General features: G+C 45.3%; 2 protein-coding genes across 5 annotated transcripts; both read right to left on the bottom strand.

The window, feature by feature from the left end:
- Positions 1-43,097: 43,097 nt before the first annotated feature.
- On the bottom strand, positions 43,098-48,629 carry SPATA19 (spermatogenesis associated 19). 2 transcript variants are annotated; one of them, XM_019421330.2, is made up of 7 exons: positions 48,456-48,629; positions 48,228-48,284; positions 47,673-47,765; positions 47,405-47,496; positions 44,898-44,975; positions 44,503-44,594; positions 43,098-43,272 (listed from the first exon to the last, which is right to left on the bottom strand). In XM_019421330.2, the coding sequence occupies exons 1-6, from the start codon at positions 48,531-48,533 to the stop codon at positions 44,528-44,530; spliced, it is 465 nt and encodes a 154-aa protein (XP_019276875.1). In that variant the 5' UTR covers positions 48,534-48,629; the 3' UTR covers positions 43,098-43,272; positions 44,503-44,527. The 2 variants fall into 2 exon arrangements, with proteins under 2 accessions (XP_019276875.1, XP_019276876.1); XM_019421331.2 differs by having other exon boundaries at positions 44,519-44,594.
- A 31,286-nt stretch (positions 48,630-79,915) lies between these two features.
- Positions 79,916-139,566, bottom strand: IGSF9B (immunoglobulin superfamily member 9B). 3 transcript variants are annotated; one of them, XM_019421452.2, is made up of 20 exons: positions 139,273-139,565; positions 128,187-128,384; positions 126,283-126,429; positions 120,672-120,823; positions 120,284-120,401; positions 118,806-118,947; positions 118,355-118,500; positions 115,506-115,648; positions 115,051-115,191; positions 114,850-114,966; positions 114,417-114,567; positions 112,967-113,090; positions 110,419-110,594; positions 109,108-109,334; positions 108,098-108,182; positions 105,676-105,837; positions 105,256-105,301; positions 103,033-104,682; positions 95,241-95,362; positions 79,916-92,643 (listed from the first exon to the last, which is right to left on the bottom strand). In XM_019421452.2, exons 1-20 carry the CDS (start codon positions 139,334-139,336, stop codon positions 92,435-92,437), a joined length of 4,320 nt encoding a protein of 1,439 aa, XP_019276997.1. In that variant the 5' UTR covers positions 139,337-139,565; the 3' UTR covers positions 79,916-92,434. The 3 variants fall into 3 exon arrangements, with proteins under 3 accessions (XP_019276997.1, XP_019276998.1, XP_019277000.1); XM_019421453.2 differs by having other exon boundaries at positions 112,979-113,090; XM_019421455.2 differs by lacking the exon at positions 79,916-92,643 and adding an exon at positions 101,485-101,530 and having other exon boundaries at positions 95,257-95,362; positions 139,273-139,566.
- Positions 139,567-144,179: the final 4,613 nt, after the last annotated feature.

The following is a 144,179-nucleotide window of genomic DNA, read 5'->3' as shown; positions in this document are numbered from 1 at the left end:
ACATCTCTGATCTATTCTAACTTAATTTTTGTGAAGGTGCAACCCATGTCTAGATTCATTTTTCACATGCGGGTGTCCAGTTGTTCTAGCACCATTTGTTGAAAAGGCTCTCTTTGTTCCATTATATTGCCTTTACTCCCTTGTCAAAGATCACTTGATTATATTTACTTGGGTCTATTTTTGGCTTTGTATTCTATTGATCTATTATCTATTGATCTATTTCACCAATACCACATTGTCATAATTAATGTAGCTTTATGGTGAGTCTTGAAGTTGGGTAGCATCAGTCCTCCAACTTTGTACTTCTTTAAGAATGCCTTGGCTGGGGGTGCTTGGGTGGCTCAATCAGTTAAGCGTCTCACCTTTAATTTCCACTCAGGTCATAATTTCCCGGTTCATGGGATTGAGCCCCACATCAGGCTCTGTGCTGATAGCATGGAGCCTGCTTGTGATTCTCTCTTTCTCTCTCTCTCTCTCTCTCTCTCTCTCTCTCTGCCCCTTACACACTCATGCACATGTACACACACACTTTCTCTCTCAAAAAATAAATAAATAAGCATAAAAAACTTTAAACAAAAAAAAAATGTATTGGCTGTTCTAGGTCTTTTGCTTCTCCACATAAACTATGGAGATATCCACAAAACAACTCACTAGCATTTTGGAGAGGGTTGCATTAAATCTATAGATCAACTTGGGAAGAACTGACATTTTGACAATATTGAGCTGTTTTACTCATGAATTTGAAACATCTTTCCATTTATTTAGTTCTGCATTAATATCTTTCATCAGAGTTTTGTAGTGTTCCCATATAGGTCCTGTACACATTTGGTTAGATTTATACCTAACTATTTCATTTTGAGGAGCTATTGTAAAGAGTAATGTATTTTTTATTTCAAATTCCACTTGTTCATTGTTTAATTCACTTTTCTGCTTACTGAAATACATTCTTTAATATATCTTTTTTCCGAAAGCATTATTAGAACACACTATTGTCTGAAAACACTACTGTGTTTTTCTAGCATTTGAATAATATGTGAATTGAAGCTAAAAACCTTGAGTTGACAGTGATTTTTTTCTTTAGCATTTTGAAATATTACTCCATTGTCTTTCAGTTTCTATTATGTAGTAGGTACAATATGTGTTATCCCAGAAACACCCCCTCTATCTGAGATAATGCTTATTCCCCCAGCTTCTATGAGGACTGGATGCTAACAGCTCACAGCTACACTCTATTCAGGAGATTTGCCCTTGGTTGAGAAGAGCTGGTTCACCCTGAAATGACAATGAGGCTATGTTACCTCCATATCTCACTACCCTCTCTGGCCCCCATTCCCTATTGCTTCATCCAGTGACTGACTGATACAGGAGTAGAAAAGCTTAGCTCTATTTTCTCAAAGGGGGAAACTCTGGGTGCCATTTGTAGATCCCCAAGGATTAGACTAAGACTAGACTTCAGCTCTTGTCTAATGACTAGACCCTAGACTGTTCCCTTGACCTACCTTACTGCCCTCACTCCCTTACAGGTTTTGTCCCTTCAATAAATAAGTTGCATAAGAATCTCCATCTCAAGTTCTTCTAGAGAACTCTACCTAAAGCATATTTTTACTGGTAATAATGATTGTAATAATGCCTAAAAGTTACTTGAGCACTTAATGTAGACTAGACACTGATGGATAAGTTTTTTACCTGTATTATCTCGCGTAATTCTCACAATGATCCCATGGAATAAGAACGCTATTATTTCCACTTGTATTAGTTTTCTGTGGCTGCTGTAACACATCATCATAAGCTGGATAGCTTACAGTAATAGAAATTTATTCTCTCACAACTCCGGAAGCTGGAAGTCTTAATGAGAGTGTTGTCAAGGCCACAGTCCCTCTGGAAGCTCTAAGGGAGTAACCAATATTTGCCTCTCCCAGCTTCTGGTGGCTGTCAGCATTCCTTGGCTTGTGGCCACCTTATTCCAATCCTCCCTCCACAGTCACACTGCTCCCTCCTCGTCTGTGTGTCAGTCTGATAAAAAATATGCATGATTGCGCTTAGGCTCACACATATAATACAGGCCAAGCATCTTCTCTCAAGATATTTAACTTAATGACATCTTTTCCAAATAAGGTAATACTCACTCTTTTGCCATATGAGGTAATATTCATACATTCTGGGAATTAGGAATTGGACATATCTTTTTTAGAGGCTACCATTCAGCCTACTATACCAGTTTAGAGATGATAAGAGAGAGGCAAAGGTGAAAAGTACATGCTATTGTACTTTTCACAAAAGATACAGAAATCACAAAATAAGATGGAAGAAATACATCAGTAAGAACAATAAATTTAAATGGCCAGAGCATCTCATAGTGGAATATTAAAAAAAATTAGGCTAAATCTGGTTTACAGAAGACACACCAAAAGTATGAGACTCAAAAAGGTTGAGGGGAAATAGAGTGAAAAAGACATGTTAGCAAACACTATTTCAGAGAAAGCTGGAGCAGCTAAAGCTGGAGCTGGAGCAGCTATAGTAATGACAGACAAAATTAACCTTAAGGAAAAAGGCATTAGTAGGAATAAATTGGAAGTATTGGTCATGATAGGTTAGGTTAGGCTGCAGTAACAAACAATCCAAAATATTGCAGTAACATTCAAAAAAGGCTCATTTCTCAATCAACAGCATGTCTATCACAGATAGAGAGCAGCTTGTCTTTACAATACATTCACTCCCTTGGACCCTAGCCAATGGATTAGTTTCTATCTAAAACTTTGCTGGTGTCATGGCCAGAAGGAAAGAAAAAGGCCCTATGGCTTTAAAACTTGGCTCTTAAATCGGGTTGCAAGTAATGCTCCTCACTTCCACTTGACTTCACTGCCCAAACCGAGGAACCCAACCAAATCTTATGTCAAGGGGAAGAGAAGTAAAATCTTACCTTAGCAGGGAGAGTAAATAACAATAATAGTCTATCATAAGGGGCCACTGTAGACTGATCCAGAAAATAATTCACCAGGAAGTTATAAAAATCCTGTTATTTTATGCAAGAAATGATTTAGTCTCGAAATACTTTTAAACTTACAAAATTACATTTAGAAAATGAAAATTTTATAATCATACTTGGCGATTTTAGGTTATTTCTATCCAATATGGATAAAGCAAGTACATAAAATTACTAAAGATATTGAAGACTCAAGCCACAAAGTAAGTAAGTTTGATCAAACAGACATGAATCTAAGAGTGCTGCACCAACAAAGAATATCTATGGAGCATGAATAAAAACTGAACTTGAACCAGCACAGAGAACTGCTCATAAATTTTTAAAGTGTCAACATCATACAGAACAAATTTTCTAACAAATTATAATTACATCAAAACTAATTATAGATAGACAAAGATAGTTTAAGAAATAAATATGCTAAAAAAAAGAAATACATATGCATTCTTAAATAACCCCTTGAATATAGTAAATCATTAAGTAATTACAACTGAGCAAAAAAATATATATAATGTATTTAAACTTATAAGATGCAGTTAAAGTTGTATTTACAGGTAAATATATACCCTTAGAAAATAAAGATTGAGAAGTAGCTAAATAACAAGAATGTAGAAAATAACAATGTAATGTGTAGAATTTTAAAAAAACAAAATAATAAAATTAAGAACAAAATAAATAGAAAACAAAAAATTAGAACCAATAAGAAAATTCAGCAAGTTTGTTACAGATATAATCAATTTCTAAAAGTCAGTTGTGCTCAAGTCACAAGTGCACAGAGTGCATAAGTGAAGGAGAGGGGCAGAGAGAAAAAGAGACAGAGTGATAGAGAGAGACAGACAGAGACAGAGAGAAAGAGAGAGAGAGAGAGAGAGAGAGAGAGAGAGAGAGAGAGAATCTCAAGAAGGCTTCACACTCAGCACAGATCCCAAAGTGGGACTTGATCCTACAACTCTGTGATTACAACCTGAGCTGAAATGAAGAGTCAGGCTTTCAACCAACTGAGACACCCATGCACCCCCATACAAAGATGTTTTAAATAATATTTTTAAAGTTTTATATATAGAAAAATAATAATGTCAATAAATAATAATAACAAAAGCTGTATATTACATGTCTGAAGAAGAAAATAAAATTTTATTGAAAGATGCTGAAGAAAACATAAATGAAATATGTTGTGTTCATAAAGTGGGAGGATAATATTAGAAAACTGGCCATTCTCCTCAAATTAATCTAAATATTTTGCATCATTTCAATAAATTCAGACAAGAATCTTCAAGATCCATGACAAGTTGCTTCTAAAATGTGTAAAGAAACTCAAATGATGAAAAATTGATCAAAACTTTTTAATAAGAACAAAATGGGCATAATCATTATAATAAATACTAAAACATCATAAAGTTATAATTAAAATAGTGTGAAATTTGACAATAAATTATATTTTAAAAAATAGTGTGGCATTGCTAAAGAAACAAAGAAAACAAAATAGAGGGTCCAGAGATAGAACTTTTACTATAATGAACATTTGTACCTGGTATGGTGATGATATACGTCACTGAGGGAAAAATGAGACAATAAATAAATGCTGTTCATGCAACTAGGCATTCATGTGGGGGAAAAATTATATTCCTCACTCCATACAAAAAATTTGTTCAACATAGATCTAAAAACTCAATGCAGACAATTCTCTAAAAACCTCTGGAAGAAAATGAAAGAATATATTTAGAACTTCAGGGTAAGGAAGGATGTCTTAAAGCACAAAAAGCACCAGTCATTGGGCACCTGGGTGGCTCAGTCAGTTAAGTGTCTGACTCTTGATTTTGGCTCAGGTCATGAACTCATGGGCTCTGGACTGAGTGTGAAGCCTGCTTAAGATTCTCTCCCTCCCTCTCCCTCTCCCTCTCTCTCTCTCTCTCTCTCTCTCTCTCTCAAAAAATACCAGTCACAAATAAGGCTTATAAATTTCCCATTAAAACTGAAAACCTATAACATTAAGCTACCTTATACTGAAAAGACAAACCACAGATAAGTAAAAGACATATGATAGACATATAACCAACAAAGGCTTTATATCCAAAACAAATAAAAAAGTACAATTAGGGCGCCTGGGTGGCGCAGTCGGTTAAGCGTCCGACTTCAGCCAGGTCACGATCTCGTGGTCCGTGAGTTCGAGCCCCGCGTCAGGCTCTGGGCTGATGGCTCGGAGCCTGGAGCCTGTTTCCGATTCTGTGTCTCCCTCTCTCACTGCCCCTCCCCCGTTCATGCTCTGTCTCTCTCTGTCCCAAAAATAAAAAAAAATAATAAAAAAAAAAACGTTGAAAAATAAAAGTAAATGTTAAAAAAAAAAAAAGTACAATTAAATAAGCAAAAGGCAAACAATCCTATAGAAAAAATTGGCAACTGGAATAAATAGACAATTCTTAGGGGGAAAAAAGTTGAAATGGCCAAAATATGAAAATATGTTCAACCTCATATCTACAAACTTACACTCATAGAAATGTAAATTACATTTCATATCCATCTAGTTGGCAAAGATTAGAAAGTCTAATGATATCAAATGATAGTGAGAATATGGAGCAACTGGAACTTGCAGCAAACAAAATTAGTACAACCACTTTAGAAAATAATTTGGCTAAATCCAGTTATGGTCTAGCATAGCCTTATGGTCTAGCAACTGCAATTCTAAAGATATTCCCCCATGGAAACCCCATGTGTGTTCAATAGGACCCATGCATGTGAATATTAATTGTAGGTTTTTTTTATAATTGGAAAACTATAAGAAAAAATTGGGAGATCATCAGAAGAAAGGATAAATTATGATACAATCACATAACGGTACTCTACAATAGTACAAATAAAAAAAATAGACCTATAGTTGCTAACACAGACAAATCTAAAATATATAACATTGACTGAAAAGAATATTAGAGTTTTTTATGGAATAAAAGCAATTATATAAATTTTAATACGAAGCAAAAACAATAGTTTATGATGTTAATACACATACTGAATATGGTAAAATTATATCTTAAAAACAACAAATGAGGGGGCGCTTGGCTGGGTCAGTTGGTAGTGCATATGACTCTTGATCTCAGAGTCATGAGTTTGAGTCCCATGTTTGGTATAGAGATTATTTTATAAAAAGAATAAACAAAAACAACAAATGTAGGACATTGGTACCTCTGAGGAAGGGAAAAAGAGAATGGAGTTAAGAAGAAGTATAAGGGACCTCAAATAAATACAACAAGAGAGAAAATGTTAATATTTGGTCAATCTAGTCGGTGGATATATGAATGTTCTCTATCATTCTCTTTATTTGGCTGTATATCTGAAACATTTCATAATTCTCTTAAATTTTCTTTAAAAAGTAAATGGATACAAACAAATGTTGGAGACTCCTTTCCCAGCTTGCTCCTACATGGGGAAAGGTAAAATTCCCATTCTGTATGGGTTGCAGTTGATTGTGAGGAGAAAGGAAATAAAGTCTTGTCAACCCCACTGAAACAGAGTGCAGCTGGACTTCACAGAGACTGGAACCCACTCTCCCCTCCCCTCCTCCCTCCAGCTGGTCTTTTCTGTATCTATTTCCTGCTTCTGTATCTTTTCTGTATCTATTTCCTGCATCTACTCCTATCTTCCTGGTCCCTCAAAGTACCCAGACCCAAGTCTACATGACTTTTCAGCTTAAATACCTACACTGATTCCTTCTCTGTCTCTTAGTTCAAATTCCTGAGAGAATTTGACTGACCACTGCTATGGTCAGCTGGCCTTGGACCAAGAGTCTACTTCAATTCAACTTCTAATTCAACAAGATTCAGCTGACAGAAGAGGAGACCATACTAAATAGGAATCTCTTTTAGGAGTTGTGGGCAAGACAGAATCTCAAAAAAGTTTTGGCTAAAGTACACAAACTTACCCATCAAGTCCATCAACCATGTTAAGTCAAGAGGAAAGTACTTGGAATGAGAACAGAAGCCTCCTCAGAAATAAAGAATGTACCTGAGGTTGAAGCACTCTTGTGTGGTCTTTCCCACACTACTTCTTGAGTGACCATCTGAAAAGCAGAAAAAAGAGAATTCCTCACATCAGACTCTACATGGACAAAAGACTCAATCAACAGATGAGAGGTAGGTGGAAATGTAGCATGACATACAGAATGGGGGAAAAGTTCTTCATCTGAGACCAGACCCCTTACATGCAGTGGGTAAAAAAGAAGTCAAACATAACACTAAAGCCAACCTTTGAGACAGCCATGCCCCAGACTGAACTCATTATCTCTTCCCATTGGGATCCTCTTCTCGAACTCTTATCTCAATAAATGGCAACAATACTGATCTAATTGCTTCAATCTGAACCCTGAGCAAACCTTCCCCATTCCGTCTTATGTAACCCATCACAAGACCCCATTGTTTCTACCTCCTGGGTGCTGCTCGGTGTTTGCCCACTTCTTCGCCACCTCCCATCTGTTTGAACCTGCCCTCATTTCACCTGGTCTTCTGCAAGAGTTGCCCGCGATACAGGGAAAGAAACCCCCAAACACAGTCAATGTGATTCATGTATTCAATCACTATTACATTTCCACAATGTGTCAGCCACTGTGTAAACACTGCATATGGACTGGTTAGAAGAGTCACTGCGAACCTTGCATTTTTAGTGATGATAGCCATTAAAAAAATAAACATGAAAATCACCATTAAAAAGTTGGGTAAGCGCTCTGAAAGAAAAGATCTGTGTTCCTTGATAATGTTTAACCAGAGAAACCTAATGTAAATTGAGTAGATGGCCAGGCCTTCTCTAAGAAAGAATGACTTTTGATCTAAGGCTGACAGAGTCACAGTCTCCTTAAAATTTTCTATCATTTCCCCCCTTTTGAGGATAAAGGTAATCCATTAGAAAGTCAGATACAACTCAGCTTCTTTTTCCCTTCCCTGCCCAACTTCAACTTCACTTTCTCCCTAGCTCTCTGCTCCCAGCCACCAGGACACCTCTCCGATCCCTCAAAATGTCATTTTCTCCCTTGTGTCAGGACCTGCATGCATGCAATGCCTGCATCAAGAAAAGACCTTCTTCATGTCCCCTTTCCTTCAGCCCCTGTTAACTAGCCAATCAACTGTCAAATATCAATTTAACATCCCTTACTCTAGAAAGCCACATCCTAATACCCCTGATAAGAGGGTCTAAGTCTGTGTGCCATATAGATTGTTATTTTCTTAGACCAAATGCCCTGGCAACTGTCTTGTCAACATCTGTTAGAACCCTGCACTCCATTATATGTGTAGGGGCATTTCTGTCTTCTTTGTCACTGAATCCCCAGGGTGTGGATTATTAAACATACTTAATAATAAAGCTGAATAAACAAATGAAAGAATCAATGATATGACTGTCCCGGTTTTGTAGAAACTCAGAACCTTAGAATTGAAAAGGACCCTAGGAGTCACCTAAACTTCCTCCCACCAAATAACCAAATCACACACCTCACAGCCTCTTTCAGGCTTCATACCTGTCTCCCCAGGCAGCAGAGAGCTCCTCAAGAACAAGGACAGAAGCTTATTCATCTTGGTATCTCCTTCCTCTACAGAATCACAAACTAGAGAGTTCCAAGAAGATCATTATCTCCAACCACAACCTAGAAACTATGTGGCACAAAGCCAGTGAGTGATTTGCCTAAAGGGACTCCAACAGATCCAACTGCAAATGTATTCATCCTAGCTCCTTCTGCTTAATTTCCTCATGTGCATAGTTTCTCTGAGGGTCATTCTCAACTCATTGCCAACCTGCCCTGTGTGTCCTTCCATCGTATCCAAGATTCCCACTTTACAACATCCCATTTTCTTCCAAGAATCCCCTCTCTGAGTGTCACAGTGTGCTTCTGTCTCTGGCCAAATGCCTAGCAAAGCCCTAGGCTTCTCCTCGGCCCTTTAATCTCTAATATAAGGAATTAGCAAGGAGCCAAAGACCATATCTCTCCTCTCTCTCTCTCTCTCTCTCTCTCTCTCTCTCTCTCTCTCTCTCACACACACACACACACACACACACACACACACACACTATGAGCTCCAGAAATGGAGTTTATTTCATTTCCCCATTTTTTAGGGCAGCCTCCAGCTTTAAGCCCTCCACCCTTGGCAGCAGCCTTTGCCTTTGGGAGAGAGACAAGCAACTTTAGAGTGATATGGAAATCACCCCCTAAACATTTGCAAGCCTTGCAGGACTTGGAGCTGGTCCCAAATGAAATTCAATCAGCCCTTTTTCCACCCGCACTTGCTGCCTCCAGCTGAGCCCCATCTCATACAGTGGAGCCCAGTGAATGAGGTGCACCTGATAAGTCCCAAGAGGTCCCAGCCCCAAGAGAAAGGAGGAGCGGGGGAGGGAAGGGAACAGAGCCAAGCCTTGGCCAGTTGCCATATGCAGCCTGCTTTTGACAGAGGCCTCTGCCTGCACTGAGAAGGACCCTCAGCGAAACCACAAATTTACACAGCAAGGAAGAGATCTTACTGGACTGTTGGGCCCAATTCCTGAGTTTTGGAGACTGAAAATGTTCAGTCTCTCAGTGTCTGACTCAAAAAGCCCTAAATCCCCCTGGCTTGTCAGATTAACAAACGATATTTGCAAGTGGATGTTGTGATACTGATATTTCTCTCCATCTCTGATCCATAGAAATCTAATTGTAAAGGATTCACTGGATTCAGTCCTCTGATGAGACAATGAAATTTCAAAGAATCCATAAAGAGGGAAAGCCTTGAGCATACAGTCTTATGTATGTGCTCTGAAAATGTATGTGCATGTGTATTATTGTGTCACCCCTAGCAATAGGAGAATTTGGGGGGGGGGGGGGAGGTTAAGAGTAGAGGGGGAATCAGAAAGACAAGACACCGACCAAATGAATGTAAGATTAAGTGTTGAACAGTAATTCCATAGGACAAAATTCAAGGTGTTTACCTTAATCCTTCTCGATATTTTTTCCCACCATCACATGTTACAGACTCTGACAATCACTGGTACATGCCAACCCAGGATTTCCCTAGCAAATCTCCCACCAAATCCTGTTATATAAAAATAAGTATCAAAATATTCAGAGGATTTGGATACACTTACCTGATGTCTCTCTCCTCACCATGTCACCACCTAACAGTCTAACAAGAGTAAATCCAAGAGGACTAGGAAACTGAAGCATGAAGAAACCTCCCACCATGCAGGGGAGGAAGTTTTTTCTTTTACCTTTCAAGCAACAAGATGCTGTGTTGTGTTGCTGTGGCTTTGGGTTCCATTAACCCTGTGTTAGAGAAATACAAGATGAACCTAGGAACCAAGCAGTTTTGAGTTTTACTGCAGGCCCCACAATGCCATAATCTTGGATAAAACACTTAACTTCTTAGAGCCTTGATTCCCTGGAGTAGGAATAAGGGTATAGATGAGATTAATATTGATTTCTTTGGTTTATTTTGAGGCCAATAATTGTTATAAATGGCATTCATGATTTGTGAGAGCTGTCATGCTCATCACAAAGTCTCTGTGATCACAAAATCCTGCCCTAGTCAGGAAAAGCAGTGCATCACTAGGACCTGCAAATTTACAAGAATGTGAAAGCCATGTTTGTCGATACTTACTGGTAAATGATACAAAATCCTCATGAATTATACAAGATGCCTCATGTGTAAACAGAGATATCATTTAAAGCAACAAAGTCATTTCTGAATTGTGCTTCAGTGACTATAAACTATGGATTCCCACATAGCTGCAACTTCTAATTTCCTAAGTAAATCCCATCTGCCAAAAGGAAGACTGAAAACACATCCCTACCTCCTCCTGAGGACAATCATCTCTGAGAATGCATATGGTAGCTTCTACAGCAATAGTCAGCTACCTTTTCCTCAAGGTTTTGTGCTCCCTCTCAGGGGCTGCCCATTCTAGTGGTGGAGACATTTCCCAAATCCAGGGCCCTTATAGACTGCAGGAATTAAACTCATTTCCTGCCTGCAGTAGGTTTCACTCCTTCTGGCCCCTTCTCCCGACTAATCCAAGGATGCAACTGTGTTTGGGCTAACATTTCTGCAGGGGGGAAGGAACATTTCTACAAGGCAATAAGAGCATGATAATTAAAACAAACAATAAAATTAAAAATTTATCAACATCTTCAAAATATGAGTTTCAACCAACAGCACTGTACAGGGAGGTGGGACATTTCCATTTTGGCAAACATCCTAAATCCTCTGAAACAAGGAGACCACCTGTGTCCTTCCTGGAGGGACTCTGGCTACGATCTCCAGGGATCTTGCCAGGAGAGGGCACTTTCTGAGGGCATTTTTCTTCCTCCTGTGGGGAGTTTGCTGCTTTTGCAATGTCATGGCTAGGCCTCTGAGATATCAAACATCTAGGAGGCAAGCTGAAAGAAGAGGGAACAGTCATGGGGCTGAAGTAAGACAATCATCTCTGCTTTAAGGAATGAGACAAATCCAAGCCACCTAGCTCCAGGGAAGAAGATGTGGTCAGGCCAGACAGTACAAGGATGGAATAAAAGCTAAAGAATTCAATAGGTACTAAAGGGTAAAAGCTAGCTTTCAAACCTGACCAACTATGTCTTCAGAAGAGCCAATCATAGCAGAGAGTAGAATTTTCAGGGTTCAGAGTTGGCAGCATGAAATTTTAAATACCAAAAGCACAAGAAAGTTCTAAAATTGCCTACATCTTCTCTCTGCCTTCCAGAGATAACCATTGTTTATGTCTGTGTGTATTCCATATTCCTTATATAATTATATGTAATTATTGTCACAAGTTCAAGTCCATGACATACAACATGTTTTGTGATGCACTCTCTCCACCTGAAACACTACAAATGCTCTTCCATGTTGCTTCTATCTCAGTCCATAGTTGTTTAGGAAAAAGGAAACCTAGTGAAACTAGAATCAAAAGGAATTTATTATATGGATCAGGAATCTCTCCTAGAACCCAGGAAAGGGCAGCTGGGACAGGAGGGGCCAGCCCCAGCTCCCCAACTCTCTGAGGCACATGGTGCCTCAGTCTCTGCTCTCTCTGCAGTCCCATCCTCTGCCTCTGGGCACAGCAGCAACTGATGGCTGCCCTACTGGACCCGTTTCATCCATAATGCATAACACTAACTGACTAAACTCACACTCCAAATGCCCATGGTAGGTGATCTGACTGACTCAGTTTATGTCATCTGGACACCCTGGAAGTAGTCAGCCATGGCTGGCAGGAATGGGAAAGGCAGGGAATAGATTGCCAGTCCATTAAAGAAATGGACTTGCTTACAAATGTTATTTACTGTTTCTTCAAAGGATATGCCAGGAAAACAGCCTGTATTAGGGTAGACTAACTGCTGTTTATAAAAATCCCAAAGGCAATTTCTGCTCATATCCCAGTCTACTGTGGACCAATAGCAGGGGGGTGGTGATGGACCAGGAGGGCACTTCTGCTTATGGTCACTCAGAAACCATGGTCTCTCCATCTATGGTCTCTCCACTTTTCAGGGTCTTAGAGTCATAAACTGGACCTTCCAAAGCTATTTGGCAGCCAGTGAAGGGAGGAAAGTTTTAGGAAAGAAACTGGAAGTGGTGTACATTATCCCTACCCACAGGCCCCTGGCCACAGCTAACCACAGACCCCTCCATCTGGTCTGGCTCTGGCTTCTGTGTGTGGTGACTTATGAAGTAAAGGTAAGTTGTTTACCATCCACAAATCCAACTTAACATAGTGGAACAGGGACAAGGTAACTACAATAACCATAATAAACACATTAAATAGTCCCATCTGAGAGAAAAAGGTGGAATGGGAGGCCAGTCTGAAGCAAGTCTGATACATAACTGGGCAGGTACTTTCTCCATGATCCCCTACCTCTGCCCATCAGGAAGGTATTCCCTGTCTACCATCCTTCTGGGCCACATGTTAACTAGACATTAGGGATCATGCCTCCGCAGATGCTAGGAGAAACATAATGCTGGTTCCTGCTAAATGGGAAATTTGAGACTCATGGCTTTTCGCTTGCTCATTCCCTTGCTTTTTGCAACACAAATACCTCAAGAACCTAATAGCTTCTGATCCATTTGCTTCCAGTAAGTTTCATTTATTAAAATACACACAAATACACACACACACACACACACACACACACACACACACACACACACAACAGGCTTTCCTACACATAATTCTAAAGTGAATGTGATTTATGTTTCTTCCCTCACTCTCACACCTTTTTCTCTAAGCAGCTGCAAGGAGGCTTTATGGTGCCACAGAATGAGACAGCCACACCCCATTCTAACATTTTTGCTACAGGACCAAGTCACTTTATCAAAATTAAGTTTTTTGACAGGTCATACTCTCACACAAACTCTCTCAATCATACCTCCTACTGTGTAAGAAGCAACCAGCTTTTCCAAGCCCTTTGTGGCAGGTTTGTTCTCTGAAATATAGCCATGGCCATGGCACTTTTGTTGATGTCACGTGTTCCCTCAGAACATTGACCCTCAGCCATCATGAGGTAGAGTCAGCTTCCCCACCCTCCAAGTACAGGTGGGCCTTAGTGAGTTGGAAATCATGAATTGTATGAGGCAGAAGGGACACTGCATGACCTCTGAAGCTCTATCACAAAGGTGATACAACTTCGGTCTGGCAATCCAGTCATCATGCTGTAAGGAAGTTCAAACCAACCTGTCCAGACAGATTCGATGGACACTTGGCCGGTCTCTTCCAATGTGCCCATAGTCAGAAAGTGCAGGTAGAGCAGTGCCACACTACATCTATGCAGTGCTCCTACTGACTCCCCTCCCCAGAGTCTCTGCTCTGTGGGGATCAGGCCTTCCTGGCAGCTTATCTTACAGACTTGCTCTAGGTTTGTCTAGGTACCACTAGGGTGGTAGCAGAAAAATGGCCTCAAAGATGTCCACATCCTAATTCCCCAATTCTGTGACTATGTTACCTCACAAGGCAAAAGACACTTTGCAGATGTAAGTAAGGTTAAGGACCTTGAGATGGGGAGAGTACATTGATGGGCCTGATCTAATGGCATGAGTCCTTGCAAACAAAGAAACTCTCCTGGCTGTGGTCAGAAAGGGAGACATTGCAATGGATGAAAGGTCAATTGGGGCATTGGCTTTGAAAACAGGAAGGGGCCTGAGGAGCTATCAAAGCTGGAAAGGCAAATAGAGGCAGATAGGATATCCAGAAAGGAAGGCAACTCTGCTGACACCTGTCTTAACTCAGTACAACCCATGTTGGACTTCTGACCTGCAAAATTGTCCCAAAAGAAATCTGTGTTTTAATCCACTAAGTCTGTGAATCTTTGTTATGGCAGCAAGGAAAAACTAATATAGCCAGTGACTGTTCTCAGCTCTAAATTCTGAGTCTAAAATTCAACAGCGTGTAGCATCCAGTGCTCCCTAGAAATACACTTAATGGTTTTCAAACATGAATCTGGAAACTCTGCCAGAACTCTGAGCTGCTTTCCGCACACCCCAATGCTCCATCCCCCTCTCTTTAGTCCTCTGGGACATACATGACATGCCCTGAAATCAGCGACCATAGGGTCTGCGTACTGTTCTGTGTTGCACACTGAGAGTCGTGGCCTTGACCTCTTGGAGCTCAGCCTCTGCTGGGGCAGAGACGCAGGCTGGCCAAGCAGTGCCGGTGTTCTGTCCAAATGCACAGCTCTGAGCAGAGCCTTCTGGAGAAGGGCGGGCCCAGCCTCCACACAGATGGATACACTGGTGTGTCCTAAAAGTGACCATTGGAAATGTAGCCCTGCACAGCTCTAGGAAAAAATATGATCATATAGCCACCCCAGTCTCAATCTTCTTCCCCGTTTTCTCTTTTAGAAGTCACCCTCCCTCCCTCCAAGGTTTTCATCATCCCTTCTCCCTACCACCTTCATTCAATACCTCCCCTCAGGAAAGGATCTGGAAATTATTCCCTTTGATGGAAATGATAGATAGATATATGGTGGATAATAGCTTAAAGCACTACACAGTTTTTCAGATGCTCTTTAAGATAAATCTATGATTTAAGAAAAAATTTTAAAAAATGAAGTGTGGAATCTTAGGCAGCTGGTGAGGTAAGAAAAGGGTTATTTAGGTTTCTGAGTTTTTGCAAAATGCCTTAAATAAAGAATATGCTATCTGCCCAGCTATAAATGAACTCTAGCCCAGTCATGACAATATACACACATTTGGGAGATAAGAATGAGATGGTGAGGAGAACTAAAAGAGGCAAAAATTGAAGGCACAGGCACAAAACTGGATACTAGTCAGGTTACATGAGCCCCTTGTGGGGGTTAAAAGTGTGCTTTAAAGTTTGTGGGTGGGAAAAGAGCAGAAAGGAGCAGGTGGTGGCCTGGTAGATAGGCTGACACTGGGGTGAGGTCCCTCTTGCAGAGCCTACTGGTTTGTGGAGAGGTTGCCATTCCTGCCAGCAGAGGGATGGTCCAACCATGTGGTCCACCCAGCAGCCCCAGGCTTCTGCTGCTCCTGTTGGAACCACAGGCTCCCTGAGTCCCTAGGTCTCCCAGTACCCTGCCTGTTTCTCTTGCCAGGGCTTTTCCTAGCCTCCAGGGCAACACCTCCTGGCCATCCCCCTGGCTGGGGTTGACAATGGCCTGGAATAGCACAAGAAGCTTCCCCAAAACATTTCCAGATCCTCTGGGGAATTCCTGACAGAAGCCCAATTGGGATTCCCTGTGATGAGGCATAAAAATCCACTAGCATAATTAGATCAGACACACTATGATGTCATTACACTTCCTCTACTGTCTGTTCCCTTCATTAATAAACACACACTCCAAATGTGATTGTCTAGTCCCATCGTCCCTGGCCCTGAATTAGTTCCTTTATGCAGAAAGGATGGCAGAGAGAACAGAGTTACTTAACAACTTTTTACTCTGACACTCTGACATTCTCTCTGACCCTCTGTCTCTGCACCTGCACACTCCAGCCCTCCTGAACCAAGAGGAACAGGCCTGCTTCCCACTGGTTCTCCTGCATGGAGGGAAAACTGCAGATTATCCCATTGGTCTGGGATGGCTCATAGTAAAGCCTTCCTAAGGCCAAAGGAGAACCAGGTTCAGGTGACATTGGGAGAAAATAAGTGGGCATGCACAATAGCATGCAGAACCTAGAAACTTGGTCAACTGGACAATAACTGAGGAGAAGTATTTCTCACTAACCCATGGAGAACAGAATCAGGAAGAGTTAGGACTGAATGGACTATAAACCTCACCTGGTTCACTTGGTTTAACTGAAACTATTGATGGGCCTTTGCTACTCAGAGCCCCTTCAGTTTCATCTGTACTACAACCCTTGTAAGTCACCAGCGTCAGAATGCCCTACAAATATTCTACCAAGGAAGAAGCCCCTTTGTTTCACAATGAAGAAATGAAGCAAGAAACATGATAAGACTCCAGGACCAGACTGGTCCATCTGGGTGGGGATAGAACAGCACCTGGAGACCAGGTTTGCTATTGGTCAGTCCAATGGTCTCACAATTGTACATAAGACTGAATCATTTTCCAAGGAACCAGGAAGAAACAAAGAGGAATAAAACAGTATTTCAAAGCAAAGGCCATCCTTTACATCCTTACCTACAGAGCTATCATTTCATGACCTCTGAGATGAGAGGTCAAATTCAAGATACATCAACACTAAAGAGACATGAGAAGAGGCAGAGAGGTTTTCTTTGGTGAGAACTGGTATTGTTAACAACTGTAACAAGTAAAAGCCAAAATTTATTGAATGCATCCAGCATACCAGGCCCTCTGCACAGCATTTCTTTGTGCATTCTGTCAGTTAACCCTTCTAACATTCCCATGACAAAAGTGCTATTACTACACCCATTTTCCAATGAGAAAACTAGAGAACAAAAAGAAGAAATTACTTACCTCAGGTCACACACGGAAAACCACAGAGCCAGGATTCAAACCAGATCTGAGTAACCACTGGCCTACCTGTTGACCTAAAACACTGTTTCAGCCCCTGGGAACACGCTCTCAGCCCCAGGCTTTCAAGTAGGACCAGATGCCTTCAATTCATCCATACAACAGGCATTTACTGAATGCTTACTAGGTGTCGAGCACTGTTCTGGACACTGAGAGTACTTTGCTGAAAAAAGCAGGCAAAAACCTCTTCTGTCTTCGTGGACTATATATGTAGTGCCAAGAGGCAGACAATAAACATAAAACTTAAAAAATGACATACCCCATGACAAGGTGGTGAAGATAAGTACCATGAGGAAAAAAGCAGGAAGGGGGAAATCAGAAATGCTGCAGCAGCATAATTTTAAATAGAGTGTTCAGGGAAGGCTTACCTGGAAACTGACATCTGGACAAAGAATTGAAAAGGTTAGGGAGGAAGCATGTGGTTCAGAAGTTGCTTGTGGATTGCAACAACATGGTTGGACCTTGAGGGCATTTTTCTAAGTGAGATAAGTCAGACAAAGAAACACAAATACCAAATGATCTCACTTTGTGGAATCTAAAAATCAAAACAAAACAAACAAAAAAAAACTCATAGGAAACAGACTGGTCGCTGGGGAGGGCAGCTGAGGGGGGCAATGAAATAGAGATGAAATTGAAAGGGGATTTTAGTAACAAAGGCCCGTTAATAACCCTCTCTCAAGCAGAGGATCTCAGCCCTGTAACAAATATCAAATTAAAGAGGCTGCCTGTCCTTCTGCCATAGGTTGAATTGTGTCCCCTTAGAATCTGTATGTTGAAGTCCTAACCCCTCACATCTCTTATTTGGAAAAGGGCCTTTGCAAAGGAAATTAGTAAAGATGGGGTCCACTGCCTAGGGCTAGACAGCCCCTAGTCGATATGACTGGCATCCTTATAAAAAGGAGGAATTTGGACACAGAGACACCCACACAGGAAGAGCTCCCTGGGACGATGGAAGAAGACTGAGGGTGATGCAGCAGAAGCCAAGGAACACCAAAGATTGGCAGCAATCCATCAGAAGTGAGGAGAGTGGCACAGAATGGATTCTCCCTCAGCCTGTTGACACCCTGGTTTCAAGACTTCCATCCTCCAAAACTGTGAGACAGTCCATTTCCTGTGTTTGAGTCACTCCACTTGTGATACTTAGTTACAGGAGTCCTGGCAAGTGAACTCTCCTTCCAAGCCTGGCTCCTGGTGGCTGCTACTGAGAGAGAGAGAGAGAGAGGCACGCGTAGGGGCAAAGAAGAAGAAAAAAACTAAGCACACTTGGGAATTATATCTTGGAAAGAATTTTAGGTGCCGTTACTAGCATTTGAAACTGAATGCAAGCAAATAGTTCATAAACCTGCCCAAGTGTTTAGGATAATTGAAGACCAAAGAAACTATTAGCTGGCCCAAAGGAGCCCATGAGTGGAAAACTTGCACCAGCAGGAAGTAAGCTCTCAAATTTGTGCAGCTCCCACGAGGACAGTCTCCCCTCAAATGTGGCCATGGAGGATGGTGTACAAAGGGCAGAGCAGGAGCTTTGCAGAGCAACAGACAGGGACACCTCTCCCGGAGAGTAAAGCAGAGTGTTATCAAGGAACAAACGCCCCTACAGCAGGGTGCAGCATCTTCATGTTGCCTGCCCTGTAAGATTTCACCTCTTTCATGGCTGCTGTGTAGCCGCCAATTAGCACTGGCCAAATGCTGTCATTGTCCTCACTCCCCCGTTGTATCCTGGGGGAAGTGTGGTGGGAGTGGATAGTTTTGTTCTAGTTCTTTGGTAGCCAGACCTTGAAAAAGCACAGGGAAACATGTGAGTTTTCATCAATGGCATGTGCGTGAAAGTGGTGGGTGCCTTGTCCAGGGCACAGCTTCTCAAAAGTGTCTGAACCCCCACCTTGCTCTCTTTTGTTTTCTGCTATTTACACAAAGGGGCAGCAAGACTTCTAAAAATCAAAGAACCACAAGATGAAAGATCTTGAGTTCTTGCATCATCATCCTATGGAATGACATATGTCAATCAGGAATTCCATATTGGACTGTCACATGAACAAGAAATAAACTTCTAGTGTACTAACCCCTGAAATTTTGGAGCAGCTATAATAATCTTACTAAATATATGCAGCAATGCAACCAAAGTAGGGAATAGCAAGAACTTCTCTGCCAAGACACATCAAGGATTCATGAGATAATCCCTGGATTCAGATTTGGTTCTAGAGTCAGCTCTGCCATTAACCAGTCCTGTATCCCAAACAAGTTCACAGGACTTTGCCCAAGAAGGTAGGTTTGCGCTAAAAGACATGCCCCACCTCAGGGGTTATGCAGCAGCACCTCTCAGGCTAAGCACCTGGGGCTCCAGACACCTGCCTCCACCACACAGAATTGTCTCACCTTTACCTGTTATGTATATGTGGGCTTTCAAGTAAGACTTTTGTCTGAAGAAATGAGATCCTAAGGGGTGTGCTGATAAAAATAAAGTTTGAAGCCCCTGCTCCATGGGAATCTCTAAAGACATTTATTTTTGCCTTGGGCACTCAAACCTTTTACCCTCTCTTGACCCACTGGCACCGGCTCCCAGCTAGTTAAAACTCAGAGTCAAAACACAAATGTGGCTTCTCTGAAAATCTGATCAGAGCACGTACCAACCTATCATCCTGAGCCCTGCCTCTGAGGACCTCTGGGTACTCAGGCACAGAGAGAGCAAAGACACTAACAAGCACAGAGGCCAGGGACAGCATGGGCTAGGCATCATCTTAATGCCTCCAATGCATTATTCCATTTAATCCTCACAACAACATCATTAAACAGGTATTATTTCCCTGTAATGCAGGTTTAAAAAGAAAAACAAAACAGAACTGAGGCTCAAAGAGATATATACAACTTGCTAGAGGTCACATTGCTAATAAGTGGCACAGCCAAGATTCCAACCCATGTCCCTCTGACTCCAACCCAATGCCATGTCCACCTCACTCCCTATTTGGTTAGTTGATAAGGATGTGTGCTGTGTCTTCTTTCAGCTGGGATGTGCCCTTCACTGCACTATCCGTGGGCACCAAACTAGGGAAGAGTTCTCCCTTCCTGCTGCTCCTCTGGAGCTGCTCTGAGGATGGTGGTGGAGGGAGGATGATGCTTTTACCCTGATCCTGTGGACAGGACAGGCTCTTCCTCCAGGTCTCTGAGGAATGCTCCCCAGCTCGGCACACTCACATTTCCTAAATATCCACTATAATGTAAAGTAAATGCATTTTTTTACAGAATGGTATGAAGCCATTTCAAACATTACCTGAGGGATCCAGGTAAACCACATTATCCACTGTTTGCTTCTTTCCTGCCTTCTTCCCCTCCTTTCTTCTTCTTTTTTTTTTCAGCGTAAATCTTTTCTGATACCAGTCTAAGTGCTCAGACAACATAGACTAATTGTAATGGTTAATTTCCTGGCTAAAGAAAATAAAAATCATCTCAAAGCCAAATAAATTGTGTTTTAATGTCCTCTATTTTACACTGCCCATGCCCCATTCTCCTCCAATAGCAATTGCAAATGGAGATTTAACTGAGAGTGGGGATGTCTGATCTTAACGGAGAGGATCACAGCTTATGAAACACATTCACACGGTTTTATTTGAGTGTCACATCTATGAGACATGCACAGTGCAGCTTCCATTATCTCCATTTAATTGATAGGGAAACTAAGTCTCAAACATATTAAATGAATGTCTAGAGAGAGTGAGAAATATCATGGGGTGGTGGGAGAAATTTATGGAGAACTTGCTGGGTCCCTGGTTATGTGGGTAAGGTCTTGGAGCAAATAAGTGGTAAATGCCAGCCTGGGAGCCTGGCTGTCCAACTCCTGCCTGCCAGGGCTTGCCTTGGCACAGGAAAGCTGGCCCAGGACCAACTCCTTCCAAGTCTCTTCTTAACCCCTCTCTCTCCCACAGTTTGTTGACAAAGAGTGAAATCAGAGGTCTCCATTTTCTCATAACTTCAACAAAATCCAATTACATTTCCCTCCGAATGTACAGATGGGGAAATTGTAACACAGAAAAAGTAGGTGGTTTTTCCCTAAGACTCTTCCATGGGTAAAGTCATCATCTTGAAAGGACATTTAATTTAACTCCTGTTTTGGGGAAGAACTCCCCTTCAACCCCGGCATACAGAAGGAGACAACCTTCAGCCCCCTGCATTGGCCCACTCCACATCACCTGTCAACACTCAGGTTGGCCAACCTGGAGGGTAGTCAAAAAGTCACAGCAGCAAAACCCTTGAGCACATTGTTCCTTTGAATGCCAGTGGATGATGTGAGGATGAATTTCAGACTTTGGAGCCAAAGAGTTAACTTAGACATGAGCTCACATTGGAATATTAATATCAGAGATGGGAATGGAGGGGACAAGGCAGGGAAAGCCAGAGAGGGAAAGAGAGCTGTCTACTTCTGTCAGACGCAGGCTCCAGAGCAATAGAGATATACTGGGAGTTCAATTTCTGTTTGCCCGAGCCAGGGAGAAAATCTAATTAAATATGGTGTCTGAGTTTGGAGAAGCCGGGATGGGGCTGGAATATAAAGTGTGGCAGCTACCCATAGATCAGAGGGCAATATTAATAAACCCACAGAAAGGGACAGCAGGATCTGCTGGTGGTATTGATAAAATGCAAAGCAAAGACAAATCAGGCTGGGAATGTTGCATAGTAATGCTGATAAAAACACACGAGGGACTCTTCCCCCACCATTGTGACCCCTGAACTGCTACAGGAACAGAAGCTTGGATGGTTCACGCCCTGCTCCTTCCTTCTGTCACTCTTCACCCTGACTCCCATTTCACTTCTGCTCCCCATAAGCATGCAAAGTCAGCATCAGTGAGCTTTCTGAGAACCACAGAAGTCAGGACAGGACATGGAGAATGAATGAGGGAAGATCTGAGCCTCCATTTCAACAAAGAGGTTTTGGATGAGGAACAAAGAATCAAGGCTACATACACAAGTGGGTTCTCTGCAATCTGAGGATGGGAAAGTTGCACATTGGCTCTAATAAAGGGGAGTCTTGCTTGGAGGCTGAGGGCTACCTGAAGTGACCTCTGCAAAAGTGCTCTTTGTTCAACCACCCACCATGTGTGGAACACTTGCAGAGTTCCCCAACCTGCTGGCACTTCCAAAACCAAAGCAAAAGCCCTACAGATTTCAATTTTCAAAGAACACCAGGCACTCCTTTAAAATTTCATAGAGTGGACTTTGGGGTTTTGGAATGAGATTCCTGGAGACTATTTGCCACACCTTCCTGGTTCCTCTGGCTTCCTAAGAACTGTTCCTGGCAGGGCTGGGGCTGGGGGCATTTCTAGGTTAGTGGAAGTACCACCACCTGCCCAGTTCCTCACTGTGCGCTCATATCATCTCTGTGGCCACTGTCACACTCAGAGCAAGGGTCTCAGATCTTAGCTGAACTATATTATTCTTTTGTCATCTGTATTTAATTGCCATCAGCTGGTATGTTATGATTTGCCTTATTTTCCTAAGTTTTCTCTGTTATAGCTAGCATCTGGCTGGAGTATTTTCAGCAATTTTTATTGTATATTAATCTGTTCTGTCTATAATACTACATTATTTTCCAGGAACTGTGTGTGTGATCAAAACAACAGTTGTCACTCTAAGTAAGTCCATGTCTGCCTACATACAATCACATTTTAAATCAATACCTGACCTCCCCACCCCACCTGCACAAACACCTAACACCTTCTCTTTGGGAACTGAATTTAGAATCAGAAGGTATTGGTTGAAAGTCTACCCCCACTGCTTACCAGTTGTGTAATATTAACCTCTCTGACTTCTCTAAGCCTCAGTTTCCTTTCCCATTAAATGGTAATAATAATGACTTTAACCATTCTGGATGGAGTGTAAAGATTAAGTGAGACAATCTATGAGAAAAGTGCTCTTTGAGTTCTGAGACTATCTGGCCATGAAGCCTGTAGAAATGGGGAGCCATGCAACAATCAGGAGAAGGCCTAATTATCCTGACAGCAGATTGCCTTTGTATCAGAGGTCACAGCTCCAAACATCCCCTTACTTCATCTCGACAATATCTTACAAGGTTTGGTGGCAGAGCTATCACGTCCTCATTCAAGAGATGGGGAAACTGGAGCACAGTGACACCAAGAGATCTTTTAAGCTGCAAAGCTGATCATGTCCTTCCACTGCTGCCCTAGGCTTTCACTTTGGGAAGAAGGCAGACCAGAATCATAATCAGTCTAAGGTCTGCCTCACCTGACCCAGGACACCCTCGCTGCTCTCCTACTGGGCTACTTTCACTCCATGCTCCACACCAGCCTCCCTGTCTTTTCCATGGTGCTGAATATCCCAGTTCATGCTGAACTTCCCTGGATCCTTCTTGCTCACTCTTCTCTAGCCACAGCAGCTATTTCTGGGAGATGCCCAGCCCCAACCTGCATGTGTTCCAACCTTAGTATCTACTGTCCCCTCTGCCCAGATATCCATGGCTCATTTCCTCACTCCATTCAGTCCATCTTCAGATCTTACCTCTGCAGCATGGGCATCTGAGACCATGTAAAATAGAAGAACAGTTCCTAGGCATTCTCTGTCCTCTCTCTGCTTTTCTTTCCTTCAAACCCAGCCCTTCTATATCTATCTATCTAGCTATCTAGCTATCTACCTACCCTGTCCATCCATCCTATCTATCACCTATCTATCAAATTGTTTATAGTCTAGCACTGTCCTCACTAGAAGTAAGAGCCAGGGCTTTCTTTTCCCCACTATTATAACTTCAGATCCTAAAAGAGTACTAGGAAATAAAACGTGCTCAACACAACAGCAGCAGTGGTCATTATTGTTACTGCACTTCATCCTCACAATAATCTAAACTACCTAGAGGCAGTATGTTTAATGGTTAAATGCACAGGTTAGGAGCCAGACAATATAAGTTAAAATCTTGTTTTTCCCTTTATAACCTATATGGCTTCATGCCAGTTTCTTAACCTCTCTGTTTTATTACCTGTAAAGTGATGATATGGATAGAACGAACATCACAAGGTTGTTTCAAGAAGTAAATGATATAATTTAGCACACAGCAAATGCTTAGTAGACGTGACCTAAAACTGTTAGTACAACTGTCACCATTGTTGTCATCATCAACATCATCATCACAAATATTAACCCTATGAGTTAGTCCCAACAAATATAATTATCCTTTAAAAGTACATTTTTTTAGAGAGAGGGTGCAAGTGAGTGAGGGGCAGGGGAGGAGGGGACAGAGAGAAGTAGGGCTCACTCAAAGTGGGGCTCATGCTCACCCAAAGTGGAGTTCATGCTCACCCTAAGCAGGGCTCCAGTTCATCCAATGTGGGACTTGAACTCACGAACTGTGACACCACAACCTGAGCCAAAGTCAGATGCATAATGACTGAGCCACCCAGGCACTCTAAAAGTACATTTTTAAAAAAGGATCAGAGAAGTTCATAGAACAAAGTCACAGAACAATGCTCTACCACAGCTGGAACTAAAGCCCATTTCCCTCTCCCCTAGACAAATTCCTGTCACAGTGCCCCCTCACCCTCCCTTTGCCTCTGTGTGATAAAGAGCACCCAAATGGTGAGGGAACAGACTGCTCTCCTACCTCCACCCCACCCTGCACAGACCTCCATGCCCATGGCCATATACACCACTGTCTCCCCAAGTCTACAGCAGACACTACTTGTTCCCTGTCCAGCCACCAATTTCTCTCCTTTTCCTTGTTGTGTAAGAACTACTTTAAGTAAGAACTACTTTAAGTTTGTTAGCTTAATACAACAGGCATGTCTTCAAAATTTGACAATAAGAAAACTAACTTATGAGGTTAGCTGTTTGGTATCTAATCCAAGCATTATTGTTAAAAGCAAGCAACTCAAATAAATATGAACAAGAGTTTATACTAAACTAACAAACTGAACAATGGATATTCATTGATATCTAAATTATTTCCAATTAAGATAAACAGTAGGTGCTAAACATAAGTGTATCTACTTTTAGCTTTTCAATTTTTTACAAACAGACAACTAATTAATAAGCATGTTTTGTGCCACATAGAAAAATGTATTATAAAGAAGAATATAATTCTATAAATTATAAAATGTATTTACAAATTTGCTAATCTACTATAGGAAGCTAATGTATGACAGTTCACAACTGCCTGCTTCCCAGTTTTTGCTGGGAAGCAAAAATCACTAATAGCCAAAATTTATAATCAATTTGTGAAAATGAAACTACTGGAAATAATAAGGGTGAAAGAAAATGACTATATAGTAAAACCTTAGATTGTGAGTAACTTGTTCTGTGAGTGTTCTGTGAGATGAACAAACATTTCTAGTAAATTTCAACTGGATAAATGAGCGCTGTCTTGCAATATAAGTAGTATATGAAACCAAAAGTCACATGATCACCCCTGAGCCAATGGTTCTCTCTCTTTTGCTACAGGATTGTGGTTGATCCTCGCCCATGCTCCATGCTCATATGATCACTGGTCTCAGGCCATGGTGTTTGGCAGAAATCAGTGATTTTTCAGAATGTTGGAAGGTGTCCACAACTGGCACTAGTATATATTTTTTGTCACTTTGAAGCACCTATGAACAGTCCTTTATTTTGCCATACAAGAGTAACTTAGAAATGCTTTGCTTCATTCTAGGTCAGGCTGCCTGCAGATTTAGACCCTTTCCTCTGCTGCCTTATTGCCAGTTACATTAAATACAGTATATGACAAGAGCTTATTAATACTGTACTGTAGTCAACATCCGTGTGATCATAAACAATGGTCCCCATGTAGGAAAACAGTTGAAAAGAAAGGCAGTAAGAAGAAGGAGATGACTATGGTGGAAGTTAAGAAGGAAATCATCAAGAAATAGGAACGAGATATGCGAGTGGCCGAAATTACAAGATTTTATAAGAAGTCTATGTCTGCATCTCATCTGCAGATGAGAAAAAGGCAGAGGAATCCCTCACTTCAAATGAGATTAGGGAGGTGTATAAAATGTGGGAGGCAGTGCAAAATTTTGCAGAAATCATCACCCAAATAAGGCTGTAACAGCACAACTGATGAATCTGTTTAACAACAATGCAATGTCACATCTCTGCAAAATCCTCAAAAGGAGGCAAAAGCAAGTGTCATTGGATGGGCTCCTTGTTAAAGTTGCACAAAAAGAAAAGATTCCATTGAGCCAATGGAGAGCAGTGACTCTGTTAGTGGTAGTGAAAATCTTCCCCCCTCCTCTCTCTTGTCTCCCTCACACCAGCCACGAAGGTTTTCAAAGGTAAGTACAGGTTAATTTGTTTTATTTTTCTTTATATTTTATACTTTCTTTATTATTTTGTATCATATTACAGTATTGAAGTATTATATTCATTTTTATATGAATATTTTGGGTTGTGTAATAAATCATCTGAGTTTCCATTATTTCTTATGGGGAAAGTTTCTTTGATATACAAGTGCTTTGGATTACAGGCATGTTTCTGGAATCAATTATGTTCACAAACCAAGGTTTTACTGTATATCAAAAGTGGATAAGAAAAAAATAATGTGTTTTTTGGATAAGGAAAGATATGAAGGACATAGGTTTGCTTTGTGGAAAAAAGAAAATAGAAGGAAAAAAGTAAAAAAGAAACTAATGTTGTCCTTAAGTAAAATGATTTTTCCAAAATAAGGAAATAAAAATGACAAAAGCTACGTGGATGTAGAAAGTTCTAGAAGGTCTGTGGAAAAAAGAATCTGGAGAGGGGCACCTGGGTGGCTCACTCAGTTGTGTCCGACTTCGGCTCAGGTCATGATCTCATACTTCGTGAGTTCAAGCCCCACATTGGGCTCTGTGCTGACAGCTGAAGCCTGCTTCAGATTCTCTCTCTCTCTCTCTCTGCCCTTCTCTCTCTCTCTCTCTCTCAAAAATAAATAAATATTTTTTAAAAAGAATCTGGAGAAAGGAATTTTATGTGTGATCAAGCTAAAATTGGAATAAATTCATTGAAGTTAATATAAAAAGTATACTGATAAAATTAGAATTTGTTTTTTTCTATTAAAATCACAAATATTTTTAGATTGTTGGTCTGTTCTTATTGAGAAATTGTAAACAGGGGTGTCTGGGTTGCTCAGTCGGTTAAGTGTTCGACTTCAGCTCAGGTCCTGATCTCACGGTTTGTGAGTTCAAGCCCTGCATAGGGCTCTGTGTTGACAGCTCAGAGCTCAGAGCCTAAAGCCTCCTTCGGATTCTGTGTCTCCCTCTCTCTGCCCCTCCCCCACTCGCACTCTGTCTCTCTCTCTCTCTCTTTCATAAATAAACAAATATTTTTTAAAAATTTTTAATAGAAAAAATTGTAAACAAAGATCTTTCTTTCCCATTAGTGTAATCTGCTAGAAAACAAAGATTCATTTTTGTCTTTACCAGGTCTTTGACTACTTAAGAAAACAGAGTTGGGGTGCCTGGGTGGCTCAGTCGGTTGAGCTTCCGGCTTCAGCTCAGGTCATGATCTCGCAGTCTGTGAGTTTGAGCCCCACTTCGGGCTCTGTGCTGACAGCTCAGAGCCTGGAGCCTGCTTTGGATTCTGTGTCTCCCTCTCTCTCTGCCTCTTCCTTGCTTATGCTCTGTCTCTCTCTGTCTCAAAAATAAAAAAAAAAAACATTTTTAAAATTTTTTAAAAAAAGAAAACAGAGTCTTCTCTGTTAAAAGAACTAAATTTTTTACAACTATGTAACTTTTGCACATGTTACATTCCATGGGAAGCATTGCCAAATAACTAAATTCTCTAGGAAAAAAAAAATTGACGTGTCCTGGTAGAACATTACCAATCATAATTCCAGCTATTACCTTAAACATTGTACATCACCAAAAAACCAAATGTATTTGTCAACAAAAATCCTTCTTTTAAAAAAGAGGGAATATTCTAATTCTTTTTAAGTTTATTTATTTATTGAGATAAATAAATCTCAATAGAGAGAGAGACAGCACATGCTCACAAGCTGGGGAGGGGCAGAGAGAGAGAGAGAGGAAGAGAGAGAATCCTAAGCAAGGGCTTGATACCATGATCAAGAGATCATGACCTGAGCTAAAATCAAGAGCTGGACGCTAAATTCAGGCACCCCAATTGTATCTTGTTTTTGTGGTGAACTCTAACCATATTTTTAACCACAACTATCTTTAAGTCTTTAATTATTTTATAGACATTTTTTGTTCTATTCTGATGTTTTCACAAAAGTGTTCCTGCAAAAGCACTTCATCTTCAAAGAGATTTATGGAAAACACCCCTAGAAGTACTCTAAAATGCAGGCTTCTGATAACTTCAAGATCATAACATGAAACTGGGAAAGAGTTTCTAAAACTTTGATGGAAAACTGATTGATTCATAAAGCTAACCCAAGATGAAGCAAAACAAGAATTAATTACATAAGACTGAGTGAACTGTTAAAGATGATTATAATTTTTATGACTTCATTTGAAACATTGCTGGTTCTTTAATGTTTTGTTTTCAGATTTAAAGGACGCTTTTTTGTCCTCTTTTTTAAGCTATAACTTAATTTGGTAAAGTGTATCTTTGTTACAAAGGTTGAAACATTTATCTTTTTCTCCCTACCTGATCCCTCCAGAATTCAGAAACTCTTATTAAATATTCTTGATTTTAATGACAATATACGTATTTGCATAACTTCAATTAAGAATCTGTTCTCCTTGTAACAGGACACGATTGGACAAGTCCTTGGCTTGGCTTCTTAGCCTCAAGAGGCTTTTGAAAGTTTAATCTGAGATTCCTTACGAAAATCTCTAGCAAAGCAGATTTAAAAGAACCTATATGATCAATTGTTATTCTTGCTACACTTGAGTAAATAATCAGGCCAAGCTTACTGAAACTAGACTTAATTTGCAAACCAGTCGTATGGTGGTTGTCTTTGATAGAAATCGGGGTGATTATAGAGAAAAAATTATGTTTCAGTAGTACACCTTTGTGGATCAGATCCAATGCTGTTAACTGTCCTTGAGGTCTTGTTTTTCTGCCTGTAAACTGGACTGGATCCTCAATTCTTCTAGTTTCCTCACATATTTGGCTAGAACTCTCCAAACTGGCATTTCCAATTCTCTCCCGCTCTTTTGACTTGGAATCACTATGAAACCAACACTGCCCTTTTCCCAAAGCCATGCAAGCTAAAGCTGGACAACTTGCTATAAACTTCAGAGAAGTCACCACAACAGTTCACGTGTGGACAGCCTTTGTGACTATTGCTGTGTGGCCATTCAGAAAGATCACCATTCACACTACACACTAGGAAAATCTTTGCGATGGTCACTGTTTGTCCTCACTCTAAAGATGCCTAGAACACAACATTTAGATTTCTCAACTGGATGTTCTCAAAACTCAGAAACTTAATTTATAATTTGCTCCAAATATTAACCTTAGTTTTCTTTTGTTCCTATAGAAATGCTTCTCATTAAATTGCCTGTTGCTCACATTACATAGAGGCCTAATTTAGATGGGAGCTCACGCGCAACATCACCTCCTGAAATAAAACATCCTCATATTCATCCTGTCCTAAGTACTAATATGTGAAAATACATGCTTGCTGATATATCATGGCTGTGCCTATGTAAGTAACTTTTAAAAAACTACGACCGGTGTACCGGGGTGGCTCAGTTGGTTAAGCATCTGACTTTTGATTTCGGCTCAGATTATTATCTCACATTTCGTGAAATCAAGCCCTGCATCAGGCTCTGTGTTGATACCACAGAGCTTGCTTAGGATTCTCTCTCTACCCCTCCCCCACTCATGTTCTTTCTCCCTCTCTCTCAAAACAAATAAAAAATAAACATAAAAAAATAAAAATAAAAATTTCCTACAACCCATTCAAGTTATTTTGTTGGTTAAATCTTGGCTCCTGGGACTCTCAGCTCCAGAAAATTTTTCAGCCTTTGGCTATTGTCTCCTTATAGTCATCATATTGACCTCCCAGTGCATTGTATACTCTTGAGGGTTTTAAATGTCTGTCAGCAGTCACTCACATATCATATGGTATCCATCAGTATCAGACAACTGCATGAAATCAACAATAACCATATAAATGATGAAGATAGTGACTCTATAACCCTCTAGCCCTACGACTCAACTAATGGAAACAGTGAATATGTGATTCTTGGGTCTGACTACACCATCAGTGGTAACAAGAATAACACTACAGTGGTAAAGGAGGAATTGTTGAAATCAAAAACAACAGAGACCAGCCTTGAAAATTCCCTGAGCAGACAAAACTAGTTTAGTCATACAAACAAAGCTTAATTGAGCTTATTTTTGCAAGACTAATTTGACCTGGGTCATTTCTCGCTTATGCCTCTGGAAATCATAAGCAAAACTTAAACTGGTTCCCAAGCTTAATGTGATATAACCACTAACCAATTCTCTATAATTTAAGAAAAGTATAATATTGTAACCAATCACTGTGAAGAAAAAAGTCACTGCCTTCTCACTCTATAAGCTGTTTTCTAACAATACACTCCTAAACTTCATTCCATGCTCTGGTTTGAGTGGTCCCACTTTGCAAACTGTCTTTTTGGCATATGCACAATAAACGTTTACTAATTCCTACTTCAGTGATTCATTGGTTTTACTTCTGTAACTTATGATCTTGGACAATACAAAGAGAACTCCTAGAGTCAAAGACAAACCGGCAGTGTTCCAGGAAGCCATTTCTCCTACAGCCAACCTTTCATGTCTGGGCAGCTTTAGGGGAGACCTAGAGTTGAGAGAATAGGAGGGAGCTGGGCTCATATTCAGGGAGTCATGACCAAGTGGCTAAAATGCACAGGATCCCTCACCAAGTGTCCTTCTTTGGGGGAATTCTTCTGCCTCTTTGCCAAACACAGCTGTATGAGTGGTAGATCCCCCTGTAATTGTTCTCTATGTACCCCGATCACAAAGGATGGGGTGAGGACTTACTCCTAGCAATGAAGCAAGCATCCAGATAGGGACTGTAAGGCCAAAGGTAAGCTTCATGGAAAGATACAAATGGAGAGAGAAAGAGACCCACAAGAAGAGGAAGTCTGTAAAAACTGCATTATGCCTATCCTTTCTTTCCATCTTTGTGTTCCTTGAGAGGCCTCTGTGTTCAGTACTAAGCAGAAATAGCAACACCAAAAGATCACCCCTGAAGCTATTAATCACTATAGGAACCATCATCCAAGTAAACTTTAGAAAGATGTTTTCATAACCAGGGTTCATTTCTGGGGGGACCTCCTTACACCCTAGCAAGGTTTCACTCAGGGAAGGAAGCACACAATTTACACATCAGAGTACAGACAGTGATTGGAGGTGAGGGGAATGGGCCATGGAAACATGCAACCTTTAGTAATACAGACAGGGTCTGAGTTAGCCCAGGTCCCAGAACATAACAAACAAATAGGCTTGCATTCCAGTGGGGTGATTTACACTACACTGAATCAAATCAAGCTCTACCGAGCACCTACTAAAGTGAACAAAGTGAACAAAACCTAGATATTGCCCTAAGGAATCTTATAATCTAGCAGGTCTGGCAGACCCATTACCAAAAAAAAAAAGGAACTATTTAAAAATATAATATGGGGTGCCTGTGTGGCTCAGTTGGTTGAGCATCCGACTTTGGCTCAGGTCATGATCTCACGGTTGGTTGTTTTGAGCCCCACATCAAGCTCTATGCTGACAGCTTGGAGCCTGGAGCTTGCTTCAGATTCTGTGTCTCCCTCTCTCTCTGCCCCTCCCCTGCTTGTGCTCTGTCTCTCTCAAAAATAAACAAACATTAAGAAAATTTAAAAATATACATAATGTAAAAAATGTGCTAAATACAGATATACACAGCAAGATGTAGAAATAAACTTGATCTTTGTTGACAAGCTGGGAGCAAGTAAACAAGAGGAAACATTTGAGCTGGTCTTAAAGGGCAAGTGCAGAGTTCAGAACAGAAAATGGAGGTAGGAAGGGTATTTCAGCCTGAAGCATAGAAGATCCACAGAGTTGTAGGAGAGAGGAATAGGCTAGCAGTGAGGCCCATAGATGTGTTGGAGAAGCAGGGTCTGCACCTGTCTGGGATGGGTCATCAATCTTTCCTGCTGGGTGCAGAGGCACAGATCAAGTGAGCTCTGAAGATCGAGCCTCATCATCTAAAATCACTCTTGGAGGGGTGCCTGGGTGGCTCGGTTAAGCATCCAACTTCGTTCGGTTCAGGTCATGATCTCACGGTTTGTGAGTTCAAGCCCTGCATCAGGCTCTGTGTTGACAGCTTGGAGCCTGGAGCCTGCTTCAGATTCTGTGTCTCCTTCTCTCTCTGCCCCTCCCCAGCTTGTGCTCTGTCTCTATGTCTCTCAAAAAATAAATAAATGTAAAATCACTCTTGGAAGTCCAGAGATGCACAAACATCATGAAGAGAATTACACACATGCCCATAACTGCTTTTGGAGGAAGCAAATAAATTAGTTGTCCAAACTGAACTTCCTGGTGCAAACCCTCAGGGTTCCTGGGGTAGAAACCAGAAGGAGTCTCAGATTTGGGGATTTGGTAGAGAGGCAGCCTCAACCTGGCTTTATCCTCTCCTATTGCGGAAATGAAAACGATGTTTTTTCACCCATCAGGAACTTGACAACATTCCCTCTGAGCCTTTTCTCCACCCTTTCAAAGCACAGGGTGAGTGGTGCCTAGATAGAAACATAGCTTTTTTGATTTAAAAAAGTCCCCAGAGAGGTGGAGGCAGGAAAAGGCCATCGCTTCAGAGTCATACTGTTATAGTCACATTTATGGGGCCACTTTGTAAGGGTGCAGGGTGCTGTTCAAAGGTGTACATACACTTGCTCTGTTCCTGCCATGTAGATGTTATTATTCCCATTTTACCCATGAGCCCAGGGCCACACAGTCAATCCAAGGTTTGATTCCCTCAACACAATTTATCGAACCACAATTCTATGTGGTTCTCAAGGCCAAGCCTCTGGGATCTGCTACCCAAACCCAGCATGGGAGAAGAGAGCAGGCAGGTCTCAGAGGACTGGACAGAGCAAAGAACAGGCAGACATCAAAGTCTTGCCAGGCCCTTAAAGCAGGAGGGAGAGAAGGGATCAGCCACGTCACAACATCCATCCATACTCCACTGATTTGGCCAGGACCAATTCTGGGTGCAGGTGTTTCAACAGTCCCATTTTCCAGAGAGGTAAGCTTGGGCCTAGATACACTGAATGATTTACCTGAACGCTTGCCCTTCTGAACTCTGGAGAAAAGGAGTACAGGGAGAGGTCGGGGTAGGTGACACCACTGAACACCAGCTCTGCCAGGCAATGCTCAGGAGACTTCACACACATTGTCCCATGACACACATCTAGTGTCACACCAGCACTGAGAGGATACTCTTACAGCTGGCAAAAACCCAAGTCTAGAGAAGTGAGATGGCTCAACCATGCTGACACAGCTGGTGCCCAGCAATGGACACAGGGCTGCTGCCTCCATCCTCTTCTCTTGCCCCTTCCCCGTAGCTTCACAGACAGTCGACCAAGGGTCCTGAGAAAATGGAGCGAAAACAGTGCAAACACAAAGAAAAGCATCCTTTTTACTCCTTTTGCTTCACAAGGCATTATTTGATGCTGACAATAGGAGAGCAGGGAAACAAAATGCACACACACACACCCACACACCCTTCAGGAAGGACTCAGAACAAGCTAGAAACCAAGAGATCCTAGGTGAGAAAGATTAAAGAGAAGGGATCAAGGGAAGGGGAGGAGTATTTCATGGGCTCAAGTTGAATAAGATTACTGACATACCCAATTTTCTGGGACTTGTTTCTCTCTCTGCTTATTTCCCTTTTGTTAATTCTCTTGGAAAAAGCAGAAGAAGCAGCCCTGAGATGACACAGGGGTAATTGGTAAAAGGAGCCCCCAAAGACCAGGTGAAGTAAGCAGCTGAAGTGAGTAGAATGTTCTGCTGGTGCTGACCCTGGAGTTCCCAAGCTCTCTTTATTAAGAAATGGCAGTGGTTTTTATCCCTGTGCATCTCAACACATGGCCTGAGGACAGCTGTCTCAGAATCACCTGCGTGGATCTGATAAAAATGCAAGTTCCTGGGTTCTGTTCAAAGCCTACCCTTTAAAATAAATCAGGTGGCGCTCAGAAATCTCCATCTTTAACAAGTGCCACCATGCTTTGGTGGGACTCGGCTGCCCACCAAACCTGGAGAAGCAGTGCTTTACTTCCAGCTCTGCAGAAAGTGGACTTGGTCCCAAAAAGGGATTCTGAATCCCTAGGACTGATTCACAGTGATTCTCCTTCCTTTGTCCACACATACGCTGCATACTCTCCCCCTCATTCTACTCCTCCTCGAAGGGCATCCCAGAAGCCCCAAGCGGTATGCAGCAAGGGGCTGCCGCTCTGTAGAGTGGCCAAGTGACTGCATTCCCCAGGCCTCTGCCTGCAGTTGGGGAGCAAAGCTCTTTCTACCCTGAAAACTAAGGCTACAGCCCTCTGCTTGCTCCCAAACCAGGCAGCCCTGAGTGGGCAGAGGAGCTTGCCCCACCAGGAGGACACACACAGGAGCCAAGTGCAGGTGCACCGGTGCAACGGAGCACCGGTGGCAGGGTTTGTGGTGCACACGGGGCACACAGCTGAGAAATCCGCAGCTTGGGGTTGAATGGGAGGGGGAGGCACCATCTAGGGACCAGCAGCTGGCAACACTGGATCAACAGCATCACCTGCTGGCCACCACATGCCACACCCTCCCCCCTCCTGATCCAGGCCACGGAGGGGCTGCTCTCCTCAAAACTTAGGGTAGCCTGGGGTCAGAGGAAGCAGTGCCTTTTCTCAGTTGGCACAAGATCCAGAGACACTTCCCAGAGTGTGAGGGGAGTCACGGAGTCCAGCCCGTCCCCAAGGGACCATGTCCTGAGAGTCTGCAGAGCTGGGTCTTGGTTGTTCTAGGCAAACTTTGCCTCTCTTGAAGAGGTGCAATCCCTGGCCTGACTGAGTGTAGATCTCCAACATACAGCCTCACGCACTGGGCTGTGAGTTTTATTTTCACTGTTTGTCTGTATTCCCCCAGCATCTTTAGATGCACCCAGAATCTTTCAACTTCCAATATCAGCTCCTACAGACCAGGGACTGAGTATTCTTTCACAGAGTGACTAGATCACCACCTCTCACTGCAAAGTGCTGAGGAGAGTATTTTATGAATGTAAAGAATAATAGCCAACCATCCATCACCGTCAGAAAGGGGTTGAACCAGGATGGATGGCTCTTCCTGGAGATAATCACCATCATGGCCACCACGTTTTGACAGTTGACAATTTCCCAAGTGCCAGGCACACGCCGCACACTTGACAGGGGTGATCTCACTTGATCTTCCCAAAAATTCAAGGAAACTGTGTCACAGAGAGGTTAAGAAACTTGCTCAAGGGCACACAGCCTCTAAACAGTAGAGCCTGGATTCCGGTGCAAGCAATCTTAGCACTTGTTCTCAGCAGTTATGCTATATTGCCTACAAAAAAACAAACAAACAAACAAACAAACAAAAAACATGTGCACACACATTTAGTAAATGCATCCTCTTTATCAAAATATGCCACATGTAGTTTCTCACCAGGCCTTCCATGCATCCCACTTATAAGGCAGGCACTACTATAGCTGCTGGTCTCCTTGTAATGGCCTCTCACCGACCAAACCACTTCTCAGGGACCCATTCCTTCATCTGCAGGACTTCCAGGCCCACCCACAGAAAGGTGTCTTAGGAAGGGCACCGCAAATGAGGGCCCCCAGCAATGGTGGCGGAGGCCCCTGAACCAAGGTGCACACTAAGAAAATATTAACACAAATCTTGGAGGCCCAGACTGGGCACCAGAGACCCACGCAGCCACATATTCCTTCCATCAGTATTCACTGAGCACCTATATCAGACACTCAGTAGGGGGTAGAGGCACACACCATCCCCTGCAGGTGCACACTGTGAAGGAGCCCATCAGTAAGGAAACAAATTGGTCAGTAACCACAGTCAATGGTTATGCCCAAAGAGTTGTTCACAAGCTGCTGGTTTGGACCTTCTCCACTAACCAGCTGCTGCCTTTGCTATCATCCCCTCAAAGTCCCACCACCGCCTCCCTCACTCCAACAAAACCCACTCATGGGGACTTCTGGCTGCAAGTCTTGGTCTCCACACTCCTTGAGAAAACCCAAGTGCACTTCCTCCTGCCGTGCTGCAGGATCCCCAGGTCCCACGAACAGAACACTGGAGGAGGAGTAGGGATAGGAGTTGAACAGGAGTGAGGCAAGCGAAGTAGACGGGAGGCAGTGGAGGGGGGAGAGGTCGAGGTGGAAAGGGGTTGAAGGGATTGAGCGGGAAGGAGAGAGGCAGGGTAAAGTGGGATGCGGCAGGAGAAGCGGGGAGACAGAGGAGGGAGAAGGAGGGAAGCAGGGAGGGGTGGGGAGAGGGGCAGAAGGGCGGCAAAGGGAAGGGGTATGAGGCAGGGGGAAGGGAGCAAAGTAGGGTTAACGGGGAATGAGGCAGTGGGGAAGACAGCAAGGCAGAGGAAGGGGGCAAGGGAGGGGGAGAGGTGAAGGGGGAGCAAGGGAGAGAGGGAGAGACTGGGGGCAGACGTTGAAGCAGGGGGAGAGGGGAGACAGGGCACAAGTCAAGGCGGGAGTGGGGGCGGGGGAGACAGGTGGAAGGGCCAAGGCTTGCCGAGCGTGAGGCAGGGGCTAGGGGTGAGGCTGGAGAGAGGACCGGCAGCGCCCCCTGCCGCCTGCGGCCGCCCCGCTGGCTCAGTTCCGCCTGGCTGGGAGCAAAGTTTCCCAAGCTCACCCAGAGCAGCTGCTGCTCTCCCCTGCCTTTGTTTTCCCCTCTCAGGATGCGAAATGAATTTCGAGCATCGCTGCCGAGCCTGCCAAGTAATTGGAAAGCATGTCGAACACTGCGTCTGGTGGCTCTGCGAAGGTCTCCTGGTCGGCCCCCACCCTTCCAGGACGTGGCGGAGGCGGGCGGGCGGGCGGGGGTGGGGGGGGGGGGAGGGGATGGGCACAGGTGGCCGAGCACCTGGGGAGGGAAGGTAAACATAAGCAGAACCAGTCCCTGTGGTGCGGGGGGCCACACGTTAGCATCCTCAGCTAAGTCACCCAGAAGGGGCCTGGGCCAGGCCAGGTCCCTGTTTTGTCTTCTGGACTGCACCCTCCCTACTCCACACCTGCAGCCACATCGTGGTGTTTAGTCCCAGAGTCTGAGGAAGGTGCCTGCAGGAGCTGGAGCCTGGGTTCCTCTGTTAAATGGAAAACTACAGAAGTCACTTACAGTCCCTAAACCGGGATTTGAACCTATCTAATTGCAGTTCAACCTCCCTCCGAAATGCTGTCTTAACCAGTCAGGAATTTTCTTATCAGTGCCTTTGAAGTAATCTGCCACCTGGACCCTCTCCAACCGCCCCCCCCCAAAGATGACGAGGCAGCCTGCAAGATAGAACCCCCTCCCTGCTCTCCCCCTAACCGGGCTCAACCTGACTAGGAAACAATCCTTTTCTTTCCCTAATAATTTTATCGCCCCACTCCCTTTCCTATAAAAACCTTCCATTTTGCACAGCTCCTGGGAAGCTCCTCTCTACTAGCTAGATGGTAGGCTACCCAATGGTTTAATAAAGACAATTTGATCTTCTAGTTGACTGGGTTGAATTGTTTTTTAACACCTCCCTGCTGTCTCCACTTCTCCTCCCCAGCCCCTCCCCATCTGCTCCTGGGCAGCCTATCTGCCTGGCATTGTCTACTGGGTGCCTTACATTCTCCTCTGGGGATGGACCAGAGCCCCACCCCACCTCTCAGTGGACACCCTCGGACACTGGCTGGGTCTTCATCCTGCATTTCCCCACATTTGGTACTGTTCATTACAGCATGTGGATCCTAAACCCCCTATATGGACCGCATTCTGCATTGACAGACTCAGGAGGTACTGGCTCCTCTCTCCTTTGGTGTCCCAAGCCTCTGCTTTGCAAAGACCAAGTCTGTCCTCTATGAGACACCAGAGGCCCAAGGCTGGGTCTGTGTCACTATCTCTGTCTAGAATTAACAAGTTCCCCGTTAGGACATGACACACTCCTGGATGCTGAGAACAGGCCAACTTCCCCCCACCCCCCGCCACCACCACCACCACCACCAAGAAGTCCCAGGTATAACTTCTACAAGCATCAGCCTAGACCAACCCCCCCACCCACCCACCCACCCCTATCTCCCATGCCCTCCCCTCACAGAAAGATCCATGACCCACAAAGCCTTTATTAGCTCTTTCAGCTCCATTTAACTACACAAATGGCTTGGTCACAGCTGACTGATCCCAAATTTGCCAGTGATTTTCTTTTAATTTACCATGGCTCAGTCCCCCTGTAATACAGGTAGAGGAGGCATATTTGTTCCCAAACTCCCCTCCTGGGGTTAATCATGCTCAGAACAAAACTCCATTTGAGCCACTTAATGATTTCATTTCCACCCTAGGTTTGAAGGAGCTCTGGCTATAATACTAATGTAGGTCCCTCTTTCCCCAAACTCCAGATGTTTGTATGTGAGAGAGCTGTGGGGGCTTGTGAGCTCCTTAACCATTACCTCCCAAGTCAGAGCCCAAAACTGTAGGTCTCCTTTTCTTTCTGAGTGCAGTGGGCTCCCCTCTTTTCCAAGTGCCTAAAGCTGGAACCCTATGTACCTCTCCTCTCTACAGAGAAGCCTTGCCTGACCAGCATTGCAGGTTTGGCTCATCTTTTCCTTGGCGTCTTGCAGCAGGTTTCATGGGCTTATTTTGCACCCACCTGTGGGATCCCCACCTATGCACTACTCAACCTCCCTGCCCACTATTCTCCCCACCATATCCTGCATTCCAAACATTCAGGCCCAGGTCCAATGCCCCAAACATTCTGAATGCCTTGCCATTTGAGTATTCTCTTTGCCTAAAAGAACCCTCCTTCACTACAACAGCCTGGAAAATCCTCTACTTAAATGTCACCTCTGGGAAGTCTGGGAAGGTGCTGGGAAGTCTGCACCTTTTCTCTCAAGCAGAGAAAATCACTCCCTCTTCTGCTTTACCATATATACCCTTTTGGTTCATTTACACACAACATTGAAAATTTGTTTGCATGTCAGCCCCTCCACCACTCTGAGCTCCCTGAGGATATATGACAGAGTATTCATCTGGGTATCTCCATACTCTATCTAGCACAATGCTGGGTGTAAACACTCAATAATTTTTATTTGAATGAATAGCCCCTATATAGTTCATGTATGTGGATGTGAACTGTACCCATCATTAAACTAAGATACTCAAAGGCCTTCCATCTGTTTGGACTTCCCAAATCATGCTAAAATTGAAATCCTGCCACGCACCCACGGTCTGACTCAAAGACCAGTTCACCTTCAGAAAATGATTTTGTGTGGAAATGGCGCCATCTGGTGGTTTCTGGCAAAACAGCCTCGTAGGTGGGTAGTGAAGAGGGCTTTGTCCCTTCACAAAATGCAGCCCTGGCAAGGTAATCACCACTCCTTGCCTTCCCAAGATGATGAGTGAGGGGTTGAGAAGGCAAGGTCACATCCAGGACTGCTGAAAAAGGCCTGCTTACTTCTTGCCTACCTCTATCCTCCTGCAGCTGTCGACTCCCCACTGCAAGCCCAGTTCTGTCTATCCATCATCCACCTGCTTGACATCACCACTGAGATATTCTACAGGGGCCTAAATCATTACCCAAACTTAACTTATCTCCCCCAACCAAGACTCCCCTATCTGAGTAAGTGGCAGTTCCACAGACAGCTGCACCCCCAGGACTTTTCTTCTCCCCAATTCTTCTGGTGCCACACATCACCAAGTCATGTCTGTCCTGTTCAAATCCTTTTGTTCCTCTACATCCCCTCGCCTCCCTAAAGAGACCTCTCCTGAGGTCCCTGCTCCCACCCTGTAGCTCAGCCCGCCTCTACATATGTCATCCCCTTCTTCCTCCAACATTCCTGCATTTTTCATCTTTGCTAAGACAAGGCCCCCAGACCACATGGCCTGGCCCTGGCCCCCTCTCAACAGCTTCCTCTGTGGCCTTTCTTCCTCCTGCTCCCATCCAGCCAGAGTGGTCTTTTGGCATTTTCTCTGTCACATCATACTCTTCTCCTCATCCCAGAGCCCTCTCACCTACCACTGCCTAGCTCTGCTCCTCTGTCCCCTGGCTGCTCAACTCCTACTTTGTCCTTTGCCCTCTGCCTCCCCACTGGGGCAAGCAGGCAAGCAGGCTGGAAGGGAAAGGTGATGGAGAGGGAGAGTGCAGGCATTCCTGACCTCTGGGAGTAGTGGGGCATGGTGGATAAGGACGTGTCCTACCTCCACCTCTCTCCCTTCTACAGTGTCTTACTGGCCAAGGCTCACTACCACAATCAACCAAAATGACCCTTCCCCCAGCTTAGCTGCACAATGGAGTGGTTAAGGGCACTGGATGGCTGTGTGACATCAGGAGAGCTACTTAACCTCTCTGAACTTCCAGTTCTTCGTCTGTGCGATGGGGATGATGATTTTCAAATAATCAAAAATAAATCTGTTTTATTCTCTGATTAGGGCAAGTTCCCATTATATATAGTACTTCTCCTTTATAGTAACTGTGAAAATTGTGACTGTTTAAAATTTATCAAAACCTACCAAAATGAAGTTGAAGAGAGCAGAGAGAGGGTGGGTCCCACTTATTGTTTCATTCCCCAGGCCTAGCCCAGGCCCACACATAGTACAACAGTATGGCTGAGAGAGAAGTTTTGGGAGCCAGAAGCCAGGCCATGTTCTCACACTCTGATGTCACCAAAGTAACTCAAGATACTCGGTCTTGTGTTGTCTCCTTTCATGTGGTAATAGCATCTATATCAGAGGGCTGCTTGGATAGTACATGGCACACAGTAGGTGCTCAGTCCACGTTAGCAGACACTCAATAAAGACCTGAATAAGACTTGCAATTTCCAGTCTAATATGTAAAGAGCTTGCAATTGTCACTCCCAATCTTACAGTTAGAAAAAAAAGCCGAACAAACCAAAAACCAACAATAGTTCCTAGATCCATCAGAGAATTTAGGTCAAAGGGCAAAATGCTGACCAGAGAATTGGAGAGAGAGACAGGTTATTATGGAGAATTACATCTTAGACACAGTAACCTCTAGGAAACAGCATCAGAGTAGGGAAACTTAAATGTAATTGATGAATTGCTGGTGGCTCAATGTGGACAAGCTTGAGATTTAGTAAGTCCAGGGGCCCAATCTTAAGAGGCCCTCCACTTCTGAGTTTTCCCTCCAGAAGCCCAACCAGGTTCTCACAGTAAAGATTAGAACCCCTCCTTCTTGCCCACCTCAGCAAAGGGAGATGAAAATAGCCATTTTGAAACACGTCCAGAGCATTCTGTTCTCCTTAACAAGGGCCTGTTCTCAAGGTAGACTGTTTTTTTCCAGAGCCTACCCTGAGGGAAGGAAAACATCCAACTGTGGCCCTCTCTGGCCTTCCTGCCTCTCCTAACGTGGAGGTGGGGGGAGGGGAAAGGTGAGACGGACACAGCCAGGGGCACAGGCTCCCTAAGAGACTGACACCTGATCAGAGGACCCTAGAACCTTCCCCCTCTCCTCTCAGACCTCACCACCACATCACTAGTCACCTATAGAACAATGGGCAGTAGGGGGGGGGGAGCGGGGGGGGGAGGTTCAGCTGAAAGAATTATAAGTCTCAGACCCTTTTTAAGAAAGAACCTCTGGGGAAACCTAACAACAAGGAAGACAAAAGCAAGGGGACAAAAAGAAATGCTAGTCTCTGAAACTACAGCTGCTGGAGAGAGGAAATGCAGCCTAACTCCTAACCAGATAAACATAAAACCTCACACTATCTGTCTGGGCTTCTTTATCTCATGCAGCATATCTGGCTTTCAACAAAAAATTATGCTATATGATAAAAGGTAAAAAAAATAAATAATAAATAATAAATAATAAAAAAACATACAGCCTGAAGAGACAAGGCAAGCATCAGAACCAGACTCGAATAAGGCAGAGATGTTGGGAGTTGTCAGACTGGGAATTTAAAGCTATGATAAACATGCTAAAGAATCTGATAGAAAAAGTGGACGATACACAAGAATAGATGGGCAATGTAGGCAGAGACAAAGAAAACCCTAAGAAAAATCGCAAGGGGATGCCAGGAATAATAAATCCTGTAATAGAAATCAAGAATGTCTTTGATGGACTCATCTGTAGACTAGACAGAACCAAGGAAATAAACATCGAGTTCATAGAAATGCCAACAAAAAGTTCTGTGACTAAAAAGTAAAGATAACAAAAGGAATGGGAAAAAATGGGGGAACAGAATGGGAAAAAAAACTGGGGCAATTATAGAAGGTACAATGTATGCATAATGAGAATACCAGGAGGAGAAAACTGAAGAGAACAGAAAAAAAATGGTCAAAGTAATAGTAGTTGAAAATTTTGCAATGGTGGACCCCATACAACAGATCCAGGAAGCTCAGAAAACCAAGCAGGGTAAACATTCAAAACTCTACACCTACACCTACTCTACACCTACACCTACTCTACACCTCAGCATAGTATATTCAGACTGCAGAAAATCAAAGACACGGAAAAAAAATTCTTGAAGCCTGAGTAGGAAAAAATCCTTACCTAAAGAGGAGCAAAGATAAAAATTCCATGTAACATCCATTCTTAAGCCATGCAAGCAAGAAGAGAGTGGGGCATGTATTTAAAGTGTTAAAGACAAAAAAAAAAAACCTAGAATTTTATGTCCCTCAAAATTGTCCTTCATGAGTGAGGTAGAAATACCTTCTCAAACAAAACTCAAGGCAAATTGTCTCCAGTAGACCTGCCTTACAAGAACTATTAAAAGTTCTTCAGAAAGGGAAAGGAATAAGTCAGAAACTTGGATCTACATAAAGATGGGAAGAGAGCTAGAGAAGAAATAAAGATAAAATAAATACTTGAGTGAAACAAACAAGGCACACTTCCCCCAGAAGTCCTCCTGTCCTGGCCTAGCCCAGCACCCTTCTAGTGTTCCAGGAGCACCCCACATGGCCTGCTGACACAGCTCTGTTCTGGCCTGTCATCTGCCTCCACAAAAAGCTGCAAGCTGTGAGTCCCCAGAGCCAAGCCCATGAGGTGCTCAGAGCCTGATGAATGAATGGATTTGCCACTCAGTGCCATTCAGCACTCACACCAGAGACCAGGACAGTGATTAAATACCATGTCTCTTTATTAGCAGTTCAGCGGGAAGATTCCAGTGCTGCACTGTCACAAGGAAAGGCTCACCCACCAGATTCTGCCCAGGTGTAGTCGCTTCTCAGGTCAAGGGGTAATAGACGTTCTTCTGACACAGGCTGTTCCTTGACCCTAAAGGACATGAACCTGGGAAGCAGAGGATTGCATCAGAGAAATGCAGGGGTGCATCACAGATATGCAGGATGGCTACAGGGCTTGATGATCATGCCTCCAAAGCCCACAACCCCAACATTCATTGAGGTGCACCTAGAGCAGAAAAACCCATGGAGGGAAAGGACGATAGTGTATCAGACAAAGCTGGGGTTGAAACTTGGCTTTCTTCAAACTTTAAACTTTCCATTTGAATTGACCTATTTTGAAAATACAAATTGAAATCTGCTTCTTCAAACTTCAGAAGACCCTGAAAGCACCCCAGATTCCTCATCTCTTTAATATGAGTAAACAATTGACATGGCACATCATGTCATTTACTAAATGCTGGAAGCCATTGTCCTCAAGGCAATGTTCTAAAGTCTGAAAAAATTGAGGCACATGGTGTTGGACTAAAAGCCAGTATCCTGTGCCATCTGTATAGTGGGTTTGAACAATGCCCTCCTCTTAAGGTTCTTTTGGATCAGATGAGAAATCTTGACAATGCCTTGTGCTGAAGCTGGTATACAATAAGAATTCCATAAATGCCAGTGCTATATCTCCATAGCCTTCCTTGAAAGTATGTTGGGGTTCTACTGTGTTTAAATCACTCCTTCAGTCCCCTATGACATCCAGTTCAGTCTTCACACCTGACAGGGGTGCAGTAACCTTTTCCTGAATGGATGGCCTCTGTAGTGCACCGACTGTCATTGGCCTTCCACCTACCAGAGCCATGTAAATGGCCACTATTATGACCACAGGTACCAAATGCAGGCCAAGAAGCCATGGGACCCAAAGCCAAGTCCCAACTGGTGGAAGGGTCAAAACATATATGCCCTCACTCCTGACCCCAGTGCTCTGTGACCTTGTGGTTCAAGTAGGGTCAGTAGACCAACAGCAGCAATGCCTTGGGGTGTTAAAAATGCAGAGCAGCAGGCCCTCTGACAACCTACTAACACAAGATCCCCAGGTGGTCCCTTACCTGTTCCAGGCTTAGAAGCACTCACTGTGACACCACAGCTAAAAGTGTCAGAGAGGTCAAATCTGAACTTGACTTCAAGTCCTTTCAGAAGCTTTAGAAAGGCATTGCAGAAGCCTAAGGTAACTTCACCACCACTCCCACTGGCCCCAAGTGTAGGCCTCCTCACCAAAATGAAAAGCTAAACTTTATAATCAAACTTCCACCCAGGACCCTGTCTCACACCCAGGACAGCATCTTTTCCTCACCTGTTGGCCCTCTCACCTGTAGCTCTCAGCAGTCTGCATAGGAAGTTCTGTTGTGAATCTCCTGAGATGATTCATCCGTAAGATTGCATAGGCTGCAGATGAAGAACACGGCAAAGGGGAGGCTGCCAGATGGCAAAGCTTACCCAGAGTGCACATCCAGATCATGGCGTGGAGCTGAGATGCCCACACAGCCCATGCGTCAGCCATTGCCCCATTCGGGTCCTGGAGCAAAGTCCCACAAAGAGACACTCAGCCAAGAAGGGCTTCAGGCATGGCCATGGAACCCAGGTGTGGTCTGGAGCCAGGGAGACCCACAGAGGAGAGGCTAACAGCCACCCCCAGTCGCCACTTGCCCCCAGTTAGGAGTACAAATCAACTTGTCCCAAATGGCTTACCTTCGTCTCACCTGCTCTATTCGGTCTCGCATAACATCCTCCCTCACCTCACTTGGCACTTGGAAGATACGGGTATGGCTGAAAAACACCATTCAAACATTTGGAGTTCCTGAGTTTCTTTATCACTAAGTATAGTGAATGAGTTGGAATCATATAAACAATATTCTGTCGCCATGAAATTTTGATCTTGTCCTTCACTCCTCTTTCATGAGGCACACAAGGGTTGTTTTGTTTTGTTTTACTATCAAGTACCCCTGAGCCACTCAATAATCCTGGGTAGGTAGCAAATGGTCCTAGGGAAAGTCGAAGAAACAGAAAGTTTAAGTGCCTTTAGTAGAGTTGCACAGCAGGTGAGTAACCTTGTAAGACATGGAATTCACTCCTTCTGAATTCCTCTCCAACTTTCTTATCAGCTCTTTATGACCTACATTGTGCCATATTCACTATGGTTTAGAGATAATTGTAGAAAATTCTGTCACAAAGAAGCTGCAGACCCTTCATTGCTGCTGTTGTTTTATTTCACCATGCTGACTTGCCTTCCTCTCTGTGGTGCAATTCATGCCCCGTTCAACTCTAATTCTCCCCCCACAAGTCCTTCACTCCAGCAAAACCAGTGTGTCCACTATATCCTCCATTTTTGCGTCTATTAAAATTGCCTTGTTCTAGGTGCTCTGGGGCTTTCAATGTGAAGACTTGAAGTCTGGGAGAGATAAATGTGCTCATTTACCACTCACACAAGGTAGAGCTGGGTCAGTGTCCAAAGAGAGGCAAGAGAGGATAAAAGAATTCCAGAGAAGGAAGAGATTACTCCCAACCCAAGGCAGAAAGCAGGAAACCTCAGAGAAGGGCCCACAGCACTGGGCACTGGAGGCCAGATGGAATTGGCTAAGTTGCCAAGGCTTTCGTGATCTCTTGACACACCCCTCATTCCTGCTCCTGTTTTTCCTGTCCCTGCCCAGCTTATGGGTCAGTCCAAGCAAATGTCCTGCTAGAAACCTCTTCTGGCTACTCCAGGCAGCAATGCCTAGAGCTTGTACAAGCTGGGTCTCCCATGCTATGCTCTTATAGATCCTCTTCATGGCTTTTCTGACATTTTCTCTAACATTCGCATACCTCATCCACCTAGTTCACTTTTATCCCTTGGAAACGGGGAACTCCATCTTATTTTCTCTCTCTTTAGAGGTCCTAGCAAACATCTGGTGGTCATCTACCCAATAAATGAGTATCCACTGATGCTTAATGAAGGGATATGTATTCCCTGACTACATATTTACTGAACCTAATAAAATAATACCAAAACTAGTGGATTGTAGGGGAACCAGTCAGAGTTTATGGATTAAAAAAAATCCACAGAAAGTCCAGAGTGGAAAAATTATACATGGATAATTGACTGTAGGTTGTCTCCAAAGCTTTAATCTAGTTATGCCATACAGCTAATGTTTAAAAAATATCTGAAGATGATGTTCATATTATCCAGACCAAGAAATTGCAACATTTACAATTCCATATAGTGCAGCTATGTCAGGCAGGGACAGTCTCCCACATGCACAGCAGTGGTTGTATGCAGTCCCCAACATTTATGATTTTAGAATACGTTTCCCATGCAAAAAGTCTTTCCCAAGGAGGTCTCAAATTCCATTATTTGCTACCCTTCCCTATTACATAATTACTGAGCATTTGAATCCTGTTTTAAAATGCTAATGGCACTGTAAGGGGTAAACAGAGAAAACTGGATATCCCTCAGCAAAAATACATTTCTTGAGAAATATGTCCTCCTTAGTAGAAGTGAACAAAGCTGGTGATGGAGGCAGGGGAAGGAAGAAAAGAGTACAGAAATGAGAGGGGAGCTGTTCCACAGTTTCCAGGAGTACCTGTTTAATCCCACATTTCTTTGGCTGGGAAAAGAGACCCCGAGTGAACCCTAGTCCTGAAGGAAATAGGGACACTCATGCCAGAGAGAATGAGCTGGCTTCCAGGCCCATCTCCCTCCACCTCAGGTCTCAGCCCTTCAGAGCCAAGAGAGGCAGATGCAGGTGGTCTGTGCTCCAGCAGGCACAGCGGGAGGCTGGCAAAGCCACCATAATGTGAAGCACGGAATTCTAGCCTTGGGCACTGAGAAGCCTCCTCTCACCTCAGCTGCAGATGAGGGCTCAGGCTTTTGCATTTTAAGAGCTTATTTTCTTTTTGCTCTTTAAAGTACAGCCACTTCTGAACAAATCAAGTGCAAAAGTAACAGAAGTCTAAAATTTATTCAGAAGCATTTAAGAAACGGTGAGCAAGCCCAGTTTTGCAACCCCTCAAGTCATGCTAAAACTTAGGAATGAGCTGGGCTTTCAAGATAGCAAAAATATTCACTTAAGACCCCAAAGACTGAAAAATTTCTCAGCCAAAAAGTCAACATCTCTGGAGAAGAATAGCTGTGAATTTGTGTTGGCCAGGAATACTGAAGGTGGGGCCCTTGTGCCTCCCTCCCCACAACGCGGCTCAGGGCAAATGAGATGTTTTACCTCCATCTTATGAACTGGATTCTCGTTCTTTCCTCCAGGACCTCTTGACTCTGGTTTGCCAACAAATCAGACTTTGAGAGATGGTGCTTCACCTAGGAAACCCAGGTAGGGTGCATGTGACTACTGTCCAGCAAGGACTCCCTGGGAGGGGTGGAACCCAGCCTGGACAAGCTCCACCCACTTGCCCAAGACCCTTTTCAATTGGACATTGTGCATGTCCGCCTATCTGCCCACTCCCCTAGGATGATTGCCTCAAACTCTCAATTACCACATCTCTGGTCACATGTACATCTTGGCCATGCGTGGGAGGGCAGTTGGTCAACATCTTCTCCTTTATGTCCTGGGAAACCTCTTCTTCAGTCTGAAAGGTGAGTAATTTCCCCTGAAAGTGTTGCTCTGTATCTCTTCTTCCTTCTCCCTGTTTTCCCTACACATGCTGTGTGTCTTCTCCTACACACTCTATCTCTCAAAGTTCCATAGCAAGCTTATCTGTAGAATTCTAGGGGACTCATTAAATCCTTGGCCCTATCCCAAGATACTGCTGAGATGCCCAGTAGCTGGAGGTGACACATCTGAAACTTCTCATCCAGTATCCTTGAGAAGCAGGGTGGGGATAGTGATGATTCCAACACATCTCTGATGAAGACACAAGCCCCAGCATCTTCTAGGAAATTTGGTGAATTAGACACAGTTCTAGGTAAGGTGTTTGGCAATGAATTTGAGTTTCCCAGGTTTAGGAGGAAAGGAGTCCAGATTCCTGCACCCGCTGAGGCCAGCGGTCTAGAATTTGGGGTACCCTGAGTCATAGAGAAATCTTACTCACCTTTTTCAGCCAGTGCTGTACTACAGATACAGCCTCACTTTCTACAACTTCAACGTCCTGTAACAAATTGGTAAGTTAATGCCCTCAGAATACCTAGAGAACCAGCCCTCCTCCTCCATTCTTATTCAAAGTTATGTTATAAGATCTCTTTGGAAGTGCAGTAGGGGGCTCAGAAGGGAGGAGATGGATGAGAAACAATTCCAGGTAGCTATCCCAAGCTCCACCTACCGAACTGATTTTTGGTGGGAAGGGGAACCCTGCACCTTTTCGGGCAAGAATGTACACAATCCATGTTGTAATTATCATCTTTGGACTTATGCCAGGCCTCCTTCTTGGTTCCCTCCTTCCATTGAAACTGCTGAAGAACTCCTCTGGAACAAGGAGGTCATTGACGGGAGGTGCTCACCTGATTGGCTGACCAATGATGATGTGACAATGGCCTCCTTTAATCTCCTGAGTCAAAGTGGAGATGGAAAAAAGAGGTCAGTAAGTATCTGCCTTAGTGATGGCTCAGAAATGGAGAGATGGGGGGATGGAAAGAAAAACAAGATATAACCAATATAAACCTGAAGAAGATCATTATCAAAATATCAAAATTATCAAAATCATAGAGATTTGATTGGGGCAGGGGGGGTTATGTCTGGTCACCCTGTTTTGAGCAATGCTGAAGCATAAAGAGATTTTTATAAATCAAAAGAATAAATTTGTAACAAAATGATCTGAGCCCTCTAGACATTTATGCAAACAATACCACAGGTACTTCTTATTCTTACATGTAAGGAAAGAATCTGTCCACCCCAAAAAAATCAAAGATGGAAGAACAAAATTCTCAACAAGGATATTTTCGTGTTTTTTTTTTACTTTGTTTACACCAGTGATTCAAATCATAAAAAAAAATAACCCAAACGATAAGAGTGAAAGCGCCATTTCTTATTAAAAAAAAAAAAAAAAAAAAAAAAAAAAAAAAAAAAAAAAAAAAATATATATATATATATATATATATATATATATATATATTTCCTGATGATTTCAAGTGGACTGCCTAGGGAAGGACAGTAAAATAGAAATGAAAAGGAGATTGTGCTATGACTTCAGAGTTGGGGCTGAAGTCTGAAGCCTGATAGAGGCTCAGGTGGCTGCTATTCCCATCTAGAACCTTCACCAAGAAATTGGAAGTTCAGTATACCCAAAGGATCCTGAGCAAATGTTCAGCTGCTCTCAAAAGTAATTGTAGCCTAACCCTGAGACTATTCTCAAGATCCTAAAAACCAGGGTTGTAATCCTGTCTTTACCATTAACTTGTTGTGTGATCTTGACTCGATTGTCTCTCGGGTTAAATTTTTTTTGTCTTCAAAATGAAAAGAACTGAATAAAGTCTGCAGTTTTCTTCTAGCTCTAATATTCTATAAGGGTTTTCATTCTTATTTTTTGAAGAATATAAAGAATATTTCACTCTCCTCAATTCCCCTCATATAGCCACTGTGTCTCCTCCTTCTCCACAAATCATCTCAATTTTACATCTTCTCTATTAATCAGAATAGGCTATGTTGAGCTAACAGGCTAGTTCCGAAATTAGAAAGGTTTACTTCTCAGGGCACCTGGCTGGCTCAGTCAGTTAAGTATCCAACTCTTCATTTCAGCTCAGGTCATGATCTGGCAGTTCATGAGTTCAAGCCCCATGTCAGGCTCTAATGCTGACAGTGCAGAGCCTGCTTGAGATTCTCTCTCTCTCCCTCTCTCTCTACACCTCCCCTGCTCACACTCTCTCAATAAATAAATAAATAAATAAATAAATAAATAAATAACTTTAAAGAGGTTTACTTCTTATACAGGATGATGTAGGACACTGTTGAATCACTATATTGTGCACCTGAAACTAATATCACACTGTATGTTAACTGGAATTAAAATAAAAACTTTCACACACACAAAAAAGTTTACTTCTCACTCTCAAAAACTTTAACAGAAGTTGAGCAACTCTTCAGGGTTCATGTGGTGATTTAGAGATCTGGGAAGAATTCCATCCTGTGGCTCCAAGGTTTCATCATGTACCCTTCACAGTCACAGAAACAAGGTGAGAGAACACATGGAGGAATAAAATCAGCTCTTCTGGTTCAGCCCAAAGGCTTGTTCTTAAAGCTTTTTGGCCAGTACTACTCATATGACCCCAACCTAACTCCCAGGAAGACTGGAAATTGTAAAATAGAAGATGAAATTACTTGACAACATCTCTGTTTCTGCCACTGTCCCCTAAAAGTTATGTTTCTACTCTGATTGATGTAATTTTTTTTAATATAAAAACATTAATGTGATTCAAAAGTTAAAACTACATGAAAAGATATACTCAGTGGGTTCCATCTCCTCTCCTATCTGTTCAACCTTGTTCTTACTTCAGAAGTAAGATTTTCATAAGTTTTTTAAGATACACATCCTGTGTTTATGTTTCCAAAATAAAACAGACACATAAATCTATTCTCACTTTTTTATTACTATGTTATAAAATGCTCACAGTAGAACATACAAATACATGCACAGTTCAGAAAAATTAGACACACACACACACACACACACACACACACACTTGTGCACCCTAAACAACTTCCAGTACCCCAGGAGGCTCAAGTAACACTCTCCCACAAAGTGACCAGGATTTTGACCTCCAACAGCACAGGTTAAGTTTTGCATAGTATTCCTTTGTATTAGCAGAACACAAATTATTTATCAGATTTGCTATTGATGGACATTGTGCTATATCTATTTTGATGCTTTTTTAGACTAATGCTGCTATGAACACTCTTATACCTATCTTTTGGTTGAAATAGGCACTAAATCTCTTGAGTATATACATACCAGAAAGTGGAATTGCTAGGTTATAGGCTTTACTTATGTTTGGTATTAGTATATACCAAAGAGTATTGCAAAGTGGTTGTACCAACTTTTGTCCATAAGCAATATATGAAAGTAACATTTGCTTCATGTTCTTGCCAATACTCAGTATGTCATTCTTTATTGAATATTTAATCCATATGAAAGAATATTTATAGTATACTTTACGTACAGTTTAAAGAATAACAATACAAGAAAACACATTTAAGAAAGAGAACATTATTGTTACTCTTGAAATCCCTTGTGTAAACCTCCCTGATTCTACCTTTTTCTTTTTCTTTTTTTTTTATTAAGTTTACTTAAGTTATTTTTATAGTTTAGCCAGATGAATGGAGATATATTGGTAACCAAGAATAGTTTAATTTGTAATTAATTAATTAATTAATTAATTAACGGTGGTAAACATCTGAGTTACATGGTAACTCTATTTTTGAGGAACTTTCAAAATGCTTTCTAAAAGGCAGCACCATTTTAGATTTCCACCACAAATGTGTAAGAGTTCCAATTTCTCCGCATCCTTGCCAGCAGTGTTGTCTGTCATTCTAATTTTAGCCATTCTAGAAGTGTGGAGTGACATCCCATTGTGGTTTTGATTTGTATCTCCCTAATCATAAATGATGCTGAGCATCTTTTCATGTGCTTATTAGCCATTTGTATATTTTCTTTGGTGAAATATCTAATTAGATCCTTTCAACTTTATAATTGAATTATTTGGGGGTTTTTTGTTGAGTTTTAAGTTCTTTATATATTCTGTGTACAAGTGTATTCTCAGGTAAATGATTAGCAAATATTTACTCCTATTCTGTGAGTTGCCTTTTCACTTTCTAGATGGTATCATTTGAAGAAAAAAAATGATGAATGAACTTAACATTCATCACACAAAATGGTGAATTGGACTTTCTAATGAAGTGTAATTTACCTATTTTTACTTTTGTTGATTGTGCTTTTGGTGCCATTGCTAAAACATGCCTATTACCTTGTCATGAAGATTTATTCCTGTGTTTTTCTAAAATTTTAACAATTGTTGCTTTTACATTTGTGTCTATGATCAATTTTTAGTTAATTTTTGGATATGGTGTGAGGTAGGGAATCCAACCTCTTTTTACATTTCTAATTGAATTGTCGCAGCCCCATTTGTTGAAAGCAATTTATTTCTCTATTAAACTGTGTTAGCTCCCTTGTCAAAACTCAATTAGCCATAAATGTAAGAATTTATTTCTGGACTGTAAGTTCCTTTCCATTGATATATATACCTATCCTTGGGCAGGAAAGAGAGGTAAGGGGACAAGAAAGGTCTTTCTTATACAGACAGTTGTATCAGGATTTGGTGGCATCTGGGCATGGCAGACTTGCAGACTTGGCTCTTGCTCTCATTGGTAGTCATGCATTGCCCTCACAGATTCCCCACAGGATCTTTCACTAGAGATTCATTTAATCATCCATGCCTCTGCATTACCTGGCTGCTTCTGGCTCCCCACTCAGTATCCTGGACTTTGGTTGTACACCTCACTATTGAGTCCAGGTAGGCCTTTTGGAGGAGTCCCATTTTACAATTTTATCTGATCCCCCAGGATTACCTGTATTGTCCTGTCATTGGTGGGTGTGTAGCTTGCTCCCAACGCAACCATTGCTCTCTCTCCTGCCCACTCAAACCAGACCTGAAAGATAGTTGTCTCAAGTGGGTGTGACACTAAGCCTGATGTTCTCTAAACGTCCAAGGACATATGACAAGGACTTATTTTCTGGTGACTTTCCCTCTCAGCCCTCCACATAAATATCCCAGACCTTGTCAACCTCAACCCTCAGTGGATATTTGCTGAGGTGAACTGAAGCATGGTTTGTGCAAAGTTTCACTTCACTACCTCTCTGCACAAGCAGGATCAGTTCCTGGGACCGGTTACTTTCTGACAAATCTGGTCTGCAGAGTTGACATATGTCATCCTTGCTGAGGTATAACACAGAGATGGCATACAGGAAGAAGACAGCAAAGGAAAAAAAAGCATTTTCTAGAAAGTAGCAGCTTTTATCATCTTGATTTGCAATGGAAATTATTTTAGAGAGGCATATATTACCACCTTGTTACCCCACTCTCTTGATTACTGTAGCTCTGTAGTATGTTTTGACATTGAGAATTTTGATTCTCCAACTGTTCTTTTTGTAAGATTGTTTTAGCTACTGTGAGCTTCGCAAATTTCCATTGGAATTTTAAGATCAGCTTGTCAATTTCTACAAAAATAATTTAAAAGTCTGCGATAGGGATTGCACTGAATATGTTGATCTATTTGGAGAATATTGTCATCTTTAAAACATTAAATCTGCTGTTCCATAAACATGGGGTGTTTTTCCATTTATTTCCTCCTCTTTAAATGTTTGTTTATTTATTTTGAGAGAGAGTGCAAGAGGGGAGGGGTGGAAAGAGAGAATTCTAAGCAGGGTCTATGCTGTCAGTGCAGAGCCTAATGTGGGGCTCAATCTCATGAACCATGACATCATGAGCCTGAGCTGAAATCAAGAGTCAGACACTCAGCCAACTGAGCCACCCAGAAGCCCCTATTTACATCTTCTTTAATTTCTTTCAACAAAGTTTTACAGGTTTTAATGTGCAAGTCTTGCACCTCATTTGTTAAGTTTATTCCTAAGTAGTTTATTCTTTTTGATGATATTGTAAATGAAATTATGTTCTTATTTTTATTTTTGGATTTCTCATTTATAGTGTATAAAAATAAATTCGATTTTTTAATATTAATGTGTATCCTGCAACTTTGGTGAATTCATTTATTATAATAGTTTTTTGTGGTTTCCTCAGAATGTTCTATATATAAGATCATGTCTGCTGCTGTCAAAGTGAAGATCTTAATTGAAAAATAATGGAATCTTGAAAATTGGTATGGAGGCATATGGAAAAATCCTAATAAGGCTGGAAACATTTGACTCTTAAATAGTTTTTACTCTTCTTTGCCAGTGGAAGCAGTCCTTCTGTCTCATCTGAAGAGATTGATCCTGCTTTGCTTGAGGTACTTGCCTTGAAAGACATTGCTGATTCTACTCAGGACCCATCCTTATTACCCTGTTTTGCTCTTAGATTTATAACTACACTCAAATCCCAGCAGTCTGCAACAGGTGAGGTACAAAGTATGACTGATGAGGAGTTGCACTACACTCCAAAAGAACAACATGATTTTTCCAATTTATGCAGACATAAATTTGGGGAACATGTTTGTGGATAAATATGAAGAATAGAAGATAATGGTGGAAGGAATACAAAGTTTGGTCTGGCCACATTTATCGATATGGGCCTGCTATTCAGAGATTCTGCATTTAATATTGGAGCTCAGGGAGTTAGAAAGGGCTCTAATGGTTTGCTTGACTGTTAGGATGAAACATGGATCAAAAGATGACCTACACAAAATGAATCTGAAATGCCAGAATTGCCTTGGTATATTATAAAGGAAGGCATCTAAAGGTTGTGGGAGATTGGAATGCTAGAGTGTATTGATCATGTAAGACATGCTCACCCACCCCTGGAGGGTCCAGAGAACACAACTTTTACTATGATTATGAGAAATAAATTTGTGAGAGGAGCCCAACATCCTTGAATAGCTCTTGGGTCACTCTTCTCTGTGGGTCAGAAATTAAAGTGGGAACTGCTACCACTTACTTGAAGAATCTAAATGCAATAGGGATATTTGGATTCCAGGTAGCAGGGGCCATGTGGCAACACTTAATCATCAAAAGCAAGATGGCATGATTAGTATAATGGACAGTGGAGTCAAAGCAGTAGTAAGAAGAGTCTGACTTCCAGAGACCTTTAGTGTTGGTTAGTTGCTCATGGTGTCCTTAGAAGTGAAACAGATGACTAGTGTACTAAATACTTGCCTGATATATATAAGTAGGAGAATTCTAGGTCAAATGAACAGAAGTCTAACTTGAATCATAAAAACAATCATGGCCCTTTGACCAATTCTGAATTGAGCCAGTTACAGACCCAGAAATCCTTGAATGAAGGAGAGTCCAGATCCCCTTGAGGAAGGACCCTCCTACACTACCAAAAGCACATACTGTTAATCTTTCTTCCAGCCTTCTCAAAGGGCTTACAGCCTTTTACTGGGTTGACCTACATACTCAGCAATGAGAGAATCACCACACTGCTTCCCTAACCTGTGGAGTGAAGACTATTATGGTAGGAATGGTGAAGTGGAAGCCAGTAGAACTTCCTTTACCTGGGAAGAGTAAACCAAAAGCAATACCACATTCCTAAGGGATTACAGAGATTTGTGACACCATTAAAGACCCAAAAGATGCAGGGATGGTGATTTCCACCAAATCTTGACACAACTTGCCTATTTGGTCTGTGCAGAAGACCGAAGGGTATTGGGGAATGGCAGTGAATTATTGTAAACTTAGCCACGTGGTGATTCCAACTACAGTTGCTGTTCCAGATGTGGTTTCATTACTTGAGAAAATTAAAACAATCCCTTGTACATGATATATGGTATATAGAAACTTACGTAGCTAATGCTTTTTTTCAATACCTGATAGTAAGAGCCACCAGAAGTAGTTCTGCCACTTGGGCCATATGATCCAGTAGATTCAATAGTGCCTGAAGTGTCAGTAGCAGATAGGGATGCTATTTGAAACCTTTAGCAGACATCTATTGGTAAATCACAGTGGGAGCCATTAAGATTTGGAGCAAAGCTTTGCCATGCTCTATGAATAACTACTCTGTTTTTGATAAATACAGCTTTTCATTTGCTACAGGGCCCTAGTAGAGAATGAATGTTTAACCGTGGGCCACCAAGTTACCATGCAGCCTGAGCTGCCCTTCATGAACTGGGTGATGTCTGAACCATCAAGCCATAATGTTGTGTGAGCACAGTAGCACTCCATCATCAAATGGAAGTGGTATAGTTGAAATCAGGCACAAACTACTCCTGAAGGCAAAAAGAGTTATTTGAGGAAGTGGACCAAATATCCAAGTTCCCTCATCTGGCTACACTACCTTCTTTCTGCCAGCACATACCTATGGCCTCATGGGGAGCTCTTTATGATCAGCTGACAGAGAGGGAAAGACCCAGGTCTGATTTACAAATGATTATGCATAATCAGTCATCAAAACCTGAAAGTATACTGCTATAGCACTATGACCACTTTCTGGGATGTCCCTAAAGGACGGTAGTGAAAGGAAATCCTCCCAGAGGGCAGAACTTCAAGTAGTGCACCTGGTTGTTCATTTTGCTTGGAAGAAGTGGCCAGACTTGTGATTATATACTAATTCATGGGCTGTGGCAAATGGTTTGTCTGGAGAGTCAGGGACTTAGAAGGAATATGATTGGAAAATTGGTAACAAAGAGGTATGGGGAAGAGGTATGTGGTTAGACCTCTCTGGATGGGAAAAAAAATGAAGATATTTATGTCCCAAATGAATGTTCACCAGAGGTGATCTCAGCAGAGGAGCATTTTATTAATAAGTGGATAAGATGAGCCATTCTGTCGATACTAGTCAGTCTCTTTCCCCAGCTACCCTTGTCATCACCCAATGGTGGTAGGGACAGAGGCTGTGCATGGGTTCAGCGACATGGACTTCCACTCACAAAGGTTGACCTGGCTACAGCCACAAATAACTAACTGCCAGCAGCAGAAACCAATACTGAGACCAAGATATGGTGCCATTCCCTCAGGTGATCAGCCAGCTAGCAGACAGCAGGTTGATTATACTGGCCTATGTCCATTATGTAAGAGACAATGTTTTGTTCTGGCATAGATATTTACTCTGCATATGGATTTGCCTTCTCTGCACACAATGCTTCTGCCAAAACTACCATGCATGGACTTACAGAATGCCTTATCTACAATCATGGTATTCTACACAGCATTGCTTCTGATCAAGGGAACTTACAGCAAATTAGGTGAAGCAACAGGCCTATTTTCATGGTATTCACTCATCTTACCATGTTCCCTACCATCCTGTAGCAACTGGTTTGATAGAACAGTGGAATGGCCTTTTGAAGACTCATTTAGATTGCCAGATAGATGGCAATACCTTGTGGGCCTGAAACATTATTCTACAGGAAGTGGTACATGTTCTAAATCAGTGTCCAATGTATTGTGCTATTTCTCTCATAACCAGGATTCATAGGTCCAGGAATCAAGGGATGGAATTGGCAGTGGCACTACTCACTGTTACTTCAAGTTATCCACTAGCAAAATAGTGCTTTCTATCCCCATAACCTTGTGCTCTACTGTTCCAAAGGGAGGAATGCTTCCACCAGAGGACACAACAATGATTCCAATGAACTGGTAGTATTGCCACCTGGCCACTTTGGGTTCCTCATGCCTTTGAATCAAGAAGCACAGAAGGTAGTTACTGTATTGGCTGGGATGATTGATCTTGATTGCCAAGAGGAAATTGGACCTTACAGCAAATTATGTGCAGCTGTAAGTGAAGGTAAGGAAGAGTATGTCTGGAATATAGGAGACCCACTAGGATATATCTTATTACTGTCATGGCCTATGGTTAAAGTCAATGGAAAACTAAAACGGCCTAATTCAGGCAGGATTACTAATGTCCCTGATCCTTTTATCAGTTTATCATTTTTTCTTTATATTATGCTTTTGTTTCATGTTTCAGGAAATAGCCTTACCACCAAATCATGAAGACATTCTCTTATGTTTTTTCCTAGAAATATTTATCATTTTAGAAGTTTTTATACTTAGATCTATGATCCATGTCAAATTAATTCTGTGTATTGGGTGATGAGTTATATATCCAGATTCATTTATATTTTCCCTTCCAATAATCATTAACCTGCTGAATAAGAGTGGTGTCTTCATTATAAACAGATGGCAGTGTATGTGTAGAGCTATTTCTAGGTTCTTTTTTTCTATTCTCCCTCCCTCCTTCTCCTCCTCCTCCCCTTCTTCTTCTTCATCATCATCATCATCACCAATAGCACTCTTCCTTAATTTTAATTTTATCATTGGTAGTGTAAGTCCTCCTGCTTTTTCATTCTTCTTCATGGTTTTTTATGTTGTCTTTCTAGGTCTTTTGCATTTCTATATATATTTAAAATCAAATTGTCAATTACCACAAAAAACTTCTGGAATTTTTATTAGTATTTTATTAAATCTATAGCTCAAAATGGAAAGAAATGACATTTTATCTAAAGTGAGATTTCCAGGGGTGCCTGGGTGGCTCAGTTGGCTAAGGGTATGACTTTGGCTCAGATCATGATCTCACAGTTCATGAGTTTGAGTCTTGCATCAGTCTCTGTGCTGACAGCTCAGAGTCTGGATCCAGCTTCAGATTCTGTGTCTCCTTCTCGCTCTCTGCCCCTCCCTCGCTCATGCTCTGTCTTTCTCTCTCAAGAATAAACATTAAAAAAAATTTAATAAAAATAAAGTGAGATTTCCATCCTTAAACATGCTATATTCTTCCATTTATTTAAGTCTTTAATTTTATCAACATGTTTTACAGTTTTCAGTATAGAGGATTTGCATATCTCTCATTAGATTTATCTCTAGATATTTGATATCTTAGTGCTACTTTCATTTGTATTTCTTTTTTCACTTCATTTCTATTTCAACTAGTTTTTGGTTGTAAAGAGAAATTTTTCTATTGTCCCTGTATCCAGTAAACTTGTAAAATTCACTTATTAATAATAGTTACACACAGATATTTTTGGATTTTCTGCATATGAAATCATGTTGTTTGTTATTGTTGCTGCGCTGTTGTTGTTTGCTTGCCCTTTTTCTCTAGCTAGTATCTTCAGTAAAATGTTGAATAAAAATGGTAAAAACAATCTTTGCCTTGTTTCTAATCTTACAAGAAAAGTGTTCACTATTTCATCATTAACGCTGGTGCTAGGTCCTTGGTAGATCCTCTTCACCCAGTTAAATATTTTTCCTCCTACTCCTAGTTTGCTGAGTTTTTGTCATGAAAGTGTGTTGAATTTTACCAATTTGTTTTCCTGTTTGTTGAGATGATCATATGGGCTTTCTTTTATTCTATTATTATAGCGCATTCTATTGACTGATTTTTAAATGTTAATTTTTTTAACGTTTATTTATTATTGAGAGACCAAGAAAGACACAGCGTGAGCATGGGAGGAGCAGAGAGAGAGAGGGAGACACAGAATCTGAAGCAAGCTCCAGGCTCTGAGCTGTCAGCACAGAGCCCAATGCGGGGCTTGAACTCACAAACCGTGAGATCATGACCTGAGCCAAAGTCAGACACTTAACTGATCCACCCAGGCACCACGATTTTCAGATGTTAAAGCAATATTGAAATTCTATGACAAATCCCACTTGTTCAGGATATATATACATATATACACATATATATCATACATGTATATTATAACCTTATACACTATATACCTTAAATATAAATATATAGTTTTATTAGAACTTTTCCATCTATGATAAAAACAGATATTAGCCTGTATTTTCTTTTTTGTATTCTTTGCCAGATATTGATATCAACGTTGAACTGAAATCATAAAATGGATTTAAAAGCATTCACTATTTCTATTCTCTAGAAGAATTCATTTGAGATTTATTTCTTCTGTATGTGTTTGGAGGAATTTATCTGTTATCCATCTATCTGGACCTGGAGTTTTCTTTATTGGATAGTTTTAATTATAGAATTAACTTCTTTAACATATACAAGAATATTCAGATTTGTTTTACTGCTTGTGTAAATTCTAATGTATTTCTAAAGGAATGTATCCATTTTATCTAAGTTGTCAGAATGATTGGCATAAAGATGTTCACAATATTCTTTTGTCATCTTCCTAATATTTGTAGAATTTGATGTGAATTCTTTTTTATTTCTGATAATGTTAATATATGATTTTTGTCTTTTTATCTTCACTAGAGGTTTGTCTTTGCTTATCTTTGCTAGAGGTTTGGCAGTCTTATTAATCTTTTCAAATAACTATCCTTTGTCAATTTTCATGTGTGTATCTGTGTTAAATTTCAATAACACACTCCTTTATTACTTCATTTTTTCTGCATTCTTTAGGTTTAGCTTATGGCTATTGTTTCAGCTTCTAGGGATGGTGCCTTAGATCATTGATTTTCATTTTTTTTCTTTTCTGATGTCTGCATTTAGAACTGAAAATTGCCCTCAAAACATTGCTTTAGTTGTGTCTCACAAGCATTTTTATTAGTATAAAACTAAAATGTTTTCTGGTTTATATTATATGGTAATTTCTTATTTGAATTTTGGGTTACTTAGAATTGATCCTTAACTGAGAAACTTTCAGAAATATTATGATGACTAATTTATAATTTAATTCCACTCTAGCCAAAGCACTAGTCTGATTTCAGGCTTTTGATTAGCGTTCTGGCCCAGTATATAGTCTATTTTGGTAACTAATCCAAGAGCACTTAAAAAGAATATGTACACTACAGTTGTTGAGTGTAGAGGTCTACATTTGTCAATTAGTTCAAGTTAGTTGATTATTTGTTATATTTTCTAAATCTTTACTAATTTTTCCTTCCTTGTTCTATAAATCCATGAGAAAAATGTATTAAAATCTCCAACTATGATTTTGTTTGTCTATTGTTTCTTTTAGTTCCATCAATTTTGACTTCATACATTTTGAAAGTATGCTATTAGACACAAATTTAACATTTATTTGTCTTCCTATTAAATTGTCCACTTTATTACCATTAAAACAGCCTTAATGACCAAAAATATTCTTACTTTATTTGGTGAAGGCAATGGAAACAAAAACAAACATGAACTACTGGGACTTCATCAACATAAAAAGCTTCTGTCCAGCAAAAGAAACACTCAACAGAGCTAAAAGGCAGCCTACATAATGGAACAAGATATTTGCAAATGACATATCTGATAAAGGGTTAGTATTCAAAATCTATAAAAAAAACTTATCAAACTCAACACCCAATAAACAAAGAACCCAGTTATGAAATGGGCAGAAGACACGAATAGACAATTTTCCAAAGAAGACATCCAAATGGCTAACAGACACATGAAAAAGATGCTCAACATCATTCATCATTATGGAAATACAAATCAAAACCACAATGAGATATCACCTCACACCTGTCTGAATAGCCAAAATTAACAATACAAGAAACAACAGGTGTTGGTGAGGATGCAAAGAAATGGGAACCCTCTGGCACTGTTGATGGAAATGCAAACTGGTGCAGCCACTCTGGAGAATAGTATGGAGGCTCCTCAAAAAACTAAAAATAGAACTACCCTACAATCCAACAATTGCACTATTAGTTATTTACCCAAAGGATACAAAAATACACATTCAAAGGGGTGCATGCACTCCAAGGTTTGTAGCAGCATTATCAACAATAGCCAAACTATGGAGAAAGCCCAAATGTCCATTGACTGATGAATGGATAAAGAAGATGTGATACACACACACACACACACACACACACACACACACACACACAGTGGAATATTCCTCAGCCATCAAAAAGAATGAAATCTTGCCATTCGCAATGATGGGTGGGAGTGGGGGAAGAGAAGAGAGGGAAACAAACCACAAGAGACTCTTCATGATAGAGAACAAATAGAGGTCTGATGGAGGGAGGTGGTGGGAGATGGGCTGCATGGGTAATGGGTATTAAGTAGGTCACTTGTGATGAGCACTGGAATTGTATGTAACTGATGAATCACTGAATTCTACCCCTGAAATCAATATTGCACTCTATATTAACTAAGTAAAATTTAAGAAAAAAATAATAAAATAAAATAAAATAAATAAAATAGACTTTATCTACATCTGTGCTACTAGAATAAACAAGGCCATTGGGGTCTTGTGGCATTATTTGATTAAACGGAGTCAGAATGATGGAGAAGATGGTAAAATTAAATTTTCAAAAGGAAAACCCCCAAATTTAAAAAGCCCTCATAAAAAATTTTAAGATAAAGTCATTAGATTTAGGCCAACGAAAATTTCCAGGGGGAGAAAAAAGCAAAAGATTAATCTAGATAGTAAGCCAATAAAACTCATTCCTATTAGAAAAAAAAATTGGCTTTGTCTGATTTAATAAGGCTTTAATAACCCTCTTTTTGTTAGTACTTCTATGATATATATTTTTAAATTTTATTATTTCCTACCCACCTTTCCATTTATTTATATCATATGCTCCTATAAATATCAATGGTTGTGGTTTTTAAATCCAGTTTGACAATGTTTGCCTTACTAATTGTATTTCTTAGTCCATTTAAAGTCAATGTATTTACCAATATATTTTAGATAGCTTTAAGATTAATATATTTTTATTTGTATCATCTAGTTTTATCCTTTCCTTATTTTATTTTAAACCAAATATTTTAAATTATTATATTGTTTACTGAGTTATAGTTTGGCTGTTCCTTTCAGCACTTTAAAGATATTCCATTGTCTATGTTGAAAAGGCTGTCATTAATCTTATTGTTGCTCCTTTAAAGATAATGGGTTTTTTTTTTTCTGAACCTTTTAAGATTTTTCTTTTTATCTTTGGTTTTTAGCAGATTGACTATGATGTGCCTGGTGTGTTTTCCTTTGTATTTATCTTCCTTATAATTCATTGAGCATCTTGAATCTGTGGGATATCTTCTACCAGTTTAGAAAATTTCTCTGACATTATCTCTTCCAATATTGCTTCTGCCCATTCATTGCCTCTGCCCTGTTTGGGGCTCCAATTATATGTTCTGTTAGACCTTTTTGTTTGTGTTCCACATGTCTCTTTTGTTCCATTCCTTTCTTTTCCCCTTTCTTTTTTGATTCTGCACTTCAGCTTTGGATATTTCTTATTATCCTGGCTTCTGGTTCCCTAGCTCTGTCTTCTGCCATGTCCAGTGTGCTCTTCAATATATTTTTCTGCTAGAAATGTAGTTGTGCTCTTTGAAGGTTGTAAGTTTAGCTCTTCAGGCTCCTTGCCCCATATAGTTTCAAAATCTGGCAAATGCCTTGAGGAAAAGGAAGGTTGTGTATTTGAGGAGGCCCCAATCTCCTTAAAGATTATGGGGTATTTCCCTCTGCCTCTTGATATTTTCCAAGTAACTGCCTACCTTCCCAGCCTCATGTGCACAGCCCCAAACTCAGAAAAATACCCTATGGCAAGAACTTATCATTTATTTGGGGCTCCTTGAGTTTCCAACCCGTCACACCAGCTCTGTGTGATCCCTAAAGCTTCCTGACTTCTGTTTCCCAGTATTGTCCATCTGAGGGGGCCAGGATTAAACATAGGACTGGTCTTAGAATTAATAAATGCCTCCAGAGTAGAAAACCACTGGCAGCGACCAATTTTCCTCAGAAGGGCTCCATTCTCTCTGGAATCCAAATTATTTTATTCTTTATTGCTAACATGATCTCCAAAGTATTTTAAAATACACTTTTATAATGTGTCTGACTTTTTAAAGTTGGACTGCTATCATCTAATCCAGAAGTAGATTCAAAAATCTATTCTTATTTCCCCTTTTTTCTTACTTAAAAAGTGTACACACACACGTGCACACACATTAGCCTTAAAAATGCCTCCACCCACAAGACCCCTGCTCCTTGATATTCATGTTTTTGTACAGTTTCTTTGTGCTTTGACTATGGCTGGACTGTATGAACACAATGCTAGTGTATAAAAGACATCACAGCCTCTGCTTTGGTCTTTCAGATTGCTTGATCTTGAGGAAGTTGGAGAACATCCAAGCAGTCCTGTAGAGAAGTATACATAAACAGTAACAGGCATTCCACCAACAGCCAGTATCAACTTGCCAGCCATATTGAAAGCAGATCTTCCTGCCCCAGAAAAGACTACATGAGTGTAGTACCAGTTAACATTGTGGCTGCAACTCCATGACAGACCCTAAGCCAGAACCAACCAATTAAGCTTCTCCCAAATTTCTGACTCACATAAAAGCAGAGAATAGAACAGTAGTTACCAGGAGCTGGAGGAAGGGGAAAATGGGGAACTGTTGTTCCAATGGATGGAGTTTTAGTTATGTAGGATAGGATCTCCTGTACAACAAAAGGCCTATTGTCAACAATACTGTATTGTGCATTACAAATTGTGTTAATAGGGTAGATCTCACGTTAAGTTTTTACCACAAAAACAAGAAACAAAGGGACACAAGGAAGTTTTTGGAGGTGATGGACTTACAAGGCTATGCTTATGTCCAGACTCATCGACTGTACACATGAAGTACGAGCAGTTTTTTTTTTATATATATCTCAATAAGGTTGTTTTAAAAAAAGAGCCAAGGCGGGGTGCCTGGGTGGCTCAATTGGTTAAACATTTGACTTCAGCTCAGGTCATGACCTCACAGCTCGTGGGTCTGAGCCCTGCATCGGGCTCTGTGCTGACAGCTCAGAGCCTGAAGCCTGCCTCAGATTCTATGTCTCCCTCTCCCATTGTCGGCCCCTCCCCCATAAAATAAATAAACATTAAATTTTTTTTTAAAAAGATCCAAGACAATAAATATTTATTGTTGCTTCAAGCCACTAAGTTTAGGAATAATTTGTTATGAGGCAATAGATAAATTATATTAAGTGTATGTATACACATTCTTTGCACTTTTAAAAAATTTAATGATACATCCTAGAAATTATTCCATATGATTTCAAGATCTTCTTCATTTTTAACAGCTTACAGTGCTATATTGTGTAGTTTATTGAACCATCTCTTATGAGTGTGCAAATCCCAATATTTTGCTATCAGAAATAATACCAAAATTAATAACATTGTGCATGTTTGTGTTGTCAGAGGCATAGCTTCATGGTAAATCCATAGAGAAGATTGCAGCTTCAATGTGTAATGTATTCTAGTTTTGTTAGATGTTACTGGATTTCACTCTATAAGGTTGTACCATTTTTACTCCCACTGGGAATATATGAGCGTGCCTATTTCCCCATGGTCTTACCAACAGAGTGTTTTATCAAGTTTTAGAACTTTTGCCAATCAGATAAATGAGAAACAGTATCCCTGTGTAGTTTAATTTTCCTTTCTGTAACTATGAGAAAAATAGAGCAACTATTCATTTGTCAAGAGCTATTAATATTTTTGTGAACTGTTCATATGCCTTACCCATTTACCTTTTGAATGTTTAATTCTCTTACTTGATTCTTTTTTTTTTTTTTCTCTTACTTGATTCTTGAGTTCTTTGTACATTACATATATTAGCTCTCTGTCTATGAGGGAAAATACTTCCTCCCATTTATCATTTTCCATTTTGGTCTTGCTTATGCACTTTTTATTTCATTTTTATTTTGCTTTACATGATCTTTTAGCCATGTAAAAATTTTGTAATTTTTATGTAGTCAAATTTATTAATTTTTAAGTGCATCTGGATTTTGAGTCATAGTAAAAATAGTTTTTCTTACACTCCAAATTATGTAGGAATTTATCCATATTTTTCCTAGCACTTGTGAGGATAAATTTTTTACATTTAGGCCTCCAATCTTTTAAGAGTTTATTATCAGTTTACCCTGTGTATAAGTTATAAATACATTACAAATAATAAATACATTATAATAAATACATTAAAAGTCAACCATAGAATGTCAGTGCATAAAACAATAAGTGTTTGTTCCTTATCTATCTGCAATCGGTTAGGTGTCAACTACATACCTCTCCTGACTCATCCAAATAGCTGGGGACGAGTTGATCTGCTCTGGCTTCTAACATCGGCTGGATTCAACCAGAGCAATTAGAGCAATGGGGCAATTATGTCTCATAATCTCATAAAGGCTACCAAGGGCATGTTCTCATGGTAATGGCAGAAACACAATAGAGAAGCCCTAAAGCAGGATCATTCAAGTTTTTGTGCATTATCTGCTGATATCCATCTCATTGGCCAAAGCAAGATACATGATCAGTTCCAGAGTTCAAGAAGGACGGCACTAGAAAACTATATGGCAAAGGGTCTGAACACAAGAAGGGATAAAGAATGGAGGACATCTACTACATCCTGCAGTCTCCTAGATTCAGTTCATTCTAGACCTCCTCTTATCATATTGGGCTTCTTGAAAGTCTTTATGAGTCTCTCCATTTCCTCATCTCCCAGTTAACCTAGTCCACTGCAATTTGGATTCTTCTTCCAATCTTTCCATTAGACCTGTTTCAACAAGGTTGTCAATAGACTCTAAATTGTCAAATCAATGTGCATTTTTTGGTTCCTATCTTACGTAACAGAATCTGTTAGTTGAGCATAAATCTAAGTCCTACATTTTGTAGGCAGATCATGTTAGTACCAGATATCTTCTGATTGCCCTCAAGATCCATTATTCACCCCTCTCCTCACTCCTCTCTTCTACTATATGGATTCCTGTATCCTGTGACTTCTAATTGGCTCCAGCCTGTGGAAATCCTTGTCAGGATATTGGAGGAAGAAAGGAAAATGAGATCATGGTATTTATTCCCTTGGTTCCATACCTGTGAGGACATCTGGAGGTTGCTGTCTCCCTTTTCATTGCTCTCTCAAGGTGGCCTGCTCCATATGACACCTTCTCTTCCCAATTATGGTGACCTCTCCTTCTCTTCTTGCCTTCAGGCATAGGATGGTGTCAGTCAGCCACTAATTGCCCCCTGTGCCTGAACTACCTCACTGTGGTCTTCCTACATCCCTCCCACACTTATAAAAATAACCCCTGTAGAAATACAAATCAAAACCACACTCAGATATCACCTCACGCCAGTCAGAGTGGCCAAAATGAACAAATCAGGAGACTATAGATGCTGGAGAGGACGTGGAGAAACGGGAACCCTCTTGCACTGTTGGTGGGAATGCAAATTGGTGCAGCCGCTCTGGAAAGCAGTGTGGAGGTTCCTCAGAAAATTAAAAATAGACCTACCCTATGACCCAGCAATAGCACTGCTAGGAATTTATCCAAGGGATACAGGAGTACTGATGCATAGAGGCACTTGTACCCCAATGTTTATAGCAGCACTCTCAACGATAGCCAAATTATGGAAAGAGCCTAAATGTCCATCAACTGATGAATGGATAAAGAAATTGTGGTTTATATACACAATGGAGTACTACGTGGCAATGAGAAAGAATGAAATATGGCCCTTTGTAGCAACGTGGATGGAACTGGAGAGTGTGATGCTAAGTGAAATAAGCCATACAGAGAAAGACAGATACCATATGGTTTCACTCTTATGTGGATCCTGAGAAACGTAACAGAAACCCATGGGGGAGGGGAAGGAAAAAAAAAAGAGGTTAGAATGGGAGAGAGCCAAAGCATAAGAGACTGTTAAAAACTGAGAACAAACTGAAGGTTGATGGGGGGTGGGAGGGAGGGGAGGGTGGGTGATGGGTATTGAGGAGGGCACCTTTTGGGATGAGCACTGGGTGTTGTATGGAAACCAATTTGACAATAAATTTCATATATTAAAAAAAAACAACCCCTGTATAAGTAAACCTTCCTCTAATTATCTGTTTCTTGTTAGAACTCTAATTGATACAGTGTAGCATCATTCATTGCTTCCCTCTCCATCTCAGTATAATCACATCCAATAATTTATATTGAGGCAGAGAGGGAGAAAATGGAGAGTCCCTGATCCCTACACTTTGAAATTTTAGGAATTTAGGCATCCTCATGGGAAACAAAAACTCCTAAAACAGAAAGAACTAGCACCCATGTATGCAATATGTGGCTCTCTTTAGACTATGGACCACAGCACTCATGTTCGCCTCCTTCCTGCTTATTTGGCAAATGAGACATGGATGATTTCAGTGGGAAGTTAATGTGATTTCACCCCATCTTGTGAAGACATATTATATTTTGACTCTATTGACCATTTCCTCCTTGAGACTCTCTACTCCCTGGTTCTCTTCCCCTTTATGATCTGTCATTTTAGGTCCGCTTTTCTCTGCCTTCCCTTACAGGTTGGTGTTTCCCAATATTCTATTCTTGGACCCATGATCATCCCCTTTGCCACGTTCTCACAAACAATCTTGACCACTTTCCAGATTTAACATTAGACTCCATTTCTTCCTCTGCAAAATGTTGACTTAGGTACAAGTGTTGGGAAAATCCCAGGAGCAGGAGAGGAACTTGGTGGGCCCTGGAGGACTCTTGGTGTACAAAGATACCTGAGCCCCAGGGAGGGGAAGTGATAATAGCCCATGAGTCTGTGCCTGTTCTCTCAGTCCTGCAAGGAGCAGAGGAAGAGCTGAACAATTGAGCTGAGTCTTCTCTCTCCCCAAGCCCAGAAGAATAAGAGATGATCAGGGAGCTGAGAGGCTTCATTTGGTGTCTTGAAAGAGGGTTGAAAACTCCCTGCTGCTATGTTGCTGTCAAAAGGAGTCAAAAATTGGATTTGCAGATAGGCATGGTCTAGACACTATATCACCTATGAGCCCATATAAGAAAAACACTTGAGGAAAGTCTTTACTGTCAAAAAAAAATTTTTTTAAGTCAAAGACTTCAATGTAGAATAATGTAGTGAGTAATAAATACACACTAATTCCTATATATGTACATGTGTGCATTCCAAGATATCATTTTGGCTAAATATGCACATATAGTCAAATGTGCATTGAAAATGAGCATCTGAGAATATATAATCTAAGAAATAAGGATTCTTAAAACAGAAGAGACCTATTGTAGGATAAAGTCTAATAATAGCTTAGAGTAAATGTATTAAACTCTCTTAGCAAAACCTAAGTGTCAGGATGGGAAAATAGAAGTAAAAATATTTGAAGCTATCATTTCAGGTTGGGGAAAAGGAAAGTAGGGAAGCAAAAATGTTCTAAAGTCTCATCTTAAGCAGGAGTAGGAAACAGCCAGATAATAATCTTGGTGGGGGGGGGGGGCGGGAAATTGGCATTTACCACCATTTAATAGTGGTGAAGGAAAGATAGATCCGGTTGAGTACTAGGGAAAGGAACGTAATCTTTAATAGAAAAAGATGTGATGCGCGTGCGCACACACACACACACACACACACACACACACACACACTGGAATATTACTCAGCCATCAAAAAGAATGAAATCTTGCCATTTGCAATCATGTGGATGGAGCTAGAGTGCATTATGCTAAGTGAAATAAGTCAGGGGGTGCCTGGTGGCTCAATCAGTTAAGCATCCAACTCTTGATTTCAGCTCAGGTCATGATCTCACGGTTGTGAAATCGAGCCCCATGTCAGTCTCTGCACTGAGCATGGAGCCTGCTTGGGATTCTCTCTCTCCCCCTCTTTCTGCCCCTCCCCCATGTTCTCTCTCTCTCAAAATAAATAAACATTTTTAAAAATTTAAAGAAAATAAGTCAGTCAGCGAAAGACAAATATCATATTATTTCACTCATATGTGGAATTTAAGAAACAAAACAGATGAACATATGGGAAGGAAAAAAGAGAGAGAGGGAAGCAAACCATAAGAGACACTTAACGATAGAAAACAAACTGAGGGTTGATGTATGGAGGTGGGTGGGGGATGGGCTAGATGATTGATGGGTATCAAGGAGGGCACTTGTTATGATGAGCACTGGGTGCTATATGTAAGTGATGAATCACTAAATTCTACTCCTGAAACCAATATTACACTATATGTTAACTAACTAGAATTTAAATAAAAGCCTGAAAAAAATAATAAACTCCCAAATTTAATAAAAGGGCAAAATAACAATAAATAGCAACCGAAAAATACATAGCAAACAAGCAAAAATAAAGAAAAAGAAAAAGAAAAAGAAAAGCCAGCAGACCACAAAATAAAATTAATAAAAAATACAAAATAAGATAGAATCCTATAAAAAGTGTAACAGTTGTTATTCAATGTGAATGAATTGAATGTTCCTTGGAAAAACAGACACCATTAGATTGAGTTAAGTAACATAGTTATAGGGATGCCTGGGTGGCTCATTCTACTGGATGTCAGACTCTTGACTTCAGCTCAGGTCACAATCTCATGATTTGTGGGTTCTAACATGCATCAGGCTCTGCACTGACAGCATGGAGCCTGCTTGGGATTCTCCCTTTCCCTCTCTGTCCCTCCCAGGCTTGCACAGGCACCTGCCTGTTCTCTCTCTTTCTCAAAAACAAATTTTAAAAAACATTAAAAGAAAATAAAAATATATATAAATAGGCTCTTTAGAAGAAAAGAAACAGCATAGTTTAAACAAAAACTAAGAAAAATTGGAGACTGTCAGTGTTGGTACAAAGGCTGACTAGATGACCTAGAAAGATTCCTGCCTCAAAAAATCTAGAATGCTGGATGAAATAAAGAACGTATACTTCTGAAAGCAGAGCTGCGTTCATAAGAAAAAGTACTGGTAATTGCCAGTAGCCAAAAACTAAAGGGAATTGGAAACTAGAATCCTAAGCCTAAACTGATTCTACGGTTGACCTGAGTGGGGCTGGGTGGGGTGGGGGTGATGTGGAGGGAAAGGCCCAATCCTGTAAGTAAAGAGCTGAGGTTTTAACACCTGGGGGCAAGATCTGAGCCATAATTCTGCATAAGGCAAAGTGTTGGTCCTGACATACCACATAGAGCCAGAACCCCTGTAGGACCACATCCTCAGTGAAAAGAACAATCAGAAAAATCCAGCCACCAACACCAGGAGACAGAGATACTTGTCTGTCTCAGTCTGTGGTTCACATTTATTTAAGCTTTCTCTCATGTCTTCAATTAAATTTTACCATTTCATCTATAAAGGTTAGATTTATTCCTGTGTATATTATTTTGTTGTTGTCATCACTCTTATAAAAGTAACTTTAAAATTATATTTTCTGTTGCTAGTATAAAGAAACAGCACTCATCTTAAATCCAGCAATCTCACTTAGTTCTCTTACTATTTCTAATAGTTTGTCCATAGATGTGCACAGATTTTTTTATGTAGCTATTCACATTATTTGAAAACAATGAAAATACTGTTTTACTTTCTAATTTTTAAATCTCTTCTTTTTTTACTTTTTTCAACTATAACTGGTTGGATTTCCAGTACAATATTTCATAATATAATGGATGTGTTATTTCTTTTCTTATTCTAGGCTTTAAAGGGATGCTTCTAATGTTTCACCATTGATAATAATACCTTCTACAGGTTTTTGGTAAACATTCTGTTCTCAAAATGCATGATCAATCACCAGCCCCAGCCTGGAGAGGACAGCCACTGGTGAGCCTCTCACCCATGCTGCTTTGCTTTTCACCAACACATCCTTCTCTCCTAGGTAAATGGAGGGAGAGTCCTCCAACCCTCACAGTCAGCTGGTGGGTTTCCTGGTTCTATACAGTGGTCCATAGTAGCATGCCTACTTCTCCAAACCTTTTGACCCCTTCTTCCACAGGGAGTTCTGACATATCTATTTCACTTCATGGGGCCATCACATTCATCTAGTTTTCAAGATTATTCCATAAGCTACTAGAATCACTTTTCAGGGCTCTTGCAGGATTGTGAAGTCCTATGTCATGGGAGAGTGATCCCATGTCAACAAATTCTCCTGCAAAGAGTTTTATGTTCTAGCCCACAGGATCTACTTGCAGGCACACTCTCCCAGCCCCTGCCCAGGGCACATTAGCCAGGCCCCAGTGAAATCCCTATCTTCTCAGCAGACGCAACAGTTGCCCAGTGGGGTCACATGGAGGTTTGACTCTCATTCTTTTTCTAATGATAAGAAGGGAAGAATAAGGTACCTACTAAGGAAGTCAAGAATTTCTACTTGTAAGACATCTGCCTCATTTGAGACATCTGCATATTCTTCAAGCAAGGAGGGCTTCTATCTTCTAGCAAGAGGAAATAGCCATTTCTGTTTCAGAGGAAAGTGGAGGTTTAGGGTTTTCCATTGTATTCATCTATATATTCCCATTCTGGATCTCAGGGGCTCAAATCTGTGACTTTGGCACAGGAGACTCATCAAGCTGAAATTCAGCCTTCTCCAAAATTCTTTCCATCTCACAATTAAGTCCTGGGTCTTGTCTTCAGTTTTGTTTGCCCTTCTGTTGCAGGAGATAAAGTCTCTTTCTAGGTGCAAAGGAAGCACTTTGACTCACACTTTGCTTTAAACTGGTGATTGGTGGCCCTGATCCTGCATTTTCTCTCTTTAAGGCATCAATAGCATTCTGCAACAGCCACTCAATTTCACATTCTTATAAGTATTAGCTTCCCAGTATCTCTCAAATAGAAGATATTCTATGAACCAGTTTATCCTCTTCACCTGAACCCTGCCTCTGTTCAGCACAGGTGATATCTTAGCAATTTACACTATTGGCACATGCCTGGGGTTGAGGGGGCTCTTAGCACTGTATCCAGCACCATGATGGGGTCCTATTGCCAGCAAGATGGTAAGTGACCCAACGCCAGAATGTCATCCTTAGATTCTCCAGGCAGCAGGTCTTAGAATGGGTTCCCTATGTTCAGAGTCTAAGGCAAGCAGTTGGGTGTATGTGATATGTGATATAAATACTCTTAGGGGAAAAAAACACACACATAAGGGGGTAAGAAAAGCTAGACAGATTTGGCAAAAGAGGAATGTAGTCTCAGCTGAATTCTAGTCTTGCACCGATCCATGGAGATCACCAAAGAGGTCCCCCCTCTTAAGGAAAGTGGGTGGTCTTTTGTATCCCTGTGTCAGTCACTGTTAGTCCTTGGCTGTGAGTCACCTCACAGGGAGGGGAATATAACCTCTTGGCAATAAGTCTTGTGTCAGTCAAGAGCACTTCTCTGGCAACAGGGAACTTGAGCCATTAGCTGCCACCACCAGTGAAGCTGGAGGATGGATGCACCTGTCCAGTACGGAGGATCCAGGTAGAACATTATAGCACCCACTGTGCTCCTGAACCTTTAAACAATGTCCTGGGAAACTTCCACTTAGTGGTCAGCAAATTATCCCATGTTATCAGAACTTTCCCTCTGCCTCCTAACCCTATTTTAGTCAATAGCCCACTTCAGCTTGGACTGCTGTCCCCACCGTTCCACTGAGGCTGCCCTTGTTAACACCATCAATTACATGTCTCTATGCTGCCCAAACCTGTAGTCACTTCTCTGTATTTACCTTACTGTTCTTCACTCAGTGGCTTTTAGTACATCTCTTACATACCTCTTCTATCTCCCTGCTTCCTAGGATTTAAACACCATCTGTCTGAGAATGATCGCCCAATCCAGATCTCTGGTCCTTGTCTCCCTCTGGAATTCCAGACTCATATATCCAGTTGCTTACTGACATGTCCAGTTGAATGTTTAATAATCATGAGATATTACAAACTTTTGATTTCCCTCCTCTTCATATCTCCTCCTCCTCTGTCTTCTCATTCTCACTCAGGTAAAAAAAAAAAAAAAAATTAGGAGTCATCCTCAACTCTTCTATTTCCCTCACCTTCCACATTAGATCTTTCAACAAGCCTGTCAGCCCACCCTACAAACATATCCCAAATTGGCCTTATTTCTTTCCATCTGTACTATGACTGCCATAATCTAAAACACCATCTTCTCAACTTTGGACTACATGTGTGGACTTTTCCCTGCTTCTGCCCTTGCCCTTCTACAACCCACTCTCCACCAGCAGTGGAGGGATCTTTTTAAGGCACAAATCAGAGCATGCCTTTTCCCAGACTAAAACTCTCCAATGAGTTTCCATCACCAAAAGACAAAATCTAATTCCTTATTCAGGTTTGCAAAGCCATGGAATATCTCTCCAGCCTTATCTTCTGCCTCTCTGCCACTCTTTCCTGCACACTCACATCTCATTTCTCTTTGTTCCACAGACATACCAAACTCATTCCTGCCTTAGGGTCTTTGCATGAACTGCATCTTCTACCCACAATGCTCTTTTCTGGCTGGTCCCTTCTTATCACCAATGAGACAAGACTCAAATGTTACTTTGGAGAGGTCTTCCCTAACCACCCAATCTAAAGCAGCCAATGAGTCATTCTCTTTGCATAATGCCCACTACAATTTAACGTTGATGGATTAAGTGATTGGCTGATTGGCTGACTCCCTACCCCAGAATGTAAGTTGTGGCAAAGCAGAGACTCTATCTATTGGTTCCAGACCATTTCTCTCCTTTAAACCTAATCATTTGAGATGTGTGCCTTGCAAATCTACCACTTCTTCCCTCTTGTTGTTGCTCACATCTCTCATCCTGAAGACCCTTCCATTCACTGAAACTTTCAGTACCTGCCCCAGTTTTCCTCTCCTCCCAACTTCCACCATCATTCTCAGTGATGACTTGTCCAGGTGAGCCATCTATTACCCTGACTTCCTGTCCCTTTGAGCTCCTCACCTTTAGTGAATTTTCTCTCACTCTATCTGAGCCATCCATCTACAGTGACACCATAGACCTGATCAGCACCAGAATTGTTCCTCCTTTAAATTGTGAATACACTCTTACCAAGACCAGACCACAAGCTCCTATTCTTCAAGCACTGTGGCTCAACACTGCCCTCGCCCCAAAAAACCAAGTAGCAATCAAGACTCCAAACCATTGGACCCATCACTTAATATTTATCAATCCTGTTCTATCTTATTTACTTATTGACCTTGGATTCTATGATTTATTATAACTATTATAATCTCCCTCAACTATATTGTCCCTCTCCCTCCATATCATTCTTTCCTAGAAAATCCACAAGTCTGGATAAAACACAATATATTGTCATGAACCTCAAATTCATACACAAAATAGCCCAGCAATTCTTGGCATTTTTCAAGGAAGTTAACTTATTCTTCACATTTTTTCCACCACCACCACAACCCCTCTGATCTTTCATCTGATAACCTGGTTTTTTCACTTCATAAGAAAACACAAGTCATCAAATAAGAGCTTTCTCTTCCATTCCTATCACATCCTGGCATCTTCTTCCTTCCCATCCCAAGGGATAACATATCCCACCTTTTCTCAAAAGGCCTGTTCATTCATGTGTAGTCTGGATCCCCTTTTACTGTTATTTAATCAAGAACCATGTTACTTTTGTTATCACCATTCTCTCTGGTATCATGAGTCTCTCCTCCACTGGCTCATTCCAGCAGCATAAAACACACTTTAACATCCCCTGACTTAAAAATGAAACTTTCCCTTGTGACATCATGCCCTCACTACCATCCCATTTTGCTGTTACCCTTTGCTATGAGGTGTAGTAACTCTGTCTTTGTTTCCTGTACTCTGATGCATTGACATTGGGGGCCTTGTCAAGCCTGAAGGGACTACTCCTTCCAGAGCTAGCCAATACCTAGGGATAATAGATAATTTACCCACAAGTGCAGTTTTCAAATACAAACCAACCAATCCAGTGTGTACACCTCAACCAGCTCCTTTATCGGGCTCTCACACTCTAGGCCATTATCCCCCTGCCCTAATGACCCCAGGGCCAGGGACCAGACAATTAGGAACAGTCCCAGTGCCCTGGAGCCTGCTGAAATTATTCAAACTAGCCAATCCTAAACCTGATTCCCGTTTTGCTCTTTCCTTCCTGTGGAAACTACAATAAAGATTCTTGCCTCAGCTCCCCTCTCCTTCTGCCTCCTGACCAACTCTGGTGCATCCCTGTGGGGCCCCTAATAGCATAACTAACAGACTATCTTTTCAGTGACAATTGTCTGCTGATCTGTTGGCCTTACTATACCTCAGATTTTCTATTTTTTGAAACACTTGTCTTCTTGAAAGTATGGCTCATAGACTTGTCTTTCATGCTTATCCCCCATGCCTCAACCGTCCAGTCTGGTTTCTGCTCCCATCAGGACACTGAAGTTACTCTTACCAAGGTTACCAATGACCAGAAAATTCAATGCTGCCAAACAAAATAGGCATTTTCTGACCAGCCATTAATTCTTTCAATAAGTATTTATTGAACCTCTCTTTTGTGACAGGCGCTCAGACTTCAGCAGTAAACAGGTCAGATAGGACCCAATCCCCAAGGAGCTTACACATAAGAAAGGCAAACACACAATGAGCTAGTGTAACAGAGTGTTAAGGCGCACTTAACAGACAATACTCCTGCTGTCTTCAAATGGGCAACTAAGACCCCAAACTGAGGATAAAGGGGAGCAAAGTACCTTTCCTTCTCAAGGTAGTTGCAGTCATCAAGAGGATCAGTTACTTCACCACAACCTACCAAAAGGAAGTGGCAGCACCCCAACCCCCGACCCATGCCTCTGCACTGGTGAGATACAGGCATGGAGAGGGGGGAGAAGGGGAAGACTCAAGCCCAGAGTGACTGCCTAATGGAGAGCATCTGTAGATTCTAAGAGGCTTATCTATCTCCTCCCTATGTGGGCAGAAAGGGTGTGCTTTCCAATCAAAGCCAAATAAAATAAGGGCTCCAAAATAACCTGTCATAGAGATTGGGATTGCCAGCAAGGAGAGAATGTCCTTTCTCCTTGGAATGCCATCTGGATGAGCTGCAGAACCTTGTGGCTCAATCTGGTGTTGCTAAGGGAGTTCCCCAGGAGAGAATGACCAGTGTGTTTGAGACTAAGCGCCAACACAGAGAATGCACACGTCACACCCAGTGTTTCTTGAAGGAGGGAGGCTGACAAGAGTAGCTCCCTCAGCAAAGTCAACTGATTTTCCCAAATTCATCAGATACTCAATGGCAGAACCAAGACAGGATTTCTTCCAAGGGGGCAGGGGGACCACGAGGGATGGGGAGTAAACCATTGTAAATGTGGACAGTTTATAGACTGGGACTGAGGACATAAAGGAGAAAGTTTCTCAAGAGCAGAGTGAGCTACAATCTGAGATTTCAGGGTCCTAGGGAAAGACCTTGCCCACCTGCCTTGACCGATGAAGAAACTAAAGCATCCTGAGATCCTTCCTTAACACCATGTTCACAGATAGAAGGGTGCAGGGCCCCTGTCTGTAGAGGTAAAGGATTCAATGAAAATCAAGGAAAGGGCCCAAAAAGGGAACACTGGGGATACCAAAGGAAACTTCCACTAGTTTACAAGTCTAACTTGGGTGGCGCCTGGGTGGCTCAGTCAGCTAAGCATCCAACTTCAGTTCAGGTCATGATCTCATGGTCCGTGAGTTCAAGCCCTGCATCAGGCTCTGTGCTGACAGCTCGGGGCCTGGAGCCTGCTTGGGATTCTGTGTCTCCCTCTGTCTGCCCCTCCCCTGCTCATGCTCTGTCTCTCAAAAAATAATAAACGTTAAAAAAAATTAATAAAAAAACAAGTCTAACTTGGGCTCACCATGCACCACGCTGTCAGTATGAGGACAGAGGTTCCTTTACCACCCAGGAACAGCCTGGTTTCTTCCTAAAACCTAAACACAAAAGGTCTTGACCCAAGAAATCAGTAGTTTCTTCAGGTTTATGAAGCTTATAGTTTGCTTACCACATGGTCTTTCCCCACCTTTCTTTGTCACTGTAATTTAGCTGAATCTCCACTAACAAATGTATTGGTTTTGCTCAGTAGGGTTCCAGAGTCTCATCTACCAGACTCGGGTCTATATAACCTCACAGGGAGAATACAGGTATCCGGGGACTGGGAAATGTCCATCTGAAAGGAGCTTAAGGGAAAAAGTGTGGGACCAGGACTAATGTCTGAGGCCTCTTATTTTCTAAGCAATATCTTGCTGCCTTAAAGTCTTTGTGGAATGAGGAGTGGTATGGAAGGGTGGGAGGAAATGAGGGAATAGGAGAGGAAGTGGCAGGGTTCGGGAGGTGGAAGGAGGGATGGAGGGGAAGGGGAAGAGAAAAAAAGGGACATTGATTGGTTGGCTCATTTGTTAGTCCTCACCCTCTCATTCCTGTCTCTGAAAAATAAACACCTATTTTACTTAAGCCATAAAGTTACCATGAGCACCAAATGTGAAAGACTTGTTTAAAGCATGGAGCACTGGGTCAACATGAAGTTAGGGCTAATTTTAAAAACACATTGAAGTCCCTAAAATAACAGAATATAACACAAAGAAGGGCCTCCTGACCTAAGCTATTTAATTTTTCCTCACTACTTAATTCTTTTTTAAACTGAGCTTTGCCACAGAGCTGACAAATGTAACAGAAATGTTTGTTTCAGCTTGCAAGCTCCTCCTGTCACATTCACAGGGCTAAGAGAGGATTAAGGGGACTGCTGTGATTTATAGACTAACCTGGAGAAATTGAGCAGCTGGACTTTGCCAGGGTGGGTTTGAGCAATGTTGCCACTCTCATGTAAATAAGAGACTGAAAAGTGACCATCTATTGCTTTTTTTTTTTAAGTTTCTTTATCTTATTTATTTATTTTGGGAGGGGAGAGGGGAGCGGCACAGACAGAGAGCCCAATATGGGGCTCGAACTCACAAACCGTGAGATCATGATCTGAGCCAAAGTCAGACACTTAACCGACTGAGCCACCAAGGTGCCCCTCATCTATTGCTTTTGAAAATTAAGACCAGAGTCTGTAAGAAGTATCAAAAAGATTTTCATTATGGCCTGCTAAGAAAAAGGGAGGGCAGAGGAAACCAAAGGGAAACTAGGTAGGAATGCAAAACTGTGACTAGTAACTGAGGCCAAAGCAAGTTACATAGATACTAGATTCTCTAGCATCACAGTCCCATCTCATGACGCTCAGGGAATCTTATATGGAGACTTTTTATACCATGGCAAATGTGTTTAAATTTGTAGATGGCCCTGTTTTTGTTTTTGCTTGGATGGTGGGTTGTTTGTTTTCTTCACTTAGGACTCTGAGCATAAATAGGGATATCATGGTATTGCCTCCAACCTAAAGACCCAGTGAAATTAAAAATATGCATCCTAAGAGTTATAGATGCTAAGAGTTGATAGATAACGAGAGTACTGCAGAGATAGAACACACGGAAGGATACCAAGAAACAGGAAAGATGGTGGGTCAACGCAGGGAAAGCATGCTGATTTAGGCAGTCAAATCCACCAAATCACCCCTAGGGATGATGAAATGAGATGTGGAAGCCTGCTAATCCTTTCAAGTGAAAGGAAAGACATAATTCCGGTACAGAGGAGTCATGGCACCACCGACTCCTGTATGTGACATTTTGCCCAGGGCCAGCCTCCATCAGAGAGAGGGCTCAGTTAGACAAAGATGGAATGAAACAAACAAAAAAATGATCTTCACATAACTGAAAAGTCACATATTTTCTCCTAGTTTATACAGCTCTTGGGCATTGTAAAAACAAAATCTACCAAATTAAAGAACTTTATAGGTTATTGGACCCTGAGCTAGCTACCCCTTTTAGTTTTTGCTCAAATGTTATCTTTCCAAGAAGGCCTCTCGGGATGATCTATTTTAACTGCAACCAACAGCCTCCCTCTGCATGCCACCTGCCCCTTATCCTGCCCTTTTTTTTTCCAAAGCACTTATCACCTTATTATATTCTGCACAATATTCTTTAGTATGTTTTTAATTTTTTTGATGTTTATTTATTTTTGAGAGAGACAGAGTGTGAGCAGGAGAGGGGCAGAGAGAGAGGGAGACACAGAATCTGAAGCAGGCTCCAGGCTCTGAGCTGTCAGCACAGAGCCTGACGTGGGGCTTGAACTCACAAACTGTGATATTATGATCTGAGCTGAAGTCACATGCTTAACTGACTGAGCCACCCAGACACCCCTATTCTATGTAATATTCTTATTGCAATAATTGCTTATTCTCAGTCTCCCCACCACTAGAATAAAAGCCCTAGAAGAATAGAAACCTTATCTATTTTGCTCACTGACAGATTCCTATTGAATGGAACAGGGACTCACATGTAATATAACCTCAGTACATATTTGCTCAATGAATGAAGTTGGTCCTTAATCTCCAAGCCTCAAATCCTTCCAAAATCAGGTTGAGCCACGAGTTTAAAAATTTAGGATTAATTAGGGAGATCTAAAGCCAGACGTGAGATTAGAAAAGATAAGAAAATACTTCCTAAGTATAAATAAAAATTAGAAAATAAACTTTTTTAGCAAATGTTTATTTATATCAAAATACAAAACATTTCTGAAGCAGAGTAATGTTACATGAGGAGCAATTAAATACTAAACTTCTTTTAATTACTTTAACTTGCAACACTCCCAGGATACCTTCACTGGCTACACATCTTGTCGTTCGATGTGCACTTTCTCCTCTTTTTGTTTGCTTATGTACGTGTTTGCTTGTTTCGATTTTAACTCACTATATGAACATGCAGTGTTACTGGCGATGAGTTGGTTAGTATCCAGCAAGCCTGAAAATACCAGCGAGTGGAGCCTGGCATGGCAGCCTGAGCCAACACAGGCTGCAGACCTTCTCCCTAATCGAGTTTGGGGTGTCACTCGGTTTTTTAACTGGCAAGAGTCTAAGGCCAAAGGGTCCTTGGTAGCCAGGGTGGGCATTATTGCTTAGGGCCACAGAGTGGGCGTGGCTTAGGGGTCCTCTCAAGCAGGTCTTCCTTATGGATTGGGAAGAAGGAGTAGGACAGCCAATTGGAGCCCACCTGGAGGGTGGCAGCTAGAACAGGCCCAGGTCTAGGAATGGAGGACAAGGAGGACCCCCCTTCCCCAAGAAAGCAAACAAGAGCTAGAGAGAAGAAAAGCTCCTCCCCATCTTGGCAGTCTGTGATTTTGTAGTTAGAGGTACCTGCCCTTGGATGGGCTTTTTATAGATGCTTAGTGTCTGGAGATTTTGAGGGAAAAGCACCTGGTTAAGAGTGTAGCTGTTTCCATACACCTCCATTCCCTGACAGAGAGGAAACGGAAGGAGACAGGAAATAAGGGAGAAGACACACTCCCCCTCTCATTCATTACAACCAGCCCACTCCCAGAGCCAACCTGGGTCTCCCTTTCAGACCCCCAGTTAGTGCATTCACTTTGGCATTGTGCACCCATAAGCACTCCCACACACACATACAAACTCACATGCACACACACGCACACATACACACACACATGCACACACACACACACACACACACACACACACACACACACACAAATGCCTGGTTTCCCCTCAGAGTCTACTCAGGAAGCAGAACGGTGTCCCATCTTCATCATTATCCTCTGCTCCAAGGTGTCCCCTTGGCTCACAGGTCCCCAAGACCCAGCCCCAGGCTTGGCACACGCTGGCATTCCCAGGCTTTTGAGAAGAGGGTGAGAGAGCAGGAAGTTCACCAGAGACAGGATATACAGAGTGTAAATATGTTCATATAAGGCTTTGGTACAGCACCGATTTAATGTTCTTATAGTCTGATTTCTAAGTTGTCTCTTAGAAGAAAAAAAAAAAAGCTTACTGAAAAAATAGTGTTTTTATTTACTTTTGAGTTACATACCTGAAGTTCAAAAAGTAAGCCTCTAGTTGCCATTCAATTTCACACTTAAAGGTGTTCTGTGTGCAGCTGTACAATTTGTTGGTTTGTCTTTAATAATTAACCAAAGTCAGCCAACCAATACCATGAAGTCAGCTGCCCATGATAACTGACTTTAACCAGTCCATACATAAAGAAAAGAGAGGGAGAGAACACAAAAGCTACCCCATGTCTCCCACCCCAAACCCCTAGGGAAAAAAAAATAAAATAGAAGACAAAATACAGCAAGATTTAAGGAACCAGTGGGACGAAGGAGGTTCAGTCCAGCTGGCCTCTTCAAGAACAGCACCATAAAGCACCCTAGCGCAGTTATGTTGTAATACTTGACATTCAAGAAATGGAAACGAGGTTTGAATGGTCTTCACAAGAAGACCTGGCATGGGTGGGGAGTAACTCCCAAAGAAAGCTGAAGAAGGAAAAAAAAAGAGTTTGAAATGAGAGCAAGAACTCCCATGACGAAACTGATAGTCACATCCAGATTCATCAGAAAAAACTATACAAGAGGCTACTGGGCATCTGGAGGTATGGAGTTTTTAAGAGGTCTTGGGGGGGCTGCATTGGGACCCCTCCCCTCCCACTGCCTAGCCACCCCCACCCTCTGTGTGTCCACAGACCACTGGGTGAAACAGGGAAAAGAAACTCATACAAAATGGCCTCCAGGTGTGCGATGGAAGAAGTATATCCAGGATGACAGAATCTCTCCTGATGGAAGAGAAAAAGTTGAAGGTGAAGGGAACCAAGCATCCCTGACAGGAAGCAGGATGGTTCCTTCAAGTCAATGGCTGTGGAAAAGGAGCAACTGGGGAAAGCACATGCCATCTGTGTCCTCAGTTTCTGGCCCCACAGATGGTAGTGTGGAAATTAAATATGAATGAGACATTAAGACCTTTTGCGATTGATGCATACGACTTGGTAAATGGAGCTTTGAACTGCTATTCCTCCCTAAACCAATGATTTCATCTAAAGTTCCAGCAATCAAGATCATTCTATGAAGTGTCCCCTTCCAGTTCCTGGACACTGCACTGTGGTTTACTAAACAATAGCAGAGACCCCCACAGTCTGGCATTGTGGATAATCCCTTACCTTATGGACAGGAAGAGCACTGTGTAGTTCTCCTGTTCCCCCGCCTCCCACTTTTTATATTGTAAGAAGTGGCGCAGCATGGTCACCTACAGCAAAGAGGAGAAGAAGGGCCTAACAAAAAGCCAAAGAGCAACAGACAAATTCCTCTTCCCCAAGCTACTGGTTGATAATAAAGGGGGAAAGGATATGACCCACCCCAATCTGTGGGTGAGCAATTCTCAATGACTTGGTCTACTCCAAGCGCTTGTTCCATGTAGCAGACAGAGGTAGCAGAAGAAAACTCCACAGGTTCCGCCACCAGCTACCGAAAGGGAAAAACCAAAATTCAATATCCCTTCCACCATATGGGAACCAAGGATAATGGCACAAGCATATGGAACAGCTCAAGTTCCCAGCAGGGGCTATGAGCTTCACAGGCCTAATCAGAGCACCCATCCCACCAACTTGTCCCATGAACTGAGAGGTTCAAAGACAGGAGATTTTTATTCCATATATAATCAGATCTCAACCCATTTTGCTCCATGTGCCTTTGTGAAAGGCTCGTTCTTCAGAGAAATTGGAGATCTACACTGGGCTATCTATCCTTTCCCCCTCTAAGGTCTACCTACCTTTTCACCATCTTTCTGAGGGCTTATGGCCAGGATTGTGGAAAAGGTAGAGGTAAGCATTACATCCTCTCCCAAGCTCTAAAATTTCAAGGTAGGGGCTATGTCCCTTGTCGTCACTTTTCCTTCCATAAATGAAGAGTCCAACTGGAGGTTAAAGAATGAAATGGGAATGTGCAGGTGACTTTTGACCTTGTGTACTTTGATGCTGCTGAGGATTCTAAGGATCAAGACTTGAGTATAATGTGAGAAGAAGTAGAGTTTTGGAGTAACTGCAGATCTAGCGATGGTACTAACCCTCTGAAGGGCCTGGGATGTTAAAGTGACATATTCTGCTGGTTGCATGAGTACCAGAAATGGGACAGGATCTATGTAGAAAGAAAGGATGACTGATTTAAGAGTCAAAAAAAAAAAAAAAAGAAAAAGAAAAAAAGAAAGAAAGAAAAAACCAACAATGCCAACAATGGAAAGCACTCTGTGTGAAGGCTTGGGTAGGTTAGAAGGTGGAGGGTGTGAGTGGGAAAGGACAGAGAATGTGCTGCTTTGTCTCTTGCTCAACCTCCCTGAAAAATCTTACTAAGAAACATCCGGCTGTATCCTTGGCCTCCCTGGAAGACTGCAGAAAAAGTTAGTCAAGGGTGGACACATTACCAATTGGACTCGGTATTGGAGCACTTCCAGTTCCGCAGACAGAGCCCATTTTCCTTCAGTGTCCTTGGAACATGAGAAGTGTTTTGAACAAGTAATCCCAGGGATTCTATGACAGTGCCTGAGTGAATGGCAGAGCCCTATAAGGTTCACATTATAGGGCCAGGAGTCAGACTCAAACTCCATCCCAACCTACTCTTCCCACAATACCCCAAAAATGTAAGAGAGCCATTCCAGAGGCTGAGGCATCTGAGTCCCTCTAATGACAAAAGCTCTTAGATAACACAACACTTTGGTTGGGGAGGAGGGGTTAGTATTGCCTTTTTTTAGTTGATGAGCAGGATGAGAGCAGAGAGATTTCAGCCACAAGTCTCTCCTGGCTGCCTGTACCATCTGGCCCTTTACCAGCTTCAAACACAACACTCTGAGCTCTTGGCAAGTCAGAAGAAAAAGCTAGCACCCAAGAGACAATTGTTGAGGCTGCAAGGTGCAGAGCCCTTGCAGCATATGTGAGGTCTTGAATTCTCAAAGAGGTATACTTCAGGCCACACAAAGTGTCCTGCTCCAATGCAAGCGAGCTCCCACTCTCCAAAATCTCCAATTGTGAGTGAAATTCTTCTAATATACTGTTCAGCTCTGTAAGTCCCAGGCCAGGTGGAGGAGGTTCCACCCAGCCCCATCCTCCCCATCATGCCCAGAGTTCTTCTCTCACACCTTATCCTCCCCTCAGTGTCACAGGATTGGACCATTCCATTTTCAATGACACCTTATTTTCCAATTAAAATAATAACTGAAAAAGCATATATGATGTATTTATACTAGATATCACATTCACACTAGTTCCAAGAATCTGCAGCAAGAATGACCAGGGTATTGTTCTCCACAACTGAGCCCATACAGTCAGCCTGGCAAAGCTCTCTCAAGATGCCTCCCTCTCACTGCCACATCTTCCAGGAGTGCTTGAATCAAGGTGCTACAACCAGAACAAGTACTGCTGTAAGCCTGCAGGTAATCACAACCTTCTCCTTTCTAAGGCTGCTGAGCCAGATTCCTTCAGAGGAACTGAGTACCAACCCCAGCAGTAAGAGGAGAGATTCACAGTCTTCAGCTCCCCATCTTCACTGCATTAAGCACCTGTGCCAAAGCGTTCAAGCCTCAGTGTCCTTTCCCAGTGACAAGAGACACTGGGTCCTGATTCTTTGGGGCTATCAGATCCAACAGCTTCCTGACAACCTTCAGTTCACTTGTCCTTTCTGCAAGTGGATTATTTGTTTTGTTATTTTAAAAAATTTTCATATACACACATTTCCATCAGAAAGACCCAAGCTACTCTGAACAGTGTTTCAAAGGAAAAGAAGCATAGAGGAAGGATAGGGAAGGTGGGGGCATCAAGGCATGAGCTAGTATTCCAGACCACCTGGGGAAGGCGGTCCTGCTCAAAACATCTCTAAGCACAGGTACAAAAATAAAGCAAACTATGACTTCATATAGATATATAGATATATAGATAAGCTAGCTAGATAGACTTTATATAGGTTTTCTGTATATTTATATATGTGTGCCGAGGGCATGAGCCCCACTCCTCCTGCCCAGCTTGAGTCTCCTGTCCTACCACTTCCCACTCCCCAGATGCCCCACTTGCCTGAAGCTTCCCACACTCAACTATTACATCTGATCCTTGTACCCACCCTCCCCTTACATAAGTTTCCCTCTCCTTAAAATAGAACAAATTTTATGTACTTATATAATTTTATATACAATCTCCATAAAAAATACACTAAAGATGGTATATTACTAATTTCACCCTCCTACCTAAACAGAAGTTGCCTATCAAAGAGTCAACCAAAAAGAGGGTCATCTAGGCCTGATGCTACTCAGGCAAATTAGTGTGTCCTTACAAACCTATACATACACACACACATACCACACACCACACACATGTACCCCAAACCACCAACACATCCCACACCACACACACCACATACCACACACACACACACACACACACACACACACCACAAACACACCTAACAAAAACATCCATATTGCATCATAAACACACACCACACACCCACACACCACCAAAACACACCACACCCATTCACACCCACACACATACAGCACACACACTCTCACACCCACACATACCCTTACTTCCTAAGCCCAGGAAAGGAACACAGACTAGATAGCTGGCTGGGGCTGGCGACCAAGGAGATGGTCTGGCAACTGCAGAGGGACAGGTGAGACAGCCCCATTTCTCTGACCCAGCCAGGACACTGTCTACTCATGACAGACCTCTCATTGTTCATAGTAGGCAATATAAATATTCATTGATAGAATGATTGACAATTGCCTTCGAAGGATTGTAGATAACCATGAGGGGGGTTACTCCCCTCCATCAGAAATGAAGTTTTATAGGTGTCCTAGGACCAAAGGAAGCAAAAAGCCCCTAAGCCCTCATCACCCCTGAGGAGGGTCAACGTTTGCCCCTTTCATCTACTACGTGAAAACCTCACACATCGCCCAAAAGCATGCTTTCAGTATTTCTAAGGCTGAAAATGTAACCACGCCTCCCAGCCCAAACTGTCTCCCCTCCCAGATTCCCTTCCCTACCCAACCACCTCCCCATCATAAACCATGCACAAGGTCAGGATCCCTGGAGCCATAAAGAAGTGGGGAAGGAAAGACCTAACTGGTATGTATATGGGGTGGAGGTGGAAAGCTTGCCCTAGTTCCTAAAATGAATCCAGGAAATCCAGGAAGAGGTGGGAATGGCAGAGCACACTTCTTCAAGACCAAAAAGAACATTAGGCCCAGACAGCCATTCACATTCCCATCTAGTGGAAAGGCAAACAGCCAAGGGACCAGGGATAGGAACTGAGAATTTGTACCACTCTAACTCCCCAATCTAGCTCTCCTAGCCAGTGCTCCAAAACTGGCAATTATTCTATCAGCCCTATACAGGAGCCCTAATTGCTATTACATAACCACCACAGAAGGGAATACCTACATGATTTCAACTGCTGGCTGTGGTCCGACCCAAGTATTTATTAATCAAGATACTGACTCTTCCTTCTATAAGGTGTGGTGAGCCATTAATGATATGTGCACTAATGCTTATTTTTTCCTTATCTTACCCAGAAACCCTTAGGTTTAGGTCTGTCTTTTTGGATCAGACTTAATCTATTGGGAATTATTTGATCAGCTTAAAATGAGGTTAGAAAACACTTCTACCCTCTCAGCACCCCCAAACACAGAACATCTGGTGGGGATGTTATATTTGTTCATGAAAGACTTATTTGAAAGTACAGATGGTGGGGGGAGCCAGAAATAAAGGATTGGACCAGTGTAGTTTCACAACTAGTCTGAGGGAGGGATGGCAATGGATACCCCTCCCTAACCAAACATCAAGGTGCTAAGAGGGCTGAAGTCCAACCTGAGCTTTGGTCCCTATTGACTTCTTCTAAAGAAGAGATTTTTAATTCTGCCTCTTGATCTGAAAGGAGGAAGACATCAAAGAGGACAAAGGAATAGCTGGTCTCACTTCAGGATGAAACTCTCTCATCCTTCTATGGCAATCAGACTGGTGGCCTCACCTTGTCAAAGGAGGAGAAAGTGAGGAGGACAAAACCTCTAGGTATGAAGCCACTGGGTGGCTTCATGGTCTGAAGGCAGTCTCTGTGCCCCAAGAAGAAAAGATGACAAATGCAAAAGCAACCCTAATCCCTCCTGTCCACCACTAGCAACAATGTCTTATAAGCAATTTAAGATCATGGGAGAGAAGGAAAAGGCCACCTGCCACTGCTGCTTATGAACACAAACACATGAAGCTCATGAGAATGAGTCTTCCTCTTTCTCTACTGACACAGAGCTAGCAATATGATGGGGATCTCAAGACAAGTCTCCCAGCTTTGGGCCTGAGGAACCCCTGAAAACAAACAGATGAAGTTGAAATACATCACAGAGAATATGTCCATGTTTGGTTTGGGCACTTAGTGTTATAGGCTAATTCTAGAAGAAGTAAGGAAGTCCAGCCATGAAGGAAGATCTTTTCCAAGATCCAGTCTGGGCCTATGCGCTAAGGTCCTACTCCACAGTCTTTTTTCAATGACTATAACAGTCTTCCACACCTATTCCCCAAATGATAAGCTACCACTCCCCAGCCTGCCCCATCCCAGGCAATTGCTCCTCTTTCTTTTCTTGGGATGACCCCTGACTTGTATACTGCACCCTTAGGAGTAATTAAGTTATCACATGCTCCACAGAGAAAGGTAAGATTTGATGTCCCCTGGCTCTGGCCTTACTGTCCTATCCCAGGATCCCCACCTTCTACTCCATGATCAACCTAGCTCTCTATTCCCCTTCCAGCCTTATAGACACTTGGCTAAAGAATTCGACCTCCTTTCTATGCTCCAACTCTCTAAATCCCCTTCCTGAAAACACCCCACCTGATCAATTCCCTCATTCAGTTTAGATCTAGACCCTCTCCCCAAAGCAATAAGCATAGCCCCATGGGGCTCCATGCCTATAGCCTGCTAGAGCCTGCCTCCTTTTTATTTTGGAGAAGGTAAGAAGGCAGAGCTGGCCTAGAATGGCTGGTGAAAATGTGCACTCTTCCCCAGGGAAGCAGTAGGGATGCACTCAGGGGAGCTGCCCCTCACTCCCACCCATCTCTACCCTTTGACTCTTTCCTGCTGCTCCCCAGAAATCCGTGTGATGGCACCCAAAGCTCCTTTACATGCAAGCAAAGCAAGCTCAAGATTAACCATTAGCTTCTCTTTCCTTATGTTTCTATGTAGTAATAAAATGTACTTTATGTACAATTCTCCCCCGCCCCAGCCCACCCCAACCCCACAGAAGGCTTTTCTAACAAAACTGGAAGAAACAGCTCCAGCCACGCACACCTCAGCCCTGGATTCTAATCCTGGGGAGTGGCAAAGTCACCCTGACTTGGTGAAGTCTGTTTCTCCCTTGAAGCTACTGTTTTGTCAACTCAGCAAAAACTCAAATGAGCTAAAACAAAAACCAAACTCATCAGGAAATTCCACATCTGAACACTACCCAGTGTCTTCTGCATAAAAAGGACACAGGGAAACAACTGGAATCAGTTTAATCCTAAATATTTTAGATCCCAAATCAAAATAAAGACAGAGAGCACTGAAAAATATTAATAATTACTCACCCCAGTCTACCCCTGCTTGAGATGCCCCCTAGAGCATGATCATGGGACATAGGCCCCTCTTCTAAATGGGGCACAGACCTCACCAGCCCTGTGGGATGAAGCAGACTGCCTATAGAGAAAGTGGAATCTCCCAAGGCCTCTCATACCCCCCATCTCTCAAGGAAAGTCACAAGGGAGATATGGCGGCAGGGCTCACCAGCATGTGCTGAGCTGGGCCACAAACAATGATACACACACATGGCCCCACACAAGCCATGAAACCCACTCAGTGTGGTCAGCCAGCAATCAAGAAACAGGATTCACCTTCTCCTTATTGCTCATTTATTCCCCCTCAAACAATTGTAGTCTCAGATCCCCCTAAGTGCTTTCAGCCTCAGGCTCCTCTGAGAATCATTTAATCCTTTCCCTGGTCTGAGAATCACCTAACCCTGAAACAATCAGTTTCCAGTCAAGGTGTGGAATGAATGGATAGGCAAAAGTCTGAGACACAAGAATAGGTTTTTATCTGAGTTGCTTCTTCTGCAAAGCTACCAGACCATAAAAGAGGAAGTCTGGAGGACGTTTGATCACCCACAGAGTGGAGCACAAAAGTCCTAGGAAGCTCAAAAGTGCACATCGCCATTGTTCAAGTGCAGAGTACAAAGGACATTTGGTCCCAAGAAAAGGCTATACCCCCATCATGCACATGTTCACAACCACGCCCTCACACGCATGCGCACACACCCAGCACGGAAGCCTGTGCCTGTGACATCTTTACCCTCCATCAGAGGGACAAAGGGGACTGTATTCTGCCAATTTCCACCACAGCCTTAAAGGAAGGACTGAAATAGCTCCCAGGGCTGCAGGGAGGCTGCTGGCCTTCAAGGACACCATCACAAGAAGGAAGCCCTCTTGGGAGGAGAAATGAGTGTGAGGCCGTCAAAAGGTTAAGTTGGCTAGGTGTCCTTTCCCTAGCCTTAGGGATGTCCCAGCATAGTTGCCACTCAGTGGCCAGCAAAAAAGCACAGCTCCAGCCATTTGGTCTGATGCGCTGAGGTAAGGTGCACTGCCAGAGGAAGAAGAGAAGACAGGAGTCAGCACCTTTGTTAGCCCTGGATATGGCTCACTGGGGGTCCCTGGAGATGGCTCGCTTGGGAAAGCACAGCTGTAATCTGAGGCACCTCAGCCCAGAGATAGGCTCTCAGTCTTGTAGGACACCCTAAAATGGCAAAGCCTTCCACCCCATCTTCTCCTCTTCTGTAAGCTCAGGACCTAGAATTCCAAGCGCAGGGCTCAGAAAGATTGGCCCAATTCACCCTGAAGTCCTTCAGCCCTGGCATCCCACATTCACATTTCAGCCACGATCCACCCTGGTTGGCAAACAACATGCCCAGAGAGGGTTCAAACTGACTTGGTATGAGACCCATGTCCATTCCCTGCACGCCCTAGGAGAGGTACTCAGTGAGTCACTTATCGGGCACAGTGGCAGAGGTAGTGCTGCCTCTGAAAAGCAGACAGTCACCCGACCTCCGCTTTTCTGTTTTGCTGGAACTGCCACCTGGTGGTAAAGTGGTCTTGGATGCCAGGAGAAGTGCATTGGCCAGAAGGTCGAAGCTCCACACCAAGGGTGCAAGGCCCAGTCCAGAGCAGTGGGGCAGTCAACAAGATGAGGGCCAGAGACTGCCCTCTCCCACCTCTGTCACCATGACTCACTGCCCTTAGAAAGGAACCATGGTTATGTGGCATGTAGCCAGACCCCAAAAGTGGAGTCGGTCCCCACTCTCTAGGCAAGAGAAAGGAAGCACCAGGGCTTGTGTGGCAGAGAAGAATCCATTCCCTAAGATGGAAGTTCCCAGCAGGGAGAAGCTCCCTAGCGCTCAGAGCCCCCCTTGCTGAGGTCATGTGGGCTAAACCAGTAGCAACTGCAGTGAGACCAGCAGAAGCCTCTAGAGCTTTGACCTGGCCAACATCCAAGCAGGTAACTGGGGAGAGGTAGATGTCCCCAAACCCACCAAGACAACAGCACCAAGAAGGAAATACTTCAAGGAACCTGACAGCCACCTTTATTCCCAGGTAGTCAGAACACAGGCTCCTGCATAAGAAGAAGGGAAAGAGCAGATGCACCCCTATCCATCTTCAGGACCTTCTGTCCTGCTCTTGGGCAGCACCATTATCTTACTGGAGATGCATCTTTAGTCACTGTAAGATGACTGCACAGAAGCTTCTGGGTGCTAATAGTTTGAACTAGGACAAGATTTTGGCAGAAAAAGGACCAGAGCCCAGGCCCCTACCTATCACCCTTCTACCTTCATCCCTTTGCCTCAGCCAGTTCCACAGAAATAAAACTGAGGGAAGAGAGGGGATCCAGAGTTGCCCCAGAATCTGGAAATCTGAGGCACCCTAGCTTCATGTGATCCCATCCTGTTGGAGCTTGGGTCCACGGAATGCAGGAGGGCCCAGGGCAAAGAAGAGTCTGCAGGCAGCACGTGGAGAGATGGAAAGGAGACGCAGGCGGGCTCCCCACAAGTGGCAATTAATCAATCTGGGGAATTAGCTCCCACAAAAGGAAAGGAGGAATCCAATCAGTGCCTTTGGAGCAGCGCTCCAGAGGGTGCCGAGCCAGAGGCAGGATATAAATAGAGCCGCGGCAGCTTGGTGTTCAGAACAGATGGCTCCGGAACGGGAAGCACTTTGGCCACAGGGCTTCTGGCCCTGGCTGGACCAAAGGGGACTGACGAATCAGCTCGAGTTTGTGCATCAGGACCTGCTTCTTGGCCCCACTGCTAAGCAGCTTCTACTTCCACAGCATGGGACAAACTGTGGAAGGAAGAAAGATGCCAGTCTGGCCCTTTGCTGGCTACCCTTTCTTCACCCAGGAACCAAGAAATAAAGGCTTGTGTTTAGTTCTGTGGTAACTCATTGCTGAACCCCCAAAGCAGGCAGCTAGGAAGCATTGGAAGACCCATTTCTGCTCTGGACAGGAGAAGGTAGAGTTCAGCTGAGAAGCCATGAATCCTGTTTCAGAAGGAAGAATACCCAGGACGGATATCAGATGCCCAGCTGGCTCTCAGCCAGTCCTACTCACAAACCCCAGCAGTCTGCTGCCCTCTACCTCCTTCCTTCACTGACCACAGAAATAAACAGCACTTTGCTTCAATGTACATATATATACATAGAGAAGCCCACAAACTACATACATATGCATTTGTATCTATATCTATATATATGTAGATTTGGAAGATGGGATGGAAGTCCAGCCCTCTTCCAGGATTTGAGAAACTGAAACACAAGCAGAGAGCAGTAAAAGCCATTGCTTTCCCCTTCTTCACTTCCAAAGATATTTGAAGAGGTGAGAAAAATCAAGCCAGGGAAGAGGGGAGAGGTGGGAAGGAGGCAGATCTCTCCCTGTCCCTGGTTCACTTTCTGATCTCTACCTACAGGTCTGCCCCTGGCCTTCTGTCCTGAAAGTGAGACCGGATGGCCAGGATTCAGAGGTTCCACTCTGGCCAGAGGCAGAATGAACAGAACAAAGGTCAGAGCAGCCCCAGAAACTGCCCGCCTGCTGGCACACCCTCATCCTCCCTTGCCCCTCAGCCCAGCACTGCCACTCAGGGAACACTTAGAGTTGTGTCGTGTCACAGCAGGGTGGCATGGCCAGGGTCATCATGATCCACGCTGTTGAGAATCGCCGTCTGGTCTTCCGGAAGCTGGCGGTGGCACAGGTCTGAGAGGCGGGCAAAAGGGTCAGGCCGAGAGTGTCTCTTCTTCTTTCGGAGGCAGACGGCTTCATCGGGCCACAGAACCTGGGAGTCTGGAAGCTGCTGAGCCTGGGAGGCAGAACCGTCTAGAGAGAAGGGAACAGGTGCACCAAACAAATGGGAAGAAAATAAAGTGGGTGAAAAGGAAGATTGTCACCTCACACACTCACCTTTTTCATCTGCTGGGACATCTATCCTGGCTTTCTAGTATGACAGCGAGAATCGCTGAGTGTAGCAGGGCCTGGAGGCCACTACAGCAGAGATCCCCATGTTGGTTATATGGGTAACCAACCACATACACTTGCTCCCTGCTTGTACTGAGCTGAGAAAGTAGGATAGTAGCATAGGTCTAGTCAATTGGCATTTTTTAATCTTTTATTTAATATTTAGTATATTTGTTTAAATCTGTTATCTAGTAGTTACTAGAAATACTTTTATTTTTATTACAGTAATATCAGTATTTCTTTTTTAGTGCCACTTGGGTACCAAGCATCATTCTAGGTGTTGGGGATCAAGGAATCTAAGAATGGGTTGGGACTCATTTTTTCACCCCTCCCCTGGCCCCCCCAGAAATGATGGACTTTGCCCAAGATTTCAATCCCTGCAATAGAACCAGGCCTGGCGCTTCCAAGACTTCTAGGGCCACTCCTGTGCTTCATGGGCCTTCTGCAGAAAGGGCAGTAAAGCGCTGGGTTTCTAGAAGATTATACTTAAATGTGGGGTGAGGAGGAAGAAACAAACATTACAGACTTAAAAAATACAGAAATGAAATTTTCAGATACTGATAGCAGCACAAAGAAAGCTGAAAACAGGGCCATGTGAGAGCCAATGACTGATGCACACTTCTACTCTTGGAAGGAGTCATGCCTGAGTCTTAAATGGAGCCTTCTGAAGCTCCGAGGGAGAAGTGTTACCAACAGAAGGAAGGGAAAATGTGAAACCCCTGAGTTAAGAGCCAATGTGCCACATTTCAAAGACAGAAGGCTATTGCAGATGAAGCAGAATGAACAGAGGACAGAGACAGGAAAGACAGAGAATAGTATCGTAATCAGTTTGAAATCTGCTCTGGTTGCAGCAGGAAATTTCTGGAAGGTTTTAATCAGGTGTGTGCTCATGTGTTCATGTGTGTGCATGTGTGTGTGCACACTGCCATGGCTGAAAGAGGATGCTATTACATTTTCTAAAGATCACTTCAGTTTCTGGGTGTAGAATATGTTATAGAAGGAGCGAGGATGGAGCAGGATAACCAGTGAGGCAGTCACTGCAATAATCAGGGTGGGGATGAGAGTAACTCAGAATTTAGTTTTAGCAGTTGAGGTGGATTTAGGATATACTGTAAAAGTTGGGCCCACAGACCTTACCAAGTAGATTGCACAGGACACGTGAGAGCAAGAAAAGCAAGGCTGAAGGAGCCCAAGCAGTGAGGTAGGCAGCAGTGCCATTTGTGAGGTTGGGGGAGAAGTGAAGAGATGCAGATTTGGAGAGGATAATCAATAACTTTATTTTGGACATTTCAAAGGCTTATAAAACATCTAAGCACATGTTCAACAGACAACTGGAAATATGAGACTTGTGCTTATGGAAGAGACTGGGGCTAAAAACATTTGGGAGCCATCAACATATTATGGGGCACAGGACACTGTAACAGAACAAGAGGGAAAAAAACTGATGTGGCTCTTTTTGTTAAAAAAAAAAATAGATATGTACGTAGGTGGGTACATGTGACTTCAACTGCAATGAGCTTAAATAGGTTGAACATTCAGCTTTGGGCTCAATTTCTCACCCAAACCCTAAAAAAAAGCTTCTTCCTCTTTTCTGCCTCAGGACTCCCATCTATAAACTAATAGGATAATAGCACCACCCAAAGGCTAACTGAGAGACAAGTGCTCACTGTCTTCCAGAGAGTCCAGGGGCCTCTGCAGGACACTTTCCCAGTCTCCAAAGAAAGTTACTCTCCAGTGGTTATTAAAGATCTGCAAGGAAGCTGTGCAGCTGTCTTTTTTTGACAGCCTATCATAAGATTCCTAAAACTATTGGTAAAAAGTACATGATAAATATTAAATAGTTTTCTAAGTGTAAAAAAGGGCTGAATTATTTTTGCACAATCTTAGAAGCCATCTATCACTGGTGGATAAACAGACATATTTCAATGGAAATGTCCTTTATATGAGGTAAGGAGATTTCATTCTATCTCACTGAGAAAAGTTTGGTCATCCAGCAGAGGCTGGGTCCATGCCATAATGTCCCTTAAGCACTGAGTAGGACCCCATAATTCCCATGTCCAACTAAAAGGTCTGAAATAATAGAGAAGAAATATATAAGGAGATAGGGATATTTCCAAAAGGCATATTACAAAAAAGAATAGAAAATATGCTATTTATAGTATTTATGCTAAAAAAAAAAAACATGCTATTTAGGTCATGATCTATAGTTCGTGAGTTTGAGCCCCACATCGGGCTCTGTGCTGACAGCTTGGAGCCTGGAGCCTGCTTTGGATTCTGTGTCTCCTTCCTCTGCCCCTCCCCTGCTTGCACTCTGTGTCATTCTCTCTTTCTCTCTCTCTCAAAAATAAACATTGAAAAAAAAAATTTTAATTCTAGAGAAAACCCAAGGTTGGGACCCTGAGCCAAACAATCCCATAATAAAGGCAGAGAGAACTGGAAAGAGAGGATCCGCCGTTTACCGGATCGTTTCTTTGACTTCGAAGAGCCCTTGGATGACTTTTTGGGCTTCTTTATCCGTTGGTATTTCAGAGCCTCCAGCCTCTCAGGTGCAGCAGCATGCCCAGGTGCAGGTGGATGTGTTCTGGAAGGGACAATTAGAGAGGCACAGGTCAGCTCCCAGAAGAGGAAGCTTTTGAAGAGGGGCTGGAAGAAAACCACATAGCCGACCCACAGGAGGACAGAGTACAGTTCTATGGAGTCCCAGATATCCACAATGTTTCCTTGACATCCATCAGCCTCTTGATTGCTCCTGGAAGGGAGAAAACCCAGTAGAAAGCTCCAGCAGTGGGAGGACTACCTCAGATGGAAACCAGAAGACCTAAGAGAGGGAGAAAGAAACTTTAATAGTGAGCCCCAGCCCATATCACTCAAACATGGAGGAGGAAGGTCAGAGAAGAAAGCAGCTTCAATGTCCAAAGCTCTCAGAAATCCTCACAACCAAGACCTTTAAGTGAAAAGTAAAAAGGCAGATTAAAGCAGTAGGTGAGTAATCCCACCCCAATTAATTGTCCTCCTCCAAAAAGAGAAGGCCAGGGCTAAATGAGAAACCCAATATCAAGTGAGATGGAGGTACATAAAACCCAGCTTCTTTGGGCTTCTTCCTCTCCATCTATAAAAGGCAGGCGGAGCCCTAGCAGCTAAAAGTAACAGATACTTGCCATCTACCAACATTTCAGCAGGAGTGTCTCCCTGACCCTCTGCAATCTAGGCTCAGATGCCATCAGCCATGTAAGCAAATAAAAGAAGGTAAAAATAGATTATGATGGTTAGTGTCCAAATTCCTTGCCATCAGTAGCAAGTGTCTAGTGAATCTCTACATTTTAAGATTCAGTAGAGAAACCAGGATTGGGAGAGACACCATGTATATCAGTCTCTCCTTCTCCCCCAGCTGCAGAATGGATGCTGTCATTTGCCTGATGGATCAACTACGAGGTTAGAACGAAGTCCACAATTTGACTGGAGCCTGTGCAGCCCATGTGACAAAGGGAACCAAAGGTAGCTGGGAGGATGGACTTTCTGTGACAATCTGTGCATACTGGAGAGAATTTTTCAAAAGTCATAAAAGCAAATCTAGAAGACTTGTATGTTATAAATGTCATTTCTTCTCAAAGTAAGCCAAACTCGGAGCCTGAGGAATAAAGGGAGAGAGAGAGGAGTCGCTCTTTCTTTCCCGCCGGTGCTGGCTTTAGCACACCATCAGGGAAGTAGGGACATTCTAGGACCATGGTGGACTGAGGTGAATCACACTCTTCCTCAATCCCCACATCTCCTTTTTCCATCTCCGTCACAACTGGTTTTGAGTAAATTCTGATTAAAGGGAGTAGGACAGCCAACCCTGTGAGGGGAAAAGAAGTCCCCAGTGGTGAGCAACAAGCAATTTGAGATCGAACAACAAATGACAGCAGGATGGGAGGTCTGCAGCCCCATCTCCCCAGTATTGGCCACATTTGTGGGGATGAAGGAAGAAAAAACTTACAGACTAATTGTTGATAAGCCTCTGGTCTCTGGGGTTTCCTGAATTAACTGGCAATGAAGAAACCTCCATCTTCTTTGATGGATATCATCAGTCCACAGTCTTTTAGTAAATAAAGTATCAAGACTCTCCTCCAAATTTCAGGTCAGAAACAACTTGTAGATTTCCCCCTGATAGCACAGGGCTAGGGGGCCCCACCTACATGCACACACAGGCAACACATGGTCTCATCTCGTAGAGAAGTCCAACTCACCAATAGAAGTCAGTCTTCCATCCCCAAAGCCCCAACCCACCAATTCCCCATCCCCTCCTCTTTTAAACTCTACCCACAGAGATCCTATATAGCAGGTGCTGCTGCCAGGGAATCTGGAAGGCAGGCAAAGGGTAGAGATGGCCAGGGTATGAGGGAGCATGACTTTGCACTGCTGGTAGAATGTCCTCACCCCCTTCTCATCCTTGACTAGAACTTCTTCAGCTACCTAAAAGGAAAATCAAAGGTATGAATCCGCCATTCAGTTTACCTCTCCCCTGGTCTTGGTCAGCCTTTTCAGAAAGACCACACAAGGTGAATGATGCATGGTCTGAAGAGGTATATGACAAACAAGTGAATCCAGAGAGCAGTGTTTAAATGACATAATCCAGGGTGACCTATGAGGGCATAAGAGAAACTGGTTCAGGGTGCCCCCCAAAATTCCTAGGGATTCTCCAAGCCAGGTAAAACATCCAGAGATATATGAAAATTAACATATCATTACTTTTATCATTTCCCTTATATAGCATTTATTTACCACTTACCATGCAAGTACTGATCTATGTTTTTTACAATAGTTCTCTTTAATCCTTGCAACATCCTTAAAAGGTAAATTCTATACTGATCCTATTTTTTCCATAGGGAGAAACTGAATGTGGAGGGTTAAGCAGCTTGTCTGATAATCCAGTTATTATGTGATAGAGCCAAGATTCTTAACATTAGGCTAAACTGCTCTTCTAACTTCTTCCTAAAGAAAACAGGTACAGAATCTATCTAGAAGAAAAACAGTGCTTCCATACCTCACCTGAGAAATCAGTGTGCCCTGCTGTTATAGTCATTGACAATCTCTGTTTCAGTGGCACAGTCAGGGTAAGACAGACCAGGGATTGGAAAAAGCTGACTGATGTTATATCTTCAAGCAAAAATTCCCAAATGGTAATGATCCATTGAGAAGGATAAGCCAAATTTCCCTTGTGAAACAGCCAAGCTCCAGCCCTTCCAGGACACCTGCTATCCACCTGTTTTTGCTTTGGGCTCAGGGCTCAAACACAGAAACATGACAGAAGGCTCCTCAAGGTACCAAGACACTCTATGGATGCAGGAGAAAAAAATAAAATAAAAGCAAGTGTGTCTGGAAGGGGTGGGGTGTAAAATGGATCTTTATTTTAAGCAAATTATACAGAAAAGACACATGGAATGTGGTCCAACAAACTTTACCTGCATCATGTAAAGCCTTTTGGAATCAAACTGCCTCTCTTTTCTAGGAAGGGTGACCTTATCCCCAGTCAAGCTCACAGCAGGAACTATCAGATAATGACATTTGGGTGATGGTGTCTCTCAAGACAGTGGGAAGCTTGGGTTAAGCAACTTCATCCTATCCCTGGAATAAAGTTGGTACGTGAATTTGAGGTTGACCAGTAGGTTACCCTGTTAGAACAGCATCCAACCCTGGGCTCTCCAAGAAATGGAGGTCACAGTTCTCTTCCCAAACTCAATTCTTCTAAAATCCAGCAAACTCTGGGGCTCTCCTCCTCCCAGGAAGTAAAAATATGAGGCCTAAAAGCCTAAGGGATTTTCTGGATCTTCCTTGTCATATGGGGTTTCCCCTAATCTCCAGTGCTCTGTCCCACTGATGTTTCTCTGCAGTTCAGAACCACCAAAGAATGCCTGGAATTTACTTTCTCACTTTCTCTCTCTCTCTCTCTTTTCATAAAATCCATAAGAAACCCAAATCACAATCATTTAGCCCAGGGGCCTTGGCTGCTTAGCTCTGTGCTTACCCAGAATAGTGAAGAAAAGACACAGTCAAAAAGGTTCAAAAAGCAGGCAAAGCCACAGGACAGAAAAGTTAAAATCCATGGGACATTTCCCACTCTTACTGCACTGAGGGCTGACCATTCCAACACAGTTTGCAGCTGCCTGTCCCAGTCAGCAGAGGCAGTGATTTAAGGAGCGTTTTCATCCTCTTCATGATTGCCTGACAGCAGACTCTGCTTGTCTGACCTTAGACTAGAGCAGAGGCTGAGGAAATCCACTCACATATGAGGCATAGCCAGGAAAAAGGTCACTTCATTCTCCATATACAAAGCAGAAAGCCAGAATTGTGAAGGTCAGCATCCACCCAGCATCCACCCCACTTTCTAGTGGGGTCAGAACTCAGTGTTTGGCCTCAGAACTCAGGAGAGATTTGTTTCCAAATGGGAGCTCCTTCCTGCAGTTCACCAGGAAAAGGGGGCCCATCCATCCTCCCAGACCCACCTGATTAGAGGCCAAAGTCGGCACTAACAGGACAGGGGATTCAAGGGTGGTGTGAGAAGAGGGTTGCTACTGGTATGAGAGAGGGAGCCGAGAGAAGCACCAGCCTCCCAGACGGCCACAGAAGGGGCAGGTCCACGCAATACAACTCCCCGCTCTGAGGTGGGAGTTGGGAAGAGGAGAAAAAGGGGAGAGAGAGAGGAGGAGGAGAGGCGGGAAGACAACTGCAGGTTTGGGGAGAAGGAACAGGAGAGAGACTGAAGGAAACAGGAACAGAGCGAGAACGAACGTAGACAAGACGTGTCACATCTTCTCCAAGCAAGACCGAGTGGAGACACATGCAAAGGCGCAGCATGAAGACAGCGTCTGAAGAGGAGCCTGACGCTTCCCAATGGCCCCAGCAGCTACCGCGCCCAGGGAGCTCTCAGCAAGCAGGAGTGAGCGGTGGCTCTTGCTGCCCAGCACCATCAAGGTCTAACTCCGAGGCTGCGGGGAGCACTTTATTCTCCTAGGCTGGGGATACTGGCCAGGCCCCAAGGAACCAAATCTCCCTCGTCGCTGCCCTTGGTTTCTGGGTTTGCCACAGCAGTGAGAGTATGATAGCTCAGCTCTCAGACCTGGTGCAGTGGGGACATTGTGGAAACAGGGATCAACAGCTGGGTGAGGGGAGTGGCAGTAACAATGGGGAATGAGGTCCAGGCATTTTCCAAGAGTGGAGTGAGAACTGGTCTTGGTGCTATCACCTCTCTGGGCGTGACAGAGGGGTCACAACTAGGGTTCAGGGAGAGAGAGTAATGAAGGTGGAGGATGGTCCAGTCACCATCCCCTGGAGCACCCACCCAGTAGGCCACAGGAGGCTCCTCATGAAGGAAGGCTCATAACTACTTCCTGACACCCTCCCTGCTCTCTCCAGTACTAATGGCTGCACTGTGGCACCCAACCAGCAGCAGACGCGATCCCAGGGCCTCTTGGCTGCTACAATTTTATAGCTACAGATCATAAAGAAATGGCACAGCATCCCAGTCCTCCTTATGGGAGGCCACTCTTATGACTGAAGATTTATAGTTCTGAGTTCGGATAATCAGCCTCCCTTGACATCACTAGGTGGGCAAGGGATGCCGATGCTTCTCACCTAGGGAAACCAGGAGGCTCTCCTGACTCCACACTGCTTGTTCCCAGAAGTACAGCCAATGGCGTCCATGGAAAAAAGAAGTATCTTAGTCACCATGAGAGACAGTGAGTCTCAGGTGACCCTAAGCCTCTGTAAGGGACTCAATACCCCTCTAAAATGCCCAAGTTCCTAGATTTCCACCTGGGAGAATGCCAGAAGAGGACCAACCTCAGTGGAGAGCAGAGCGCAGTGCTTTACTGCTCAATTTCTTCCTGCCCAGGGGAAGCCTGTCCTCTCTCCCTGGGAAGATCCTCCCAAGACCCTAGAGCTCTGACCCAAGGAGATCAGGAGTGACTACTACAGGGACCTTGGAAGCTATGTAAGCCCGAGGGCGAGGTCTACATCTCAGTCCTGTAACAACCAAGAATGGGCTATAGAGGGCAAGGAACATGGGAAGTGGTGACATTTCCCTGCCCTTGCCCTCACAGGACTACAGGTGACCTGGTCCTAAGGAAGACCCAGCTATTGAGGGAAGGAACTGGGCCACACCCCAACCCTGTGCTCCTTGAGAATATTAGTAAGATCCCAAGAAGACTGTGAGGGACCAGCAACCTGAGGGGAAGATCTGAGTCTCTGCGGGGTCTAGGAAGGAAGGGGGTGGTGCTATGCCTGAGGGCAGAAGGGGGTCTGTTTCTGGATATGAGTGTGGCCCTGACGTTTCCAGAGGTACAGAGATGCAAAGCAGATTTAGGCATTCTAGGCCCCTTGGGGTACATGCAGGGTCTCAGGGGGCTTCTGTGGGAGGCCCTGGGTGTGTTGGCAGCAGGGATCTGAGTGAGGAAAACTGCAGAGAGGCTCTGGGACAGGCTTGGCATGTGGGGTGGGAATCAGAAGCTGCAGCTAGGCGGTGCCCGAGCGTGGCCTGGTGAGGCTGTTGGAGCAGCATGATGTGGGGAACCCAGAAGCCGTGGGAACAGAGCAGCAGAGGCTGCCGCCCACAGAGGGGGTGAGGGGACATGGTTTGGATTCCCCTGTAAAGGAAGCGATGGCCCTGCCGAAGCCCCGTCCGCCTGTCCACCCCCCCGCCCCACCCCAGCCGCGGAGCTCCCTTACCTATTGAGCTGAGGAGAGGCTTGTCTCGACAACACTGCCCAGATAGCTGAGATCAATCAGAAACAAAGCAGTTATCAACACGGGCCGTGGGGGAACCACCCACGCACACCCAGAGGGGAGGAGGGGAGGAGCACAGGGGCCAGAGAACCACAAGCGAGGCCAGAGAATGGGGTGAGGGGAAGGAGAGGAGAGAGACAGAGAACCAGACGGCACGATGGACGAGGCAGATGGGCGCTGCACAAAGCACAGACAGGGCTGCGGCGCACAGCATCTCCTGCACAGACAGAGGCACGGGGTCCCGTGGGCGCGCCACGCCTGGCGTCCTAGCTAGAGCTCTCCTCCACCTTCTCCACCTGCCAGGAGCAGGGGGGAGTGGGAGGGGAGGCTGTACTTCCAGGTACCAGAGAGGGTGGGAGTGCATGGGGCAGGGGAAGGGCGCTGGGCTCCCTCCTCTCCAACCGCCTCCCATCCTGCCTACCACCAGACCAGCCTCCTCTGGAACACTCTGCTCCCCTGCACAGGCGGCCACATCAAGAAAAGAGACCAAAGGACGGAACCAGAGAGAAAGAGAGAGTGGGAGGGAGGGCAGGAGGGACCAGGGGCACTACAGAGATGTGGTAAGCCCTTTGGAGCAAGTCGGGCCAATCCAAAGAAGATGGAGAAGGAAGAAAGACAGACAGAAAACCAGACTTGAGGAGGAAGGAAGGGGGAGGGGGAGGAGGAGGAGGAAGAGGAGGGCCAGGGAAGAAAGATGAGAGAAAGAGAGGCACAGACGGGCATCCAGGCTGACTCTGGTACCTGGAATACCAGCTGCTACAGTTTAGTGTGTGCCCTCTCAGGCAGGCTGGTCGCAGGAGCTTGTCTGTTTGTCTGTCTGTCTGTCTGCCGCTTCCTGTGAGGCACACAGGTTGGGGTAGGGTATGTGGCTCCAGGCACACAGCTCACAGGCCTGAGATTTTGCTCCCAGCCTCCAGGAGTGCCCCCTGGAGAGTCTGTGGGAGGGGCCCGGCGCTCTCTAGGCTGCTATGGGCAGGAGATTGGGAAGAGGAGCCCCAGGCCTGGTGGTCCAGGGAAATGAGGCTTCAGGGTCCTGCTTAGCAGGGAGGACAGCCCAGGGAAGGGAAGGAGGCTGGATACAAGGTCTCTGGGTAAACCCTGGAACCACCCCCAAAGCCAGGATCACGGGGATATGGAGAGCTCTCCACTCTAAGAGTAACTGAGGTGACCCCTCACTCGGACACACCACACCCTCCTCTCCTTGCCCACGTGTGTCCATTCCGCATCACCCTGGGGGCCTCCTGAGATCTCTGGGCTGGGTAGAGGAGATCCCTCATGCTCCTGGCAGGGTACCTGGGCAGGTAAGCCCCACCTTCAACCCCATGACCACACCCTGTCGATGCCAAGACCAGAACTCTCCCGAAGGGATGCTGCACCATGTCCAGACAAGCCCTGTCATTTGGGTTGATGGAACGGGTGGAGGGCAGGTAAGGAATGGGGGGTGGAAGATGACCAGGTGGAGGTGGGCAGGAGAAACCAGCTCACACTCACCCTGAAGTAGGTAATGGCGGTGGGGGGGGCTCTGGTCTGAGCAGCTCCTCCCCCATCTTTCGAGGGGAAGGCGTCTGTCCAAACACATCCAGGTTGTCCGCAGGCCCTGCAGGGCCTGGCGGAGGGGAGGGGTAGCCTGTGGCCAGAGTGGTGAAGCCCATGGTGGGCCGGTAGCTGGGGCTCCCGCTGCGGCTGCTCTGGGAAGGGGAGCCGGTGGATGGCGTGGACTTGCGAGAGAAGCTGACAGCGGCCGGTGGCTGCAGGGTGATCTCCGACATTTCTGCCTGCTGCAGGAGGCCCGGGCGGGGCCGGGCCCGGGCGGCAAGCTCAGGGGAGCCAGTGCGGGAGCTCAGGGGACTTTGGGTCAGAGGCGAGAGCCGGGAGGGCTGTAGCACCACTTGATGTAAACTGGGCTCGGCGCGCCTGGCCTGCCGGGGGCTGGGCCGGGGCCGGGGCTGGGGCTCGTACCACCGGGTGTCCAGGCCAAATGTGCTGGGGCCGCTGTGCCCCCCCGGCTCAGCCGGCTCGGGGTAAGGCAACACGGGTATGCCCATACCTTGGCTGGTATGTCTTAGCTGCCCTTGGCTCACCAGAGGTTGCATAGGTCTGTCCTGCCACTTAGCGGAGGCCGGTGCTGGGACGGGGCCTCTGCCCGGCGACTTGCCTGCCCAGCCCTTGGGCGCCTCCAGAGACAGGATGCCCGGGTAGGCCGCAGGCACCTGCAGGGAGGTGGGGGGCAGTCCTCGAGGGAGGCAAGCCTTGGGCTGCAGACTCTCGGCTACGTCACAGGGGTGCAGCTGGTGGGGAAACATCATGGCCGGGGTTTCCAGTCCCCCAAAGGGGAATTCTGGCCGACCCCAGGGCTCAGGGGAGCGCCCTCCTGTGGGTGTCTGAGTCAAGGGCAGCGTGCTGTTGGAAGCGTTCTCTCCGTTTTCCTCAGGAATGGTGGGGTGGCCAAAAGGCCCCTCAGTATGCAGGGGTGGGGAGGACATGACAGAGCTCAAGGGGCTGCCCACTTCTGGCATGTAGAAGGGCGGTGGCTCCACCTCCCCAGGGCTGCTGCTGCTGAGATACCCATAATACTGGCCATGGTGGAAGGGCCGGGGAGCGGGAGGTCTGGCTTGGCCTGTGGCCTGGAGCCGACCTTCCAGGCCGCCGGGGCCCTCCAGCCCACGGGGCTGGAACCGAGGGCTGTATGCTGGTGGTGGCAGGTAGGACTCCTGGCTGGATGACAGAGGGGTCAGCTGGGACTTCAAGGCAGCCACAGATGTGGGCACCAGTGGGTCCTCGTTCTCCTCATCTGACTGGCGGAACTCAGGGTACATGTCCGTCTCCTCGGCAAAGGGAAAGCCCTCGATGCGCCTGCTCTTCATCGAAGGCTCCATCTCAGAGGGATCCATCACAAAGCGGCCATCAGGGCCTCTGCTGATGAGCTCAATGGGTGTCGTGGCCTCAGCCTCAGCCTCAGCCTTGGCCACGCTGTACTTCTTGCTGCTGATGGCCCTCTTGGTCTTCTTGTACAATGACAGCTCTTTCTCCCGGGTGGGACTCAGCATCCTCTTGGCTGCTGGCTGGCCTTGGTCATCAGAGGACTCCGATGGGGCCCGGAGAGTGCGGATGCTCTCAGGGCTCACCTTGCCAGATGACAGGCTGTGGGGGTGAGTGAAGGAGCCGGAGTGTGAGGCAGGGCACACCTGCTCCTGCACTTCTTTTTCTTCTCTTAACAAACAACCACAAACACCTAAGATAATACTAAGGAAAAGGGGTGCAGATGGGCTGCATATTTTGGCATGAAATACCTTGGCCAACTCTCCACTGTCTAAATGTGTGCTGGCCATTTTTTGAATGAACACCCACATTTCTACTTTTATTCTGCCCTGCCCTTATTGTCTGCCACACTCTGTCTAGTCACCTTCATTTCCAGGGTGTTCAAGCAATGCAAGCCCATCTTAATATTAACTTAAGCAAAACACACTATGAACGCAAATCTATTAGGATGAAAAAAAATAACAAACACGTTCCAAAGCTAAGGAGATTATCTGCTAATTTGGACTGTCCACTCTACTGCTCCCTCTGTTAATGTGGACAACTTAAAATTACCGTGCAGATCAGTTAACAGCAAACAATTCGGAAACACTTGTCTTGGGGCTGAGTGAGACAAACCACCTGCCTGTCTCCACCCTCAACCCTCTGCCCATACGTCACAACAGCAGGGGCACTTACGGAGACTCCAAGCTCTTTCTGCAGTGAGTGATGGAGAGTGGAGGATCTGGAAGGAAAAAGAAGGGGAAGAGACCCTACTGAGGCCAGGGATACAAAATTTATCTCAGGTGTCCTCAGGGGCTGGAGCAAAGCCACATAGGACAGCAAGCCCTTCCAATGTTAGGCATCTTTGGGTCCAGTCCAGAGTCCTGTGCCCACCACTACACCTGCCTTCTCTCTCATTCTGGCCCCAGCACACCCTCCCCAGCATCCTTCTTCCTTACTCCCTCTTCCAGATCAAGTCCTGCTGGTAGTTCTACCCATAAGATTCCAATTTCCCTTTTTTTCGAGGGAGACCATGCTAAAAGTGGACCTTCTGTCCCAATGGGGAGCATTTGAAACTGAGCCAGGTAGAGCAGGGTGGTGGGGGCAAACACCCACCTTTTTTGCGCTTGAGCTTACGCTTGCGCTGCTTGTTGACAAAGCAGGCGGCCAGGGTGCTGAACAGGATGGCAGCTGCCAAGAAGCAGATGGTAGCTACGATTCCAGCCAACACAGGCCGAGCTAGCCCGTCATCGGTCAGGTCCGGCTGTGGGAAGATGTCTGCAGGGAGGGGCGAGGAACACACATGACTCCCTACCTCCCTCCCATAACAGCCCCCACCTACACTGACAACTACCTCCCAAGTATTTTTCCCTACCTCTGTAGAACAGACAATGTTAAAGCTCAGGCTCCATGTTCAACTCTAGCACTTGAAGAGGTTTGTATAGATGGGGAAGAGACAGTAAAGACTAGTTTATGGGAGTCAAGTGATAGCTACAGAGCTTGTAAAGAAGAAATCACATCTATACCTTACCCCATAAGGGTAATAATTTCAATAATAATCTATAGTTGGCTACTGCTGTTTGCAAAGGGCTCTCACGCATATTACCTGATACCCTCAAATGAGACAGAGCACATGCTATTGCTCTCATTTTCTAAGGTAAAGAAACTGTCATGGCAGAGTTTGTGCAAGTTGCTTACATAGATACTACGGATCAGTGCCCAAACCACAACACTGCTACTCTGACCTCCTGTTGGTATTTTCTGCCTTCTGCTATGTCATCTTAACAAAATGAGAGTGTAGATGTGAAGGTACCTTGAGGGAAAAATGCTATAGCAGGGAGAAGAGGTTGTGACCACAGAATTCAGATCTGTCTATTTCTAAGTCATTATAGCACAACTAAGCAACTTCTACAGGGAAGGTTAGCACGTACTGATCATCTCAAGTTCAGAATACTGGAGCTAGCACAGACATTCAACACAGGTCCCACTTCATTTTACAGGTAAAGAAGTGAGTTTCACTTTGTGCCCAAATCCACACAGCTTGTTAGTGGAGCCAGGACTACACCCCATCTACTGTACCCTACTTCAAAGTCAGTTATAACAGTAAGTGCCACTTTTTAGGTTCTGTGCAGTCTGATATATTTGGCTGGAACCCATTGTTATGGTGATATAACGATGGATGAAAATAACCCAAATCACACTGATGAGTTGAGTTGGCAAATGAATGCTACAGCTTTTGGGAATGGGAGGCTTAAAGATGGGGGGAGGGGGGCTGAGGTTGCTGCACCTTCACTCACTCATGAGGAATCTTCCCTGTACACAGAATAGTTCACTGATGAAAACCTTCACATCTTCTATCCTGCAAACTCTGTTCCCTGTTCCTCTGAGTCTCTTCTCTAGAGGGAAGCCACGACAGAGGTATGTGTCCATAGCAGGACTTTTGTATGAAAGAAGAAAGAAAGAAAGAAAGAAAGAAAGAAAGAAAGAAAGAAAGAAAGAAAGAAAGAAAGAAAGAAAGAAAGAAAGAAGAGAAGAGAAAGAAAGAAAGAAAGAAAGAAAGAAAGAAAGAAAGAAAGAGGGAGGGAGGAAGAAAGAGAAAGAAAGAAAGAAAGAAAGAAAGAAAGAAAGAAAGAAAGAAAGAAAGAAAGAAAGAAAGAAAGGTCCATGGTGCCTAGCATGATGCAGAAGTCACACCCCACTGCCCCAGGGCTCTGGTGCCTCTTCAGTCTTTCCTTCTCCTCCCCCAAGTCTGCCTGCTCTGGTGCTTCTATAGCTCTGTGAGTACTACTGCATGAGCTTCTTGGCCAAGCTCTGAGCCAACTGGTCCCAGAGGTCTTTGTGTGAGCAGTGCCCATGGAAATGGTGCCATTGCTTGATCACTAAGCAAAAGCCTCTTCCCAGACCTAGGGAGCCACTTCACTGGGCAAGGGAGGGGTTCTTCTGTGTTCAGGCAGGAACTGTAGCGGAGAAAGATGTGTATAAATGGGACCAGGGCCAAGACAAAGAAAGATAAATGGGGAAAATGCTAGGGAGTTGGCTGTATTTAGCCTGAAAAAAATCTAGGGAGACGAAGGGGTAGAGGGAAACAACACCAAACAGTAATTTTCCAAATAAAACCACCATAATTATAAAGCAGTCTTATAATAGGCACTCAATAAATATGTGCTGACCTGTTGTCTCTCCAGTTCACTGCCCCAGCCCATTATAGAGGACAACACTGGAGGAAACAGGGATTTTATAGCAAAAGAACTTAAGTCAAGTTATTTTTGACAACTATAATGAGATTAGCGACATTTCTTTCTGCAGCTATCTTTTAGAAAGTGTCATAAATGCAGCTCTTTAGTTGGAGAAATCCTGTCCATCATGGATGCAGAAGAATGGGTTGGAGGGCCTTAAGAAACACTACAACTCAAGCTTCAACCAGAGCTCTCCGTTGTTTCCAATTCAGCCTTCTTTCCTCATTTTAGCTATCTCACTGGGGGATTCCCACGTGGCTTTTACCCCCCACAGTTGTAAGAGAACCCCCCAGCCCAAGTACCTGTGCTGGAGACACCGGCAATGTTGCTGGGCTCACTGATCAGATCCTGCATGACGGCCAGAACCCGGAACTCGTACCAGGTGTCCTACAGTCCCAGGGATAATAGCCTGTCAGCCCAGAAATCTGAGACAGCCACTGACCCACCACTACACCCACCCTGCAATGACCTTTCATGGAATGGGGTACCCAAAGCAGTGGCATACTGCAAGTGTTGAACAACCAGCTCTCAGGTTAAAAGAAAAAAGTCCTGATTTGAAAAACGCACTTGCCAATTTCCATGATAAAAATACTCCTACCATGGCAGATTTCAATCTACAAAAGTGAGGGCACTGAAAGCAGAGTTGGAAAGAGATGCCCACACAGGCTCTCAGGAGCCCCAATGCTATCATTAAATGAGTGTCCAGGGAAGGAAGACAGAAAGATAGATGAGGCTATCTATATCCATGTAATAATAAGCTGTTTCCTCTCTCCAGCTAGAGTGACATCAAAGTTTAAAGCAGGGGGTCAGCTGGAATATATATATATATATATTTGTATGTATGTATGTATATTCCTCTAAGGACTCTAAATTGTTAAAGCAGGGGTCCTTCCCTGGGCAAAGCTAGAAGACAATCCTTCTGGGAAATCCTTCACCCAGCCCAAGTTAGACCCCTAGCAGGGAGATGAGGTCACTGTCTATTTACACAATCTGGGCTCCTAACCTGCTCTGCCTGGCTCCAGCTTATGTCTGTATGTGGAAAAAGCCCTCAAGGCAATAAAAGTCACCACTGCCAAACACTGGTCCTGAGTCTGTAGGACCCCAGTTGCCATGATCTACGGATCCCAGACCTCGGTAGCAGATCTGAGAATAAAGGAATCACGGTGTGGGGCAGCACATGGCTCAGCCTTGTACACCTTGTACACCTTGTACACCTGACTTGTACACCTCACTCAAAGCGTTCAGTGACTCCAGAGAGTCATGACACTTCCAGAATTTGGGAACAGCAGCAAGGAAAGGCTGGACACCTCACCTGTGACAGATCCTTGGCAAAGAAGTCTCCATCAGTGCCCGGGATGGCACCATCTAACGTCTCCCAGTGTTCCCCGACACGAAATTCCATGATGTAGCGGTCAATGGGAAAGCTGTGATTGGCAGGGGGTAACCAAGACAGGAGCACACCCTGCTGGGTCCGATTGGCTGTGAGGCACCTCGGTGGGGTAACCAGCACCAGGGGTTCTGGAGTTGTGATAGGGAATGCTGTGGCACAGAGGGGAGAGAGGGAAAGTATGTGGCGATGCCGAGATCATTGTACCCTCACCTCTCTAAAGTGCCTTCTGGCTCAGCATGTGTCTCTAGGGCACTGTGGCCCCAAGGCAATGGTCACTTTGCCATGCAGGAGTCATTTCAGGGACAAGAGTGTCACACAAAAGAGCCCTCCTCACCCAAGGGAAGTGGCCCACAGCCACAAGAACCTACTTTCTCAGCACTTCTAAAAACATAGATGAGGGAATGAAGTGTCTCAAATGGAAAAAAAAAAAAAAAAAAAGAAAAAACAGAAATCACCGGGGCGGGGCGGGGCGGGGGGGGGGGGGGTCGTGTAGAGACTTAGGAGATGGGAGAATTAAATGTAATCTTTTAAATAAGATAGTATCTTTAAAAAGATACTACAAAATGTATTTTATGTTCTCTTCCAAGGAGCTAGAATTGTCTTCTCATAGCACATTGTCTACTCTCAATTGCCTTCTTGGCACAGGTGGGGAATAAAAAGGCCAAGGAGGAAAGCTCTAGAGCAGGGGTAAGCATCCCATCACTGCTGCACCCCCTAGTGGCAGTAAAGGATCCAGGAACAGGCTGGAGGGGTGCCACCTGTTGACGGCCACTCTCCAGGTGGAATGCAGTAAGCCACTGGGTCCAGGAAGGAAGAGTCAGCATGACTAAGATTTGACAGGGAGAACTGGCCACACACCAGCCACCAAATGAGGCCAAGGGCCAGAGGAAAGAATAGGCAAGGGTGCAGAAGGAGGAAGAAGGATTCCTAGCCTGCCCTGTGAAGCCACAGGAAGATGCAAACATGTGGATTACCAAGGAAGGATAAATGTTGAAAGGAACCTGGCCCAAAGTGCTCTGATGTGGGTCAAGGCACTATGGTCCAGGCAAAACTCAAAGAATGGGATGAGAAGTCCTTCTTGGGAGATCAAATGACATGATTACCTGAAGCATGTAGCAAGGTGCCTGGCACATAGTAAGAAGTAAATGTTATCTGCTAGGATCATCACCATTACCGTCTTTACCCAGATCCTCCAGGAAATATCCTCAAGACATCCCAGCCCGGGGTCCTCACCTAAAGTGTTCACAGTGACCACCTCACTGAAGGCGCTCGTTCCCAGCTTGTTCTGGGCCAGGACGCTGAACTGGTATGCTGTCTCAGGCTCCAGGGCATCCACTAGCAACCAGCTGGGTCCCGGTGGCACTGGCAAAGATAGCCAGTCATGGGGCCCAAACTGTGCCCGCTTCATCCTGGCCAAAAGAAAGAGAGAGGATCGGGGACAAGGAGGTGGGGTGGGTTACACTGGAGACACGAGAATGCATGCAAGGTCCTCAAGGAGGTGGCACTGGGCAGACCTGGCCTTCCCTGGCTTTAGGATAGAAAGAGGAAATGACCAAGGTGGGATGACCTTCCCAACTCTGGCTGTGCCAGTCTTTAACGCCGGTCGCCAGCCACCAGTGGCATCACCTCTACTAAAAGGAACCCTTAGATATAAGTGAGGCTTACAATACTGGTCAAACTACCAATTGCACTGGGGGGCGGGGGATCTTTATCCTGGTCACAGCCCTAAGAGTACATCTGCCTTGGGAGAGTAAGGACAGTAGGAACAAGGCAGGTACCATCGTGGGGAAGTGAGGATGAGCAATTCAGCAATGGCAGGACTAGGGAAGAAATCCAGGTGACCTCAGCTGCCCACCCTCCCAGGGACAGTGAAAAGTAGGGAGTAAAGTAACCCAGAGGGCTCACTCAGTCCAACAAGGTTTGAGTCACCTGAAGAAGCCTAGGGTATAAGACAAAAATGAGCAGGGATTTCCCCACAGTGAGGACCAGGATCCTTAAGGCTTTAACAGTTAGAACTCATAATCAAGGGCAAGGTCACACTGTGCATGGAGGACCCTGGAACTAGGGGTGAAGGTTAGCGTTTGTTCTACACCTCCCACCTAACTCTCCATCCCTGCTATTTCCAGGTGCAGTGCCCTGGGATCACCACGGGGAGGAGACATCATTCTATGGGACTGAGACCCTGGGCAGCTTTCTTCCTGCAGCCCTGAGCTACAACTTAGTGGATGCCCGCTCACGGGGTTCCCTCTAGGTTTAAATGCTCACTACCATGAATGCTTAGGAGTTTGAGCTGAGGCAGCAAAAAGCACAGCAAAAAGAAGCCAGTGCCAAATGTCTGAGTCAATACGTGGAGAGTCAGAGGCAATCAGAACAACAGGAGGGAAGAAGACCTCCCCAAACTTTGCAACTACCCTTCCCACCCGCCCCCACCCCACCGCCCCGGGCACCAAAGCAAGTGAGCAAAGTGTGATAAAGCGGTGCAGATGAGCAGCAGCATGGAGCAGGACCACAAGCAGTGAGGGAAACCCCAATCTACACCCAGACCTGCCACTTGGACATCCCCAAAGATGGCTTGGCCTTGCCAAAGGCCCTTCCCTGGACACACAGCTGCCCAGCAGCACCATGATTCTTGCAGCAGTCACCTGGCAGGGTTGTCAGGAGCCCTCCCCCGCCCAGCCCCCCACCTTGCCTTGGGAGGAACAGAGATTAAGGGGTGGAGGATGTTCTGGTTGCAACTCAGAGAGTTCCCCACACTCATCATCTAGGTTGTTTGCCTAGTCAGAACTCAAAACATCCAGAATATTCAGGATGTACCCACCAAAACATCATGATGGGAAAGAGGGCAGCTTCCTCTTAACCCCCCTTGATGTTGACTAGTGTATCAAGGGCTCTCCCTGAATCTCCATGAGTTGCCCTCTACAGGAATATTTCCTCCTTCCTAGGCCCTGATCAAGCCTGGCTGGGAATACATAGCCAGATGAGGCAGGTCTGAAAAGGAGGAAGTGAGAGGGCTCATCCTTCCCACTCAAGGATGTCCCATGTTGCAGGTGGCCAGTTCTTGGCTCAGGATAGGAATGTGGGGGAGAAAAACCCTTGCGTGATGGGAAGGAAGTCCACTACAGCCCCTCTCTCCACCTTTTCTGTGCCTCCTGACCTCAGCCTGATTTATGTATGCATCTTTAAGATCCCTTACCTACCCCAAGGTTTAAGCAAAGATCTCAAATCACTACATCTGGCCAAATTAATAGCAGAGATATAAACACAATAGAAACACAGGGTCCTAGAGAAAATGAAGATGCTGAAGACAAGGCCAGAAGGCAAGCACCACTTCACACCAGTTTCTGGAACCATTGGGAAAGCGAGAGAATAAAAATTAGATTCTACGCTTCCAGCTGGGCTGTTTCTCAATGCCACTGAAGATTGGGAGTCTCTTCCAGACTCCAGAGGACAGAGGAACCTAAAAGAAGCATAAACCAAGGACACAAAAAGGGGTAGTGAGATAAGCTGAAGAGAGAGCAGCAGAGGGTGATGGTCAATTCAGGCAACAGCCTAAATTGGCATCCAAACCTTTCAGGCTAGGAACGCAGAATGCCCCGAATCCCTCACAGACGTGCCCATTCCCCACAAGACCTAGTCACTATGTCAACACACCTCACTGACTGGAGGTCTAGCAGGCAAAGAACTGTATCCTTCTCATAACGTCCACCCGCCCCAGGGACTGACTGAAGTCAGGGGTTGGGGGAGGGAGAAGCAGAGAGCAAAGCATGCGGGGGTGACTCACAGAGGTCCGTACCAAACTGAGAATGTCTGCTCGAATCCTCCATCATAGCCTGGCTCCCAGGACACGTTGGCAGTTGTCATGGAGACCTGGACCCGGACACTGCCCGGGGCATGGGGGCTGGTGCCTGGAGACCAAGTGGAGTGCTCTCAGACTGAAATGAACTGGGCCCAGTGAGCTGGGCACCCACAGTGGCACTGCGTAGTAGCAAAATGCAGTGCCTCAAGTGGAGCGCGGAATGGTGAGGGATGCTGAGGAGCTGATGCCCTGAGCAGTAGGACTGCAGAAGAAAAGCCATCCCACTGTGCCATAGAGTCCTTCTAGCAAGATATGGCACGAACATCAGGAACATGGCCAAAGGGAAACCAGAACCTTCGTCATCCCAGGCCAAAATCCTGTGCTCACCTGGCAAATACAGAAACACTCTCCCTCAAGGTCACAGTCCAAGCTAAAAAGCCCCTCTCCTATAAAGTTCTCTGGCCTCATGAAAGGTAGCCATATTCCACCCGAACATCAAAGTGAGAGGCAGCACAACACAACTATTAAGAACTTCTACTTGCCGGGGCGCCTGGGTGGCTCAGTCGGTTAAGCGTCCGACTTCAGCTCAGGTCACGATCTCACAGTCCGTGAGTTCGAGCCCCGCGTCGGGCTCTGGGCCGATGGCTCAGAGCCTGGAGCCTGCTTCCGATTCTGTGTCTCCCTCTCTCTCTGCCCCTCCCCCGTTCATGCTCTGTCTCTCTCTGTCTCAAAAATAAATAAACGTTAAAAAAAAAAATTTTTTTTTAAAAAAGAACTTCTACTTGTGTTTGAGTCCGGGACCCAGCAGTTATTAGTGATGTGATGTTCGGCAAGGTGTGTGATCCATGCCAGCCTTGGTTTCAATGATGTACACTGGGGAAATATCAGCTCTCACCTCATAGGTTAAAAATGATAGGGCACCAACTGGGACAGAGCCTAAAACTGGTGGTAAATGCTCGAAGTGTTGGCCACTGTTACAACTAGCTATCAGTCCCAAGAGGGGCAGGCTACAAGCTGAGGTCTTAGGGACACACACCTCAGGCAAAAGAAGTGGGAACATAACCCCTGGCACCCAGGAAATGGGAACGCCAGTAACCTCCAGGCCAGGCCCAGCTGCTGGAGCTCAGCACACTGGTCCCCTCCCAGATCCCCCTCATTCCATTCTTCCAGCTCCCCTTCTAGGCCTAGACACAGTCGCTACTGCCCACACACATGCCTCATTTCTATGGGGGGTGTTGCTGGGTACATTTTGCCAGAAAAAGATCTCCCCAGGACAGACCCCATGTCACCTTCCCTTGTATAGAGTCCATAGAGGGCTAGGGTTACACATGGCAGGCTCCTGATTCAGGGGTGCGCCAGCTCAAGAAAGATGCCCAGAAAGGGTAGACAGTGTCCGGTGCCCAGACCACAGCCCTCCTGCCCACAGCCCCCGTACCGATGACGGTCAGGTGGGTACTGGCAGTGATGCTGGTGACCACGTTGGTGGCGATGCACTCCCACTCCCCGTGGTCCTCCTTACTCAGGGCTCGAAACTGGAGACTCCCGCTGGGCAGGGCATTGTGCTTGCTTCTGCTGGGCTTCCCTACCTTGGCCAAACAAGGGGGCAAAGAGGAAGGCAGGAGCGGGTCGGCAGGGGAGGAGCCGGGTCAGCAGGGAAGAAGAGAAGCCACCAACACATCAGAGGCTCAAGAACAGGAGGAGCAAGTGGTGCCCGAACATTCAGCCCGCACCCCCACTGCCCCTCCTCCAGAGCACCCATCACTCTAGAAGTCAGCCCCACTGCTCAGCACCTGGCCCGGTCACAACAGAGCACTACCAGGTCTTGCCCCTCCAGCACACTTCCCAAGAGCTCCAGAACCTGAAGGTACCTTTCTCCAAGTGATGACAGGGAAAGGGTCCCCTGCAGCAGCACAGGGGATAAGCAGCTCCCGGCCAGCCTCCTGCCTATACTCCCAGCCTGGTAGCACCGTAAAATACGGGGGGTCCTAGGGAGAGCACAGCAAGGCCATGAAGTCAATCATTTCAGCTTGCCCACTCCCATGGAGGCCACTCTCAGCCCTGGGCCTCACCTTCAGGACAAGCCGTGCAGGAGCAGACTGGCCCATGGTCCCCAAGGTGTTGTAAGGCACACAGGTGTAAGTGCCAAGAGCCTCCTCTGTGGCCTCCTCAATCCGAATAGAGCCATCCTCCATCAAGGTCCAACCCAGATTCTGTCAAAGCACAGACAGCAAAACAGGGAGCAATGGTCAGGGGACAGAAGCTCGGTCCCAGCCCCCACCAGACCAGACCTAACTTCGCAGACCTGGACACAGCACCAGCTAGTGTGGGGTAAGGGGTTGTCTAAGTTCCCTGGGAGAATGGCAAAAGCTCTACTAGAGTGTAGACCTGCCACAGGAAGCAGCTCTTTGCTTTCTCAGAGTTTTTTGGTAGGACTAGAGGAATCCTACAGGGAACCAGACCCTCAGAGGCAGCAGCTCAGCATCAGGAGAGTCTCACTGTGACCGCACATGCATCTTTTCAGCACCTTCTCAACCTGCAGGGGGCGGCCATCTTTGTTCCACTTGACCACGGTGGCTGGTGGCTCTGCATCCACAGGGCATCGGATATAGCCGTGAATTCCCACGGGCACGTAGATGACAGGGGGCATGTTGAGGACACGGGCTGGATCTGCAGAGGGGTAGCATGGGGTGGGAGAGAAGAAAGGCAGGAGGGCAGTCAAGGAGTGAGAGATCTGGGCAGGGGGCCAAGCCACCACATAAACCCCCGGGGTCTCATACAGACACTCCTACTCCAAGGAACTGCCATTCATACCCATCCACCCATTCAGTAAACACTGCCTATGTCCTCAGTGCTCACAACAGTGCCAGGTACCTGGACCACCATGAGGAACAAGACGGACAAAGCCCGGAGGCCACATCAGGCTGCCCCAGTGCAGTGTGGGCTGCTGGCGGCTTTTCATCTGCCCAGCCTACTGTATTCTTAAGAACTTCTGTTTCAAATGTCTGGAGGCACCCAAAGGCATGTTTTCACCTGCCTAAATCCCTAACACCCCTCAAATGCTCCTACACATGGACTGAACTGCAGACTAAGGACCCTGGATGTCCAGTTCCCCAGCCCCTAGACTCCAAACTCAAAGTCAACATTTGACCCTATCCTCCACCGACCATTCCTCATCCCAAGTGTCTCTTGGACACCAAGCAGCTCTCTCTCGCTCCACATCCTAAACCAAAAGTGGAACGTCAGTTCTACATTCTGTGTTCAGAGACATGACCACCAGTGGTTCTTTCCTCTCCTCTCCATTCTGCTAGCTGTCCAGCCCCTCTTGGCCTCAGTTTCCCCTCTGTGCAGCTGGAATATGGAATCAGCTTTGGCCACAGAATGGATGAAGGTTTCCCAGGAGAGCAGCAAAAGGAGCACATCCTGTGATGTGGGTGACTCATCACCTTTCCATTCTCCCCAATTTCCCCTGAGGGTGACCAGGAGAAAGATCCAGAACTTCCAGTGAGGCAGTGAGGATGAATGAGCTGGTATGTTTTAAGCATTTGGAGCTCTTCAGAGAACAGCATTACATAAATATCAGGCCGAGTTATATATTTAGACATAGCTTCCTTCTTTTGTATGTAGAGTTTTTTTTTTTTGTTTTTTTTTTTTTTTTTTTTGCCTCCAAGATTTTCAAAGGGTTTATGAATGGGAAATACTCTGAACGCTGCTTTTTAGCAGAAATAAAGATCCTTGTCTCACCCACCTGAAAATCTCACCCCCCGGATTCCCTCTGAAGGCAAAAAGGAGGTAAAAAGGGACAAGCTGCAGTGGGTAATGGCACTGGGGAAAGACGCAGAAACCGCACACCCCTCTCAGCACAGAATGGCCCATGGCTTCATGGATGGGGGCCTTACTTTTGGTTACATTCCTCATCCTTCTGAAGACTACCCCTGCTGGTTCTCTCTCTGCCCCCTCCACCTTCTAGCCCAAGTGACATAGCCAGACAAGATGCTACTCCAAGTGGACTCTTCCCTGCCCTTAGCTCCTCCACATCTAGCACAGCTTGGGGCACATGGTAAGTCATGTTTAAATAGCTTCTTGACTTCCTTTTTCCTACTGCAGGTCAGGGTGGGACGTGCTTGATGTCCTGGGTCACACCACATAGCTTTCCTAGGGCCTCATAGCCCTTAAAAACTTAGACTCATCATACAGCATGCTAAAAGCCCTTTTTAAGTTGATGACAATGGAAGTGGAAAAATGATGCCTTTGTCCCCACAAGCAAAATCACTGCATGGAGAAGGAAACAATAAGCATGTGAGGTGAGAAGCTGGACAGGGCTCAAAGGTCCAGCTTGGCTCCACCACCACAGCGCCCACTCAGCAGTAGACAAGTGCAAACACCCAGCTGTGTGGAGTGGCTTTGGAGACCAGCCCCACTTCCTGGGGTCATCAACTGTCCTTCTGCTTGTTCTCAGCTCACATGCTGACCAGGGCATCTCTAGGCTATTGAACTTCTCACCCAGCCACGGCATGCCCTTGCGGGTGAGCAGTCTTCCCACACTAGCCCTCAAGTGATGAAAAGCCTGTCACCTACGGTAACCAGGCAGGGCCTTTGTTGTCTGAGTGACAGGGCCATCCACAAATCAAAAGAAAGAAATTAATCCTCATTACTCATCCTTCTGTCTCTTTCTCACAATGATCAGCTTGCCAGGGGGTGGGAAAGCATCGACTACACTGCCGGATTCAAGATTAGCAAACTGAATTATTGCACTTGCACAAAAGCCCTCAATTGTTCTGGCATGAGGAGCAGCTTGTCCATTTGGATCTCTGACCACCCTAGAGAAGAGCTAGAAGAAAGCCAAGAGGGAGCCAGATGCTGGCAGAACTAGATCAAGTCACCCCAGAAGAGGGTTCTGTCCCCTTCACTCCAAACAGCTGTCCACAGTGGGGGAAGGCATAGAGCTGGCAGGAAATCTAACTCTACTTCAGCTTCACCTACACTCCCTCATATACCTGAGAAAAAAAAGGACCAGAGACCATCTCATTCAACATCCAGAGAGAGGAGTTGGCTAGCATTCAATACAAAGACAACTGCTCAAAAGGTCTACCGATCCTTGAATCCAACCTAAGCTTGTTGACTGATGGAATGAATCAGTTAACACTTGTAGTGATGCCTGGCCCATAGAGGACACCCAGCAAGCACTGTTTCACCTCAATTGACCAGCCCAAGTCTTGGCCTCATGTTGGGCTATCCCTGCTTCCTGTCATTCCTCTGCCCACATTCCCTCAAATGACACTCGGTCTCTTACTATCCTCCAGCCTCCAGTCTGGCTAATGTGGCTTGGATCTTCCGGAACCCCCACCACGTGTTGCTCTCCCTATCCCTACTCACACTGCACAGTTAAGTATGCTGAGGCAGAAGGGGAGCGCCCCAGGCTGTTGCTAGGAACACAGGTGTATTTCCCTGCATCCTCAGGTTTCACCCGGAAGATGATCAGGGTCCCATCGATCAGGATCCGCACTCTCAACTTCAGGTCACTACAAACACACAAAGAGACAAGGAGGGGTGGGGGAAGAGGGTCTTCCATGAGACAGTGGAGCAAGGCAGCGAGGAGTCCCCTCTCTGTGAACGAGGCAAGGAGAGCCAGAGCCTCCTCATATTCCTGGCCCATCTCAAGGCCACTCTGTGCAGACACTGGCCTTGCATGAGGGACAGATTAGACCTCCCTTCTGCAAGCTCCTAGAGCCCAAGAGCAGCCTGCAGCAGCCCCTGCTTAGAGGCCTTGCCCCTGGGAGGCCTGGTGTCTGGGGACCCCACTGAGAGGGCAGGGCAGCATGCTCACTTCTGGAAGTAGACGTTCTCGTCCTGCCAATACCAGGTGTAGGTAAGGTTGCCGGGATACGCCTCTGCCCGGCAGGTGAGCAGAGCATCCTGGGATATGTTGACAGTGATGTTCTCAGGAGGGGAAACGATGAAGGGAGGCCCTAGGGAATAGGAAATAAACATAACCTTACCTGGTATGGGAGGGGAGCACAGCAGTGCTAGGACCTCCCAGGAAGCTCTGAGAGGTCTCAGCAAGCAGTGCCTAAACTCCAGGAGGGAGCTGGAGGGTAGCACTGGTTCAAGAGGCAACAGCACAACCCTGGGCAGTCGCCACAGAGATGCTTCCAGCTACTGCTAGCACTCACGTTCTTACTCTCCTTACAGGTCCCAGAGATGCAAAAAGTCCTGGGGTGTGACCACAGTGAGCCCCAGCCCCCTGAACCAGCTGCAGGACACTCTTGTTGGTATATACCTGCACCCTGCCTCCATGCACAAGCTCCCCAAACCAGCCATCTCACCCCTAGACACATAGACATACATACCCCTTCCTGCTCATCCTTCTCTCCAGCAGAACCTGAGCAGGGGACATGTATGAGGGACAAAGGCCACTCTTTTCAATCCAGAACAAGGAATAATCTTGCTTCTAAAGGAGTTAAAAGGCTTGTGCTGCTTATCAGCCAGAGGTCAAGAGGGCAGATTTGGGGAGAGGAGGCAGGGGGATAGCAGAGTAAACAGAGAGTGAAATCCCAGAACTCCCTGGTGCTAGCTTTCCAGATAGGCCACAGCTGCCACTTGGCTCTCTCCTGAGAGTGGGCAACTCTTCTCCAATCTACAAAGGGACCTCTGGTCCATGCTGCCACTCAACACTCCAAGTCAGAAGGAGGCAGAAAGAACATGTATCTCAGCAGGCCTGGCAGCCCAGACAGCCACCACTAGCTCTCACCCGCTCCTTCAGCAGGCAGCAGGTGGGAGGCAAAGAGGGTGGATGGGCTCAGTACAAAGAGATTCTGCCATCCTGACGCTAGTCCTTCTGGGGCATACTGGGGCCCCAGGCAGGGAAGACTGGCATTTCCCAGTGCTGACCATGCAGACCCCAGCTTTGCCAAATGCCCTCAGTGTTATTTTAAATGTCTGAGGCTTGGATTGAATTCCTATCTTTATTTATTGAAGCCGTCACTAACAGGGTGGAAACCTAAGGGAGGTCTTCTCCCCTGGGGAAGATGGAGGTACAGCAGGACACTACTCAGACAGAGTAACCATCAACATGGTGCCTCCTGTCATCCCGTGTGATGGCCACAACAGGCCACCATGGGCACTCGGGCTATGAACTACACAATGCTCAGGGGGAGCCCAACCCCACTCCTCATGAGCTGCCCATCTCTCCACCTACCTCAGCTGTGCCAGTCGTGCCCTGGGCAAACCCCTCTGCAGCTCAGATGGGATGGAAGTCCCTGTAAAAGGTCTGAGGCATGAAGAAGCCAGAGAAATCTCTCTTACCTTGGACAAGCAGGTGGGTGGTATGAACAGCCTCCCCCTGGATACTGTATGCGCGACAGGTGTAGGCACCTCTGTCCTCCCTACTGACCGATGTCACTGTCAGGCTGCCATCACTCACCTGGGGCCAAAGAGAGATGGAGCTCAGCACCCACACTGGGGCCCCACCAGGGGCTATCTCCTCAGGCAGAGATAGCCTCAGGGCTCATGCACTAGGGGGATATGGAGCCAGGCACTCCGTTCATCTCCCTTCAACCACAGACACCAACAAGGCTGCCTGCTGTGCAATGTTACTGGTCACATGAAGCAGGGGACCACCGTGGAGAGGGAGGAGGCAAAGGAAGGGCAAGCAAGGAGAAGTGCAGCAGCCCCAATGGAGAACCACACTTACCTGGTATTTCCCACTAGCACCTAGGAGTGTCCCCTCCTTCAGCCATGTGACAATGGGCTTGGGGTTCCCAAAAGCTGTGCAGGTCATGGTAACACTGCCGCCCTCCTTGGCCTCGATGTACTGGGGGGGTGTTTCCGTAAAGGTGGGAGGAGCTGCAGAGAGATGCAGGGTGGGATTAGCCAGGCTACCGCCCTGCATGCAGTGCCCACCCACGCTAGGCACCATGGCCATTGTGTTCATACTTAACCTTCCGCGAGGTGCTAGGATAAAGGAAGGAAGGGGGACACAAGTAAAATCCTCTGTGCCTGAGTTTTACAGGAGAAGAGGAGACCTGAATTTCAAAGTCAGTCTGGCTGGGTGCAAATTCTAATATTCTCCCATTGTTCTTGGCTAATTCCCAATAAACAAATATTTGCTGAGCACCTACAAGGAGGCCACCATGCTCAGCACTAAGGACAAAGCGATAAACAGCACAGCTCCCATGACTTGCAGAGCACACACTTGCTACTAGCTCCAGACTGTTCCATCACCCCCCACTCCAGTCTTTCACCTAAAGATCATCCCTGATACTCCAACTTCCTTAACCCCAGCCCAGTCAGGCCCCATATTTCCAGGATGTCTCCCACCTGAGCTCCATCTAGGCCTACTACAGACCACAGGCCATGGTGACAAGGAATCTCACTCTTCCAGATTAGGCAGAGAAAATTTTCCACCTTCTTCCTTTTCTGGCATCCAGACAGAAAGACAGCCCACTCTGCAGATTACTCCTTTTTTAATTTTCTTCTGATTATGCCAGGTTATCCCCACACTACCACCTGCATTGTTGTAGTTTTGACCAATATCCATCCTGTTTGGATAATCAACTGTTCAGAGACTCAGTCTCATCAGTCTTAGCTGCTTGTAGAGGCAATCAGATCAATCTTAACCTCTTGGACTTTCATTGCTTTTGAAGTGACAAGAAGGGGCCCCACTTTTAACCTTGAGTCCTAGGGTTCACAATGCCTGGCTGAGGCAGGACATTTTTAGCTCATCTCAAGGTACCCAAAGGTCAAGACCAAGTTACAGTGCAGCCTGCCACTAGTTGGGTAACCCTAGACAAGTTACTCAGCCTCTCTGGGCTTTACCCAAATCTGGCCCCCTCCAGTATTGAGGTGAGGAATAAGTGAGATACGGTTTGTGAAAGGGATCTTGTGAATGTAGATACGTGTGAAATGTTGGTTATTTTGCCATGACTATCATCATTGTCATCTCCCCAGAAACATCTGAGGCATCAGTGAGAAGCTTTGAGGGGTGCCTGGGTGGCTCACACAGTTGAGTGTCCAACTTCAGCTCAGGTCATGATCTCACAGTTTGTGAGTTCAAGCCCTACGTTGGGCTCACTGCTGTCAGCCTGGAGTCTGCTTCAGATCCTCTGTCCCCCTCTCTCCCTGCTCCTCCCTGGCTCACACTCTCTCTCAAAACTAAAATAAACATTTTAAAAAGAGAGAGAGAAGCTTTGAGATAGGTGTCACCTCTCCAGACAGCGTTGCCCCGAAAACCAGTCAGAGTGCTTTGAGGTTTGGTACTGTCTGCCCCCTGCTCTGCCAACCTCGTCTGCTACCATATACCCCTTCACTGTGCTCTAGCCAACCTGGCCATCTTTGTCTTTCTCAAATGTGCTAAGAATGTCCGACCTCAGGGCCTTTGCATTTGCTGCCCTCTCTGTACCCAGACCTCACTCCTTTGGTTCATGCAAATCTTCGCTAAAATGCTATCTCTGCCTTAAGTGGTCAGCCCATCTAAGATAGCACTTCTAACATTCTCTACCCCCTTAGACTATTTTATTTTCTTTAAAGTACTGATCACTGACTCTCCCTGAGAACAAAGATCTTTTCAGTAAATCACACTGCATGCCTGGCTTTTAGCACAGTTCCTAGCTTGTAACAGAGCACTCAACAAATGTCTGCTGAATGGATGAATGAATTAAATGTACATAAATACACACACCTACAGACCAACACAAATTCAAACACATAAAACTTCCTAGTAACAAGACCATGGCAACACCACTTTCTTCCATCATTTCCAAAGCCCTTAACTCAGTGTGGGCACACAGAGGGCACTTGGAGAGTGAATACTGAGTGAATTAAGAAGCATAGTTCATCACACACAAAACACACACAATGGACACCTTCAAGCACATCAATACTCATCCAGCATCTAATATAATAAAAATGATGGCAAAAACCATCCCAAATCCTTATAAAGGGATTCTGGAATTCTAGCTTCCAGGCCTCTCGTGCTGCTCTGGAATGTGTGCTCATCTCCAACAGAGCCCCTCTTGCCAGGCCTGTCCCTGGAAATATAGCCACAGCCTCATTACCTCTGGTGTCAAGCTTAAAAGAAAAGATAATAAATTAAATTATGTCCTGAAGTGACAAATTAATTACTAATTACATAATTACTTTATTATTTAGGTGCTAATCAGGAAAGTGCTTTGAACAATCTCGAGTTTTCAGGAAAACAATGGTTTGACTCTCAATTATTTACAGAATTAGGTGTTAGCTTGCCAGCTGCATTTCTAGGCTTAATTCTTTTTTACAAGTGCTCTATAATTAATAGTGCAGGTTAGAAATAGACTGGCCTCTCCTCCAAGTAATTCACCAATGTAAAGCAAGACTTGGCTTGGGCTTTTTGGGTATTTTATGTGATAAAGGAATAATTGGGTCTGTTTCCACCCAACTGGTCTTTAAGAAAACACAGAAGGAGATTGAGACCATTTGTAATTCTAATTTTTCACTGGCCTTTCATTTTCCAAAGGTGATCTCTGTCAGAAAATGCCTGACACTAAACATTCTAGTTTGGAAGAAATGGAATGCTGGCACTCCAGACTCTTTCCTTCCATAATGGAAATATTTATGCTGGAAGGAACCTCAGAACTGGGGGTGAAAGCAGGAGGGAATAAAGGGAGACAGCTCTCTCACCTTCAAATGTGTCTGCTCTAATCTATCCACTTGGGAGGCAGGCTCCTTGGTAAGGGCAAAGCCCCAGTTTAAACCCTGGAGCAGATGAGGGAACATTCTTAGCTTTTCTGGCCAACACTTTCTATAAACAACCTCTATGAATGCACTGACTCTCCATCTGGGCATCTGGGCATGCTGTTCCCTCTGCATGGAATACCCCTGCACCCGGCTAACTCCTCCTCCCTAGTTGGGTCTCTGCACAGGAGTCCTTCCCTCAAAGAAGTTCTCCCTCCTTTGTTCTCCCAAAGCCCATATTGCAATTTTCTCTGGACTTACTGCCTCTGGAAGTTTCCTTAAAGCTGAGTCTGGATTGGGCCCATTGCTGTGTCCCCAGAGCCTGCCACAGAGCAAATATCCAAGATGTGTGTGTGTGTGTGTGTGTGTGTGTGTGTGTGTGTGTTACTTCCCTTTATTTACAAAATCTACAAAAAGCACTCCAGCCTGATCTCCAGGCCCAGGATATACAGGTTACTCATGTAAATACTAAAAGCCAAGACTCAAGATGTGTTATGAATGGATAATTATTGGTGAGTTTATAAGAACTTTCAAACTACTACAGTCCTCTGCATCTTCCAGTCTGAGGACCTTCCTGTATACCACCTCCCTGCCACTACTATTTCATTTGATTTCATCTTTTTTCTCTCTTGAGAAAGAGAATGGCCAGCATCTGACCCACATGTAATTAATGTCACAGACACTGTGCAGGACACTTTCTTACACAGCATTTCATCTGATCTTCACAACAGCTCTGCAAACAGGCATTGGTTTTGGTAACTGAGGGAGTTGATGCCCAGAGAGTTGCCTGGGATCTTACAGCTACTGAATGCATGAAATAAACCAAACCTTTTCAAGGCCTTCTCCCATGCTTATTCCACTCTAAGTCATTGTGAATTCTCACAGAACCAATTCCCACTCGTGGAAACTAATATAGAGATGTAATACAACACACAATCTCCAACTAAATTCTACCTTCCTGTCACGTGAGTGCCTACTGAACACCTGATGTCTCAGGTCACTGAAGTGGGCGCTGCCAGGAGGACATGAAGGGAAAACAAGGTGGTTCTTGGAGATTACAGCCCAGTTTAGAAAGGGCATAAGAGAGAAAGAAAGCAACGTGGGGACTCTTGGCTCGGTGTTCAATCAGCGAAGGTTTTAGCAGCAGATTTACCTTCCTAATTATGTTTTGCTTGGGCTAATATTAAGATGAGTTTTCATTCTCGGCACACACAACAGCTGGCATCAAAAGGAGGTGACTCAAAAGCTTGCTATGTGGTGGGGACAGCCCACCCAAGACTTAAAGTAAGCCTCCAATCAGTCTCTTTGGACTGACTGAGGGGAGCCAACTATATCTAATGGGTTGGGCAGCCTAGACCAACACTGTTCTAGGACCACCATCGTTAACTCTGCTCTTCTCAGATAACAGTGCCCTGGCTAAAATACTCTGTTCTTTCAGGACCCTGGAGAGGTTCTCAAGCCAAGGAACATGGTCTGGCCCCCTTGGGAGGAATGACCCAACCCCACAAGGTAGGGCAGAGAGAGCCATCCTTCAGAGCAGATCAATACTATGAGAAACTTCCAAGCCAGGAACAACATCAATTTCTCTCCCAACCACAGCATCTATAGTCACAGATATCAAAACCACAAGGACCCAAGCTCTGTGTGGCACATCCAAAGCATATATGCCACTTCTCCAGATTTTTCTCCACAGTTCCAGCTTCTCCTGGCTCCTCTAGAGTATCTCTTCCCAAGTAAGGACTCCCAGGGACATAAGAGAGACTCTCTTGTGGAATGCACGCAGAGGGCCCAACCCCTGGTGTGGTCACAGCCTTAGAATCAGGCCCCCAGCCTGCACCAGCACTGGGAACTCAACTAAGTCACTTGGGCCTCTGCAAAGGGCTTTGTTGCCTTTTCCCAAACACTTGAAAAGCATCAACACATAGCAGTTAACTTAACTGAACTATAATAACTGATAGCCATTAAAACGGTTACTCTTCACAGGATTCTTACATTTTCTTAGACAGTAAACCCAGCACAAGAAGGGACCATGTCTGGGTTGGCTCACCATCATTTCTCTTCCCCTAGTGCAAGGCTAGGCACACAACAGACACTCATTACATATCACTCAAATGAACATATTTAACAAGGAACCAAGATATTAACCTAAAAAGGAAAATGGTTATGGTGGGGCTCCAGAAATCCCACTAGAGCAAGAAGCCATTATTTGGACTAGCAGGGTCTTCCCAAGGCTGGGAAATGGTGCCAGAGGGTATAAACTGGGCTTCAACAAAGCCTTAAACCTCCTGGTTCCAAGAACCAGCTACCTACCTCCCTCTGAGGAACTCTGACTCCACCACCCACAGCAAACCCCACTTCGTGCTCAGGGAGCTGCTCCTCCTATGCACCTCTGTTAACCCAAGGCTCTAGGAAGACAACTGAAGGGGCGTAGGAGGTGAGAGCTACTAATGCAATGGGGCCCGGCCCTGATGAGGCTCCTCTTTGTGGCAGAGATTTGGGGCAGGAATAGTGGCTTCGCCTAAAGCAGGTCCTCAGAGAGCAGTCTTCTGGGTCATCTCCCACCCGCCCAGCCCCAGGAATAAGCCCATACACACCATTGATGGTAAGGTGGACCCAGCTACCATTGTGAAAGGTGTCATATTGTTGGTCCAGCATGAGCACTTTGCACTCGTACCAGCCCTGGTCCTCAGAGCGAACCTGCTCCAGTCGCAGGGATGCTTTATCATGAAGACTTGCCCGGCCTGCAGGAAGAAAGTGGACAAAAGCCCAGGAGGCCATCAGGGTGAGGCTAGCAGTGTGACACCTGCCAAAGGCAGAGGACCCATTGTAACCTTCAAGCCATTTCCCATGATAGGACCCCAAAATAACACCTCGCACCAATCCCAGGCAGTAGGCTGAAAGGAAAAGGCACGCAGCCTTGCCGTGGAGCCACTCTCCCAGTCTCGGCTGGCCCAGCCCCACTGCAACTGTAACTCTGGGTTTGGCCCTGGGAAGAACCTCAGTCCCTCAGAATACTCCTATTCTTTTGGAGATCTCTTGGGATAAAGGAAAGGCATGGGGGATGCAGAACTGAAGAAAGAGAGTGGGAGGGAGCGAGGGAGGGAAGCAAAGGTGCAAATAGAAGAAGGTGAGGTATGGGACTCTAGAGCAGGCCCTAAACCTCAATTCAGGCTGAGTGACATCCTTCTCCCACCTGGGTCCCCACCACCAGCATCTCTCTGCCTGTCTTCCCCATGGTAAAGCAGAGGAAAGGCAGGCCAGGGACCAGGGTGGAGAGGTCCCCTCCAGGTGCTGCTGCCCATGCCTGAGGCACTGCACATCTAGCCAGAACCCAGTGTCCCCAAGAGCTAAGACGCCAGAGTCCATAAGCCCAAGAATAAGGACAGGGCTGGCAAGCAGAGCAAAGGCCCCCCAGCTACCCTCCTTAACTCCATCCTCCTCCCCATTAGGAGGCCATCTTTGTCTCACTCATGGTGATGAGATGGTAAGAATTGAGGCAGGAGCAAGCAGAATGGGAGTCTAAAATGAGGATACAAAGCAGCCCTCAGGGTCCACCTTCCCCTCACCCACCACCTCAGCCCAGCCCTCAATGCCATGTCACCACCTTCTCAGTTTTCATCCTGTCTCAACACTGGCAATCTGCCTAAAAACCAGAGCATCAAATGGCCAAAAACAGAGTGAGAGAGAGAGATAAATGGAAGCTTTCTGAGAGATGCAAATCAGACCTCAGAAGTCTGACCTCAAAGTCCTGCCAGCTTCCTGTCTTCCATTAAAATTCCAGCACACATATGCACACGTGCATGCACACACTCCTACACGCATGCATGTCCCATGCTCTCCTCCCTGGCAGGCTGGCAGACAGGCACTGGCAGTGACTCACAGTGAGGCCCCTTCTGGCAGGTGGAACCACAGAGCAAGACACCAAGGGGACCAGGAGGAGAGAGGCTGGAGCAGCAGAGGAAGCAGACAGCAGGTGCAAGCCACAGCCACAGCACTGCCCGGACCAGCCTCAGACATTTACTTCCACTGCTCACGGATGGGATGAGGCCCCAACTTCAGAGCTAGAGGGAGGGAGTGGGCAAAGGCAGACAGAACAAAGTCTACAGTGCCACCAGCACACGTGGCCAAGGGCAGCAGGGCTCTGACTCAGCTTCTTTCTGCACAGAGCTCCCCTTCTGCCAAGCTCTCCTCCCCTGCATGGTGGGCTCTCTAGGCTTCCCTGTCCTTACTCCTGCCTCTGCCCCTACACATCCATAGCTGTGCAGTGATGCTTTGTGTCTGCACCACCTCCTCTTCCCTCTCCTCCCCACCACTTAATTAAAACCTACCAAAGTGCAAACGATGGGAGGAAAGAGGCAGAGACTATGGAGAAAAGATAACAGACCAGTCAGAAAGATAAGAAGCAATAGAAAGGCAGGAGGAAGAGTGCCATGACCATAACCACTGAGAGCAAAAACCAGGAGAGGAAACAAGCAGCCCCCTGCAGCCCAGAACTTACCTGCATACTCAGGGTCCACATGAGGGGGATAGTAGCCAAACTTGATGAAGATAGGGATGGGCACCCCAAACTTGAACCACTCCACAACATAGGGCGGGGGCTGTCCCGTCACTGGGTGAATCACGTCGCATCGCAGGACCACGCCCTCACCGGCTCTCGCAGTAACAAACTCAGGCTCCTCTCGAAGGCCGTGGGCAGCTAATGGGTCAGCAGAGTTGGGATGCACAAAGGGAAATGACAAGGAGATCCTGCCCCAGCCGCCCAAGAGGCAGCCCCTTACCCATGTCTAGGGACCTCTGCATTCCCACTTCCTCCCCAAGGCCAGCGGCCCACCCCAGCCCTCCTCCTGAAAAGTAGTCCAGTCACTTCCCAGAAGGTCCCCAATACATTTTTAACCCCCTTAATCCCCTCTCTGCTCATACCTCCCACAGCTCTGGGGGCCCCAGCTATCCATGAACCTGAGACAGGTAGGAAGGGGAGAAGAGGAGAGAGAAGCAGTTCTTTCCAGTCCTGCATGCCAAACCTTCCCTCCCCAATCCCAAAGAGCAGATCCATGACCATATCCTCCTCCTTTGAACTCCCAACAGTCCTAAGGAGTCTGGCTACTGCGAAAGTAAAGGGGCCTCAGCCTCTCTGTGGAGACCTGCAGCCTGGGTTACAGAAGCCTGCTGTAGCGGAGGGTAAACATGGAATCTCTTCCTGTGCAGGATGCTTCCCACCAGAGCCTGGTAGGAGCTGCAGAGCCAGCCTCCTCCTACGCCCCACCCCCAGCTCAGCCTGATGTTCACAGCACAAAACAAGAGTACTCCATACAGGAGCAGGGGAATCCCTAACAAGCTGAGCAGAGGCTGCTCATGGCAACACCAGAGGGAAAACCCCACAGGCCTGACTAGCCTCTCCAGGCTCCTCCCTCCCACGCCCCACCGCACCTGCTACAAAGAGGGGAACAGAAGGGTCCTCCAGCCCTCCAAATTCCAAGCCCAAGACATCACCATTAGGATAGCAGTATGCTGGGGGCAGAGCAGGGATCCTGGGGCTGCTAAATTCAGCCAGCTATGGAGAAATCACCCCACCTTTAGTAGATGATAAAACATATGGCTGGATAGGGTGCACCTATCCTCTTGGCAGCAGAAGGGCAAAGTGGAGAGAGACCCATCCCCACCCACAAGCTGGAGGACACAGAGGACAGGCTAACTCAGGCACTGCTTCTCTCACTGGTCAGCCTGTTCATGAGCCCCTACAGGAGGCATGCCACCCCCACCTCCAGCCTGAAACTGCTCCCTCCCGCATGAAGCCTCCGTGCCCACAAAGTCACCTTGTCCAGCTTGCTTCCCAGTGAAAGGGACAGCCTGGAGAGGCCTCTTCTTCCTGGCTTCCCTCACACTACCCAACACAATTACAGAGGAGACCTCCCCGGCTCTCCCCATCCAAACTCACCTCCCCTCCCAGTCCCTGCTGGGCCGCTCCAGGCAGCACCAAGGACAGCAGCTGCTCTACTAGCAGAGCAAAGCCAAGAGCTGATGGACCCTCCCAACACAGAAAGGATGCCCAGAAGAACAGCCTGTCTGTTTGTCTGTCTGTCTGCCTATCTGTCATGGTGCTTCTGTATCTGACTCTTACTGCATCTCTGACCCCTGTGTGCTACTGCCTGTCTCCTTCTCTCATCTCTCTCTTTGCTTCATGTCTCTGTGTCTTTGGCTCTTTCTATGTGTCTGTCTCTCTGATTCTGTCTTCTGGTTCTGAGACAGAAGTCTCTCTCCTACTCCTTCTTCATGTGTCTCTGTGCTGTTCCATCTCAAATCTTCAAGTCTCTCTGTCTCTGTCTCTTCCTCTTTAGCTCTCCCTCTATGTGGATGCTTCTACTTGTCTTTCTTGGTTTGTCTGTGTGTGTGTGTATTGGGGGAAATATGTGGATTTCTTTTCACCTATGCACTGAGAAGGGATTCTGCCTGTTTTCTGTGTGGAGATACCTCTATGTGCTTATGTTTCTGTGTTTGCGTCTTTCTGTGTCGGTCTGCATGTTGGCTGTTCATCTGTGTCTCTCCTTCTCTCCCTCCCCATCCCCCTCTCCCTCTCTCTCCTCCCTAAGTTGCGGAAGGAGGAGGAGGCAAGCCCTTCTAGAAGCTGATTGGCTACTGGTGACATCACTGTTTTCTAGAGAAAGAGCTAAGATCACAGAGTATTTTTGGAGCAGAGCGGAGTGTTGCACTCACCTGCCAGAGGCCCCAGCAGGTTTCCCAATACCCCCACCCCCAACCTTGCTTCAGGCTAGGTTTGAATTCCAACCCCTCAGGGAAAGCTCCAAGAAGGCCCAGCTGCAGCAGGCACCTCCCCCACAGCCCCAGAGGCACCTGGATAAGGACAGAGCCTGCCTCCTAGCCTCCAGGAGCACAAAGGCTGATCCTGGACCCAGAAAGAATGGGCAAACAGTGGGCACCATGTGTGAACAGGGGGAGCAATGTGTGTGTGCATATGTGAATGTGTATATGAGGCTGCTCTTGGCAAAAGGATGTATATGTGGATACATGCCTGTGTGCAGATGACTAGCTCTTAGCAAACGGACAAGGATGAGTCGGGGGGAGGGGTGCTGCATGTGTGAGTGTGTATACGTTTGTGACTGTGTGTGTATAGCACAGACTTTCCAGGAGGGTAAAGGAGGAAATACAGGAGCCTGGGAGAAGAGGAAGGAGGTATTCCAGGGCCTAGTTACCTGGTGTGCAGGACAGAGGCTCTCCACAGAAGGGGACCCCTTCCCAGGGCTTTGGCCCCTAGAGCCTAAGGCAAGAGGCAGAGAGGCAAAGGAAATGACCAGCTCTGCTGAGCAGGTGGTTGCCCACTTTTAGCAGTGAAGCTCGGCTCTGTAGCACCATGGCTACTGGGGTTGAGGGCTCTGGAGAGCAATGCCAGGAGGTAGGTTGGCTCCAAAATGGGTTCCCACAGTGCCTGCTGCTCAGTGCTGCCTCATTCTCACCTCCTGGCAATGAGGCAGCCTCATTCACACCTCCCCCAGCACTGGTGCTGGCTCCAGGTTTCCACTTCCACCCCCAGCCAGCCCCTGGGCTCAGGACTGAGCACCCAACCCAAGGCCCACCCCCAAGCCAGTCAGCCCCATCCCTCATCTCTGCACAAGGACCCTTTCAACCAGGGACAAGCAGCTGGAGAGAGGACTCAGTGAGATAAGCATCCCAAATATGATAAGCAAGGCAGAAAGAGATGGAGTTTCCCAAGAAGAAAGCAGAGGCGTGGGAGCTCCTGGCCCAGCCTCTGCACTTGGTTCAACCCATTTGGTTTTCTGAACCCTGAAGTATTTATCACCTTCCTCAACTCCTCAACACACATACATACACACACACACACACACACACACACACACACACACACACAGCACTCTCACTCCATCACCTACAAGCACTTCTTCCTAAGCCTGATCCTTCCTGAGCCAAAGCATGTCTAATAAGACACTTTCTCTAGAAAAACTCAAAGCAAGAAACAAAAGTAAACAGGGTGGCAGTAAATAGGGAAGGGGTGCTTGATGGAGGAGAAACTCTCACCTAGGACACCAAACCCAAATTGAAGACTTTGAAAGAGACTCAAGAAACCAGGAAGGAGAGAGACACAGAGACAGACACAGTGCAAACCTGACACAGGAAGAGCCCAGCCCACAGCAAGAAAGAGAACTCTGGGGCACAGAGGACCCAAAGACATAGGCCTTCATAGGAGCCCAGAATCAGGAAGACAGAGCAGAGGCTATTCGTTCAAGAAGCAAGTGGGCTTCTCCCCAGCAGATTGACTGGAGCAACTGCCAGTGGGCAGGGGGCAAGAGGAGGAGAAGGAAAGGATAGAAAGTGACCTGAAGTGAGGAGGGGCTGCAAGAGGAAGAGACACCCCCAGGCCCCTTCCCCACCAAAGAAGCCTACAGCAGCCCAAAGAGGTGTGGCAACAATCTCAGAGGGGAAACTGGCATCTGCAGGAGTGAGGGTGGTAGGAGCCCATGAGGTGCCCTGGATTCCACATACCTGTTTTAGAGAAGGCAGGAAACAGCAATACCCTAAGCCGAGCAAATCTGCATCTTGGGGCTCTGCCCAGCCCACTTTGGAGTTGTTTTCCCAGGATAGGGTAGAGAAAGCAGGAGAACAAAGGAAGATGAGGTAGCCCCTGCAGTCTGGCTGACCTTTCAGGAAGCCCATAGGGTACAGGTCTCCTGCTCTCTAGGCCAGGTGGTGCCCAGCAGGCAGCCAAGTCCAGGTTGCCATTGGATCCCCTGTGGACATAGAACCATGAGGAGCCAGGCTCTGGCACAGCCCTTGTGCCCCACACTTACAGCCTGGGGCTCTTCCACCAGAGCAGGGCTGGGGGAGGAAGGGTACCTGAGAATGAGAAACACTAAATGCCTAAGAAGTTCTAGGAGCCAGGCCAGGGAGAGCTTCAGCTGTCAAGCAACCAAACTTCCTCTAAATACCTACCACATACCAGGCTCTGTGCCTGGTGTGTAACACAAATTTCACTTGATGCTCACAATGCCCACCTATTAGAAATACTACCAGCTCATTTTCACAAATGAGCAAACTGGGAGGCTACCTGGCTCAGCCAAGTCACTCAGGTACAAGTAGGGGAGTCAAGCTCCAGCTGCTGTGTCTCCTCCTCCTCTTTGCCCACACTCATTGACAATATCCTGACCAACCACAGGCCCAGGTACCACAGCCTCTCCCACATTGCATCCCAGACATCCCAGACACTTTCCTCCCTGAGTCAGAGGGCAGACCTTCTCCACTACACATTCTGCTTAGGTTCCAACAGCCAGACCCATGCAGCCCAAGACCAGAAAAGGATGACAAGGTGGGTCTATTTCAGAACGCAGCTGGTGCTCTCTGGCTGGCTCTGGGCTCAGCACTACTCAGCACCTCTGGCTACGTCCGGTAGTGGCTACCATAAGGGAAGACCACCGGGTGAGGACCAGCCTCCTTCATTCATGAGTACAAATCCTTACTGGAGCCGCTGCTGCTGCCTCCTCCTTCTCTTCCTTCTCCTCCTCCCCTTCTTCCTCCTGCTCCTCCGCCCCCTCCTCCCCCCCCCCCCCGCCCCGCCTCTTTGTCCCCAGCCCCCTCATCCTCTGGGCACCAGACTCCCAAACCACAGGCCTGTTGTCTAATAATACCAGCGACAGCCACCGCCACCTCCATCTGCCAGCCTAAAAATAATCCCTGCTAGTCCAAAAAAGGCACAGCCCCCAATAGTCCCCCAATCACTCCTCCCCAACAAGCCAGAAGGCTCCAGGAGATTCCAGGAAGCCGGGGACTCAGGCTCCCAAGGAGCCTCCCACAGAGGTACACACCCAGAGGGATGGCATGAAGAAAGCAGAGAACAGAATCCCTATTGCCCAAAGCAAAGAACACTCTACAAATATAAGATAGACAAGAGGCCTGTGTCCAAAACATCTGGCCATGTCCTTGTTCTTTCCAGAAGGCAGGTGGGCTAGAAGTCATCTGGCCATCATTCTGCCTCCATCAAGAGCCCCCGCACCCAGCCTAAGCAGGTTCTCAGAAATGTCCCTACCTTCCATGGTCTCCATCAGTGTCCTCCCAGCCCTTCTGGCCCCCACTCCGCATCAAACCTCTCAGGGTGGGAAGTCAGAGGTCAGGTGAGCCCAGACCAGCCCTAGCCAGCAAACCCTCCCATCTTCCAAACAGCAAGGCATGGAGGAGGGAGGGGCAGGAACTGCAGGCCTCCTTCCTCCTGTAGGTGACTCCTTCCTAACCCTCTTGGCTGGGCTCCCCTCGAAGCCCATGAGGCAGTGATGCTATTAGCAACCTTAATTTGCTCTCAGCTAGATTGTATTTCCAAGAGCCTTTTTCCCATGAGCCACTGACAGGAAGCAGTCAGTAATTCAACCTCCACTCTGCTCCTTTAATGGCTCCTCAGCAGAAAGGTAAAGCCACACCCCACCCCTGCCACCTGGGCGGAGGCCTGCACCCTGCACACTCACATGTGGCCATGTGCACACATGTGTTCCAGAGCAAACAGACAGGCCAGCCCAGCCAGGTGAGGGCACCACGAGCTCTGCCTGCCACTAGGCCACCCTCCTCTCCTCAAGGAAGACAAGATAAGAAAGAAAGGGGGAAATTGAAGCTCCATATTTACTTACAGTAAGGTATCAGCATTCCCTACTCTGAAGCCAGAAAATGAGGACAATGGCTCACCTTATACAATTTGTGAAGGCAGGCCTGTGTGCAAGCTGTCTGCCACAGACCTTCCTGGTGGGTGCCTGTGACCAGGAGGGAGGCAAGGGGAAATGTGGAGGGGAGGGGGGGCTGGAGATACAATGACAGGCAGAGGGGACTATCCCAATCCCCTCTTTTCTCAGAAGGACAGTTAAGCTGGTTGCCACTTCCCTCAAAGCTTTGGCTCACATGGAATTGTTCTCCAAAACCCTTACAGAGGCCCTGTCTCTGCTCACCAGTCTCCTGCTTATTCACGCAAGAGAGAACAGAAAAGCAGGAAGATTCCTAAGAAAAATAGGTCAGCTGCCTCGGGCAGATCACGCTGGCACCCGTGGGCAGTGCCCCTGAGGGGGCCAGGCTACAAGCTGCCTCTGCAGTCCCAGCACCCTCTCCCATATCCCCAGGGACCCAGCCCCTTCTCTACTCTATCTAGAGTGCACTGGGTTAACAGGCAACTGATGCCAGAGCCCACTGTAGTAAGACAGGCCCATTTTTTGTCCCCTGGAGCTCTGTCTGGGTTTGTCCCCCATTTAGGCTTTCTCTCAGGGACATCAGGCATCCTTCAATCCAGTCCCTGGGCTAAGCCTCCAACTTTGGAAACTTCTGGGCTGTCTAGACTCAGGTACAGAGCAGGGGGATAAGGAAAGTAAGGCATCTGCTCTGAGTACAGTCTGGCTGCCAACTATAGCACTTGGAGGGGAGTGACTCCCCACCTCGTGCCTGGAGCTTAACTGTCCCCCTGTCATCCTGCATTCTATACACGTGCATGCAAACACTCAAGTGCACACACACACACACAGGTGTGTGCACACACATGCACACACATAAAAGCACAGGCATGTATACATACACACACATGCAAACATGCACACACATAGAGGCATGTGCACACATCTCCAGACAGCTCACACCAATTACAGCTATTTTCATAATTCAGATCCACTCTTCACACAAGCTGCTTAACCAATGCTAGGGAGCAGACAGAAGAAAACTGCCCCCCTGAAACCCTGGGCCCCAGCCTGAGAAGGTCACAGGATGTGTCTAGGAAAAGAGGATACTTTCAAGGGGAAGAAAAGTGCATTAAATCTCAGGCCTAGCCCCGTATAGGACATATCTCCTGGCCTTCACTTCCCTCCCCCTGCCAGCACACAGGAAGGCTGGGAGAGAGAAGAAAGCAGCCAGCAGGCCTGAGAAAGACAGGGCCAAGGGAGAAGAGAGAGCAGCAGGCCAGGCTCTGAGAGCCGCACCCTGGCTGGGGCGGGCAGAAGGGAGAGAAAACGCAGGCATCAGAAGAGCAGTGCCAGGAGCCAGGAAAGAGGGAGGAGCAGAGAGATGCTGAGTTTCAGCATCTCCCCAGCTAGGCAGCCTCTGCTCCTTGGGTAACCAGATCCCAGCTTTCTGTCTCAGAGCCACAAACATGAAACCACTGAGCTCTGGGACCTGCCTACTCCAAGTCTGGCACGTGTTGGGCCTCAGGTCAAGAGCTGAAAGCTGATTCTTCCCACTGCCCCTTTGCCATGCCCTTTCCAACACATCCCTTCCTCAGCTTCTCCCAGGGTGTGTGCTGCCAGACACACCCCTGTCTCTGGCAAGTGTGCGGGGGATGCACACACACAGGCGCGCGCACACATACACACACACACACACACACACACACACACACCACTTGGCTACTTGCTGAGCAGAGTCCTTTGCTGATGGACTGCCCATGGGGTCTTGCTAGCAGCCTCCTGGTCCAAATCTCCTCTCTCTCATCTTCATCAGCAAAGGGAAGAAGGGAGAGTTAAGGCCAGGCACTCTACCAGCAGGATCTGAGTCAGAACCCCACTTTATTTGGGGACGCTGTAGTCAGGGATAGTCCAACCACAGAATCTGTGGTTGACAGGAGGAGGCAGCCTTGGGAATAAAGGTCCAGACTTCTTCTCCCCTATGGGAGGTCCAGAGTCATCTAGGCATGGCCCAAGGTCCTGCCCCAAGTTTCCTCAGTCTAGGATGTTGAGGCTTCAATCGCCATCTTCCAGATTCCAGATGCCTATCTTCTCCCTACCCTCCCCAACCTCTCCACTGACCTCAATCACCTCCCAGACACACATGATCAAAGTCAGATGGGAAGCCCATCCCTAACTGTCCCAACCCGACACTGGCTTAGGGGCCCATTCCCTTTTACCCCTCTGCTAAAGCAGCCCCTACTTTGGCCAAACCCTAAAGGTGGCATCTGAAAGTCCCTCCCTGTCAGAAATCTCCCCAGAAGTCACCTCTGCCAGTCAGAGAAGAGCTGAGCTGTCACACAGAGCCAGCTTTTGAACAGTGACTGGTATTTCCCATATGAGCCAAAACCCTGCCACACAGATCCCCTCCCCCTCCCCCCAGAGTCTGTGATGCTAGGACCTGCTTGGCTCCTGGGCTCCCTGCATCCTTCCCACAAGCCTCTCTGGCCACTGACAAACTCTGAGTTTTGCAGATCTTTCAAAGAATGTCCAAGTAGTCCTGAGGTCTGCACACCCTCTGCATACCTCCCTGGGATTCAGAGGAGAAAGGGGTTCTGCCCAGGCAAGGTCAGCCTGTGAAAGGGTACTTGATTCCTACAGAGGCAGTCTTCTGAACTTCCCTCAACACACTTCTAGCTCCCAATGCCCTGAATGGTCCAAGGGAAAGAAACTGAGAAGGGGCCTGGAACGCCAGAGATACTGAATGTAATAATAATAATATTCACATTTATTGAGCAATTACTATATAACAGGTAGTCATTCATTTCTTTACAGCACTAATGTTCACCAAAAAACCCTGCAAGCTCATACTGTTAATCCAATTTTTCCATTGAGGCAAGTGACATTTAAAAGGTTGAGCAACTTATCCAAGGTCACAGGGCCAGCAAGTGGCAGAGCCAAGATATGAAACCAGATCATGTGACTCTATACCTAGGTCCTCAACTACCATATATATTGGCTTTTTAAGCTAAAAGGACTCCAAGACCAACAGAGGTGGCAGGCTCAAGGGTGCATGTCAAGCCATCCCAGACAGAAGGACCTCTCCACACCCAGAAAGAGGGTATAACCTTCATGCCCAATAACCTTCAATGTTGTTTGGAAGTCCTTCCTTCTGTCTAGCCATTCTGTGTGTTGCTGCCATTTGCCTTTATTCTGTGCTTAAACTTGCACAAAGTCCATTTCCCTCACCCTGACTTCTCCAGTTTAGAAGCTATTTCAGAGCCTCCTTTCAGTGTCTCTTTTTTATTCAAAGATCCCAGCAGCTCCTTTTGGTGCTTTCAGCGACAGTCCCATAGCAGGAACGTACCAAAAAATGGAGGGGAGGAGGAGGAGGGCATTGGAAGACTACAAGGAAATAGGGGAAAGGAGGAGGCTGAAGCTAAGAACAATTTCTCACACACAACTCGACCGATCTCACACCTACCCCCATTTCATAAGCTTCTGAATTCCCCTGGCCTCAGTTTTCCCACCTGACAAATGGAGTTTTTAAACCATCCAAGGCAACGTACCATTTAATAAAATTACCCTCCCTTCACCTTCCTCTGGTTCGGTTTTCAGACTCACTCCCCTCCTCCAATAGCATGGAAGACATTCCATTCTAGAAACTTTCTCAAATCATTCCTTTCTCCCCCTACACACCGTCAGACAAGAGAGGACCCTGTCTGTAAAAGGCGCCTCCAGCGAACCCCCTCTACCCTAGCTCGGCTGGGAGCGGGTTCTCTCTTTGCCGGGTCCTCCCTGCTGACTTCCACCCACCGACGGGCTTTCTCCCCGCTCTCCTCTCCTCCCAGCTGTGTGAACTTGCCCGCAGCTGGGTCGTGTCTGCGTGGTGAAAACGGTGAGCTCAGAGTCCTCGCACCCTCCGGGCTCCGCTCCTACTTCCATACAAGGGCCGAGAGCCTGGGGTGCCACCCAGAGGCTTGTAGGTCGCTTTGCCCGTCTCCAAAGCAAAAGCGCGCGCGCTCACGCACGCATCAACCAAGTCGCTGGCTTCCCTCTTGTCTCTTCCCCAGCTCAGACAGAGAAACCAGAAAAAGAGAAACCTCCCTCCGCTCCGAGATGAGGCAGTAGGGACCCCTACCCCGCCACCCTCACACCCAGCCAGCTCTGCCTCACAGCCGGTGAGGGCGACGTGGAGTCCGCACGCCTGGGGCCCGCTCTTAGGGAACTTTTGCCTGGCCAGGGCCCAGGTGAGGCTAAGACAGGCGCGGGCGCCTGGCAGGGCTAGGCAAAAGCGGACACTCCTTTGAGCCGGCCAAGAGACTCCCTCGTTTAACCTGCTCTTCTCTTTCGGGGCTGCCTGCGCCCCCAGCCCCGCAAGGGGAATCCAACCCCTAGCTGCCAGGATGTGTGATCAGAAGGGATGCGAGTTGGAGTTGGGGCGCCCGCAGCGTCGAAAAACCAGTCCCTTTAGCTAGCTAGCCGTGGGTGCCGAGAGTCCCAAGGCTGGTCTGTGGAGCGGTGGCGCTGCGCGGGGCTCGTGCGTGCTGCAGCCTACCCAAACACCCACAAACTACCCGGCAGCCAGAGTTAGGAAAGCCGCCGACTCCCCAGCGCTAGAGAAGGCGGCTGCTCCGGCAAAGAGCACCTGGCTCGGCACGCCGGTATGAAACCCTGAGGCCGAAGGTGGACAAAGTCGACCCGGATCCCAAGATCTTTTCCCGAGTGCCAGGCAGCCCTTGGATTCGGGCCCCTTCCCACCCGGCCCCTCCGGCCCGCGGCCCACAGCGCTTCCCCGCAGTGCTCCGGAGCGCTCCTCACCCGAACCAGAGCCTCGCCCGCGGAAAGGCGCAACGCTCAGCGGGGACGGGGAGCCCGAAACGAAGAAGAAAGGGCTGACGCCGGGGAGGGCCAGAGGAGGGGCGCTGCACTTCAACTCACCTTGAGCCGCAAGACCTCGGGTGCTGATCACACTTGCTATCAAAGTGGCCACATACCAAATCATAGTACTACCGCGCGCCAGCCAAGAGCCTCATCCTATCGCAAAGTGCTCCTGCGCCCGCACACTTCTCGCGCCCGAGCGCCTGCTCACGCCCGCTCGCGCCCGCCTACGCCCCACGCCGGTGCTCCTGCAGCCCCGCCGGCCCGCTCTCCATCCCTCCCCGGCTACGCTCGGCTCGGCGCGCAGCCTCCCCGGCCCCCGGCGCAGCGGCACCTGCACTACTAGCCCAGGCAGAGCGCAGCCAGCTCCACGGTGAAGCCTACCAGGGCCGGGCCTCCGGGACCGCCCCCGCCGCCCTCCCATTGGACACTGCTCGCAAGCCTGGGGGCCGATTGGCTCGAAAGTCTGTCCATCGTGGCGCGAAAGAGGCGAGCCCATTTCAAGGTGCGTTGAAGTGTGGCGAGCTCAGAGCCGCAGAATCATGCGCATTGCCAGGGAGAAGGCGTTGTAGCGTCTCTGCTCTGTTCTGTTCTCTTCTCACACTGCATGGCAAGTTCCTGGTGAAGGGAATGGTAGCTTCTCGGGCTTGCTAACGGGACCCTGGGAATCTCAATTACCCCAGAAATGTCCGAAGGGACGTCGCCCCCGCCCACCCAGGGAACCCAACATCCGGTTTCCAACCAGCAAAAAGCAGTTCCCTAGAGGACCATGCTGATTCAATGATGGGGAAACCCAGGAACGGGCAGGGCAGCCTGGGAAAGCTAGGGAACGTCCTTCACTTGGAGATCTTTTCAAAGAGGTCACACAATACCCCCCGCCCCCGCGCCACTCCTTTCCACACACGGACATTCTTCCCTCAACAACGCACCCCCTTCCACCCAAACATGATATTGTTAAGTTAAGCTCCATCCGGCCTGAAGGCAGGGGGATGACTAAAATGACCTCCAAAAGTCACTCCAATTTAGAATGAGTCATTGGCTCAGCTGAGGGAGTGTCAGAGAATCTTCTCCCCCCCACACACACGTACACACACTACCACCCCCATTGCAGGTCATTGTTGCTCATCATTAGTAAATCTCTACTTTGAGCAATAAAAGTGTTTTTTTTTTTTCCTTGTCTTAAAAAAGGCTGCCTCTTCATGCATAAAATTCCTCCCCTGCTCACCTATCTGAGAATTTAGTCCCATCTCAGCATCATGAAGCCAGGATGGATTTGTAGAGCAGTTTAGGGGTTTGGGATGGAGGGACCCAGGGAAAGGGGCTGATGGACTTCTTACTCCTACAGAGGAAGACAGATGAGGCAATCGCAAGGCTCCATATTTCTCAGTCTCTCTACTCTAACCTCTCATCCCCTCCCCCAACACAGTTGTATCTGCAGAAGAAATAAATGAGTGTCATGGAAACATCTACTATAAACAATCACCTCACACCAGTGTTCTGAGGCTGCAGTGAAGATGTTTGTTCTTTCAAGGAGTGAAAGCAATGTGAGAGTGGCACAGTTCCCTAGGATGGGCTGTGGGCCAAGGAAGGAAGACATAGGGGCAGCAAAGGGGAGTTAAGGAATTTCACCCTCTCAAAGCATTCATTGGACACAAAGCACTGGCTCTGAGACATGAAGCTCCTAAAAGGACATGAAGCTCATAAAAGAGCAAGAAGGATACTTGCTTCTGGGAAAACACATCCACACAACATGCATCAAAACTTGCCTTGAGTGCTAGAGGAACAGCTTTCTCTGAAACCTGAGACCTTTTAGCTCACAGTCAGCCAGGAGGTGGAAAATTGGGATCCCCCCTCCCCACCGCAGAGTACCAAACCCATGGTAAAGGTTTAGCATCTGGATATAATCTGGAGAACCAGAACATCCTACCACTACCCACCCACTCCGGTCACGTAAACACACTCAAGGTGCATAACACTGAGGCCATCTCTCCTTGGGCCTTTGCTTTAGTTTCTCTTTCTCTGCCTAGATGCCTTTCTTGGGAATATAAATTGAATTGGAAGCTCTGAGCCCCCATTGATGGGCTAATTCCAGCCAGTATGCCAAAGAATAACAACTTCACTCTCAGCATATACATACACACACACACACACACACACACACACACACACACACACACACTTTCCCAGAGTTCTGGGGCTGTAAAGCCTTACTGGGATCCATTTGCAGAAATAGTGATAAGAGAATTCTTCCCTTTCCAAAACCTCCAAGCAGCTAACTGGGGTAGAGAGAAATGCTGAATTCCCAAGGGCAAGCCCCAGCTCCATAAGGAAGAAAGAGGGGTAAAAAGCATCTGTGCTCAGGTAAACATTCTTCCAGTGGCATGCAGGGTAAGGAAAAATATGGAGCCACTCTCACCATCCATCTTGATTGTATCTTCTTGGCAATCTTCTTTGTCCTACTCACTGTAGTGGTTTCTGCTAGGGAATTAAAACTGTCAGGTTGGCAGGAGGGGAAAAAAACCCATAAAGAGCTTGATAGCATGAGTTGGGTTTGGAATGTGTACAAAAGAACTATCTAAAAAAGAGGCTAAATTTCTTCTGAATAAGACTATTGGAGATGGGGTGGAACAGGGAGTGAAGACAGAGAGCAAAGGAAATAAAATTGAGATACAAAGGGAAAAGTTAATAGCATCACCACCACCACCAACATCATCATCATCATCATCATCATCATCAGATATGTCTCAGTTTGGTTTCATCTCAGATCAAAAGAGATATACTGTTCCAAGTCACAGTGAGGAATAGGTCCCAGTAAACCTTCACCTCTTGGCATATGGCTAATTTCTGGACCCAGGAAGGATGGCAGACCCTCTCTGGCATGGACACATCCAATAGAGTATTTGAGATAAGCATGGACCGCAGCTGTCCAAGAGGGATGTTAGGGAAGAATGGAGCCTCTCTCATGAGCAGCTTCTAGGTACATGATTAATAATCAATAACAGTAATAAATGCAGTGTATGTATATCAGGTATAGGAGTATATGGCATCCCTTCTTTTTGGAAATACAAAATGCTAGTGTTATCAGTTACTCTATGAAAAAAAATACATCTAGCTGCCTACCTATATATATCCATAGGCCCTTGAAGCTGACAGAAGCTTCATATCTAGGAGAAGAGGACACCATCCATACTCCTTCCTCATATCCACTGAGCAAGTGGGACTCAGAAACAATAGTTCACTCACCTGTCATCATTTAGCTTCCTCAGCAGTTGCAGACATCTCTGTAGAATCTAGGTTAGAACAGTTGTTAGGACAGCTGCCTGTGAGGAAGAGAGGCAGCTCTAAGTCAAAGCAATTTACCCAAAATAAGCACCATGTTTAAGCATGTTTAGTGTTTATATAATTAGGGAACTGTATCAGTTATCTTGTCGTATAGAAAACCATACCAAAATGTAGTAACTTAAAACAACAAGAGTCAATTATTTCCAAAAAAAAAAAAAAAATCTGCAATTTGGACAGAGCTTGGTGGGGGCAGCTCTTGCCTACTTTGTATGGTATCTGACCAACTGGAGGATGGAGGCCGTGTTTCAAGATGGCTCACTCTCATAGCTGCCAAGTTGATGCTGGCTAGTTAGCCAAAGCTATAGGCAAAGCTGTAGTTCTTCTCCATGAGGGCTTTTCTACAGGCTGCTTGGACTTCCTCACAGCATGGAGGTTGGGTTCCAAGCGCTGCCAATCTAACAAAATCAAATGGAAGATGTTTTCCATACTGTTTGCCAGAGTGGCTGCACCAGTTTGCATTCCCACCACAGTGCAAAAGAGATCCTCTTTCTCCACATTCTCGCCAACATCTGTTGTTGTGTGAGCTGTTAATGTTAACCATTCTGACAGGTGTAGGTGGTATTTCATTGTGGTTTTGACTTGTATTTCCCTGATGATGAGTGATGTGGAGCATTTTTTCATGTGTGTGTTCACCATCTGGATGTATTCTTTGGAGAAGTGTCTATTCATGTCTTTTGCCCATTTCTTCACTGGATTATTTGTTTTTTGGGTGTTGAGCTTGATAAGTTCTTTATAGATTTTGGATACTAACCCTTTATCTGATGTATCATTTGCAAATATCTTATCCCATTCCATCTGTTGTCATTTAGTTTTGCTGATTGTTTTCTTCTCTGTACAGAAGCTTTTTATTTTGATAAGGTCCCAATAGTTCACTTTTGCTTTTGTTCCCCTTGCCTCTGGAGACATGTTGAGTAAAAAGTTGCTGCAGCAGAGGTCCAAGAGGTTTTTGCCTGCTTTCTCCTCTAGGATTTTGATGGCTTCCTGTCTTACATTTAGGTATTTCATCCATTTTTTAAATTTTTTGAATGTTTATTTATTTTTGAGAGAGAGGAAGAGAGACAGAGCATAAGTGGGGGAGGAGCAGAGAGAGAAGGAGCCACAGGATCCAAAGCAGGCTCCAGGCTCTGACCTGTCAGCACAGAGCCCAATGTGGGGCCTGAACCCACAAACTGTGATATTATGACCTGAGCTCAAGTCAGACGCTTAACCAACTGAGCCACCCAGGCACCCCATTTTCATCCATTTTAAGTTTATTTTTGTGTATGGTGTAAGAAAGTGACCCAGGTTCATTTTTCTGCATGTCACTGTCCAGTTTTCCCAGCCCCATTTGCTGAAGAGACTGTCTTTATTCCATTGGATATTCTTTCCTGCATTGTCAAAGATTAGTTGGCCATATGTTTATGGATCTATTTCTGGGTTCTCTGTTGTGTTCCATTGATCTCAGTGTCTGTTTTTGTGCCAGTATCATACTGTCTTGATGATTACAGCTTTGTAATACGTCTTGAAGTCTGGGAGTGTGATGCCTCCAGCTTCGGTTTTCTTTTTCAAGATTGCTGAGGCTATTCGGGGTCTTTTCTGGTTCCATACAAATTTTAAGATTGCTTGTTCTAGCTCTGAGAAGAATG

The sequence above is a fragment of the Panthera pardus genome, unplaced genomic scaffold, assembly GCF_024362965.1.
Source record: "Panthera pardus isolate Hobbes unplaced genomic scaffold, ASM2436296v1 HiC_scaffold_12, whole genome shotgun sequence".
Classification (NCBI taxonomy): domain Eukaryota; kingdom Metazoa; phylum Chordata; class Mammalia; order Carnivora; family Felidae; genus Panthera; species Panthera pardus.
Note: the sequence above shows the minus strand (reverse complement) of the source record. Positions and strands in the feature narration are given on the sequence as shown.

What these genes read in the sequence shown, in the direction of transcription:
- IGSF9B (XM_019421452.2), bottom strand. Translation starts at nt 139,336, where the DNA reads ATGATTTGGTATGTGGCCACTTTGATAGCAAGTGTGATCAGCACCCGA. An exon ending in GAGAACGTCTACTTCCAGAA is followed by an intron (nt 118,501 to 118,805) that starts GTGAGCATGCTG and finishes GTGTGTTTGTAG; the next exon opens with TGACCTGAAGTTGAGAGTGC. An exon ending in CCGCCATTACCTACTTCAGG is followed by an intron (nt 95,363 to 103,032) that starts GTGAGTGTGAGC and finishes TGTCCCTTCCAG; the next exon opens with AACACATCCACCTGCACCTG.
- SPATA19 (XM_019421330.2), bottom strand. Translation starts at nt 48,533, where the DNA reads ATGATAATTACAACATGGATTGTGTACATTCTTGCCCGAAAAGGTGCA. An exon ending in TCCCACCAAAAATCAGTTCG is followed by an intron (nt 48,285 to 48,455) that starts GTAGGTGGAGCT and finishes AATTTGTTACAG; the next exon opens with GACGTTGAAGTTGTAGAAAG. An exon ending in TACAGCACTGGCTGAAAAAG is followed by an intron (nt 47,766 to 48,227) that starts GTGAGTAAGATT and finishes CTCACCTTTCAG; the next exon opens with ACTGAAGAAGAGGTTTCCCA.